The sequence below is a fragment of the Limanda limanda genome, chromosome 2 (assembly GCF_963576545.1).
Source record: "Limanda limanda chromosome 2, fLimLim1.1, whole genome shotgun sequence".
Taxonomy (NCBI): domain Eukaryota; kingdom Metazoa; phylum Chordata; class Actinopteri; order Pleuronectiformes; family Pleuronectidae; genus Limanda; species Limanda limanda.
Window position 1 is genome coordinate 11995956 of NC_083637.1, and position 144179 is coordinate 12140134.

Sequence of the window (144179 nt, forward strand, 5' to 3'; positions counted from 1 at the left end):
CTCTGAATAAGCTTTTGGCACAGCTGCATCCATGCAACATAACCAGTCTAAATAAAAATCCACCTCCTCTCTTCTAAGAATCAGTCACTGCTTTCCTTCTGATCTCTTTTCCTTTACTTTACCAAGACGCTTTGTTGTGTTTCAGTGAGACAACTGCTGTCACACATTTCCCTCAGTCTGACCTGAACTAAACGAATGATGGTCACTTAATGTACAGACTTCACTACAGCTCTGTTTTGCTGACCTTTGCGTTCAGCTGTGTCCAACTCAATCCCACACTCCGTTCTCCCTCCCGTCTCCCTGAAAATCTGTCCCTTCCTCTGCCATGAAGTCATAGAGTGGAATTTTCATTCTGCAGCTGGATAAGAATCAGTCAGTAACACGGAGTAAATAAATCCACTGACCAGCGGTGAAACAGCTCCTTTCATTCACATGCAGGGAGGCATCTGGGCCATCAACTCCCAGGACCGAGTCAAACTGCTTCTCATTGAGGATGCATGGGTTCTTCCATTGCTTGTGTGGAAACTAAAGAGAGGAGATAGAGGACTGTCGGTATCTCTGTGGTCAGTAACGTGTTTGTCCCAGCAAAATCAAATACTTCAAAACATATGAAATATGGCATTGAATCTAAATGATATCATGAAGTACTGAGCTGCTGATAAATCTGGTGCAGCCTAAAATAAAAAATAAAAAATAAATTATCCAAACACCACTGCTGCAAGTGCAAGTCTTCACCTTTAAGTTGCAGTTTACTGGTCCTGAGGAAACAGGAAACAAACAGTTTTTCAAGGTCAATGTATTTTTCAAGTGGGGAAATATGCCAGATGATGCTCTGCAGTTGACTGAGTAGTTTGTCTGAAATCTGTGGGAAGGGGGTCAATGATATTGTTCTCCATGAAAACATACATAATAAAATATATATATTTGAAAGAGCATTAAACAAATTAAGCCTTGCACAGTTGCAATTTGAATCATTTACTGTGATACTGAAATGTTTTTATCACCTAAAACCTTCACTTTGGTTTGTACTGAATATCTTTCCCTTTCCTCAGTGCATTGGTGAACCTGCCTCCCAGCATTCTGTCCTTCTTTCCAAGTGTGCACCTCTCCTTTGAAAAGACACACAGGACACAGCAGGGGGGGGGGAGGTGTGATGCCGTCTCTTTTTATTGACTGACACAGCTGATGAGGAACCATCCTGCACTTTGGCAGGAGGGTAGGCCAGCATGCGGAGGTGGCGCCCACCGGGGGGGCCAGGAGGGGACGATGTGGTCGTCCTTCATAGATATTCCACGCGTGGCTTTACCCTCAGCTGCCCTGTCAAGGTCTGTGCATGCCCCTCTGAGGGAGCGGAGACAGGGTCAGGGATGACACCTGCCTCCGTGCCAGACGTGACAGCACAGCTGGGCCGCTTAATGACAGAGGGGCCGGGCCCAGCGCACACCTGCCCGTCCTGGGCAGGGCAGGCGACCTCACGGGGAGGGAGAGGAGCCGCTGCCACGTTGGATGGGCAGATGTTCCGGAGAGGAGACGGCAGAGACAGCTGCACTACAGGGACCCCTCCGCTTCCTCTCCTCTCCCCCAGTAATTGAAAATCATGTAAAAGGTCAATTGTGTGATACTGGCTGTCCCTCTCTGCAAGTTGTACCTTTCAGCCAGAACATGACCAAAACAACCCTGACTTGTTAACAGCGTTTTGCTTACATTGGCTCTTATGTAGCCATGGATGTGGACATAATGACGATATCTGTAAACATTTCCAGGGAAGAAATCTGCATATGCAAAGAGGTTCAGGCCATCTGCTGGAGGCCACGGACAGGGATCCCAGAGAGAAAGCTAATCATTGGGTACATTACACTGACACTGTTATGACGTTTGGACTCCAGACGAAAGCGGTTGGAAATAACACTAATTCCAAACTCTATCAGCTCGGCTGGATCGCAGGCCTGAGAAAAGCGTGCGCTCTGGTACGGAGGGTCAGCGGCTGTCCTGAATACCGACGGAGAGTGACCCTCCCTCCGGGTTTCACTCTGATGAGAAGTGGCAAGGCTCTAACCTCCACAGGATTGCTTTCTGTTTGTGGTTGTCTTAAACAGAACCAGCCACGGAGCTGTCACACATCATCAGCCTCCCTGGAATTCAGCAGAGATTTATGGACCTTCATGGACAGAGCAACAATCAGAAGAGACAATGACGACTCATCAGGTAACACAAAACAGGGGAAACGAAATAAACTGGCCACTCGGTTTGGTTGTTGATTTTCAAGTTATGAGAATTTTGGCAACCTGTACGAGAGGTTTTTTTTCTTACTTGACCTAGATAAATGTGAGTTTTAGGGGAACTGAAAAAGATACAACAGCTTCAGATGCTCAGATTGTGAAATACCGAATTATAAAGCGAGCGTGTTAGTGTTGGACATGGAACAGCCGATATAAATGTGACATCTCGTTGCATATTTATCTCAAGAATTTGGAAAGTTTGAAAAAGTTGTTACTTTTAATGAGGAACATGTAAGGGGCTCACCCACAAACATGTGGTTTTGGGAGAGCTATTTAAAAATCTGCTGCTGTGACTTGAGTACCAGCACAGGAAGGAAACAATATATTCCATAAACTCCCCCAAATGAGAGCGTTATCAATAACACTTGTGTCTGCAGGAAAAACAAACTGAAGCTCTTCAGAATGCATGTTTCTGGTTTGACTGACCGTAGCCCTTCCACCAATAACAATGTTACCCGCAATCACGATCCAAACCGCACTCCCTTGGCACGGCACGCTTTCACAAATTATGTTTTGATTGTGACCAAATGCAACAGCTTCCTGTCTGGTGATGTTTTCTCTGACTGTCGGTTGTATTATCTTCCACCAAATGCGACGAGGTTGCTGTTTCTCAGCAACAAGGACATTTGGGAACATATCAAAACTACCCGGCCGCCGCTGATGACAAACTCCAACATGTATCCTCATTAGGGTTGCAAAGGGGCGGAAAGTTTCCCGTAAATTTCCGGAAACTTTCCGGAAACTTTCCATGGGAAGTTAAGCCTGGGAATTTGGGGAATTTTGAAAAAAAATAAAAAAATACGGAAATTAAACTGTGAGCAATAAAAACATCATTCAAAACTCTATTTTAAAGATGTATGGAATGCAGCACACACTCCACGTTGAATTTCAACCCTCCACTGTGCATTCTTCCATCACATGCACAGATAACTCCCAGCATTCTTCACTCTACAGCAGGGCTATTTAGACCTGCTGTAGTGTGCAGGACTAGTCAGGTAAGTTTCCATGATATTACTGGGGAAAATATATTAGCATGCTGATTGAGGATTGTTCATCTGTTCATCTAGCCTATTTCCATTCATTTATCCATCTATTGTAAAATATGAGTACAGACGATTCCAATTGTTTGGCTAACTATTTATATCTCTGGCATTGCATTAGTGTTTTTTTACAAACTTTTTTCTCATCTTATTCTACAGAACAATGCCACGTGCACTATCTCATGTGTGGAGACATTTCACCTCATCCAATGTAGAAGGAAAGGCTGTGTACATTTGCAAATACTGTGCAAAGACCTATGTTAAGAATGCCACAACGATGCAGAAGCGTATAGTCAAGTGCCCAAAGTTTCCTTAGGGCTCAAATCAGCCATTGACGAAACAAAATGTTTATATTTTTGTCTGTATATGACAAGGTAAATACAGTTAGTATAAATTACCCACAACATTTCCAGTTTATTCCAGTTTATTCCTGTTAATTCCCTTATATTCCCGTTAATTCCCGTTAATTCCCATGGAAAGTTTCCAACTTTGAATATTCCCGGAATTTTGCAACCCTAATCCTCATCAAGGAAAACGATGACTGTGTCCAGACTCTTTCAAACACATGAAGAGTTGTGTTCATTTAACCCGATGGAAATCAAGATGTTGTTGTTCCGTCGTGGATTTTGCTCCTAATTGATTCTCGCGTCTAGAAAACAAATACCTCACAGTCATTTCTAATCACGACCCAAACCGCTGGGCCTCTCAATTTAAACGTATGAGTAAGTGATTGTTTGTGTGTGCAGGCCACTTGTATGAGAGCGTAACTGTGCAACGGGCATGTGTGTAACACACCACGATGCACATTTCAAAGGCAAGACAGCTCCTGGGCTTGCTGAACTTTTGCTTGTTATCAGGAGCTGAGAGTGAAATGGAGAGAATTGATCTTTTGTCTACTGGAGGTGCGTTCCCTGGGGCTGCGCCGCTCGCTTGCTCACTCGCTTGGCTGCCATGCAGAGGGCTCTCTTTCTCATCCTCCCGGCAGCACCATCCCCTCTTCTCTCCCCCTCCCCTCTCTCTGCTCGTTCACTCACTCACTCTCTCTCCCTCTCTCTCCCTCTCCCTCTCTCTCTCCCCCCGTCTCTGCATGGCGGCTGCCTCTCCTCCAGCTGACACTTGTCCTGCCGTTACTGGGAGAGATGTGTGCTGAGCTGCTGACACCAGGATTGATCTTCCTCCTTTTCCCCATAAGCTCCATATCAAGCTCCTGGAGACTCTGGAGGAGACAAAGAATGGGTGGAGGGATGAGGAGGGGGGAGAGGGGTGGGGGGGGGGCAGAGGGGAGGCGGCCGGAGTGGAAGGGAGAGGAGGGAGAATATTGTCAACTCACATCACCTCTTCAAACTAGCAACGTTTGGTGCAGCAAAGAAACGGAGAACAGAAAGTTGACAGTTTTACTGGTGGTGGTGGAAGGAAGTTCACTGTTTTTTGGCTGAATTATTTCTCCCGGTGACACCACGACACAAACAGAGAGAGTTCCTCACGCCACCAGCAGCAGCTCGGTTCATCAATAATGTGCAGATGCTCTACTATTTATTCTATCACTTTAAGGGTTGTTTCGCCACTTTAAATTTAACTTATTTCGAATTGATTTCTTCTTATGGTAAATGTTCATTATCTTAATGAAATCTTTTAATTAGGCAGAAAAGAAACTAATGTCTAACTAAACGGTAACTTGTTAAGTCTTTAGCATAATGGACGTAATAACCAGTGAAGCTTTTTAATAGTTATTTAATAGTCACAAGGCTTTACTGCTGGAAGGTCGTGTGTCGGGTGCGTACACAGATCATGTGCATCGGAATCTGACTCTGATTTTATTGGCAAGCAGGTTTACACATATAAGGAATTTGCTGTGGTGCATTTGTGCAAATATAAATATAAAAAGTATGAAAAGTATAAAAATAGGAACCATAATTAAATAAAAAATAAATACTCTAAGCACCAGGGGAGGGATTTGCAAATAGTTGTAAGTAAACACTAGAGACTGGATTGTGCAAAGTACAGTTAGTCCATTATTTACTGTAAGTGGAACAAAACAAATAAAAGCTTTTAAGTGTAAGTACAACATAGTTAAACTTACATTATGAAATATGAAGGTACCGACACAACCATAGAAAGAAACTCTGGACAATCAAGTATGTGAACAGATTGTATCTGTGACAGTATCACTTCCAATTTTGAAGAGCTGTACGCCCTATGCATCACACCTCTCAGTATAGTACTTTATACAATGCTAACAAAAAAATAATGAATTCTGTACATATTTAATATTTGAGAGGTAACTGCAGCTGTAGACTCTCTTAGTCTCACAGAGCCAAACATGTCTACATCCAGTGAGGCTGGTTTTGCTGCTGCGATCCTTGATTTCTGTGTTGTTTTTGTTCTTTGGACTGATGATGAAATCCATGTATAATGAACTGTGATATAAACTAAATAGATGACATAATGTTGATTATGCTTGAAAGCACAGCAGCTGCTCATAGAAACAGATTTGACCCAATTTGAGTAAAAGGTTGAGTGAGGTTGCTCTCAGATTTATAATACGAGGGAAGAAAAGACTTTACATATTTCCACCAAGGCAGGAACTAACAATTACTTGTTACTCTAATGTTATTCTTATATAAGTTTTCAGATTTTTTTTTTTTTGCCTCCTTGATCTTTCATGAAAACACAGATCACATCAAAAACAGATAGAATGTAACACATGCAGTAAAGTGCATCCATCCACCAAGGCCCAACAATCCCCTTGAATTCAATCAAACTGCACTAGCTTGCACACTCATGGATATCAGTTCTCTAAATAGCCTGACTTTTCCCACCAAGATTCATGAATTATTCTCTGGGAAAACTTCAAAATGTTGAAAAACGCCCGATCTTGTAATGTTAAAAAAGTGAAACAAATCCTGGATCTGCCGCAGCTCCGGATCAGCACCAAAATAGAACGTGTTCCTCCCTAACCTACTATAACACATCCTTCCACCAAGTTTTTGGGAAATCCGTTCCATGCATTTGGAACTCATTCCCACTCAACTACTGTGTGTCCTGGTCTGAACTGGACAAACTGGAGGAGATATGTGGTCTACAAAATATTGAATGAGCTCACAGGTCAGGTGAAGGGCTGTCTGATGTTGTATTATAAACCAACTGCTGTACATTTCCTTTCTATTTCATCTATTTATCAGGTTTCAGAGTGTGTGTCAGCGTGTGTGTGAGTCTGAGGGTTTCTGTAGCTCATTTTTCCATTCCATAATCTGTCTTAAAAAAAACAAGCAAACATACAACCCACAAATTAATTGACAGGGGTGACGTAGGTAACAGAAAAGGCTACAAAAGAAGTAGGTCTCATATTTAGACTGAAAGTTAAACCTGTGCAGTCCCGAATAACCGGATCAAACGTAAGAAGACTTTCATGTGGAGCGGTTCTCGGTCGGAGAGGGAGAGATGTGCTCATGACTCTGGAGGACGTCCATCGTGATCGTATGAGAGCGCCGGCATCCGAGTGAATTTGACTGGGGATCTTTACAGTTATTACTGTGTGTTATTGGCATCGTGAGGGGAGCAGACCTGGGAGGAAGGGTTAAGGGTGGAGGGGGGGGGGGGGGGGGGGGCAGATGAAGGGGGGGGGGTGGTCTAGCAGCAAACGTGATAATTTGTCGGTTAGCCAATTTCGAAGCGGCCGGATGGCCCGATACCCTTGGTAAGCATCCAAGAGGCGAGCGGAGCAGGGAAGAGCTGTGCAGGAGGAAGATGAATCAAGTTTAATAACAAAGGCTTCTAATTGCCCCCCCACACCCCCCTCCACAACCCTGCAACCCCCCCACCCCCCACCCAGCCCAAAGCTGAACTCTAATTACAGTCAGAGCACTGTCGCCCCAATATTACGTTTGTTGAAAAGCAGGCCGAGGTGATCGATAAATACTTTCGCTGTGGAGCGGGGGGGTGGGGGGGAGAGAGAGAGAGAAAGAGGAGAGAATGAAAAAAGTAAGATGCCCCTTCCATTCAGTGGGAACCGGCAGCACCCAAAGCCCTCCTGGCTCATGAGAGCGCCGCTGGGAGTGTCCAAGAATGATTGCAGAGCAATAATCCAAAGCGCACCTCCCCAACACCCCCGTACAAACACACACACACACACACACTCAGACGCACAAACACACACACACTCATGTGAGCCCCACCTTCCCCATGGGCTGCCTGAGCACCCGTGCGTCTGAGAGGAAAGGTGAACACGGTCACCCTAATTACAGGGGCCCCGGCTCTCTCACACACCAACACACACTCGCCAGGCAGAACTAAAGACAGGCCAATTAGGGCGAGAGGGAGATAAGGGAAGTTTTATTTGTATACTAATTAAGCCCCTGATGAAATTCAAAAGGGAGGTGGGTGAAGGGGATTGGGGGGGGAGGGAACGGACGGGTAATTGTGTGTTTGAGAAAAGGTTGCTGTAGGTACGTTTATCTGAGAAGCGCAGCCTTGAGATAGTTGGCCCCTAATCCCGCGCTGAGCCCCGGCACTGCTCGGCAAGGTCTCTCCTAATTTGATCTGTTACACGGGAAATGGCCGAGCTCTGAAAGCAAGATCATCAGCAGCGTTTATTGTCGGTTTGGTCCACATTTCATCCACTCACAGAAAGGAGTTATCATGCTGAAGAGACCGCGACCGCTATTGTTCTAGTTTGATATAAAAAATGATTTAAATGAGTTTTGGGATAAATGTCTTTTAGGAATAATTAGCTGTTTGCGTGCAGATAAGCTGTTTTAGAATCTGACAACTGAAATTTAAGTTTAAAGTTTTTGAGCAGTCACTTGTCACGGCAGAACAAGCACTGGACAAACAATCATTGTCCCAATAAAATATTCAAGGGAGCCGTCATGTAAAATATCAGGAAGCTGGATATTATTATTATCTGCCTTGACAATCAGGACTGAATTCAGTTGTTGATTAGAGCTGAAATTAGTAGTTGATTAATTAACCAGTCAATCATCATGAAAAAATATCTGCTAATTACTATTTTTACAACACATATTTTCATGTTCCCAGCTTCATGGTATAATTTGTTGTCCGTCTTTGTCGTGTACAAAAATTAAGCTCATTAATTTGGAGTTTTGGATTTGTAAAAAAAACAAAAGAGGTAATCTTGGATTCAAGAGCTTATTGGTTTCTAGTTCAAATTGGGATTTTTACAGTTGTTTTACAGGCTGATAGTGGTAGTCATAATGCTGATATTCAATCTTTAATATTGATCAGATAAACTTGTAAAACTAGCACTCCAAGAAAGGAAATAAAGTTACCAACCGGAGCCTTCAAATTCAGGCTTTTCATATAACATTCAGTGAAAATGATAAATGATATAAATACAGCAACAATCACCATCACAATAAATATAACTTGATCATCACGATCATCTGGTTATATTAAAGGTCTGATTTATAAACTGTTTGGTAGTTTAGAGTATGACAGACGGCCCACGTCATATTTCCAGCTCATCATGTTTCGTATATAAAATCTGGGAAAGTAACTCAAGCTGTCAAATATATAATAGAGGAGTTGTCTCTGAAACATCGTGGAGTGTAAAGTAAAATAGAGTATAACCAGTATAAAAAGAAAATAGAAATATACAAAAGCATCTGTTAATTGCACTTTAGTACAGTAAACTGCTTTTCACCGCTGCTGATATATTACCTCCGATATGATTTCATTAATAATTGTCTAAAATCTGCTCAGAGTAAAATATAAAGTTAACTTCATCTGTGTAACATCAAGTAAGAATTAACGTAGTGCTAAGTGACTTTGAAATATTAGAATATGTTTGTGCGAGCTTGTTTCCTGGTTTTGGACATTAACGCAGGTTCACTTTAACTTATAACCATATAAATTAGCTGGACTGTAGATTGTAGGCTTCTTACCTGTTAAGTAAACATAAGTCTAACTTTGTTTATGGATCCAAAAACTGTTAAACACAATGAAAGCTGCTTCCATTTGTCACACAGGAGAACCAGGAAGTACACAATACTGGTCATGGATGCTTAAAGTAATGCTATGCACCAAATCCTGTTTATAACCTGTATTCTAAGGACGTGTGAACCGACTTTATTTGTTTAATATTGGCTTAGTCTTGACTGTTTTTATCAGCCTACGTTCTTCCTCTGACAGCCACAGTTGGTCTGTCACCTCACACAGTATCTTTCCTCTGGTTTCTCCCGCTCCTCCGCTGGAGGTCGACCACATAGTTTGAAATCGTGTTTGAAAACTTCCCAATGGGTCATTGTGATACCAGAAGTGATGCAGGTGTCAACAGAGGACCTCACAAAGGGACAGCACAGCTCCAGGACCTGCAGGGGGAACCGGAAGATGGACGGACAAAAGATGGCGGCAAAACTAAGTCTGTAAGTTTATATGAGGTCATTAATGTTCTTCTTTTTCTTCTTACTTTTAAGTTAAACATGAGGGAATCTTCTGCTTTTACTGACAGTGCTTCACTTTGGAGTGGTTCCCTAGCAACCATTATTACTTGAAAACTTGTCAAATAAACAGTTAAATGATTTCGTAAAACTGGACCAACCCCAAGAGGAAAAACCCCAGAAACCAATCATCAGATGAAAGAAGAGATGAATTAATCTGCTGATTAATCAAATAGTGGTTATAGTTGATGACTGATAAATGTTTTAGGTAATAGTTTTAATCAATATTCCTAAAATACTTTCTTCATTCATTTTTTTCGTCCCTGATAGTAAATCTTAAAATCTTTACTAGACAAACAAAATAAGATATTACAATATGTTAATGTAGACTTCAGGGAATGATAATGGACATTCCCTAGTAAAATATTCAAAATAAACTAATTATATGAACACAAAGTATTTAAGAAATTTTTGTTCTCACAGGCATTGTCTGGTTTGTCTGGTGTGGCAATTCTAAAATATAACCAAAAAGAGTCCAAAGAAATTTGTATTATGTGTATATATATATATATATATGTTGTGTTATCCTGTTATTTTCATTGAACTTTTACCTGTTCTTCCAAAGTCTGTTTTATTACCAATTACAATTTACGCTAGTGACCAGTTTGTTGTCCACTCACATAAGCTACAGCAGAAAAATATTAAATTAATTCACCGCCAAATGTTTATGGATTATTGTTTCAATATCTCATGACGTGTCGTGAGAACGTTTCTTATACCCGTGTGAGACCGGCTCATATTAGTATTTTTCTATAAATAAATCAGTGAAGCCATGTGCGTCATCGAAAAAACAATCACATGCAGGATTTCATTGAACATGAGCGGAGCCGAGTGGCCCCATCATTAACGTTTCTACTTCAACCATCTTAATACATCATTAACAGTCCATGTTAAAGCACTTGTGCATTGAGCAGCCTGGCATTCAGCCGCCTCATCAGAAGCCAGCTTTTCATCCCTTATTAGAGATTAGCTTCGCAGAGACCCCCTGTGACGCGTTGTCACAGTAAGCCATGTTGGGTTGGCTATCAAAGTGGGTGCCCCACCGAGCTTTAGCAGAGCTCCCTCTTTATTGGCCTGGTAGAGCAGACCCCATGTGGCCCGATCTTCAAAAAGTCAGGCAATCAGGGTGATTTGACGCTTCACAGCGGGCGAGAGTGTTGCTCGTTTCTGAGACCGATTCTTCGTCGATTCTCCACCATTTTGCAGAGTTTTCAGCTTCAAATTGAATTTGCCAACTAGCAGACGAAAATATTAATGATGTAATAATCCGAGCCCCAAATTCTTCGTATGTGCTATACACTGTGTGATGTTGAGTGATAAAGGGAATAAGATATGACCCTTATCAGTGAGTTAAAGACACTTGCGATTATATAAATGAGCGTCTATTACATGTGTGGCTCATAGTTTGAGTGCAGATTGGAAAGTTTTGAGATATTGTGGGAACTAGGGCCGGGCGATAAATACCAACAATTGCAATATCATTTGTATCAATTGCAATAAGTGCAGATACCTCACACTTGTGAAATGTTTTTCTTTTTATGAAGTGCTGGTCTGTCTCTGTCCATAAAGAAGAGTTGAAAACCACAACCTTCACTCAGGAGCAAACAATAATTGTGTGATATTTATGATAATAATTGATGTTGATCGATAATCGAACTGGGACCATATTTAAGACGCACTGTTATCTGAAACCATCAAGTGGACTTTCAATTTCACGACCTCATTTCGATTTGACATAACTTCCCAATTAGGAAAACAGTTTGCAACATTCTGCATTTCTGTTGACTATTAATAGTCCAATTAGTTTTAGAAAATTCTGGACCAAGTTTTTGAAGACTGATTACTCGGATTAATAAAAAATTAAAAAGATTTAGAGGAGTGATAGCATTTAGCTATGACCATTTGTGCGTTGTGGATTTACTTGCCAGAAAGAGGCATTGGGGGGAGATTTGAATAATTCATGCCAGTAGAACCCATTAAGAATATCCATGTGGACACTTTTTTGATGTTAAAGACAGTGTAAGATCTCAGGGTTCTTTCAAACTGTATCTGCGTTTACTTCTGGTGTCTGTTTTCCCCCCGAAGCGACAAAGATCAACTGACTCCTGTGTTAATGCTGCAGAAGTGTACAGAACAAAAGTCTCCGCTACAGAGTTGGCAGGCAAACCCCCCCCACACCTTAACCGCTCCGCACGTAGCCTCAGTGAAGTCTCTCAAAAGCCAGAGAATGAATGAATTGAAGAAAAAAAAAGGAAGAGGAAGAAGGAAGTGTTGAAAAGGCTCCTAATGTCAAACGACTTTTGAGTCATCAGTTCAAAACTTTAACCTCAGAAGTTCATCAGCTTGATAAAAGTATCACTTGAAGAAAAAAAAAAGCCCTTTTGAGAATTGCCACTTTATACTTTCTTATGAATTCATATGAAATTAATGTTGTTTACTGATTTTCTGCAAACACATCAGTCCAATCTCCATCCATCTGATAGGTTTCCCCTCTTGAATTTCACAAAAATATTTGGAGGTGATGCAAACCCCAGCAAGAAGCACTGGGTCAAAACAGGATTCTGAGATGGAAACACAAATCATCAGAAATCTCAGTGAGCGCTCTGAGTAGCAGACAAAGAGCATGTGAGCATTTGAATGAAAGGTAATTCAACACAGCACTTGTCACGGATCGCAAAGAAAAACAACATCTAGCTGTTGCCTCCTGTAGCATCGCAGCTGTCAGAGACTGTTTTTGTGTTTTTTGCCCGGTAGTCACTTCACTTTTTAAAGGCGGACGGCTCGTCCAGGAGCCCCACCTCACTCATTCAGCCCCCCCACAGTGCGGGTGAGAACCAGTTCACAGGCGGTTCAGCCTCCTGAAAGAGGGGAGGTAGAGGTTCACCTGCCGGGCCTGACTTCTTCTTCCCCTAACCCAGAAACCCTCCCAGGCAGGACTTTCTACCGGCCCAGGGCAAATTTGGAGTCCACGTTTTTGGCTACAAATTACTGTTAGTCAGGCATTGAGCATAAGGGTACAGCCTGTCCTCGCTCACATACTCCTGGCAGTGCGATGAATCCGACAGGAATTAAAACACCACGGAGCCCAGCCTTGTGACCCCATCGTGATTCCTTAAGAGGTTATTAGCCAAGGGCCACTGAGGAGGGCTCTGTGGAGCTTCCCACACAGGAGCCTGCAGTGACAGGCCCTGCACAGGAAAAACTGCCAGGGAAGCACAATAAAGATAATTAGCGATGAGACCACTAGCCGCCCATAGTCCCCCCCCCCCCTGCCCTGCCCCCACCGACCCACCACCCACACCACCGCCAGCTCGGTATCCCCTGGATGTCTCACCCCCTTCCTCCTCAAACTGCGCTTAACTCATCCCCTTCATCTCCGCTCCTCCAGTCAACGCCGCTCCACCCGCTTGTTTGCACGGTCTGTCGGACCAATAAGCATCTCATGCATGCAGAGCGCTTATGTCTTCAGCTGGTGAAGCGATGAATAGGTTACTCTTTGGAGTAGTTAACCATTTTCAAAAATCTTTTTAACGTTTTGTATAGAGCAAGAACCAGTCATTATTCTCTTAAAAATTTACGAAAATGTTGAAATATTCCTTATCTCACAGTGTTTAAGGAGGTGGAAAAGAATACCTGGATCCGTCCTCTGATGCGGAGCTGCACCAAGATTTAATGGATTCTTCCCCGACCCATTCCACATCCTTCCACCAAGATTTGTAATCCATCCAGTAGCAAAGTATGATAATATTGTGTAAATGGGCAAATTATGCCAACGAGTTCGCCATTTCAATTTAAAAATGACGGATGATAGGTCAAGCTGTTTTCTTTGTCCCAAATTGGCTAAAAGAATGAGTTAACGTGGGTTTAATCTCGATATAAAAGAGTTTATGAGACGACACGGAACAGTGAACCTTCAGTCTCGGAAACAGGATAAAATCTGCAGAAAGAAGAAAGCAAGCTAGTCTGATGTCTCACAGCCCACAACACTCCACCATTATCCCAGCCCTTCAGCCATGTTACTTCTGTCTGAGAACAAGGTAGTGTAATTTAGAATGCATTTCAGGGCAATTAAAATTTCTCAGGCACAATTACTTATTCCCCCTGTGGGGCCGCCTCAATCAGTCTATGTGTGTAATGGGTTTATGGCCTTGACGCGGCAAACATGTCCTGCCTATCTGCCTCGTGCCTCTTCTCAAGGCTGCGGTTATTAATTGTGGCTAAAGTTGATAAATAAAATCACCAGTGCTCTTAATGCTAATTAGTGTTTGAGATAATATTTATGATTTCATAAGCACATATTTCTCCAAAGGCCCAGGCATTGTGCCCCCATCCATCGGTCATAGGCTGTCTTGGATGTAATCTATCTTTGGGGAGAGAAGAGGCCGAAAGAGGGGCCAGAGGAAACACAGGCAGTAAATACTAATAGTACTTAGTGGGTACTTTGGGAGCAGGAGTATTTCAGGCTATTTATTGAGCTGGGCTACTAAAGCAAAGATACAGGCTTTTATAGATATATGATAAATAAGACTGTCCTCCAAAATGGAAAACATCCCGTGCTGCGTGTGAGACAAATGCTTACTGATTAAATATTACAAGCTTTTACAGGTGTACCAAATAAATATAATAATAAGTGTATATCTTTTGAATTGTGACTTTTTAACTTGAGGGCAGTAGAAATAGGAGGCTCAACCATGTTTACATTCTAGTGACTGATTGGACACTGATGAGAGCAGTCAGAGTGAAGCAGAATAGAACATTTATGGACCATTAAACTAAAATAAATCAGTTAAATGACATTTAAATCCTCCAAAACTGCAGAGTCCAGTGAGTAGCACTCAGTGGAGCACACACCTCTGCCAAGGCCTTTTCAGTCCTTTTAAACCAAATTGCCCACAGTTCTCTAAATGTATCTGATTTCTTTCAACAAGATCCATGAATTATTCCCTGCTAAATCAAAACAAATTTGGAAAAATGCCCTATCTTGCAAATCCTGGATCTCTTTTTTCCGGATCCACGTCCGTCTTGTCCTTCCAGTAGTTTTTGTGTAATCCTGCTGACAAACGAAGAAACCAACAAACAAACAGGAGTGGCACTCAGTGGAGCACATTCCTCCACCACGGCACAACGGTCCCCTTAAATTCAACCAAGCCGCTCCCCATTGCACATGCAATTAGATATCAGATCCCTAAATATACCTGATCCTTTTTTTCATCAAGGTCCATGAATTAATCTCTGCAAAATCTGTGGGAACTTTTTTTTTCAAGAAGCCCGATACTGCAATGTTAAAGAGAATAAAATACATTTTGCATCCATGCCTTCGTCTGCATCTGTGCCCAAATTTTATTTCTCATTGCTTTGGCCTACGTCCCACTCTATCACCACGTTTTGTAGAAATCCATTCTGTAGTTTTTGTTTAATCCTGCCGACAAACCAATAGACAGAGGTAATTATCTGTGTTTTTGTCATGATTAGAATCATATGACCTGTTGTTAATATAAAAAGTTATTTAATATGGTTTGTTTCCAAGTCTCCATCACCTTCATCCCTTTACAGAAACCCTATTTATAGCCGGATCCATTGTGGCTCCTCAGGACTTTGTAGCCTGCTGAGATGTTCTTGACAGGAACCGCTTCCTCTCCCTCGCCCAGCGCACCGGCATTGAGAGGCACTTCAGCTACTTTTTAACATCACAACATGTTGGTGCCAGTGGCTCACTGGTCTGCCTATTGATCCAAGTCACCACATCAAGGTGAGCATCAGTGCTGCACAGTCCATTGTGGAACCGCATCCTGAAAGAGCCGAGCTGTCCACAGCTCTAGGCGATGCCCGAAAGAGTGACAAGTGCTGAAACCACTTCAAGGGGGCTAACAGTGCCCTCAGCCCTTTCTAGTCCCCGCTTCAAAGCCGAGCGCAGCCTCTGGCAGTTCACCCCCTCCTCTCTCTCCCTCCCTCTCTCCCTCTCTCCACGGTCCTCTGGGGTAGCCGGTCCTATTCTCCTCTCCCAGGGCCGTCAATGTCAAAGCTTGAGTGAGTCCAGTCAAAGCTAGTCCCCCTCCCTCCTCTCCTGCTACACACTCACACTTGTTGTTTTTTATCCCTGCCTCCCTTTAAGTTTTCTCTTTCCCTCTGATGCACAGGTCCCATCCCCTCTGCATGACTGGCCCTCTCTGACAAGTGGAAATCACAGAGATCCTACTGGCAAAAGAAGGAGAGTGAAGAAGACTTCAGAAACGTGTACCCTACAGCTATGAGTGTCCTGAACTCCAGAATGAAGACACCAAGCGCAGCTCCTCCACTATATACTATAAAAACCGGTGAGAACATCTTCACAAGAAATTTAGAGGGGGGGCTAGACAAAAAGGTTGGCTGCATGGTGATTTTTTTTGACTTCCTAAGATAAATAAGTGATAGAAAAGAGGGAAGTGAGGGTGCTTTACTTTGCCAAAAGGGACCTTGGGTTTTGCCCTGTGGGCATGGCAGCTTTCATTTTCCTCTTTCCTCCGTTCCTATTCCCAGCCGGTTTCCGGAGTTATGATTGAGTTTCACATATTGGAGTTATATCTGGCAGCCAGACTTGTTTATCTGCTGGGGCTGATAACTGTACTGGCCTGAGTGTGAAGCAGAAAGCGAGGGGAGGGAGACAGAGAGTGGGAGGGAGATACAGAGAGACACACCACTCATATATTCTCATCTCCTCCAGTCTTTTCTCATTGATTTAGCATGTCTTCATCAGCAGCCTGACCCAGGTACGCCTTTTTTTTTTTCTTTATCTCACACTCCGGCTCAGACCTCTGGTATGGACTCAAAGGGAGGACCTGCCAAGCACGTGTCAGTCAAAGCAGCGGGAAAGTGGACTAAACCAGGCCAAGGACACAATTTAAAGGGACATTTGGACTCCATGGTAAAATCCCAGGATATTTTTTAATCAAAAGATAACCCGGGAGATAAAAAAATCTATGTGAGTGTGTCCGTTCATTTTAAACAAGTGTCAGACACTAGTTGGGTGGATGATCGAGTCAGGTTCTCGCATGAGGAAAATAAAACGGTCAAGAAAGAAGTAATGAATGACAGAGGGTCAACACACTGTTTGGCTCAGTTATAATCTCACTCAAACTATGATGCCACAACGTCTTCAAGACACATCTGTCAAGGACTGGCTGAGTCCAGATGAAAGGAAAGGGAGACAAAGAGACTTCGGGAGGGTCGAGAGAGAGAGAGAGAGAGAGAGAGGGAGAGAGAGAGAGAGAGAGAGGGCGCAGTGCTTGCTGGACCCTGACTGTGTGCGAGGCCTCAATTATTCATGCGGCAGTGCACATGTCAAGAGCTCACAGACGAGCACAACAGCAAGGCCGAGCGCAAATCAAACAGCGCGTCCGTGGGCAATGCCCACAATGCACCTGGAGGAACACACCTCGGCCCATTTCTCTGTTGTTCTCGGATAAACAGAGAACAAGGCTACCTGAGCACTGCCTGATTCTCCTCGAGAGCCAAGAGCTGCTGAAACAGTCTTTGTTTGTTTGTTTTTCTCCCCACACCCACACCCACTTTATTTACTCACTTCTCTTTTGGCAGCGGCGTCGGCGCCCGTGGGTTCCATCTTTTCATGGCTCATTAGCCCATTGTTTCGTTCACTTTATTTTTCGCAACCGAGCTTTCATGCCCGTAATGTTGTTTAAGTCTGCCGCCGCTCGGCACTGGTCCCCAACATGTCGACATTAACTACGGCTGAGGTTTGTCTCCTCGCGCGCTGGAGGTTAAAATATGGCTCCACACTTCCATTCTCATCTTGTCTTAGTTTATCGACCGCTGCCTGGCTGCCTGCTCCGTCTGCTCCGTCTGCCCAGGCACTCCCAGGCTTCCTCCCAACACTAATGCAGACTTTTTTCAATATTATTATTGTATTTGTCAAGGCTCCAAAAACACATCCAGCACGGGGAACTGCAGCTAATCAGACAAGAAATACTTCAAGCCTTTCTGGCTCTGCTTTAATTGTGCTGTAGTCACATATTCAATGATGCGTGTGTCATGCTGTCTTAAAATAGCTTGATAACTAACAACTAAATCCATTTTATTTTCACATCATCATTTAGCCTGATATTGTGCTCATTTAAGAAATGTTGTGTTTGGAGGGGTTTTAATTTACCATAACTAATGAGTAGAGCCTATCCAGCCTGTTACCTTCACCAAAGATGTTTTCCTCCGTGTCTGTTTCATTGTTTGATTGTTGGATTATTTATAGGATTTCACAAAAACTACTGAGCCAATTTCCACTACAACGTGCCGGAGGGATTTTGGTGCGGCCGTGGATTAAGGGACGGACTAAGGATTACATTTTTGAACATTCTGTTACTATGTTTTATGGCAATTAAATAATTTAAACTGTCAGATTACTTCCTTTTTTCTTTACTTCCTTTACTTTTATAATTTTACCGAGAACTAGATGGTCGTGTGTAGGATTGTTCGACCTTTGGTCATGGTATGCGCTCATTTTCTGATTACCTACTGCCCTAATAAGGTCATACTCAGAATCAGCAGTAATTAAACGTGGATTATTAGTCTAATTATGCATATATGTATACGTCTTTATCACATTATAACATATTTATATCATAACAAGTCATAACATTTTTATTTTTTTTCATATTTTCATAGCATTTATGTTACCAACTGCTTGCTGTCATAATCTGACTGTTCTCTGTAACAATTAAGCAGGAATATCAATGAAATATTCTATGACCAGCTCATGTAAACATCGGTATCAGAATCAGAAAATTGCTGATCATGTAAATAAACTCATTAAGCTGATCTTCCCATCAAGGAAACTAGTTGTATTACTGCAAAAAGGTTGTTTTAATACTTGTTTCTCTTTTTGTTTGGTTGTTTTAATCATAAAACATTTTACATTCCAGTATTATGTCTAATGTTGTTTGTTACTTTGTGTCTTTCCAGATGGTTTTGGAGGTTATATAAATATTATATTTAAAAGCTGTGGGCAGCAATTCAGAGGCCTGGCACGTTGCTCTTCAAATACCAAACATTAAAGAATAACATACATTCAAGATAACCTGTAGATATCATGTGTACTTAAAATTAAAATGTTATATTTCCTTAAAAAGACTGCACTCTTCCCGTGGTCTGTCAGATGTCTCTCTATCCTCAAAGCCCTGATTCATGGCCACTCTCACCCAAGGGTCAGCAATTTAACCCACCTCTCTGATTGGCTCCCTGCCGTCGCTGACAGGGGGCACTGATGGGTCAGCATCGGGTCTGCCCCAGGTGCAATGGATTCTGGGACAGCTGCCCACATCCCCGGGAGGACTGTGAAGCCACATCGTCGGCAGTTTTTTTTTTCAAAGCTGCCACATGTGCCTGTGTGTGTAGATCTGGTCAGTTTGTTGTTTGTTTGTTTTTTGAAGGAAATTGTACTTACTTGATTCTTGTTGTTCACAAATATTGAAAAAAACGCCAAATCTTTCAAGTCCTGGATTGGCTCCTGATCCGGATTCACACCAAAAGTAAACGGGTTCTGCTTTGGTCATGCCACAACCCATGTATTTATTTTAAATAACAAATAAACAAACACAGACGAAAGAATAACCTTTGTGTATGTAATATCACTCAAATATTTTGTAAAATATTTTATTTAGGGCTGGGCAAGTTAACTCGTTTCAATCGAGTTAACTCAAGTAATGAGTTAACTCGATTAATTATTTTATCTTGCATTAAAGGGACTCTTACCTTTGTTGCATTTTTACACTTTTTGTGGATAAGGTTAAATTGGTATTAATTAGGTAATGACACTCTAAAATGCAAGACAGACCCACCAGGAGTTAAAGCAAACAATTATTTCACTCTCGTAATATTTAGTGAAAACTTCAACCAATAAAATTCTTCGGACTGAAGGACCTTATTGGCCGACAGACCTGTCTGTTTGCTGCATGGACATGCAGGTTTTCCGTCTGCTTCTTGTGGCGCATTCGGGCCCGCGTCATCAAGGCAATGTATATAACTTACCGGTGCTTCTGAATCCGAATCCATTGCGTGCGCGGAGGCAGTAGGTTGTAAGTGTAAATAAAGTTTCTTCAAAAAAACACCGCGGATGGGAACGAGGGGGTGGGGCATTGGAAGAAGGCGGGATGATTTGAATGTGCTGTAATTCTCAAATGCAACAAAGGTAAGAGTCCCTTTAACTCAGGTTTGATTATTTATTGTTTTATTTTGAAAGTCAGGCTTTTATTTTGTGAAAGTCTGTTGCTGACTGCTGCAGAACAGGAAAAAGGAAAATAATTGGCGGATAAACAATCGAGTTAACTCATCACTTGAGTTAACTCGATTAAAACGAGTTAACTTGCCCAGCCCTAATTTTATTATATAATTTATTTTACTTCATATATATTTGCCACTTTCAAAATATAACATGTTGTTTTCGTTGATGTCTTTCGATGCGTGTTGTGTTTACAACACTCTCCCTTTAATGTATTTGTACTGCGAGGTTATGACAGCTCGTCTGATGTCAACCGGCTCTCCAGACATTTCCTCACCACCTCCTTCCTACAATACTTGAAATACATTACAGGCCCAGTCCCCGTGTGTTTGTATCCTGAGCCGAGTCTTCACCTGCCTGACAGACATGAGACGTGCATGGCCCAGGTTTAACAGTCGTTCTGCCGAGGAGTGGAGAGACTTTCTGGAGACATCATTTTACCGGTCAGTGAATCCCATTTCTTCCACAGTGGGGGGAATTCTAACCTGCAGTAATGCAATAATCCAACATGTTTCCTCTGGAGCGGAACTGTTCAACATCAATTTAGAAGTATTTCCAAGGGAGGGCACACTGAGTTGTTTGGGCCGTTCAGATTTTACAGTGAATCCAACCCCCCCCCCCCCCCCCCCCGCTCTCCCCTCCCCTTCTCGCTTGGTCATGCAATGTTAATATATTTTTGTGGGTGAAAAGCCCTTTTGTTTTCAGGATCAAGCTGAAGAGGATGCAAAGGCTTGTGCAAACACAACCACCAGGGAGGTGTCTTCTCAGATATTACATTTCCAACAGTAAGACAAGCTTCACAGGAAATTACCAACAATAGCCTGGTTTGAGGGGGGGGGGTGTGTGTGTGCAGTAAACCCACCGAGGAGCACAGCAGCCACCGTGTTCCAGTGTGGATTGATGTGTTTGTTTAGTGATACATTCAAACATATGGGGCTTCACTGAGGAGTTTATTGGAGTGGATTCGCTGAGGGGCTCCCTGTTGCTGCAGTGTTTTAGAGTCACCCCTTGTTCACTGTCCAGGTGAACAAGCCTTTCTGACTGTGTAGGTCAGTGTCTCTTTGGACACAAATACAGATATTCACTGTTTATCATCTCCCAGGACTATGGCACCGCCAAGGCTCAACAGTCCCCCTTATGAAACCCATTTAAAACTGGTAGATCTGGATATTTATTTGGATCTGCACTAAATTGCACAAACTCAAATATCAATCCCCTAAACACGCCGGACTTTTCTCATCGAGATCCATAAATTATTCTCTGAGAAATTGGGGAAAATGTCACAATATGCCCCAATGTTGGATAAAAGGGATATAAAAAAAAAATCCCTGATCCGTCCCTTTTTTTTGGAATCGACTGCGAATTTAATGGATTCTTTCTTGGCCCATGTCTCATCCTTCCACTAAATTTCGTGGCAATCTGTTGAGTAGGTTTTGCATAATCCTGCTGACAAACTCACAAACCAGTCTACATGGCACACAGTAGAGAAGCTACAACATTAGTTACTGCTTTTAAATGAATCTTCCTTTCCGAAAGCTTTCACCTCTGTATGAATTTGATTTTACAATTAATTTTACTGTTGTTTTATCCTTTGCAACTTCGTAAAAGTAAAAGTAAAAGTGTGATGTGAATAAAGCTTATTGTTCACTTGGAATATAACCCTGAAGTCTGAAGTGAAATTATTCAAATGTGTGGGGCAGTAATTAGCGCATAGAACTGCCAGGCTACAGTTAATCACACCCTCACTGAGGTGGCATTGGCCTGATATAGATGAACACACACACACGCACACACACACACACACACACACACACACACACACAGACACACACACACACATCTCTTTCCCCCGGCTCTGCAGGCAAGCAAAACAGATTCACTCTACCAAGTAAACACAGTCGGCCACGTCGGTGTGCTGTGTGGACAGTGAGAGCCGGCGCAGCGGCGTGCTGCCCTGCGATGGCACCAGTGACTGCTTTATCAGCATCCCATAATTTATGTTGTGTTAATTAGGTCCCTGTGGCTCAGGCTGGCTTGTAGCAGTGGCTGGTCCCTTGAAGGGAGAAAGGGATGAAGAGAAAAAGAAAGGGAAGGGAAGAAGGGGGGGTCCTCACAGACACAGTCACATTAACATGCCCTCAGCAATGGCACCAAACTGAGATACAGGCATGTCATAATTAATGTTAGTGAATTATTAATGCAACTGTTCTCCACGTGTGTGTGTGTGTGTGTGTGTGTGTGTGTGTATGTGTGTGTGTGTATGTGCACGAAGCCACAAGGTGATTTTGCATGTTTACCTGCAGCCTCTTCTTTTAGCGATGAGGACGAATGTCATCATCTGGAACCCGGAGTAAAGCTCAGCTGCTGCAAGGCCCCAGCTCAGCCGTCCTGCCTGCTCATTAGCTCGGGACGAGGTCAGGGGGTCAAGGGGGGGGGGGGGAGCTGCGGCACGCCGGCACCGCGGTGCACAGGGGCCGACACGCAGGCAGTCCTGCAGGCCTCGCTGCTGTGTTATTAGCTCACAGTCTGCTGCCGGGGCCGGTGCAGGTCGCACACTATGGTCCACTGCAGCTCCTGTGAGGATCCTATACACACACACTCACACACACACACACACACACACACACACACACACACACACACACACACACACACACACACACACACACACACACACACACACACACACACACACACACACACACACACACACACACACACACACACACACACACACACACACACACACACACACACACACACACCAAGCTGTGAACTGTAGAATACAAAATGTACACACTCATAGAGAGTACTTCCCAGAAACAGGGAAAACTTGCATGCACTCACACTCCCAATCACACACACACACACACACACACACACACATATATCCTACATAAAATGGAAAGGCTGAGTGGTATTAAGATCTATATTGACAGAGCGGAATCCCATAAGTACCCCGCTTCTCTCCCTATGTCAAATATTCCTCTAGGTGCGGATCATTCAGTTTTATTACCTTGCTTTAAAATTCAATTGCTCGAGAGATTTAAGTCTTTTGGTGGAATAAAGCACACACACATACATACTTACCAGCGTTCTCTGGAGGCCTCCGTACTGACAAAGGCAAACAGAGATTAAAGGAACAATCCTCAGTTTTTGAGTCCATATAAATTTAAGGTAAATCCACTAACAGTTTTTATGAGGAGTTTGACTCACAGATGAGAAAATAGACCTTTGTGTGTCGTTCAGCTGATGGTAAGTGAAAATACAAAGCTGTGTCAGACATGTGATTGATGTTCGTAATACTCAAACATGATACTGAAGTTTTCAGGTGCATGTACTTAAATTCAGTCTCTATATGTCATGTTATTTTACATTTCTACCCTAATATTAGCTACTTTACAAACAAAACTAATTATCTAATATATTTTATGATGCATAGATTAGGCCACTTCACAGTACACTTCCACATTAAGATGCTTTATACAAATATATCAGTTACAGTAGTCAACCATTACAAAATGTAATAATCCGTAAATAATATCATGTGATCTTTATACTTAACACATACTAGTGATATTAACACATATGCATTAAAATGATGTCCATACTTGATCGAAAGCCGGGCTAAAGAGAGTTTTAATTTTGCGTACAAAGATTTCAACTCTTCCGGCTGCTCTCAGATCCTCAGGTGAAGGTTCCAGCGACTCGGAGCATTAAAGCAAAAAGCTGCGTCGCCAATTTTAAGTCGGTGTTTGGTTCGAAATAGAAACAAGTCAAAAAGTTCACTCTTGACTTTGGAGATAACAGCCTCAACGAAATATCCCTTTTATTAGCTTCAGTTCTCTCCCTCATTTTCGAGTATCTTTAATGTCCCAGTAAAAAGAGAACTTGTGCATTATTATAAACAGCATTATTTATGTAGACGTCCGATCTTTGTTGCTGATCAGTTTTTACAGTTTTGATATTAACCCTTTAAAAAATAAGTGAATGACAATAAGCTGACGAGATGCACCGGAGTCCAAGCAGCTGGGACCTTGTGTCCCTTTCACTAGAGCGATTGCATTGGAGCTTTGCTTGTGATGTATTTCACAAAAAATATTACTATTATTATTAAAAACAATTACATAATTTATGCATCTGAAGCAATGAGGCAATAAATATGCCTTTTGAACACACATTACAGAGGCACGGCCTGTCAAGTAGCAGTTTTTTCTTTTATATACCCTACATAGCACATTATAAAACTGCCTCTCAAGACATTTAAATTGGTAATCACCACATAGCTTTAATATCATACAGACCTATGAATTATTTAGACACGTGTCCAGTCGGCATAATTCATTAACTCTCGCTCAAATCCCTCTTTATTTCCAATCTGTAAAACCTTGAAACACTTTAATCCAGCGATGTTAAATGAGATAAAAGCGTAATTATGGCAGCAGTGGCTGTTATTTAAACCAGATCAAGGACAAAAAGGACTTCGGGGCTGGAGGGAGGTGGCATGGATAGCCACGGAGTCGGAGGAGCGAGGTGGAGGTGGGGGGGGGGGCGGCTGTAAATGGGCCAAATCCTCCAAGACCTTTGGCTCGTGGTGGAGAGTGTATTTTAAACCCACGGACCATCAACGTGTCTACGGACTAAAAATCTAACCTTCTAATGGCCTGAGAATTGCAGAAGTAACTCTGGGCCCCTGTGAGGCTCGCAGGCCCTTTTGTGTTCCACTGTAACGTCAACATTCATTTCAGTTTGTCCGATAGCGCCGCTGGAGCCGAGCAGCACCAACCCAACGCAACACTGTTTACCGTTTGTGCCTCGGTATTTGGCACCGTCCAAACATTGGAGCATTTTACATCACCCTTGCATCACCGTGCTTTGAATAAAAAAATAATATTTGTCTTTTCTCCTGCGTGTGTCTTGGGCTTCGAGTGTAAGCAAGGAGAAGGTGAAGTGTGCACTCCCGCCCAGACACAATGAGGCTTCAGGAATCCACGGCTGTGTGGTCGGGAGAGAAGTGGAGTCACTGATGGAGAGGAAACTGTTATTTGATAGCTCGTCTAGTGTGGGTCCGGATGACTTTGGCTGGGTGTGGAGTGGTTGGTGTGTGTGTGTGTGTGTGTGTGTGTGTGTGTGTGAGTGTGTGTGTGTGTGTGTGTGTGTGTGTGTGTGTGTGTGTGTGTGTGTGGTGGACGGTGGCCAGAATAGTCGCTGCCTGTGTTTGTGCAAGAGGAGCGTGCAATGCGTCGTGGCCACAGCCTCCAGTACAGCCCTGCCCAGGCCCCGGCCACCTTAGCCTGTGGCTGCAGAAGTACAGGAAAACCACTGCAGGAATAACAAGTCCAAGATGTTGGATAAAATCAAGTCTCTATCCACAAAAGTCAAGAATCAACATGAAGAATGTCAATGTTTGCGCAGAGAGAGAGGGGGGGGGGGGGGGAGACGTCTTAAAATATACATTTATTCAGAGCCTGTGCGAGATCAAACAGCAAAATTGATCTGCTCTCGCTTCAACCCTTGCTCCGCTCCCTCCCCTCGATTCCCCGACTCTCCGAGTATCGACTTTCTGCACGGGCCATCGCCATGACGACTTGGGCCTGGCCTGCTGTCACCTCTCCTCAGGGCAGAACCATGCCTATTATGGGATAGGGTTCATTTGACTGCCTAGGGCAATGACGATGCGTTTGGAGGAGCTGCACAGAACTCCATTCACACACACACACACACACACACACACACACACACACACACACACACACACACACACACACACACACACACACACACACACACACACACACACACACACACACACACACACACACACACACACACACACACACACACACACACACACACACACACACACACACACACACACACACAATCATAAACTTCCCAACTGGGCCCTCTTGTCTTACGGTAGTGAGCCACTGTTTCCCAGGGGGCCCCTCAGACCACAAACTACAGTCTAATCAAGACTTTGATTGTGAGCCAAACTAATGCTGCAACTCTCCCGGATCCTATTGCATTGATCCAACAGGCAATCAGATTACTCACTGTGACCCATCAGATTTAATTAATCGCCAATCTGCCCGCTTTTCAAATCCCTTCTTCGCCGACACCTTTTTACGAAAAAGGAATTCCAGGATCCTTCAGAAAAGCAGTGGGAAAAATATTAAGAATTAAAACAACAGAAATAGCAGCAATGTTGTTCAGTAATGGAAGTGCCTCTCAAGAAGTAATGGCTTTAATAGTGGGCAGTAGTGGTCTTCCATACTTTTTTATTTTTCATCAAATTTAATCAAAAGACAGAATTATCAGTTTTCATCTTTTTTTTTCTTGCTGTCTTCCCCTTTTTCTCTCCACCTGAAGTCGAATTCATAAAATTTCCTATAAGTATCATGACATGAAACATTTCTGCATTATTCTGAAAGGGTAATTAATGGTTGCTGTGATCGTCTATGAACCAAAACCAAAATTTTTTTAACACATCAGTTATTTCCTAAAACAACACTAGAAAAATGTAGTTCTGAGCACAAGTAACTCAAACAAAGGTAAAGAGTGTATTTTAGTAACATATCAACCAATGTAACAGTATTTCTCACTGAAGTGTTTTCAATAGTTTGTGGACAAACTCTATCACACAGAAAAATTATTAGAATATGACACCATACTTATTAGTCAGATTAGGGGTTGATTTTGTTTTTACTTAGGCTTTGTTCACATAAAGAAAAGTACACAGCATCACCATCCTTATCACTTAAATAGTAGAGGGCAACCCACATTGGAAATGTGGAAGTGATCGTGACAGGCAAATGAAAAATAAAATTAAAAAACAAGCAAAGCAAAACATTGAGGATTGATAGCAAAAAAATCAAAGAAACATTATACAACAAGAACAATAATATAGTGGTATCATGTAGAACTAAAACTCACACCTAGTGAATTCATGGATACAAACGTCATGTGATTTTCGATGATCCAGGGTCCAGTGTATCCAGGAGACACACACTTCATTTTACAGCGTAAGTGAAGGACGGACGCTGGGCTCGGTCCAGTGGTGCGGATACGGATGCAACGGCTCCTGTGGAGGCAGATCTCAAACTGGTCAGAGAGAAGGATCAATAACACCAGGAACAGATCGGGAGAGTGATGGGCATCCCAGGCATCTCACTGAAGTAAATTACATTAGAAGCTCAGACACTGATTCAGGATGAAAAAAGTAGACGAGGGAAAAAAGCCAGAGGGAGTTTATATTTTTGATCATCCTTAGATTTCCTCTTAAATGTGCAGACCCTCAGTGCTTATATAAAGTCGGTGTAATTTTTCCATGTGAGATTATCCATGTGTGAGGATCTTTATGAAAAGAGTTTTGAAAATTATATTTGCTGTCATTGTTTTGTATGAAATACATAATAATTAATTAATTCCATATACACTCAGTTGTACAGTGGTTCTACACTTGATCACACATCACTCACACACTGCTGGCACAGCATGGCACTGGCACATTTCGATTTTTGCCCAAGGGCACTTCGGCACATGGACTGGGGGGAAATGGTATGGTATCAAACTACCGACCTTCTGGTTAAGGGATAACTGTCCGATTCCTAAAACCCCAAGAAGAAGAACTCCTTGTAACTGGTGATAAAACACAATTTCATATTTACCTCATGGTTTTATAATATAAACATCTACAGTGAATGACTGTGGAAAAGATATCATCATATGTTCTTTACTTAAAAATGTCAAGTATCTGTAAGGTAACTAGTAACTAAAGCCAGGTTGATTTAAAGGCATTAAACGGAAATACTCAAAAGTCAAAGTACCTCAGGTCTTTACTGCTCATGGAAATGTTAAGCAAATAAGTTCTTCTCAGTCCTGTTGAAGTAGTTTAAAGAATATCAAATACACCTGTCTAGAGGGTGTGTGTGTGTGTGTGTGTGTGTGTGTGTGTGTGTGTGTGTGTGTGTGTGTGTGTGTGTGTGTGTGTGTGTGTTCGTTTGCGTGCGTGCTGGCCAAACTTTTCACCATTGCATTTCTCCTTTTTCCAAGTGTTTCTGCTTGTGACCACGCTCTCTCTTTCCTTTTCTGTGGTTGCGTTGGGGATCCACCTCCAGCCTCTAGTCTGGTGTGACAGCGTAGATCTAGGTGACCAGCGGGGGGGGCCCCTGTGAGGGCCACACCAGAGGTCAGCCGGTCACTGTCCCTACGAGGCCGCCCTGCCGCGGGTCACCTGCTGCCCACTCGCCGCTCGTTATTTATCTCACCCTGACAGCACATTCCTCTTCCTGTCAAAGCCCCTCCTCTTCCATCTTCCCACTTTCCCCCTCTCCTCTGCTGAGTTTGGCACCGGTCCTCCGCTCCTTCCGCCAATGCAGGCTGCCCAGGCCAAGGCGTGCTGAGTCGACCCCTTCGCCTCACCCCTGTCCGGGTCATGTGACATCCAGCTTCGGGGGCCTCCTAACGATGGGGGCTGTAAGGGAAAGTCCACAGAGTGAGTTGCTCAGGCCGGCTGGCGGGTCTCCTCTCCGCGGCCCACCAGAGGGGTAATTACCTCCCCGAGTCGGGCCTGGAACTGGACTTCTTGCCCCCTGGAATCTCTGCGGAGCTGCTGGGACGCAGCACCTCCTTTCATTAGGAGAGCAACTTATGGAGGGAAGAGCCGTGAACACAGACACGCTGAAGGCCCTCCTTTGGCTGGTGATGAATTGGTTCGCCTTGCAGACGGTGGGAGGAAGGGGGTGGGGGGGGTTTGGAGAATGACACTCAGAGGACATGAAGGGGATGAGGAAGTCACAAATACAGCGCAGGAGAGGAGGGATTTTGAGGATAAAAATATCTAAAGCGGAAGGTACAGGAGGGCAGAGACGTGGGAGGTGGTTCGGTAACCGCTCAGCTCGGCCTCTCTCTCCTGGGCACACGAGCACACACTCAAGGACGGAGCCCAAAGCGCAGGTGTAACAGAGTTAAGAATGTGCTGTACTTAGGGTTGCAAAATTCCGGGAATATTCAAAGTGGGAAACTTTCCATGGGAATATACGGGAATTAACAGGAATTGACGGGAATTAACTGGAAATGTTGTGGGTAATTTATACTAACTGTATTTACCTTGTCATATACAGACATAAATATAAACATTTTGTTTTGTCATAGGCTGATTTGAGCCCTGAGGAAACTTTGGGCACTTGACTATATGCTTCTGCATCGTTGTGTCATTCTTAACATAGGTCTTTGCACAGTATTTGCAAATGTACACAGCCTTTCCTTCTACATTGGCTGTGGTGAAATGTCTCCACACATGAGATGGTATTGTTCTGTAGAATAAGATGAGAAAAAAGTTTGTAAAAAAACACTGATGCAATGCCAGAGATATAAATAGTTAGCCAAACAATTGGAATCGTCTGTAAAAATATTTTACAATTTGTCAGGCCTGGACTGGAATGAGGACTCAGAAGCAGAGAATATCACGTACCAGCACACTTTATTGATTTCAGAACCTCAATGCAGAGTGATAAACAAGAAGGCTATGAAAATCTCACTAACTATATCTATATAATAATATAATACTTGGCAAGCAATAACTGGGGAAAAAGAACTTCCTAATAAATACAAAACATACACTAGAAAAAGAAAAAGCTTTTAAACATAAACCACTCCCGAAGGAGGACAAACAAATGGCAAGAGCAAGAAATCAAAAGCGCTCCCGAAGGAGGAAAACCAAACTACTAATAAATGGGGCAAAAGAAAAAGGCTCACCTAAACAGGAGGCTCAACAAACTAACTAAATCTCTCTTAACATAAATCGCTCCAAAAGGGAGGAAGAAAAACAGTTTACAAACAACACAAAACAAAGCTAAACTGGAAAACTTTAACAAAAAAATCACTCTCAAGGAGGAAACAGAAAACAACTTACGTGGCGTAGCAAAAAACTCTTTGGCAAAAACGACAATGACTGTGGGTAAGGCTTAGGTGCACGAACAAGAACGAAACACTTCGGCACAAGACAAAGGGGAGACGCAGACTATAAGCACATGAGGGTGAAGGGAACAGGTGGAAACAAAAACCCCAAGACAAGACAAACCTCACCGCGGTGTGACAGTACCCCCCCCCCTAGGGCCGACTCCTGACGGCCCAGGCTGGTCAGGGTGGTCCCTGTGGAAGTCTGTAATGAGTGTAGAGTCTACAATGTGACGAGACGGAACCCACTGCCTCTCCTCAGGACCATATCCTACCCAGTCCACCAGATACTGTTTACCTCGACCCCTGTTGCGAACCGCCAGCAACTGCTTGACCTTGTATACCGGACCGCCTTCAATCACTTCAGGGGGTGGCGGAGGGGTAGCGGCTGGAACCATCGAACTCTCCTTGATGGGCTTGACCCGGCTCACATGGAAGGTGGGGTGAACACGGAGGGATCGGGGCAGGCGAAGGCGAACTGCTGCAGGACCGATGAGCTTGATGATGGGAAACGGGCCCACGAACCGCGGCGCCAGCTTCTTGGAAGGAACTTTAAGGTGTAGATCTCTGGCGGAGAGCCACACTCTCTGTCCTGGCTGGTAGGCGGGGGCGGGTCGTCTCTTGCGGTCCGCAGTTTTCTTCACTCTGTCCCCTTGGCGAATCAATACCTGCGTGGCGGCTGCCCAGATGCGGTGGCAGCGGCGAACCATGGCATGGGCGGAGGGCACAGACACCTCCAACTCGTTGTCTGCGAAAACAGGGGGCTGGTAACCAAATGCACACTTGAATGGTGACATACCTGTGGCCGAGGTGGGCAGTAGGTTGTGGGCATACTCGACCCAGACCAGGTGTTTACTCCATGTCGAGGGATTCTGGGAGACCAGACACCGGAGGCCGGTTTCAAGCTGCTGGTTTAGGCGTTCGGTCTGGCCGTTGGCCTCCGGGTGGTAACCCGAGGTCAGGCTGGCCTTAGCTCCGATGAGCCGGCAGAACTCCCTCCAGAACCGGGAGACGAACTGGGGACCCCGGTCTGAGACAATGTCTTTGGGAAATCCGTGAACCTTAAAAACATTGTTCATCATGATCTCCGCCGTTTCTTTGGCGGAGGGCAGTTTTGGCAGAGCGATGAATCGAACCATCTTGGAAAATCTGTCCACCACTGTGAGGACAGTGGTGTTACCTTGAGAGACCGGAAGCCCCGTGACAAAGTCTACCGAGATGTCGGACCACGGTCTGGAGGGGATGGGAAGTGGCTGCAAAAGACCCATGCGTGACCCGGAGGTCGTCTTGTTTCGGGCGCAGACCGAACAAGCCTCTACGTATTCCCGGACCTCCGGTTCCATGGAGGGCCACCAGAACCTCCGGGAGATAGCGAACATCGTTCTTCGAACTCCCGGATGGCAGGAAAGCAGCGTGGTGTGGGCCCAGTGGATCACCTGTGGGCGCAATTCAACTGGGACAAACAAACGATTATCTGGGCACCCACTAGGTGATGGGACCTCACCATTAGCCTGCTTAACCTCATTTTCTATCTGCCAAGTCAGTGCTCCAACCACACAGGTAAGTGGGAGGATCGTTTCTGGGTCCTTGGCAACAGGTTCGGGGTCGAAGAGACGAGACAGGGCGTCTGGCTTGACGTTCTTGGACCCCGGCCTGTATGAGAGAGAAAAAGAGAATCTGTTAAAAAATAGCGCCCACCTGGCCTGGCGAGAATTGAGTCTTTTGGCTTTCTTGATGTATTCCAGATTTTTATGATCAGTCCAGACAATGAATGGATGTTCAGCACCCTCGAGCCAGTGTCTCCACTCTTCCAGCGCGAGTTTGACCGCCAGCAACTCCCGGTTACCAACGTCGTAGTTCCGCTCCGCCTTGGATTGCCGCCGTGACAGGAAGGCACAAGGATGCACCTTACCATCCTGCTCTGACCGCTGGGAGAGGATGGCCCCGACTCCTTCGTTGGAGGCGTCCACCTCTACCACGAACTGTCGTTGAGGGTCAGGCAGGGTGAGGATGGGAGCCGAGGTAAAGCGGTGCTTGAGGATCCGAAAAGCAGCATCAGCTTCAGGAGACCACTGGAACTGCACCTTTGTGGAGGTAAGAGCATGGAGAGGGGAAGCTATTGCGCTGAAGCCTCTGATGAACCGCCTGTAAAAGTTAGCAAACCCAAGGAACTGCTGAACCTTTTTGCGGCTATCAGGTGTAGGCCACTCGACCACAGCGCTAATTTTAGCCGGGTCCATCTGCACACTTCCAGGGGCTACGATGAAGCCCAGGAAGGAGACAGTGTCGGCATGGAATTCACTTTTTTCTGCTTTGACATATAGTTTATTTTCTAGCAGTCTTTTCAGTACCTGAGTTACATGGTCTTGGTGTTTTTTCAGGTCAGAGGAGTAGATAAGTATGTCATCTAAATAAACATACACGAAATGGTCAAGAAAGTCTCTTAACGTCATTTATCATAGCCTGGAAAACAGCAGGAGCATTTGTGAGACCAAAAGGCATGACTTTATACTCATAGTGTCCACTGGGTGTATTAAAACCAGTCTTCCACTCGTCACCTTCTCTGATCCGCACCAAGTGATAGGCGTTGCGAAGATCCAACTTGGTGAAGATCTTGGCCTGTTGGAGCTGGTCAAACACGGATGACATAAGAGGAAGTGGATAGCGATTCTTTACAGTGATGTCATTGAGTGGGCTGTAGTCAATGCACGGTCTTAGGGAGCCATCCTTCTTCCCCACAAAGAAGAAACCGGCTCCGGCTGATGCTGATGATGATGATGAGGGGCGAATCAGACCCGCTTTCAGGGAGGTTTCAATGTACTCCCGCATGGCTGCCCTCTCTGGCCCAGAAATCGCGTACAGGCGGCCTTTGGGAATGGTTGAGCCCGGAATCAGCTCAATGGCACAATCATAGGGTCGGTGAGGAGGAAGTGAGAGGGCTTTTTTTTTTGTTAAAAACTTCTTTGAGGTGGTGGTAGCAGGAAGGCACAGAGTTCAGGTCCGGGTAATTAGGATCTGCGGCTGGATTGACAGAGATCAATTTAATGTTCGTAACTTCCTCCTCCCAAACTGAGGGGTTCAAACAGTTGCTCACACAGTCCCCTCCCCAGCCCAGGATCTCTCCTGTTCTCCAGTTTATATGGGGATTGTGACGGAATAACCATGGCTGTCCCAAAATTAGAGTCTGTGACGGTGACTTGAATACATAGAAACGAATGTTTTCCCGGTGATGGTTAATGCACAGTTTGAGAGGTGCTGTGATATGTGTGATAGTAAACAGTTCCTGTCCATTAAGAGCTTTAGCTCTGATGGGCTTAGCTAAAAGTTCTGTGCTAAGGCCCAGTTGTTCTGCTAGTTCCCAGTCCATCAAGCTTTCATCAGCCCCTGAGTCTATGAGCGCCTTGAGTTCAGTGGTGGTGTGGTGCATTACCTGGACTGTCGTGAGAGTGCGTGAGGTGGTGCCTGAAACCTTGAATTCACTCACCACCATGGTCCGTTTGGCAGTGCAGGTGGCGACGAGATGACCGGGTTCACCGCAGTAGAAGCATCGGCCCTCCTGCAGACGTTTCTGTCATTCCCCGGGTGTTAGTCGAGCTCTTCCTAGCTGCATGGGCTCTCCCTCTCCTTCCGGATGGGAATGATGACGATGCTCTGGCGGTGATCGACGGGTGGTTGACCATCCTGGTGCTTGAGTGCGTAGGGGTCTCTCCATCGTTGTCGGTCTCGGAAGACGTTGCTGCCTGAGTTGACGGGTTCTGTTGTCTGTCCGGATTGCGAGTGCGATGAGTGAGTCGAGATCTGTGGGTAGGTCCAAGGGAACCAGAAGGTCTTGGATAGGAGCTGCCAGCCCCTTCAGGAACACGTCGTATAAGGCTGTTGTATTCCAGCCACTCTCCGCCGACAAAGTGCGGAAACGGATAGCGTAATCACAAACGGAGTCGTTGCCCTGTCTCAGCCCGCTCAGCTCCCCAGCTTTCTCCCGGTCGGTCGTTACCGGGTCGAAAGTTTTCTGCAGCGCCGCTTCAAAGTCTGTGAGGGATTGGCAAACTGGCGAATCCCGGGCCTACTCTGCCGAGGCCCATGCCTTGGCTCTTCCGGTAAGGTGGGAAATCATAGAGGCAATCTTGGCTCGGTTAGAAGGAAAAGCATTGGGGTTTAGTTCATAGTGTATGGAGCAGTCTATGAGAAATGTTTTGCATAATCCTAATTCACCAGCGAATCGTGCTGGTGGGGCTAACTTGCATCCCGCTCCAACGGCTGGCACAGTCAGGACGGGAACCAAGGGTGTAGCATCCGCTGCTACTGGAGGCTCGGGTGCTGTAATTGTCATCTGCACCAGACAATCGTTCAGGCTCTGAAGTTGTGTCGAGAGAATCCCCATCTGGGATGCCATAGCGGTCTGGAATTCCTCCTGACGGGAGAGCCGGGCTTCTTGGGCTTGCAGGACTGCCGTGAGTTGTGTCATCCCTGCTGAGTCCATACTGGCCGAAGTGTAATGTCAGGCCTGGACTGGAATGAGGACTCAGAAGCAGAGAATATCACGTACCAGCACACTTTATTGATTTCAGAACCTCAATGCAGAGTGATAAACAAGAAGGCTATGAAAATCTCACTAACTATATCTATATAATAATATAATACTTGGCAAGCAATAACTGGGGAAAAAGAACTTCCTAATAAATACAAAACATACACTAGAAAAAGAAAAAGCTTTTAAACATAAACCACTCCCGAAGGAGGACAAACAAATGGCAAGAGCAAGAAATCAAAAGCGCTCCCGAAGGAGGAAAACCAAACTACTAATAAATGGGGCAAAAGAAAAGGCTCACCTAAACAGGAGGCTCAACAAACTAACTAAATCTCTCTTAACATAAATCGCTCCAAAAGGGAGGAAGAAAAACAGTTTACAAACAACACAAAACAAAGCTAAACTGGAAAACTTTAACAAACGAATAATCACTCTCAAGGAGGAAACAGAAAACAACTTACGTGGCGTAGCAAAAAACTCTTTGGCAAAAACGACAATGACTGTGGGTAAGGCTTAGGTGCACGAACAAGAACGAAACACTTCGGCACAAGACAAAGGGGAGACGCAGACTATAAGCACATGAGGGTGAAGGGAACAGGTGGAAACAATCAGAGACAATCAGACCGGTGACACATGAGGAAGGGCAAGTGACCTGAAACGAGAGGAGAGTTAGGATTTCAAAATAAAACAGGAAGTTACGAGACAAAAACCCCAAGACAAGACAAACCTCACCGCGGTGTGACACAATTGATGGATAAATGAATGAAAATAGGGTAGATGAACAGATGAACAATCCTCAATCAGCATGCTAATATATTTTCCCCAGTAATATCATTGAAACTTACCTGACTAGTCCTGCTCACTACAGCAGGCCTCAATAGTGCTGTAGAGTGAAGGATGCTGGGAATTATCTGTGCATGTGATGGAAGAATGCACAGTGGAGGGTTGAAATTCAACGTGCAGGCTGTGCTGCATTCCATACATCTTTAAAATAGAGTTTTGAATGATGTTTTTATTGTTTAGCGTTTAATTTGCGAATTTTTTTATTTTTTTTTTAATTCCTAAATATTCCAATCTTTAATTTGTTTTTGGGAATTTTATTATGTTATTATTTTATTTTGTTAACGCTACCTGCGGAAGTGATGTTGCTGTGTACCACTTTTTGTGTTCCCCGAAAGTTTGTTACTTCCTGTCGGCTCTTTTTTCCCCTCAGTGTAGTTTTTCATCACTGAGGGTAAGTCACCTGTGGAAAAGCTCCGCGCTGTTTTATAGTTTTCCTTGATAAATTACCGTTTTTCATCACTGAGGACTTTGGAACGGAGAAAAATGAGGTTTTTACAGCAAAACCTATGTAGATATCTGCAGGGTGAATAAAGACCTCAAAAACCCCAGGCCTGAGTCCGTATACATCCGTTACACGAGCAAGTGCCGGGCATTAACATCAATGAGGCGCACGGTAATCACAGGAAAATAATTGCTGTCATCTCTGCCGGGTCACTTAGACGTGATTATTCCAAAGTCGGATACGGGTTCTCTGTACCTTCCCCGGTGATCACAGCCGGCCCAAAGTGACACGGTGAGGAGGAGACGGAGCCAGGTTGAACACGTAATTAGCAAGTGGTTTCATGTAAGTGCTGTTTGATTTATAATTCAGCAACAGCGAGAAGAACCCCTGCTTACCCAAGGCTAGTGCTCCTCCGCATTACATCTGCGACTGGGAGAGGCTGCAGCAAGAGGAGGGGGGGGGGGCGGAGAACTGGACTAATTTGTGGTCTGTTTGAGGTGGGTTTTAAAAAGGGAGGGAGACGTGAGGTCCATACCTGGGCTTGGTCGGCAATAGATCACAGAAGATGGCGTAGCGAGGTTCGGGGGTGCAGTGTTTCTGAGGGTCTCGCTCTTTCTAATGAGATGAAAGGACTTTGAAACTGAACTTTTTTTTTTTTTAAACATATATTTATTGGTTTTATATAGTTTTATACATTTACATCAATTTACATACATACAAGAACCTTCCCCAACCTGAACATATGGCAGCATAAATGGAAATAAATAATACAAAAGTCACAGAAATTGCTAAGATATGATAACAAAATAAATTCAAGTACCAAAAATTACAATGAAAATACTAATTTAGTTTAAACTAAATTAAAACAAAATTAAATATATATATATATATATATGTAAAATAGAATACAGTCACTAACAAGAAACAGAGCACAGCACACATTCCTCACACCAGATTAGTCACTTCACATTTCCAATGCCTCTCTAATGTCACCATTCTTAACAAAGTCCAAAAACATCTCCCAGATACTGTAAAATTGAGAAGCTTTCTTCCTAACTACATATGTTAACTTCCCAAGAGCCAAACTCGACGTTAAGTTTTTTTGAAACTGATCTTTTAGACAGAAGGGATAACTGTCCGATTCCCAAAACCCTAGGAACTTCTCGTAACTGGTAATGAAACACAATTTCATATTTACCTCATGATTTTAAAACAATACATCTACAGTGAGTGACTGTGGAAAAGATATCATCCTATGTTATTTATTTAAAAATGTTAAGTATCTGTAAAGTAACTTGTAACTAAAGCCAGGTTGATTTAAAGGCATTAAACGGATGTTCCCCAAGTCTTTACTGCTCATGGAAATGCTAAGCAAACGAGTTCTTCTCAATCCTGTTAAATTAGTTTAAAGAATCTCAAATACACCTGTCTAGAGGGTGTGTTAGTGTGTGTGTGTGTGTGTGTGTGTGTGTGTGTGTGTGTGTGTGTGTGTGTGTGTGTGTGTGTGTGTGTGTGTGTGTGTGTGTGTGTGTGTGTGTGCGCGTGCGTGCTGGCCAAACTTTTCACCATTGCATTTATCCTTTTTTCAGGTCTTTCTGCTGGTGACCACGATCTCTCTTTCTCTCTCAGAAAAGTTTGATTTGATGAGAGAGAGACTCTGAGATCAGCAGCAACGTGCACGGGTCGCATCGGACGTCTTTGCAAACTGCCAACGTATAAAGTTACTTTTTACGTTTTTTCTAAAACAAACGTGTGTCTAAGAAGTCGTTTCCTTCAGGGATCGAGCAACGTTATTCCTCCTCTGAACGCATCTTTGATGAGGGAGGTGTTTTTTCGTCAGCATGTGGCCTGGTTTCTCCTCCGCTCAGCTCGGTACATACCCGATTCTCTCTGGCTCCCCATGGGTGCAATGATCCCCCAGATCATCCGATATTCTGACGCCCTTATAAAGCTAATGTGCTGATTTTACGTTTTCAACCTGCCGTGATCCCCCTTGCAATCCCCTCTTTTCCCTCCGGTTCCGCTTTCGCACTCAAGTGAGGATCCGCTGGCGCTTTGATCACAGTCCCCCGTTAAAGGTTTAAAACGTCTCAATTCCTGATGATTGTTGGGGCCTCTGTGGTTTACTTTAAGCATTTCCCCATGCCCCCCTGTCCAAAATTCAGCGCTCCCTAAATGAGGCACCCTCTCTCCCAGCTTCCCATCCCGCCGCTGCTTTCAAGTTCCCCCCCGATTGGGTGCCGCGGCTGTAAGCCCTAGATTTTGTCTCCTCCATCTTTGTCAAGCCCATTTGCCAAATACAAAAAAGGCCCAGTAAGCTCGGTCTTCATCGCTGCTCTCCAAAGTAATCCCCAGATCTCCCACTCGCTCGAAAATCAATGCAAAGGTTGGGATGAGGTGAAACTCCCTTCTTAACTCATCGGGCTGGGAAGTGATAAAGTCTTAGGAACACTTTTTTTGTGTAATCGCTGTGGCTCCATGATGAAACTAATTGTCCTATTTCATGCAGCTTCAGACTGTCCTTTATCAACAGGCAGAAAAACAAGTGGAGAACATGCTGGTGCTTTGATGAGTAACTTACTGGTACTCCCGCCAAATTAAGGGATTTTAGATAAACAAGCAGATTGAAGTCTCCAAAACAAACGGAGAACAACACACTGAGGAGTTAATGGTTACTTGACTTTTTAACAGAGCAACAATAGTATCTGTCACTGGAGTCGTCTTTCTCACCACCTGTCAATTATTAGACAAATATTAGCTTAACTAATAGCTTAACTTCAAGCCTGAATCTGTAATAACTGTGTAAGCCACCTGGGCTGTGATGTTTGCATGTCTTGTTTGAAGGTGGGTTTCTGGCCACCGGGTGAATTTGAGTTCAACATCAACTTTCCTTTCAGCTTTTTGGGGCTCTTACACCTCTTGAAGGAAAAATCTAATTATTCAGCAGATAAAAGTCTGCCAAGGTAGCAGACAGTTTATCAGAGGTAAGAGAAACACACTGAAAGCTCCCTAGAGGATTGACCTGGTGGCCTGAAGGTCCAAGAACTGACCCTGATCCACAATGTTTCCAGTTCACATCTGACAAGGATCTCAGTTAAATACCTTCACCGATTTCTCTCTCTCTCTCTCTCGATTTCCTGTCAGTTGTACAATCAATGCATTAAATGGCCAAAAAAATGAATTTAGATTTCTATCTGTGGGAAAGTAACCCTGTTTAAATGCTATATATCGTCATTTGATCAATTTATACCATAAACATACTTATAAGAGCAGCTTTCAACACTACAATATGGTAGTTCCATTATTTAAACCAGCTATAAGTTTGCTTTGTTTGCCAAGGTAGCAGAGAGTTTATCAGAGGTAAGAGAAACACACTGAAAGCTCCATGGAGGAGTGACCCGGTGGCCTGAAGGTCCAAGAACCGACCCTGAACCACAATGTTTCCAGTTCACATCTGACAAGGATCTCAGTTTCATATATTCACCGATTTCTCTCTCTCTCTCGATTTCCTGTCAGCTGTACAATCAATGCATAAAATGGCCCAAAAATGTGAGTTCAGGTTTCTCTCTGTGGGAAAGTAACCCTGTTTAAATGCTATATATCATCATTTGATCAATTTATACCATAAACATACTTATAAGAGCAGCTTTCAACACTATAATATGGTTTTTAATGCAAATACAATGTGTTGCTTTTGGATATCAGCTCAGACATAACAGTTAGTTACACAGGTCCAAACTGCTGCCTCTGCATCAGTGAGGTCTGGTTGAAGAAGAGGGCCGGTGCTGGGACAGCACTAACTCTGCCAGGCAGCCTTGGCTGCTGTCGGCCTGACGGAGGCTCCAAGCCAGTGGGGGGGGATGTTCCGCTACAACCCTCTGCCCTATGCTCTGCCGTCATAATTAATATGTTGTTGTATCAAAGTTGAAGCATTTGCCTCGGAAATGTCCCGCGCCCACCAGCCCCCTTATTAAAGACCTGACCTCCAAGCAGCTGAAGGTTGCTCTGCAAACTTGGCACACCCCCGAGTGAAAACATCTGCTTTCCTCCCAGGCAGGACCGCCGCGGACCCCACGTCGCAGCTGGTTCCCACAGCCCGGCGAGAGAGAGCCCTTCCCCTGTCCTCGCTTGCTGACCCCCACATTTATATAAACCCACCCCCGTCGCCACCGAGACCTCCTCAAGCCTTGGGCCCCGGGCCTGGACCTCTCCATCACTTCACCCCCGCCCCTGTCCTCGTGTAGCACCGTGCCAGTGTGGTCACTTTACTGCTGAGAGGACTGCTCCTGTCTTGTTATCCCCACATCAGGGCCTGTCGAGAGGAAGGAGGGATGGAGGGCGGAGGGGGGGGGGGTGAAGGAGGCATCTGCACTGCTCCCACAAAGCGGCGACTGTTGGAACGCTGACAGAAGCATCTGTCATCCCCTGCTTTCACACACTCACCTGCTGTCCGAGGGCCGGACTCGCACTGTCTTCCCCCTTTCTCCTCCCTCCCTCGCTCTCTCTCCTCCCTCCCTCCCTCTCTCCTCCCTCCCTCCCTGAGGTTTTCTTGCTGGTTGTGTGAAGCTCTTGGACGCCTCCTGTAGAAATCACACACACTGTACTGTCTCCCACATTCGCCATCAGTGAATTACAGCTGTCGGTGCCGGGTCTACAGAAACAACCATGCACTTCTCTATTAAAAAATATATGATTTATGCTGTTGAATAAATAAGATTTTTAGGTTTTATCTTTGTTTATGTGTATATGTTTTCATCTATCCTATGACCCATCATGTGAAGAGGAACGTTTTACTTTTTTCTCCTTCGTCTGTGCCACATTAAAAAATACTGCAGTAGTGTTAATGAATGTACTGACCTGTCTTGTGACTACTTTATCATTCTCCAGTGGCACCCCCGTCCATTCCCGAACATGCTGAAGGTTTGCCAGCAGAAAGGGGAAAGATGCCAATCTATGTGTATGACACACACACATAAAGCACACAAACACACACACACATGCTCAAGGACACCATCGCTCATTCAAGTGGAGGAAAGGTGCCCTTCAGATGATGCCACACAGGAGTCAGTGTGTAAAAGAAAAAGAAAACAAATCAATGATTCTGCACAAAGTCTGAAGAGGAAAATCCTTCATCTATTTTCATCATCACTCACATTCAGGCTGAGGAATATCAGAAGATGTTACTGAGGAGGAGGTTTCTTCCATTTTTTTTTTACACATAAAAAACATTCTTATGTTTGTGAAATTCTTATTCCTATTCCAGAAGCAGTTGTTTGTTCGTTTTTTAAAGAAAAGAAGATTTTGATTCCTATACATACTGGAAAGCCCCCTTGTGGCCCATTTGTGATTTGGGGCTGTATTTCACAGTGCAGAAAACCTATAAATTACCAGATCATAAATGACAAAGTATTGCCTCAAATCTTTGCTTAGAAAAAACTGAAACCAGCAAGTATTTGACATTTTACTGAAAAATGTTCTGTTAATCCTTGTTGCAGTCCTATAAAGACATCACGTGTGAATAGCATTTTAGTGTTTAAGATGGTCAAGGTGTAAGTGATAAGCTATTTTATATTTTTCTGGCTAATTTAATTTACAACAATACATTATGTTTTCAGTGACCAGACTTTTTATATTTATTTAATCTGTAAAATACCTTATAACAAAAACTGTACTGGCATAAAAAGGGCTGTACTTTCCCTGTGGAGTAGAAGTATAAAATTGCATGAATTTGAAATATTCAAGTAAAGTAAAAGTACCTCAAACCTGTAGTACTGCAGACAAATTTCTTAGTTACCTTCCACCGCTATACACACACAACTTAAGGTTTTCCTGAAGCTGAACAAGTAGTCCATTCATTACAGAACCATATGCATGAATTTATATCACATTTAAATTTAAAAGATCAAGACTTATTCTTTCTAATTTCAACTTCATTGAAACTTCTAACTTCATTCTAAATCTAGAACCACATTTTAAAAGAACCCATACGCCATCTTTCCACCAAGTTTCCTGATAATCCATCTGGTAGTTTACAACCAAACAAACCAACAGATATAAACAGACGGAGTGAAAACGTCCTCGTTGGTGGAGGTGATCGGCTCAGTACAGGTCACCTGCAGTGTGCTGTGTGATGTGGGTCCTGAAAAGCAAATTTGTGCCTTTGGTGAAATCCGACTGGTCCTTGTCTTGTCTTCTGAGTGGCACAGGTCATAGATGAAGCCGCCTCCCCCAGCAGGTGAGCGAGGACGCTGCGAAGAAGAAAGGCAGGTTAACAAATGAGTGAGGAAGGATAGCAGGACTGTGTGGCCCTCGGAGACAGAGTGGGCTGGGATGTTCTGCCAACATATTGTCTGCCAGGGTGAAGGATACTCACATCACACACACACACACACACACACACACACACTTACACACACACACACACACACTGTCGTCTCTCTGTAGCTCCATCCCCGGCCTCCGTCAGAGCCGTGTGTCTGAGCAGGAACCCCACCAAGCTGGCTGGGGTCCAACACCAAGGTCTCTCACCTCGCAGGCTGGGCAGGGGGCCGGGTAGCGCCGGTGAGTTATTCCTGGGTTCCACTTCTCTCTTCTCCTTTTGTCAAGTCCACCCTCCTCCGGCCCATCCTGGCCTCCTCTTCTCCCCTATCCCCCTCTCTGGGACCCTGTGGCTGATGAGCCTGTCCTTCAACCATCAGCATCTTCTATTGTCTGTAACACACACACACACACACACACACACACACACACACACACACACACACACACACACTGGACAAAAGCTTACTTGTGTAGGTGTGTGGCCATAAATGCTGAGGTCACCTTCACATACTTCTTCATCTACATCTACAGTGTTTTATCTATATAAAGCACTTCATAACTTGCATATGTACATTAACAATACAATAAAGAATATTTAAATTAGAATATACATATAGGTATTCCCAAACTATTTTAACAATGATAGATACAATTATTGATTAATAATTGAATTAATGTTTAAGGCAAAAATGTCAATGTTATTAAGGATTTACACTTCCCTGTGTTTGTATCATTGTAAATGTTATATCTCCTGGTGTTGGGTTGTTGGTTTGACGAAGTGTGAGAATGGAGGAATTCACCTAATGATATAAAAAATAAAGTTTGGCATCTTTCAGACATTTAGGACTTAAAAAATCGCAATATCAGTTTAATCAACAATTCAATGAGCACTAGTTAAAGCCTAACCAAAATTGAATATAATTTTGTGCGAACAACAAAAGGTTAGATTGAATGAGTTTAGTGCATCCGATATGATGGGAATTGACACAGATTTAGAAACACATGTGCCTTCACTTCATGTGTAAAGTCAGATTTTGCCACTAGAGGTCACTGAATGACAATGAAACAGAGTCAGGAAATCAGAGGAAGAACAAGACTTCAGAAGATTCACATATTTACCAAGAGGCCTTGTAGAAAATATGTATTATCTTAAATATATATATATATATGTCTTAAAAGCTATGAACTTTACATACAAACATCTATGTAACTTGATGAATTGGACTTGACATCAAATGTTGACATACTGTTACTTTACAGAATAGAGAATAAAGAAATTGTGAAAACTTCATTTAATACATTGTTCACATTTCCTCATGGGTAGATTATCATTGAGAAAAGAGGTTGAATCAGTACTTTGTTTTACTTTTTTACACAAGTATATATACTTCTAAATCTATATTTCTAGTAAATAATGTGTGTACTTTTAGAACCTATGTATATAAACCAAATCTATCTGGATGCGAGAAGGTGTAATTTTGGTCTAACAGCCCTTTTAAAGAATAACACAAGCAGAACGTGTTTTTGCTGACCTCTAGTGGTTGAAGTTCCTGACTTGCAGCAGCAGCCAGTGCCTTCGACTGTATATGAATATAATAAATAGATACAAAAGAAATATATATCTTGACTTGTCGGCCCAATCAGGATTTTAGTTTCAGTTTTTATATTTTTTTTTCATTTTCATCTACACAAACTTCATCCATAACCTACAAGGATGCTGGATTTCATGATAGTTGATTTCATAACCATGTATCATTATACTGTCATGCATTTTACATTTTCATATGTGACGATATAACACAAAGCTCAAACAATATAATTATTAACTGTCAGAATCAAGACATGTAAATGTTCTTTATTCATGAATTTTATAACATCATGACACGGATCAAAGCTGTTGCTTTGAAGAGTCACTGAGTTATTTATAAATGATACACATTAATACAGCAGTAACATCAATCAAAACAATATCACAAAGGAAAACTTTAGTATTTTTTAATTTTGCAGATAAAACTAACATATTTTTCCTTTAGTGAGGTCTCGAAATCAGGACTTTCTACTTGTATTAGAGTATTGTTAAAGTTTGGAAGTACTTCTTTCACTGTTTAAATCCAGATGTTAGATTAAAGGATGATGCACCCTGCGTCACATAGATGACAGGAGCAGCTACAGACCTCCCACTCTGATCCAATTTTTAGGGAACAAAAGAAAATAGTAAAATTACAACCTTTACAAAAATATGTATTTTTTGTAATTTGTGCATCTGTTGTGGGGGGTGTTCCCGCTCCCATCAATGTCTATGGCAACGGCTACATGCGTGGCTACATGTGTATAAGTGTAGGGTGAGTGTGCGCATGCGTGGAAGTTGACGCCCACTTTTTTTCTGGAGACGAAGGCCAACATAGACGATCTATGTAGTGACGAGATGCTCAGCCTGGTTATTTTCACGAATATATGTACTTCATAACAAACAATTATCGATATTTTTAAAGCCGTAACATATTTTCTATAACTATATGTGAGCTGTGTATGAATAAATTCTGATTTAACACAAATTAAACCTAAGAAACGATATAAATTAATATAGATACCCCTCGCCCCCCTGTGCCACGTAATGGTACAGTCCGCTGACGTCCTGAGCGGGAGCGGAAAACGTGCGTCCGACTGTGCGGAAAAGGAATCGAGTGTTTTCAGGTAACAACGTGCTGCTCAATATTCTTCACATTGATTATCGGTTCTGTGTCACGTTACAAGTTGTTGTTGAGGTTTGTGTTGCTTCTCACAGCCACGTGTGTGTGTGTGTGTGTGGGGGTTGTGCTCTCTTCTTGGTCACGATGGTTAACTCTGTGTGTGTCTGTGTGTGTGTGTTTGTTTCAGTGAGATCCGGCTGAGACACTGTGTGTTTCCTCAGCAGCATCACTTGTGTTAAATGAAGTCACCAGATGAAGGTGATGATGATGATGGTGGTGATGATGATGGTGGTGATGGTGGGGGGTCAGGGGGAGGGGCACTGCCCGTTTCTTCTCCTCATCTTCTCTCGTCTTTTCTCCTCCAGCTGCAGACATGACTCTGGATTGGAAACCAGGTGATCTGATCTTCGCCAAGATGAAGGGTTACCCTCACTGGCCCGCCAGAGTGAGTCCCCAGGGTCAGGGGTCAAATCAGATCAGAGCATCTACATTAGTGGAGTAACGTCCAAAATAATTAATATTCGATTAATCAAGAGTTACAACAATCAAGGGTTCGTCCAAACCTCAGATATTTAGTTTAATATCATATCAAACCCTTTCTTTAAACTTGTTATTTGCCAATTGTTTTTCTGTACTTTGATTAATCAACACAGCTTTCAATCGTCCCAGAGGTTTTATAAAGCACAAATACCAAATGTTTACTGCTAATATGTGGGTGTTAGAGCCCGACTGCTTTATCGGGTGACTGATAAAAATTGGTTGATGCAAATACATCAGTATCTCTGTTTATTTTTGCGGATAGGGAAACTTTAACTGTAGAGAATGATGCAGAGAATCTGTGCATTTATGTAAACAACAAAAGTTACACATATTTAGTTGTATTTCCCTTCTATTTGTAGTTATTTATGATACAATTTATGGTTAAGCTGTAAAATATCAAACTATGAAAACACATGACAAGAAACCAATCTTTGGATTTCACACTGTTGGTTATTCTCTTGGAAAGTAAATCATGACTTTCAGAAGGAAGCTGCTTTTACTTTCGATTCAAGCACTGATGCAAAAATCAACCTGAACCCCAAATAACCCACTGCCACATAAATGCAGTTAACCCATCAAACGCCTGAGGAAAACATATAATTTTTCCGTGTGTTGTTTATGGCTGTAAGAAAATATCTTGTTTCTTTCTCATCAGATCGATGAAGTCCCAGACGGAGCTGTGAAGCCGTCCAACATCAAGTTCCCCATCTTCTTCTTTGGCACCCATGAAACGTCAGTACAGCTCTCATTTATGTATTCAATTTTAGTTTTCCATATAGATAGTTTATACAATAAACTGCTACTACCACAGGATTTGCATGTGGAAGTAAAGATAAATCACCAGAATTCGGTCTCACTGAGCACAGAGTAGTTCTATGGAGGCTGATGAAGTTTTTATAAATATAAATTTAAAGTTTTTAGACTATAAGCACTGGTGATGAATAAATCCACATTATAAACATGAATTTAAATGGTAAATGACCACATTCAGCAGAATCTTTTATCCAATGTCTCTTCAGCTTTTATTGTGCTGTTTGAATGTGTTTCTTTAACGCCATCAATGTTTGATGAGTGTCTGAATAGAGTTACCTTGTCTGTTCTGTGTGTGCCGCTCCACCGTCTCGCAGTAAACACGCTACATTTTTAATGCCTCGGAAAGTATTAAATGGACAAACACCCTCAAAATGATCTTCCCTCCACCAGAGCCTTCCTCGGCCCGAAAGACGTCTTCCCGTACCATGCCAACAAAGAGAAGTACGCCAAGCCCAACAAGAGGAAGGGCTTCAACGAAGGATTGTGGGAGATCGAGAACAACCCAAAGGTTGAGCTCACCGCGCCCAAGGTTTGTCGGCTTCCTCTTTGTTTCCACCAAAATAAGTTTTGATATTCATCCCCCAGAAGTCCGTCTAAAGCTCGGCTGCAGCTCAGATGTCGATTCATTCCCCCTGGGTTTTTTCTTTCTTTCTTTTGAGACGATTTGTGGATTTTGTTTTTGCCTTTATCATCACTTTCTGACCCGGGGTTCCTTCCCCTGAATATCTCAAGGAAACCAAAGAGATTTCTTTTTGATGATTATTTTCAGCTGCTAGGGAGAAACTGGGGTAAAATAACTTGAACATGCTCCAGAGAACGTCTGCAGAATTGAGTCTGGACTTTCTCCAGAGTTTGCCTTTCACACATGAACAAAGCGACAGGAAAGCAGGCAGTGAAATGTATATTTTTTTTTTTCTTCCGCTGCTACGTGTTTTTGGCGTCTGCCCTTATCACCAGACACACTCTTGACATCTTTGTCTGCATCTTCTACGTGTCGGCCTCAGCTATTTCATCCTTAGATGTTTGTCTCCTTTTTGTTTTTTAATTTTTGCGTCTATTGTGTGTTTGAAACGTCATCAACACCCCCACATGTGAAACCTCATCCTGACAGTCACAGGAGTTTAACAGGAGAAACTCTGGAGAAAGTCCAGTCCCTCTCACTCTGACATTTGCGTTCTCACATTCAGCCCCTTCGGAGAATATCAGGAGACTCTCAGGAGTTAAGTGTAGGTCTGACAGCAGCTTCCAATTTTAATCCACTTTATTTTCCTCTTGTTTGAAGCCGGTTCCTCCGGGTTGTTTTCCTGAGAAGGACTCAGACAGCGGTCCTGAAGGAGAGGAGGACGCTGAAGACAAGGGGGTAAAATCCAAAGTAAGTTTTTTGTCTTCACATCTCAGAACTGTGTACGTACACCCAGTCGCCTCACTGCGTTGAGCTGCCAGTGGTTTGTACCTGTGTTGTCAGCTTCTTTCTTCTTTTGCTATCTTTCTCTCTAATGTGTGTCTGCTTCTTACTGAACTACACAGCAGACAAACGACACCTTATACTGATAGATTGAGAGAAGGATACCCCGCTAACTTCTCTCCCTTTCAAGACTGGCTTACCCCACCACACTGCGTCCTATGCTGTGTCTCGGGTGCATTCAGGTTCCAGGAAGTGAGGCTGAGCAGGAGAATGAGAATGATGAGGAGGAAATGGAGGAGGAGATGGAGATGGAGGAGAAAGGGTCTCTGATGTCTGAGCAGGGTCCTCAGGACCAGGATGTACGTACTTTGCATGCTGGGTGATTCTAAAGCCGTGGAAACCCGTTGGAAAGCATGTGACACTTGGTGGTTTCTTTGAATTGGTTTGTTTCTGTTTTGGATTTAAACTCTTTGTTGGTGGCCACACTTTTCCTGGTGCTTGGTGTTTGGATTAAAGTTTGTGGCCTGGGCCTGAGGTGGTGAATGTTTTACAGATAGAGTGATGTGAGAAATCAGTCCCTGTTGTTTCCAGTGAAATGATTAAGGTTATATAACGCCAGGTAAGATCATGCTAGTCTACTGGAAATTGTGCTAATGTCAGTGGGACATCAACTCTGTGTGACTAATAGGATACGTGTGTGTTTGTGTCTCTGTTTTACCACCTTGACAACTTGTGTTGGCGTTTTCCATTTCCTGCTTTTTCTCTTTTCTACTGTTTGCATTGTGTTGACAGAAATTTACTTTTGCATGGTTTTCTCTGTGGTTTGGATTAAGGTAAGTTGTAAATCACTTACTGTCTCCATGTGTTTCCTGCAGTTTGCCAGGGACTCAGTTTATTTAATGAAATTATTTTGAATATATTTTAACAAGCATTTCAAGATGTTTTGTCCCAGTTTTGGGAATAAAGTATAACTAAATGAGCTAGACCTGGATTTTTGGGGACTGATGCTTATACACTATACTATAGAGTAAACAAAATCATATATATATCTTAAAAAGGAAATTGCCTATGATTTTCAAAGATGGTGTCCTCAAATATGACAACGAAATGCAATTCAAACTTGATATTTTTCAGTTTAATACCAAGGGACTGAATAGATGTAAACATCTGTATCAAGATGTCATTTATTTCTTTAGTTGTTAGTGTTGCAGTTGTTGTTTGCATCAAAAGAGCTTGTAAACAAAACTAACGAAGGTGTCCCACTTTAGGGAGCTGCTCAGAAAGAACCCACAGATGTTGTTAAACCCAAGAGAGGAAGAAAGAAAAAGGTTGGTAGAATCTTTAATTTGTTTTTTAATTAAATGTTTGAATATTTAGGAAACATTTTACATGAAGGTGTTTCTTTTTCCCACCAGATTGACCCTGACCAGGAGCCTGAAAAGGACGATGCTCCAGTCAGTCCTGTTAGTACTTCAGGTAGAATCTGCCCCCTCTGATAATGCACTTATAATACTGTTAATAACTTTGTGCCATGAAGAAGATGAATGATCTCTTTTTTGTTTAATACATGAGAGTAACAGTGAGACAGCCTTTAATTGACTCGTAATTTGACTTTATAGTTTGGTCCATGTCTCACTGAGCAATATGCAGGAGGCAGGGTTTATGATGTATACTGCAGCCCTCCACAAGGGGGCGATCAACAGGATTTTGCTTCACATGGGGAGCTTTCATGTTGCCTTCTCTACATACAGTCTCTGTGACAAACGTGTTGCTCTGTAAAATGAAAGGATATTGGCATAGCATCAGATTTTCATAGTATTTACTTCATCTAATTACATTCATTGAATATTTGGTGCGTGTGTGTTTGTGATCAGGTGCAGAGGGTCCAAAACGAAGAGGCAGGAAGCCCAAAAGTGAGAAGATGCTTCTGCTCCAGCAGCAGAACGACCAGCAGGGCTCAGGAAGTGAAATGTAAACGCATGAATATTTTGAACACACAAAATTCTTATACCTTTACCAAGCTTCTAACATATTTCGCTTCTGGAAGGAAAGAAATGTAAATTTATATCAGTTTCAAGTTTGTCAAAGACAATACAATATATTCAGCTAAGATTTCCAAGAGGTGTAGACACCAAAAGCATCAAATCTCTCCTTTCAACTAAGTTTGCTCTCAACTTTTCATCATAAACATATTGGTAGATACGGATGTGGACTTTTTTCATGGAGCAGCTATATTCAAACTGCTTTCCATTTGCCTTTTTAAGCCTCTAAAAGAAATGTCCTTCTCTCTTGACTTAGGGACACTGCTGAGGCCGAGAGAAAGAGAAAGAGGGCACCGGAGGACAAGTCCAAGAGCGGAGAGGAGGACAAGAGAAAGAAGAGGGAGGACAGCAAAGGAAAGGAGGCAGAATTGAAGGAGCCGGAAGCCAAGAAGAAAAAGCAGTCCAAGGATGACGGCTCGTCTGGCTCTGACGATGAAGAGGCAGGTGTCCTCTCAATTCATCAGCAGTGAAACACCAGCATTGTTTTTTTTCTAACCAGTTTGAAATGTAAAGGAAGTCTGTGTCTGTTTTTTGGTTCATGTGATGGGATTTATTTCCACTTCAGAAAAATAAAGGCAGAAAGAAACAGCAAAGCTCAGATTCGGACAAAGACGCCCGGCGGCGGAAAGCAGAGGAAATCAGAGAGTGAGTGACCGAATGAGTGAAAGTCAGACAAGTGACGTCTCCTTTATTTTTGCAGCCAAATGCCCAAAGTTCTTACGTTCATAATAATATGGAGAGAAAAGCTAAATATTAACTTTATTAAATATGAATTGTCAACTACGTGTATTTATACTATTTATGATACAGCACTCAAACAAACTTGTCTTACAGGCCGAACAAGGAGGATGGGAAGAAAAATGAAGAGAAGACGGGAGCAAAGAAAAAAGGTAATAAATCATTTGAGCTACCAAGGATTAGGATTAGAAGTTATGTTTCATCACACTGACTCAGACAGCTTCAGATGTCACAGGTGCTGATCTCCTGAATGGCAGCAACATTTATAGAATCACCACCTCTTTAGCAATATCTCTTCAAAGTAAAGGCATGTTTGCTTTGTTGCTGCAATGCTTTTTTCCCAGTGCTTTGATTTTGAAAAGTTCCAAACATGCAGGTTTAGAACTGTACAAATTAAAAAGTTAATGTGAACCTTTGTTATGGCTCATAATTCTCTCACATGGTTTTTTGGGCGTTGCTTTCAGAGAATTTCAGTGTAAAGGTCTTTTCTCTGTAACTTTTTTAATCCACGTGTCATTGCTTAGTTCTGTGAACAATAACAATGACAGCTGAAACATTTCCATGACAATGTTGTTTTTGTCTTTTCCCTCAGAACTGTCGACTGACTTGAAACTCCAGAGACTGCACAGCGAGATCAAGATTTCACTGAAAATTGACAACCCTGTAAGTGCATCATACATCATTCAGCTGCTCACAACTTCTATAAAACGATGTCTGTCCATTTATCCGGTTTGAAGTGAACTGACGAAACCCAAAGGCTCAGACTCCCGTCCCTGTGTCTCCCCCCCTCTTCTCCTGTCCACCTCTGCAGGATGTGAAGAAGTGCTTGGACGCATTAGATGAGATCGGCGCCCTTCAGGTCACAACCCAGCACCTGCAGAAACACAGTGAACTCATTGCCACACTCAAAAAGGTAGAATGATTCCCTTCAATAAATGTAGAACCACTACAATCCAAAATGAATGGGATTTTTATTCAAAACAGACACTAAACAATGTGAGGTTTGCTTTTATGTGGCTGATGTGAACGAAAGCACTTCACATTCTCAGAAAAGCCTTTTGACTTTTATATCTGGTGTAACAGCTTCTTGGCTGTGATTATGATGCATGCATGTTTTTCTTCATGTTCCAGATCCGCAGGTTCAAGGCCAGTCAGGACATCATGGACAAGGCCACCATGTTGTATAACAAGTTTAAGAGCATGTTCCTGGTTGGAGAAGGTGACTGTGTGCTCAGCCAGGTCCTCAACAAGTCCTTAGCTGAACAACGGCAGCACGAAGAAGCCAAGAAAGGAGCAATGAAGAGAGTTGAACAAGCCAAGGAAAACCACTCAGGTACTACTCCTCTTAAATTCACTCCATCATGCGGCCTCTTGTATTTGGATGCAACCAGGGATGTTCATCACTAACCATCAATATAGATAACTTCATTTGGTCTGATTTCATATTACAAGAAAGCTCTCATGGGTTCTATGCCACTATGGTAGAATTCTACAGAAGAGTTTTAGGGCCAGAGAAAAGCTGAGATCATTTTTATTTTGAGACTTAAATTGAATTTCGAGATTTTAAGAATATAGTTGAACTACATTATTAATGTTTATACAAAATATAACTGTTGTTCAGAATCAGTTTTATCTAGAATGTCGCTCAGTAGAGAAAAATGTCTCCACCGGAGCTCCTTCTGAAATCACATTTAAAGTCACAAGATCCAGATTTTTATTTGTATCTGCACCAAATTACACAAACTCATAAATCAGAACTAAACATGTCTTATTTTTTACATCAAGATCTGTTAATTATTTTTCCAAGAAATCAGTGAAATTGTGTAAGACTCAAACGAAGACAATCTCATAATGTCAAAAAAACGGAAAAGGAATTCCTGGATCTGCCCCCAGATCAGCACTTAAATGTAATAAGTTCTCCTCTGATTCATAACAAGTAGTTTTTGTGTAATCCTTCTAACAAACGCAGATGAAAACACAACCTCCCCAGTGAAGAAAAAGAGTAAAAGATTCATCTTTCACCACATAAACGCAGGGAGATATAATCAGTATTAGTTCTGTGAAGTCTTCACTCCTCTAACTGGATTTATTACCAGAGGAGTTGACTTTATGCCGGTCATTGATAATGACGACTGTAGAATGTACGTTTCAAATGCTCTTCATATACACAGGAAGTGCACAAGTGATGCTCGGATATTGATAAATCCGTTGTGACATATGAGACCCAAACGGAGAAAGGAGACCTTTATGTGCTGCTGGTCCGTTTCATCTCTCGTCTCCTGTGTTTCTCGTCTCATCTGTGGTTGACATTCACATTTAGTAGAAATACACGGACAGTAATCGGAGCAGCCACATCCTCGCCGAATGTCTCAGTTTACAGCTGAACTTCCAGCCAAATGACTGCCTCAGTGAAAGGTCTCTTTCTAGAGCAAGGCACGACAAATGGACAGAAAATCCTATTTATCTCCGTAAGGTCTGGGGCTCGGCATGTGTCGTCACATGCCCGTGTGAGTTCTTGCGTCTGCAGTGGTTGAGGTTTTGCAGTTACGTTTTTGCCTGACTTGAGCCTGTGTGTGTCTCCGTGCTCTGCCCTGAAGACAAGATGACAAATGGTGATACGGGCCCCGACGAGAAGAAGCAGGAGACGGAGAAGCTGCTAGAAGACGCCTCAGCGGGAGAAAACCACAGGTAGATGAACGAGAAACACACAGGTACCACATTGTACGAACTTAGTCTCAACAAACACTGAGCTGCAGGTGAATATAATGTGTTCTGTTTGATATCATAAGAAATGAGCAGTGAGAGCATTCGGTGCATCAAGAGTCACTTAAGCTGCTTTCCGACATGCACTGAAGCTTCCAGAGGGGATGTACGTGAAAACGAAATGTCCAACTCAGTTGCTCGGGACATTTTCTGGAACTTTTCCTGCCAGTCCCCTGGTTGAATATCACACTGGGCAAATGTGGGAATAGAGTAGGAAAAAGGTCTGGTTAATTCACAGAGTGTGTGGGGCGTGTCAATCACTGGCAGAGGAAGTTTTCAAACATTTTACTTCAGTAATAGTCCAAATAAATAGACAAAAATGTAAAAGAGTAAAAGTCAGTTTCAAGTATATCTAAAGTACTAAAAGTAAAAGTTATTTCAGCATGTAGCCTTTTCTGTAATGCAACTGACTCGCGGACGGGGTGTCGCTGCTGCTGGAGGAGTGTTCCGGACATTTTCTACGTTCTTCATATGAGTCATGTCTGAAAACTTGATTGTCTCCTTGCGCCATCAAACCAGGTAAAAACATCGGGTAAAAACATAAAATACAACAAATCCATTAAATAAAGGCATAACATTTGCCTGGGAAAAAACAAGTAATCAGTTTAGTTACAGAACATTCACAATGTTTCCTTGATTTCAAAGGGCGAGCTTGTCAAGGACATACACATCTCAAAAATTTTCTTGGGGAGAGAGTGGAATGATGGTTACCATGATTTTCCAGCTTTTTTAACCAGACAGAGAAGTTGAGCTCTACAGCTGACTGTTCACAAACCAGCAGGAGATACCATAACGCAGGAAGGACTCAGTGGTTGCTCTGTCAAAATGATTGATACATTTAAACATCATAGTGGCCATTTGCTGTAGGTTTCAGAATCACGCTTTTGCGCCGTGAGGTTTTAAAATTGGCCCATAAAAGTGGATAAACCTTTTTTTGTTTGCGGCGCCCCTTCCAGTATCACATGACGTAAATGTGTTGCATATGTTACACAAGAAGAGCTGTAAAAATGAAAGTCCACATCAGCTGGCTCGGAAACGTTCTGCTTAATCACTCTCTATTTCTCGGCACGTCCACCAAACTCACAGAAAGCCCAGAAGCAACAATGTGTGAGTCAGGACTCAGAGAGAGAGAGAGTCACGACGCTAACTCCGGGCTCTGTGCCTCCTGTCGTTCAATGCAATCTCTCATTGAGGGTTTCTTAGCGGATATAAACGGGTCCCGAGGGCGTGTTCCTCACATCCTGAGATATATTAGCTTCCACTGCACATCCACTAGCAATTAAACCTTCGGCATTATGATAAAGTAGAGTGGTTTCTGAGGACAGGATCTATCGCTCCCATGGAAATTAACCGGCACAGCGACGCACAAGTATTGTGACTTATTTCCATGTCCATAAAATTCAACATTTTTGAGTTGAGTGTATTTTTCTGTTTCTCAGTTGTAAACTCTGCAGCGTTCACTTTTCTACAGTGCGTACGGAGAGTATTCACAACACTTTTTCTATATTGTGTTATGTTACAGCCTTATTCCAAAATGGATTAAATTCACAAACCAAGCCATTGAAGTCCAAGGAATTGTCTGTAGACCTCCGAGACAGGATTGTATCGAGGCACAGATCTGGGGAAGGGTACAGAAAAATGTCTGCAGCATTTAATGTCCCAATGAGCACAGTGGCCATCATCATCTGTCAAAAGAAGAAATTTGAAAACCACCAGGACTCTTCTTAGAGCTGGCCGCCCAAGAGGGGCCTTCATCAGGGGGGTGACCAAGAACCCAATGGTCACTCTGACAGAGTTCCAGCGTTGCACTGAAGGACAACTATCTCTGCAGCACTCCACCAATCAAGCCGATATGGTAGAGTGGCCAGACGGAAGCCACTCCTCAGTAAAAGGCACATGACAGCCCTCCTGGAGTTTGCCAAAAGGCGCCTGAAGGACTCTCAGACCATGAGAAACAAAATTCTCTGGTCTGATGAAACAAAGATTGAACCCATTGGCCTGAATGCCAAGCGTCATGTCTGGAGGAAACCAGGCACCGCTCATCACCTGGCCAATACAACCCTATTTATACAAACTTTTTTCAATATAATGATGGGGTATTGTGTGTAGAATTTTGAGGGGAAAAATGTATTTAATTCATTTTGGAATAAGGCTGTAACATAACTAAAAGTGAAGCGCTGTGAATACTTTCCGGATGCACTGTACGTCCTGCAGTTTTCTCACTCACTCACGGACTTGTGTCTTCTGTTGAGCACCGACGCTAAATCGACAATGTTCTGCGGAAAAATGTAAGCATTTGTTTGTTTGTTTTCTTTGCAGTGCCCCAGAAGCTCAGGAAGAGTCCACCTGAGTGGGGTCTGCTGGGCTCCTCTGTCCACGCTGAGCTCACCCACTGGGATCTCCTCCTGTCCACCTCCTCTCGATGACTAATCACAAACACTGGTTTCCAGATTCCTGACGGCCTTCTGTCAAATTTGCTGCTCTAAGGCTTCAGTGACCCTCCAGCCCCGATAACCACTGACCACACGGTTTATTTTTGTACTTTGTGTTTTCTTTACCTTTCTGGCTCATCGTCTTACAAGCATCTGTTGAATCTGGTTAACGGTGTGAAGAGTTAGCACTTGTAGATCTGTAGCGCTGAGAAGTTAGTACTTAACGGGCACGCTCGCAGAGAGCAGGTCAGCACCAGCAGGACCTTTAACCCAATAGATGTTCTCTCTTTCACATTTAATTAAGGTTTTTTACATTTACACAATCAATGGTTTAATCTCATCTTCAGCTTAAGTTATATTGAAGTACGGAGGCCACAGACACCGTCGCCACGTCCGCTGTTATTGGCTGCATAATCGTTTCATAGAAGCATCACTTCAGATACGCACACTGAAGATTCTGGAGTTTGCCAAAGTTTCTTTTGCCAAGAAAATGCTTTATTCTCAACCATGTTCAAGTGTTTGTTTGAAGGTTGTGTTTTTTGTTTCCTTTTAACAAAGTGTAGATGTAAATAAGAGTATTTTTGTGCCTGTCTGACGACCTGTTTCAGCCTCCATTAATAAAGTAGAACATATAGTAACAAGTTTTGTCTGTAATCATGTTTTTGGAAAAAGGACCTCACAAAAATCCTTCCATTCTCAGTTAAATTTGACTGTCGCCGTTATTGCTGCTCCAGCTATTACTATACTGTAGTTCTATTGCATCCATGAGACTGCAGAAGAACTTTCTTTGTGAAAAACAAAGAGATTTAACTGTATTATACAGCAATATATCCGTGACTGGACCCAGTCACTCCAGAGGAGCTTCAGTTGAAGGCCCCTCGGTCCACGTAGGGATAGGCCAGGAAGTCTCCCAGCTTGTGGCCGTCTTCGTCGTAGTGAAGCGTCCGGAAACACTTGTCACAGAAGAGACATGGGTGACTGGGAGCAAACTCATCGTTGGTAGTAAACCATCTGCAAAAAAACAAAGATGTGAGATGCAGTTTAAAAAAGTCCAAAGCTGTCATATTGTGTATCTTTACTCGTTTTAATACACACCTTCCAATGAAGATATGGCAAACGGCACACTTCTGCGTGGCGACTCTGTGTTTGTGAGTGAGGAGCGGATACAGCTCCTTGTCCAGGCAGTCGTTCTTGTGCGTCAGCCTGAAAATATGGGAAGATGGGAGGAGAAGAAAAAGGGGCCAGGCGGGTGTGAGTGATGCGAACAGAGATTTGTCTCACATTTGTAATGTTAAGAGCTGCTTTCATGTGTGGTTACCCTGTTCGCACCAGCTAATCGACTCGTAGACATTTACGATGTATTAGTGTGATGAAACCGAATGAGTGATAAAGTCTTGTGACAGAAGAATCCCATCTGAACACGAGGTGCTTTTTTTCCGATATGCTTGTGGAGATGATTCAGACAGTATCCTGTTCACATCAGGAGTTTAACATTTCATGAAGGTAACTCAGTTCAAACAGGCTAAACTAATCCTAGATGATCTGCTCATTTGAAGTGGCAAATTTCCATTTTGCAAAGTTCATAAGCCTGAGAACAGGTTCTTAAATCAGCTGATTTGACAATCAAATTTAAAAGAAATACATCGGTTTAGATCTGTTCACTCAACATAACCTCATCCTCTACCTGTCTCTGCTTTGACTTTAACCTTTAGTTCTACTTTTGTTTTACTCAGTTGCAATGCTTGTTCCAATCATGCCTGTTTGCGATAGGCTGTTTGCTTTGCTGGTTGTAGCTTTTCTTTCTGAAAAGGTAAATGTGACCTGCAACATTTGAGCTTAAAACAATACACAAGTGTGAAGCAGATAACATGAACTATCCTTGAGATACAAGAGCCACAGACAGACAATTATTGATCTTATTTTGTTGGTGTTTAGAAAGACATGATAAAAATGATGATAGTGATAATATATTTGGCGACCTCAACGTCACCTTTGCCTTTGCAAAATTGGGCATTTCGGGCGGCTGTTTATATTGAAATTTATTTAATTTTAATCCCTTAACAACTCAACAATGAAAAAAAAGAGCTTGTGAAAGGCAATTGAAGCTATTAAAGTTTTAAAAAAGAGCAGCTGGTTAGGGTCAAAGAACAAACAAGTGGGACCTGTCTGACAGACGGGGGGGTTATCTGCTGAAGCACTCATGTCATGTGCTGGAGGAGAAGATTAACAGGAGAATCTCACTAATGTCAACCTGCTGGTGGCGCTGCAGCAAAGTCAGGGGATCACAGAAGTTATTAGGATGATCTGCTGGTTGAAGACTGTTCAACTCTGCCAGAACCCTGTCTGCATTAACTTTAATAACCCTCGTGTTTTAGATGTTAGAGCCACTCAGAGGTAAAGGGCTGTTATGGCTGATGCTCAACACTCTCTTCACCCATAGTTTTGTCTCCTGCCATGGGAAAGTGGGACAGACATGACATCTGAAAACATAACACCTCAGGCTTCAGCAGAAGAAGCACATAGTACTCGCTGCAGTATTGACCTGACGTCTGTGATGATGACGAGGTGTTCACAGTCTCCCTGGTGACAGTAGAGGTACGGGAAGCCCACTTTCACATTCAGATCCGCAAAGCGCGTGTCCTCCATCTTGGCCTGGCTGTAGGACGGGAAGTTGTGGCTCTTTGCCCATTCAATCGTCGTCCTGTCGTGAAAAGGAAGTAGATCACAGATATATTCATTTGAGGTTATACATCACATTATGCTCAGTTTCAATCCCGAGGTTCTGCTGGCATCATGTTCATGTCTTTCTCATGAAATGGTCTTTCAGTGACAGAGCTTTTTTGTCAGACTCATGATTTCTAAAGGGATATATGTCTCTAGGGAACAGATCATTTGAATACTGTGATATTGGATTTAAAGTTAATGAATGAAGACTAATTAGCCAGAGTGCATTCTTTGTCTTCTGCTGCAGCACTTCTCCAATATCTCTCTCTCTCTCTCTCTCAGCACCAGTTTTTAGGTTGACTCCAAACAAGCATCTGATTCATGATTCGTTGCAACAAGCCGACATGACCCTGTGGAAATGCATCCAAGACGTCCTGGGATAGCCAGGGACACATTGTGACCACATTGAAGTGTAAATATCCCAGGTGAGGACGTGGGCGCCTGCAAATGGACGCTTGAGCTCTCCTGCATCAGCCGCGAATGTACAACACAGCACATGACCTCCATCAGGCGCTTTTACGTAACATTGCCACAGATCGACATACAGTTTATGAGACCGCACATTTTAAACGGGCAAAAACATTGTTACAGTTGAAAGTTAATGAATGAAGAATAATGTCTTCTTGTGGAAGCGAAGCAAATATCTTCTCTTACAACAATTTCCCAACTGAAGTTTTTACGGCATTTTATTGTGAGAATGGAAGCGGATCAACAGCAATGTTCTGCCCTAAATCCTGTGGCCAGTCTGCTTATGACTACGATTATTGTAGATCAGTGGTCGCCAACCTTTTCGAACCCAAGATCACTTTTTAATTCCAAACGTAAGCCGAGATCTACCACCCTGATATCTTCCAAAAAAAACACTAAGGGGGGTCATATTTATTATTTTTTGCAATTTTTGTTAAAGGCTGAATGTACAAGAAATAAATATACACAAAAAGAGGCAGTTATGCAACTTTTTCTATTAAATGCAGAATATTCAAATTAATATCGATTCATATTCACAATACACAATATGTAGCTTCTCAGTTCCACATCATGTTCTACAGAGGTGCTGCTACTTACATATCGGCTTTGATTTGAATATGGCCACAAATATGATTATTTCCTTGTATGAAAGAAGTCCCTTGTACTCAAATCAATACCAGTACTACACAGTATGAAGTTATGCATCTTCCGCTCTTGCAAATATTTCACAATAAAAAAACCTTGTAAACAAGGGAATAAATTGCATCAACAGAAACAATGGAGTGCTTTTATTTTGAAAAGGCATACAGAAAGTGTTGCAATGATTTGTTTGTGACAAACTCATCAGAAAAACAATAAAACTCAGGTGAGATCATTTTCTCTGTTTATTCTGCTGTGAACCACAATGTTTATCTGTTTACGACACAAATGTATTTGCAACACTTTCCGAACCTGTTTGAAAGTGAAAGCACTCTCGGGAATCCACTCATTTGTTCCAACCGGGCTTTGATTGTTATCGACAGACCGAAAGATGCACATCTTCATACCTGACATTTTGTTTAGTACATGAACCAACTTGTCCTTGAAGGAAACACAGGAGATAAACCAGCAGCTCAGACGCCAGCAGCAGACACACAGCGTGTGTGAAATACAGACAACCCACACACAGCTGATCTGCGGCAGCAAGACAACCAGTGAGTCCAGAGAGTCGGGGGATCGGCAGTGAAGACTGGGAGAGCGACTGGTAGATCGAGAGCGACTGGTAGATCGAGATCGACGGGTTGGCGACCACTGTTGTAGATAACATGAGCAGCAGGCTGGGACTTTTTAATCCGAACAGGAAACACAAGGAGTCTGTAAATATAGCCGTTCCAGCTGAGATCTCCTGGTTCTACATTAATCGTGGAGTGACCTTAAACCTGGAGCATGATGCTTTAATGAAAGAGAAACGTATGGTGAGGGCGTTTTTTTCCCACCACTACTTTTGTAAATTTATCAAGAAATAATTATCTATGAACAAGTGAAATTTAGCACAGACCCCGATAACGATGCAGATTTTGGACAATATTCATTCAGAAACTGGACGGTGAGAAATATTCCTTTCAACTAAATGCTTTTGATATTTGGATGTCAGCACTAGCCCTCCATTATTTTCTTTTAACCCCACAAACATTTAAATTGTTAGGGTTAGAGACAGAACTTACATGCTGATGTCTTGACACTCCGGGTACCGCATGTCGTTGTAGAAAACGCCTTCGAAGAAAAAGAAAGCTGACTTGTAGTGATCCTGAAAACACAACACATGGAAATATCAACCTCTGTGTATCCAGCGTATGACAGAATAAATATGGACGGATCTTGCACGGTGCTTGGAGTTTCAGAAGTTTTCTCACTTTGCTGATGAAGTCTGGAGCGATGTTTGGCGTGTTGCTGAACTCGCCGCACACCTGCAGGTCGCTGACGCAGCAAATTGCGTCCCTGAACTCCGCCAAGCTGTGGGAGCCCGTCATCAGCAAAGTCATGTGGGGTCTGACGTAGTTAAACTGAGGGGAAAATGGACAAAAAACGTTCAGGGCCGTAAGGAGTAACATACAAGAAACTGTGTGTGTGTGTGAAGATGCAGGCGTTTGAAGGTTTGACGCTTTTTGAAGCCCTGGGAAAAACATGACAAATACTCACTCTATCATAAATGGCCGGGTAGTAGACGTTGACGGTCAGAATGACTTCTCCCTCCGGCAGCATGTCATCCACTGCTTCTGGTTTCATACCATAAGTTAAACGCTCCTGGAAATCAAACAGGGAACCAAGCAGAGTGATACGAATGTCAAACTGAATATTTGTTTCTCAGCCGACAGGACTGTTCAAATCTTCTCTGTGTAATCTATGGCAGCATTTCAGGAAAAACTCCAGAGGACTCACCAGTTCATTGGCGTAGAGGTCATGTCTGTTCTTGGTGATTCTCAGAGAAGCCTTATAATCTTGTTTCTTTTTCCTTTCTCTATTAGAGTCAAAACAGAGATAGGTTGACACGGATTTAATCACACGCTGAAGGGACATATTATACTGTAGATTGTGACGGCTGAGAAAGGTTCCCACATCAGTGTTTGAAGCGTCGGGTTCGGAGGCACCACCTCCGGGTCGGGCTGCTCATCCTCAGGATGGCAACGGAGGGAATCGATACTGAAAGAGACAGAAGGAAAAACAAAGTCCTGTGATACTTCTGCAAAGCACTGAAGGATTGTATTTGGAGATGAAGAAAGTTTTGGTCTTGTGCTTGATGAGGGACTTACTAGGGCTTTTAAAAAATCTTGTAAATTATTGGACTATTATTATTTTTCTTTTACCAATTTCCCACAGAGGTAAACATGGCTCTTGTTGAAAATAATCATTGCTGGATTGAATTTAAGGGGACTGTTGCTGGGCCTTGGTGGAGGTATGTGCTCTACTGAGAGCCATTCTAATTTTCAATGGTTTAAAAAAAAAAAATGTGGTCCCAACTCTGTGAAACATGCAATATTTACATTGTGTGTATTTGTGTTGTCTTGTCGCCATGGTATTTATGTCAATAATGTAAAAATAGCAAGCAACTCTGGCTGCAACTAATGATTCCTCTGATAGTTCTTACTATAAACTATAAAACATCAATAAACCGATTAAATAATCCTTTTCAGCAGCAGCTGACGTCACTGGATTTCCAGGTTTTACTAAACCAACATTCTCGAGCCTGATGAATGACTTGAGCCGTTACTCTGTTATCACAACTGAAGATCTTTCTGAGAACTGATCGAGTTATCGATAACCATAGCAGGACTTCAAGCAGCAGGGTGTGAATTAATAAATCCATCATAACAGCCGCAGCTTGATACATTGATTGTCTTCCAAGAAAAGCCGTCCGCACTGTGTCAGCAGAAACAATCTCATAATACTCACTCGGTCAGATTATGAATAACTTTTCTTATTGTGCTTATCTAAAGTATATTCTGAGACCGACTTTTATTCTTGGAAATCATTTTCCGGTGCTTATTCTTATTCTAGTTACATGATATTTTTGACATTTAATTTTTCCTTTTATTGTTCCTATTCTTCTTTTTTGTATTCCCTGCTTTAGGTGGTCCTGTTTGTTTATTGCTTTTACTTATAATTTGTTTGTAACGATTGCCATCTGCTTTGACCAATGCATGGATCTGATCATGTTGCTTGAAATGAACAACACAACCTATTCCACATGAACGCGCTTATGCATCGTGGACTATGATCACAAAACAATTTGCCTGCTCACATATTCTACCATTACTTGACTAGAACTCCCTCCATCTCTATCACACATTCCCTTCGGATTTACACAAATATTGGTATTTAGTTGATGTGTTCAGGAACATGTGACATGTGTCTCTCTGAGGTTTCTACACGTTTCCTCCGTTAATATGTTCTTTGGGTAGTTTTTCCTCACTCTTGTTCAGGGTTAAGAACAGAGGATGTCCCACCTTAAGTCCTATGAGTGTTACTTGTGAACACAAACCAAATCTGGTTGATTGATCAATTATCTCGAACTTGGTTACCATGGTGATTCCTCCCGCTCAGAGGATGGAGCAGCTTCATGGGCCTGAAAACCCGGACGGTACCACGAAACACTCAGTTCCGTCTCCTAGTCAAACCGAACCGGAGCACACAGTGAATCTGAACCCAGAGGACAGCTGATAACCCGGGGACGTAACCCACCTGCAGACGGTCTTCAGCTCCAGCATGGTCTCCGCACTGACCCCATGCTGTTTGGCGAAGTTAGCCTCGAACGCGTCCTCGTCCTCCGGCTGGTAGGAGCAGTCCTCCGGCCTCAGTCTGCTCAGCCACTCGCTACGGAAGCCGCCGATGTGAAACGGCTTGGTGTTCACATCGGAGTATTCGTATTCTGGGATGTTTGTGTTGCTGGTCGTGGACCGACCGGACGCTGCCATGTTGTCCCGGATAGAGTGGGAAGTGCGCGGGGGATTGTGGGTAATGTAGTTGTTGAGATGAGGCGGCTGCGGCGCTCATATGCTCGTCTGGAGTTCAGATATTGAAGACTCACAATAATAATAATAATAATAATAATAATAATAATAATAATAATAATAATAATAATAATAATAATAATAATGATAATAATAAAAATAATAAAAATGATAATGAGCGTTAATTATGCCTCACACAGTGTTTTACAAGAAGGTGAAAACACTACAATGCCAATAAAATAAAATTAAAATTATAATAATTATATATAATTGTGGTAAAATCATTGGGTAAAATTGATCAAAAGTTTACAGAGAGCAGAGATTAAAGCTTTTTTTTTACAAACTTTATATTAAAGTTTTTGGGAATATACAACACACTTGTGGTATCATAGTCTCTGTATGATAATTAAATAAACAGCCAAGGCTGGCGCATCAAACTGCACCAAATTTCAAACACTCACAGATTTTTTCCATCAAGCTTGATTTGTTATTTCCCAGGGAAACGTTTCCAAATTGTAAATAAAAAAAACTGTGTCAGAGAAAGATATAGATCTGCATGTCTGTCTGGATCCGCTTCAAAATGTAATGGACTCTTTCTTGGCTCAGGTCTTATCCTCCCCCTGGTTGTGCGGTTATACGCTGACTAGCTTTTACGTAGCCCTTCTAAGAAAAAAACTGAACAACAAAGAGACTATTGGACAGGGTGAAAACATAACCTCTTTGGTGTAGGTAAAATATGATGCAATTTGTCTCCTGTTAACTTATTTAATCATGAAAACACAGCATTTCTGAGTATTGAACAGCCAAAACACAGATCTCTCAGATTAAACTGCCTTGTGGGTAGAAGACAGTTTCTAGTTTGTTAGACACCAGCTGGTGCAACTTAGACACACCAAGGTCACAGGGTGTTTCGGGTCTATGATCATCATACACCCTCACCATGGCGACCCAGCCGGGGGGGATCCTCCCCTGGCGTGTGTCCTCAGCAGTAGCTCACTGCACCATGGTTCTCTCCTCCGGGTCCACAGCCACGTGGAAGGTTTTACTGCAGCTTCTGGGATGTTTCTGGTAACTCTTCTCTCCTGCAACCCCTCGGATTCCCGACTGTCCGGTGCAGAAGCCCCTGCACAGTGTTGGGAAGGATACTTTCAAAACGTATTCCGTTACAGAATACAGAATACATGCACAAAAATGTAATCTGTAACGTATTCCATTACATTAACTAATCTGAGTAACGTATTCTGAATACTTGGAATACTTCCGGTTTGTATTGCATTTTTTAAGTGTATGATTGGCGTTGTTATAATCAGTGGAGCAGCAGCAGTTTAAACTCTCTCTCCACCGATGCTGCGGGCCCGCTGGATGTCCGGCTCCCATCCACTCCCACCTCTGTGCGGGTCTCACCGGAGGCTGAACCCCCCCCTGCGCCAAGGCTGCCTCGCGCCGTGCAGCGATCGTTTCGGCGTCGGGTCTATTTTTTGCGCTTGACGCGAGCATATCGCTCCAGGAAACACACTGAAAAAGGATTTTAAACGATATTGATGACATATTTTATATGACATAAATGATAAAGCATGCATCCCATAGTTTGTATTCCCCTTCTGTTGTCCTGGAGTTTTAAATAAAGAGAGGGGGGGGGGGGGCGGAGAATACGTAATTTACCCTCGACACCCGACATTGAACGGAGCAAACAGCGGAGAAGTTCTTGAAGATGGATGACATTAAATTGGGACGCTGTTGCAGTTAATGTTGGAGCAACAAGTGACCATATGCTTTTATACTACTGGGTCAACGGGTGATATTATTTTAGCGTCGCTTCAGCGTCCGGTGTGAACCCTGCGTGCCTCGCTGGTCTCCTGCAGAGCCATGACAGCGGAGCTCTGGGAGCGCAGGTCGGTCTTCTCTCACCAGGCGCTGGGAGGGCAGCTTGCGGATCAGCAGCTCCGTAGATTTCTGGTAGCGACGGAACTCTCTCAGAGCCAAGGTCCCGGGGCCTGTAACGGTCCCGAGCGGGTAGCGGTGAGGCTTCTTCACGCCGCCGGGGTCCGGGCGCTCTTACGGCAGCCCTGGTCTCCAGCTGCTTCCTGGGGGCTTTGCCTCCGGTGGATTTACGAGACAGTGATTAAACTCGTGAAACAGAGAAGTACCGTCATGTAATCCACTGATTTCAACAATGTAACTGTATTCTGAATACCATCTATTTAATTTGTAACTGTAACGGAATACAGTTACTCATAATTTGTATTCTAAATACGTAACGCCGTTACATGTATTCCGTTACTCCCCAACACTGCCCCTGCAGTTGAGGCCCTGGGCGTCACCTGATGTCTTTCTCCCAGACTGACAAAGGTGATGTTGTGCCTATGGGTGCTGCCTCCTGGGCTGGATCCCTGTGGAGATGGTGTCAGCTACTGCCTTCAGTACCTCATGCTTCCACCTGTACCTGCCCTCTCACAGCTTTCAGGCAGCAGTTTAGAATATGCTCCAGAGAACCTCTCCCTAGGCACAGTGAGCAAGCTGGTGGATCGGCCGAATCCCAAAAATGCAGGTTGGCAGGACATCATATACTGCTTGGATCAGGAAACTTTAGTCTGGCTGGTTCTGCCTTCCAAAGCTCTGTCCACGTGATCTTAAAGTCAGCTCTACTGTCCCAGTTAATCCAAGCTCCCTCTCTGCGTATGCCAGTTAAATAAACTAACTCCATCATGGTTTAAATATGTTTTTTGGATGACGAATGGTTAACATAAGGTTTCTCACCAGATAAAATATGTTTTTATGTGGTAGAATAAGAACCATTTAAAATATGTCTGGAACAAATCTGTACAGTAGTCTACGCATATGACAGCCACATTTATTCAAGGACGTGTCTGGCAGTTTTTTAATCGTGATGATCAGGACAATAAAGCAACTGCATGTGTTTAAGATAAAATGTATACATTTGGCTCACCTCTCCCACTCTCGGTTTGGGTTGTTCCAAAGTCAAAGTTTGGGATCTTCTGATTACATGAAAACAACAATGCCTTAATTAAAGCAATCAGGCCAAGATTCATTCAGTAGTACAGAATACAGCATGATCAAGGTAACATTGTAAGAGATTCAATCATGATCAATCAAAGTGGAAATAAACATAATCATATTGTGGCCAAATGTTAAAATTTCCCTTACAGACTGAATCACAATTTCCTCTTATCTAACACAATGAGAATACACTGAAAGTTTGTTTAACATTTTATCAATCATCTAACTGTTTGTTTTGCTTGTGCAAACTGATTGAGGCCTCATCCCCTCATGAAATCCTTGAAATTATCGTCTTCAAAGAGCAAAGAGCAGCAGGAGAAATGACAAAACCACCAGAGAGAATTAGTTATGAAGGGACATCACATGCATGCACATATTCCGAAATAGTGATAAAAAAGTCAAACAGACCCTATCCTGATAGAGATCAATAAAACCATTGACTGGTCATGGAGCAACTGGGGGAATTTGACCCTGGATGACATGGTGGTGATTTGTGATGGAGACGCCTTCATATCCTTGCCTCTGTTTATCAAGTACGTAGCTTGAGTGCAGAACTTATTTGAGGAACCTTGAATCATTTCCACGTTTTGTATTTTTTCCTGGAAAAAACGCTGCACTTTTACTCAGGTTCGTTTATCTAACAGCTGAGGTTACTTGTTACTTAACAAAATGAAATCCTAAATACAACAACATATTATAAGCTTTTGAAAAACAATGACATTTTTTGTGAGAACTCTTAGGCTTGTAAACAGCGGGTATTTGAAGCCTCTTATCATGATTCAGATGTCTGCAGAGTTTTCAAAAATATTGAATAAGCATATATTCATATATATTTCATATTTTAAAGCCAGAAAAGTATCTAATATTTCTTATGTCCAGTGCAGCTTTAACTGAAAATGGACTATTTCATATTAAGACATTGCCACTGCTCCTTAAAGGGATCGACTCTGGCTGTGATGAGATATTTCTTGTCCGTGCTGATCAGGAGAAGAGAAATCCTCATGTCGTTGTTCTGTGGAGTGAGGAGGACCCAAAAAACACAAGTGGGCTGCACTTCAGATGAGGCCACTCCCGTTTTCTTAGCCTATAAATACGACGGGAGGTCTGATTATCAGGTTGTCTTCGAAGTCCAAGCGCATTTTTTTTTTTTATAAAACTCGCACTTTCACTTCTGTGCAACTCGACAAAAACTGCGCATCCAATGGAGACCACGGATGATTCAGTGAAGCAGGTAAGGCTCCGTTTGCAAGGTGCGTCATCTCTGTGCATGACCACTGGGAGTTTTCGTTTTATTGATCAGGCAACCGCGTGCAAACTTTACCAACAACTCACTGATCACATGCACAATTCCACAGTGTTGCCAGGTTTGACTGGGTTTTGATTTTTGTACAGAGCAAAACATCTGCTGTGTAGTTGATGAGAAAGGGATAAACTGGCAGAGATGCGTGGCTGTGATGGTGTTTTTTTGCCTTTACACCATATGTATGCTTTGTACTCTGCTTGGAATTAACGCTTTTTGATAACAATCAGACTGTCAGGGTTAAGTAAAATTAATCTGTTATATCTTTTTCTTCTTTTATTCCAGGTGAACCTTTCCAGTGAGGAAATGATGTAAGTAGATTCAAACGCAGTAGATTATGTTTCATATTTGAAAACGTAGAGAATCCTATTTCTCAGTCTTGACCGAACCTAAGAAGAAACCACCGTCTTCAACAAAGATTTAATTGTGACCAGGTCATTTTATCTCCCCCCACATAATCTCAAACACTGCCTCTGTTCAAATGAAAAGGTGTATCATCTGAGCATTGAGCAATACCTTTGCAGAACTAACGCTGAGTGATATTACTATTTTTGAATCAAATTATCTCACTACATGTGTAGAAAACTGGGGCCATTAAGCTGACATTGGCCCCTGTGTGCATGCATTTATCGGTGTATGGCAAGAATTAGCTCTGGATGCTCCAAAGCAGCCCCTTGACCACTGTGCTCTATTTACACACCCAAACACATTGAAGTGAAGTGATGAGTTGTCTGACTCCTCCACTTAACACCCTTCACACAATCTGCTCAGCGACAAAATGCACTGCTTACATCTTCAGATTAACACGAGTCGTACCAGAGAGAATGTTTGTGACATAAGAACAATGAACGAAAGTTTCATACAGGTTCCACGAAAGTGCGAAGTGGGAGTTTTTGACGATACTGTGCCGGCTGATGTTGATGAATAACAAATTTAGTCAGATTTACATGGTTCGTCAATTAGAAGCTTAACACCTATTTCCCATTCATTCAGATCCCCTCAAATGGATCTTGAGGCCGCTCTGAAGGAATGCGGCGCCGCCCTCGACCTCTTTCTGAACAACAGGTTCGCTGATGCACTGGCTGTTTTGAAACCCTGGTAAGTTCTGGCACGTGTAGCACACTCCAGCTGACTTTTGATGTCTACATGCTGCTGATTCTTCAGCCTGCTGGCATTATTCTCATTTCGTTTAGTATAATAAATATCATTGTATCTGTCCCCGTCAGGAAGAGCCAGAGCATGTACCACGCCATGGGCTACAGCAGCATCTTGGTGATGCAGGCAGGCATGACCTTTGACCCAGCTGACATGGATGCCGCCATGTCGTCACTGAGAGAATCCCTGCAGACGTGTCAGGGGTATGGAGAAATGGTTCAACATTGTTAAAATCTTGTATTTTTGTTAGTTCATAATTCTAGACTGGGACAACAGGGGACCTTGCAAATCTGGGAAATATGCAAGATATTAAATGCGGATTGTAATTTCTCCAAGACAATGGAAGCACTGTCCCGCTATGTTTCAATTGGTCTCTAGTTAAACATTTTTTTTTTTTCTTAATTTTGGTAGATTTCGGAAAAAAACGGGATTCGTGGAGACTCTGACCAGCATGTGGTACAGACAACCAGCTGACAGTATGACGGAGGGTGAGTGAACCACTGACTCCAGACTCTTCACCTTGGATATTAAGCATGACAGATTTGCTAATGTTAAATTACAGGAAACTTTCAATGACCGTTGCTTAATGACCTACTTCCACCCAATTGACTGGACCTTATCACATCCAGATCTGAATGCATGACATTAGTAGTTTTGCAAGCACTCAGAGGCCCTTACAAAGCTACATTTAAATTTACTAGGTTTGCATTTTACAAACCTACATGTAAATTTACTAGGTCTGCATTTTATCCGAATCTGCACCAGATTATGTAACCTCATTCGCAGATCCAAATAATTTATTAGAAACGCTTCCATTCAAGTTAATCTCTGCTAATTTCTTCATTTTCAAAATGCTGAATGATTTGTTCTTATCCAACAGAGGAGGTGCATGCGGAGCTGTGCTATGCTGAGGTTCTCCTCCAGAAGGCAGCGCTCACGTTCCTGGATGAGAGTATCATCGGCTTCATCAAGGGCGGAATGAGAATACGTAACAGTTATCAGATTTACAAGTAAGACTCCCGGAGGGGACTTCTGTTGTGAAAAGGTCCTTAACAGACAATTAAATCCCTTAACATATTTAAGTGAATTTCAATGGGTCTTAACATGTAATTTCCTCAAACAGGGATTGCCAGGCCATGGCCCTTGTTGCAAAAGAACTGGAAAAACAGAAGAGTACACACGTTCATTTTCGAGGAGGCGTCAACATGGGCATCGGATCCTTTAACCTGGTGAGAGCTCCAGAAAGTATGCAGTAATTCAGGAATGCAAAACCTAAGTAACTTGTCTGTGGAGTTTTTAGGGACAAATGAATAAACTGTTTTGTATTGTAATGAAAGACTTAACACAGCATGACAATCCATGATAAACAAACCAACCATGTCTTTTTGTTATCAGATGCTGTCTCTGCTTCCAGCCAAAGTCATCAGGCTGATGGAGTATTTGGGCTTCTCAGGAGACAGGGTGGGTCGCCTGAGCCTTACGGAATAAGTGCTTTTATAATGTTTTTATGTTAAATCAAAGATTAATTTGTTAATCCTGTAACAGGAGTTGGGCTTGTCGCAGTTGAGAGAAGGAGCAACCAGCAATAGCCTGCGCTCGATCCTCAGCACCCTGACCCTGCTGATGTTCCATCTCTACATCACAGTCATACTCGGTTTGTGTAGCTTCTTTTATATTTCTTAATATGTATAAAATAAAACAGATTTTGTCATTAGTTTGGAACGATTCATTATAAATTGATTCCCCTCCACTCTTATTGTCCATCAGGTACTGGTGAAGGAGACCTGGTCGAGTCTGAAGCTTTGCTTGAACCCTACACCAAAAAGTTCCCGAATGTGAGCAGCTTGTTTTGCTGATTCTGACGGAAGATGCCACAGACTGTGTTTTTATTGCCCTGCCCAGTGAAATTCGTATCATTTTGAATTCATTTAATGTATTTGGTCCGTAGGGGGCGCTCATTCTCTTCTACACTGCAAGAATTGCATTGCTCAAAGGAAACTTCACCTTTGTGAGTATTTGTAATGTGTTGACTTAAGATGACGCTCCTCTTGTGTAGTTGTAGTAATTCATTGAGTCTGGTTTGCTCTGCAGGCCCAGGAGAAGTTCCTGGCGTGTATCGCAGCACAGCAGGAGTGGCATCAGATTCACCACCTCTGCTACTGGGAGCTGATGTGGGCCTACTCCTTTGAACAGAACTGGAAGGAGGCGTATCGATACGCTGACCTCCTCTGCAAGGAGAGCAAGTGGTCCCAGGTATCTCACCGAACTGTTTTATGCCTCTGAACCAGCAACGGTTCTCAGGGTATTTCTCATGAATGTGTTATCTGATGGAATTTTCTCAGATCTGATACAAATGTCCAACGAGGCAAAAGTGTCTCTCCATCCCCCCCTGGTGGCTAGCTGCTTCTCCATGTTATCTGCTGGGGCATGAGCCACACTAAAAAGTCCACATAAATGTCGAATAAAGATTTCTCAAAGATGTTTTCTGTCCTTTACAGTAGTTATTATCACATAAAACAAATATTTATTAGGTAGGAAATAGAACTGTAATTCTAGTCTCACCTTGCCATAAGGTCAAATTTCTGATGTATCTTGTTTTGCCCTCGTAACAAGTTGCTTGCTTGTTTCTCGTAGGCTACGTATGTGTACCAGAAGGCTGCCATCTTGAGCATGCTCCCAGAGGAAGAAGTGACCGAACTGGGAGAAGACGTGGTGGAATTATTCAGGTGTTTGGGGGACAGGACAAAAATCTATCCACTCTTTTGTTTATCAATGCAATTAATGTGAGACGTGTGGCTCGTAGGAAGGTGGAAGGTCTCAGACTGAGGATCGCTGGGAAATCCATTCCAACAGAGAAGTTTGCAGCAAAGAAGGCCCAGCGATACTCGTCCTCCAGCCCTGTGAAACTGGTCATCCCTGCATTGGTAAGTAAATGCACAGACTCTGCTACTCTCAGTGAATCACCAAAATCATGACACCATTTCAAACAATGGCCGTGTTTTTTTTGTTGTTTTTCACAGGAAATGATGTACGTGTGGAACGGCTTCACAATAGTTGGAAAAAGGCCTGAGAAGACTGAAGGCATCTTGAACACCTTGGAAAAAGCAGAGCAGCAGCTCAGAGATGATCCAAGTGAGAGAGACTGTTAAACTTTAATAGCGTTATACATTTTCTTTTATCTAACTAAAGTGTCACTAACGAGCATTTTGTTTTGTGTAACGTGTAGACCCATCAGAGTATCACGTAGACGACCTGTGTGTCGTCCAGCTGCTGAAGGGCTTGTGTCTCAGACAGTTGGGTCGTCTGGTCCAGGCTGAGAAGTGCTTCAACCAGGTCATCTCCAGGTGAGGTCATTTTAAAGTCGACTTCATAGATTTTATCCAAACATACAACAAACAGAGACTTATAGATGAAGACCTTTTGTGTCTGCAATAGAGTTGAATTGAATGATCAAAATGTAATGTCGTCAGTGACTTGATGCTGATAGCAATTTTAGAATGTGACAGTGGAATCACTGCAATGACATTTTATTATATTTTCATAACGCTGCACTTTCGAACTCTGAGTTGACTTTTCATTTTATTTTATTCCAGTGAAAATGAGATCAAGCATGAGAACTACCTGGTGCCGTACAGCATGTATGAGCTGGGCCTGGTGCACAGGCAGAAAGGCGACATCAAGATGGCCATCACAGTGATCGAAAATGTCAAGTAAGTGTTGGTTCCAGATTTGGGTTGTGTTTCCTGTCCTTCTAAAAATGAAATTTGAGAGTGAAGTATCAGAAATATCGTATTGTTTTGCCTCCAGCGTTAACTTTTCACAGGAGCTTTTTTCTGGCATTAACACTGGAAAATGTCAAGACATTCTCCAGTTTGCTTTTTACACATTGTGAACATGTTTGTTCAAAGAGTTTGTTGGTGTTTTTAAAGTGTTACACAAGGTGCTAATATGTGATCTTCTTTGAAGGCTGAACTACAAAGACTACAACATGGAGTCCAGGCTTCATTTCCGAATTCATGCGGCGCTCAACACAATGAGCTCCTATGCGGCCAAACTCCACCCTTCACGTACTCCAGCATAAAGATCCAAGGAAAGTCTTCACGAAAAGAAGGTGGTGAAGGCGGAGACTCTCGCTCTCAACTTTCTGTGCTTCCCTAAGGTGTGACTGAACTTGACCTTTCGTCCAGATGGGGCCTCAACGCATCCATCACAGAGCAATGTATAAAAAGTACAAAAAAATAAATCTGTAGAAGCAACCTCGGATGTTGATCTACTGAACTTCCCTAAAATGTCTCCATTGTTTCCATTGAATCACGCTACAGCTTGTCAACACATCAATAATTGCATATCCTGAGATTTTACCTGTTTGTTGTTTTTACATTGAATCAACACTTTCTTGATCAGGATGATAATATTTTTATAAATTTTCATGTCTTAGTAAAGTTTAGCCTTTTTAAAAATAAATATTGTTAGTAACTCTTGTTTTGTGAGTCTTGTAATTAAATGACATGTTGCCTAAATACAAAGTGTTTGTCTTTGTGTCTGACTCTCCTCTTGATTTTCATCAACAACTGCTCCCTCTGGAATTTAGATTCTTTTCAGATGTTCAGAAGAGGGTCTCCATGTTTATGTGCTTATGTGGCACAAAAGTTCATACAGATCAATAAGACTTATGTAATTTGGTCAATACTGGGCCAGAAGACAATTTTGTTTTTTTTCTTTGTTGCGATTGGCCTCTGACAAATATCAAGTCTGACACGAGCCTCAAGACCATCAATGTCTTTTGGAGTCACTGGGTTCAAACATCTAAGAGCCCTCCGATTGTCTGGCGGCTCTAAAGGGCTCTATCACCCTGAAGTTGAGATCAGAGGTACTGACCCCTAACCCTAAACCATTGATTCCCAGTTGAGGTCGGGACCTTATAGGTTGCAAGACACCAAAAGGGTGGGGTTGCAAAATCTTTAGGGATGAGCAGAAAGTGTACGTTACCCACAACTTTCACAAATGACAATATTAGTTCAGCTTAAAATAAAAATACGACAATATTTGTTTTAAAGTCGTCAGGCCTCTGATTTTATTTGGACCCACATGACCCCTGAGGTGATGAAGATGACTAGAGACGGCGTCAGTCAAATTACAGAGCCACAGGAAATGTAATCACGCTGGTAACTAGGGCTCGAGCACTGACAGGCTCTAACAGACCGTGAGGCCCTATTGAAATTGTAAGGATTATTATTATTATTCAGGCAAATTAATTGACTTTGAGGGCTTTAACATGCTCAAATTCTTACCAAAAATTGCTGAGCCGTAAACAAACAACTCCTTAAGTGACAGTGTCAGTGGTCATAGATTAAAGGAATCTTTATGTCTTGCAAAGGTGACCTCTCTCTCTCTTTCTTTCTCTCAGAATTGGGACACTTCTCAAACCGTGTAAACATTGAGGTACGGCGAGCGAAGGTTCATACTTCGCCAAAGGAGACGATGTCATAACTCCACTGTAACAACAATAACACTTACTGAATGGATTTAGAGATTTTTCAAAGTAAAGTCCAACATTTTCACTGTGGAATAGATCATTTCAGGATTGTCACTGTAGAAGATATATCATTTCAGGATACTTCAAAGTACTGTAAAAACACTTATTGCTCAATAAGTTCTACTTCCCCCCTACTCTGGTTGGGGTTGTTACAAAGTCAAAGGTTGGGATCTTCCGATGACATCAAAACAACAATGCCTTAGTTAAAGCATCAGGCCAAGATTCATTCAGTAGTACAGAATACAGCATGATCAAGGTTATATTGAGATTCAATCAAAGGGGAAATAAACATGATCATATTGTGGTCAAATGTTACATTTCCCTAACAGGACTCAAACCCTCCATTGGCATAGTGGTGATGGTAATGAGTTAATTATCATTTTGTGGTGAACTATCCCTTTAAAGTGAAAGATCTTACACGACTCACAATTTACCTCGGATCTGAAATCATTTATTAAAACAATGAAACACACACACACTGTCTTTAAAGATCATGAACCAGGGAATAAAATGAAAGTGTACTGGTGCAGGGGAGTCCTCAGCTGTCAGTGCTGCTGGAGACCACGTGGGGTGTGTGTGAGTGTGAGCCGATCAGCTGACTCCGCCGGGGGAGGAGGAGGAGGAGGAAGAGGAGAGAGAAGATGGAAGGGAACAGGGACGAGGCAGAGAGATGTTTAAACATAGCGACCACGGCCCTGGAAGCTGGAGACAAGGAGCAGGCGGTGAAGTTCCTAAACAAAGCGCAGAGGCTGTTCCCGACCGACAGAGCCAAAGGTACAGAGCTAACCCGGGTTAGCATGTAGGGCTCAGAGTTTCCCCGGTGTTAGCACGCAGCTAGCACCGGGGGAACGGGACGGGCTCGGCTCGCACCAGAACCCGCTGCTGTGCGTTGTGTGTCAGTAACACAAACATGTGTTTACCTGTGAATACGAGTTACTGATGACGTGTGGCGTGGAGACAGGAAGCGGAGCCACCTGCTCAGTGGGAGGCCTCCGGTGTTGTGCTAGCTAACCTAGCTAACCTAGCTTAACGCGTAGCTCCCAGTACACCGACATTACACACGGTGGATGTCAGTGAATATGGCGATAAGAGTGTTTAATAGTGAAGCACAATGATGCTTATTTCCGGGAAGAGGTTAAAAAATAGTGGCCTACCTACGCTCGCGTTATGTCCCAATTGTAGCAGTGCTAACGCTAGCCGCTGCTTGTGTTAGCATCCTGAAGAGTGGTTGACCTTTGACTAGCTCACATTTTAACTTGCTGGTTCAAGATTTTATTGTCAAATGAACAGAGATAACATGAAGTAGTCACTGTCAATGAAATGCTTGGGTCACGCACTCTCTTTAAGCAATGCTCAGTAATTTCAACCCCAAAAAATAAAATAGAAATAGAAATAGTATAAAAAAGAATAAAATAGAATAACAATGAAATAGAATGTCAAACATTTAAAATAGAAAATAAAATATATACATCTAAATATATATCTTTACAGATGAAACTGTTCAATTTGTGCAGTAGTGCAAATATTCAAATGTGCTTGTTATGGTGCTGGTGCAAATATTCCGGGTTGCTGGTTTGGTGGAGTTATTGCAGTTCAGAGGAGGTTCGTGGTGACGGTGCATTGGAGAGGCCGGGTGACGGTGTACAGGTGAGGGCAGAGCAGGCCTGTGGAGCCCGGGGGGGATGTAGGATGAGGGGTGGGGTTGGGGGGGATCAGTCAGGTGCCAGGCTTTACACTGAATGACCCGGAGAGGGCCTCCATGTGATGGGTTAATCCAGGACTCACACATGTCTGAGGTGGGACTCACAAAAGGCTCTTTAATATTCAGCATGGTGTGTTACTGTGAGATAGATGGATACTTGACTGATCCAGAGGGAAATGCAGGCATCCAGTATCACACAGAACAGTCAAACAAAAGAACATAGGAATATTAAAAAGGTTCTATATTTCTATAACTTTTATATTCCTTCACCCAAGTACTGCAAGCTACTTATGTGTTGTCTTCTGCCGCTGTAACAATGCAAATGTCCCTATTGCGGGACCAATAAAGGACTTCTTATCTTACATGTCGAGAAGTCATCACTGCAGTGAGATGAAAGTCCAGCCACCAGAACTACTACTGAAGCTGTCACTGTAAAGGAGTAGGTGCTCCTGGAGACATTGACACTGCAGATGTTTTAAGTATAAGGTGGTTTAAAGACACAAGAGTTTTTGAAGCCAGATATGAATACAGATTTAAAGATGAATAAGTGAAGCTGTACAAAGTTGTGCATTGGACTAATAATATAGCTGGTGGAAATTACAGTAAAGCAGATGTGATTGAATAAAAGAGTGAAAACAGGGCAAGAGTAAAAGTTAAAATACGAGATAAAGTGAAATAACGATATTCAGAGGCAGAAGTGCCGACAGTCTGGCAGCCTGGTGACATGGTTTATGTGTTAATCACACAATTCGTCACGATGATGATAAACTGTCACTTTGAGGATCTACAGCTCAGCAGTTGTTGCATCATACCTTGTCCGTTGAGGTGGAAAGTAGTGAGATGCACCATTGTACCACACGTCAACATAGATATTTGCCTGCACCCTCAGTTTCACCTATTAGTGTCTGCGTTTGCTAGCAGGTTATAGCTAGCAAGTGAATGCGTGTTTAGGAAAATGATGCTGAAACTAGATTTTCCTTTTTGTGAGAGGATTTTGCTTCCGCATTTCAAACTGATAAACTAGAGGTGATGTCACAAAAGGGAGACCGGACAGATTCGACGGCGTTTAAATTGAGCAAATATGGAACCCAATGGCAGTTTTGAGAGTAAAGAGGTTAGAAATGTATAAAAATATAAGCAAGACATATACGTGATGATTATGAACCTGATTGCCTTCCAAGAAACCAGGGGAAGACCAGGGACAGGAGAATTCGCAACCAAAGGAGAGAGATTGAGTTGTGGCGTGTTAGTGTTGACAGGTCCCATGAACACACACCACAGGATGAGCATTGAAATGTAAAGCAATTCACATTACAAGATTGTGCAGTCCAGTAACAAGTCATGTCCAGTACCAAAAGATATTGTATAAAAGAGAAACAAAAGATGTTAAACAGTGCATTACCTAGGAGGGGCGTTAAGAGTCGGACAATATGAGTGTCTACATCTTCTGTTGTGGGATGTTTTCATCCAATGAGAAGGCCTGACAAGGTTTCTGGTAACTATCACAGAGAGGGTTTACATATGCACTGGAACCGCTGAATGTAAAGTGTAGATAGGTCTGGCTGTGGGTTACATGGTAGTGTATGACATACACTGGTGGTTTACAGGCAGTTCCAGGCGGCACAGCAGCTACTGTACACAGGGACGACCCTTCTGTAACGAAGTGCTTTCCTGTATGTCAACCTGTCAGTAAGCTGGTTACCAACTGCCTCAGTTAACCTCCTTACGCTCTATACTGTAGATAGGCTCACAATTAAGAGGGAGGTCTGTCCAAATCATATAAAGATAGAGCATCAAGAAGAGGGTATATGATCCAGTATACGACCAGGAATATCATATTAAATATATATATATATATGAAGTAACAGCCTCCTGTATTCACCCTTTTAGTCATTTACTGGAACAAAAAATTAGAAAGCTCTACTTAGGAGTATCCATTAGCGTGGCTGTGGCTCAGGAGTCAGAGTGAGCCGTCCACTAACCAGAAGGTAGGCGGTTCGATCCGCATGCCAAAGACACCGAACCTTAGATTGCCACTGACTGCTTCTCTGTGAGGGTGAATGGTGTGTGATAAAGAAGTGCAGCATACGGATGTGCTGCATGAATTTGTGAATTCGACTTGTAGTGTGAAGTGGTCGCTAAGGCTAAAAACACTGGTATAAAACAGTCAATTGATCATTCACCATAAAGTTAGTTTTTAATCCACATGTTAACATGTAAACCGGCTAATCATTGATATCCTGTCCAGGATGATGAATGATTTGTAGTCAGCAGTTTGCATAGGATGGCCTGCTGAAAAAGATCATGCCGTTCATTCACACTGACCTGGTGACTGATGCTAAGTTTTAGAGTAAACTAAACTCTGTGACCTCTTGGTTTGTTGTTCTTTCCCACTCTGTAGTCACAAGTTTCCCCATTGGGTGACTAGAGCCAGGGCCTCCCTCACAGTTATTTGCAAAAAAAAATTCCAAAATTGATTTTTCTGGTTATTTTCTTGGCCCTGACCTTTTTATCTTCTATTGATAAAGCTTCAAATTAAGAGCTTTAAAGTCTGGATGTTCCAGCCGGAACTTATCGCAAAATTTTAACTGTGAATGCTTGTCCTTTATTTTTCCTGATTAAAGCTGTGCTTACTATCTAATTTAGAGATATGTATTAGAATTGCTTTGAATTTTGATTTGTAAAGGCAGATTTACATTGTGTTAAATCAGTTATTAGATGAAGTCTTACTGCAGTGATAAGGTTATTTCAGATGTAAATATATTTGGAAGGCTTTTCTTTAGGAAGTTGTTACAAATTTGAACATGTACTTTGTTAAGCACTGAACATAATGATTTGCTATTAATCTTCATCTCATGGCTTCTTCCTCTCTTCTTCAGCTTTGTTGGATGCATTATCGAAGAATGGGAGCTCGGCGGGTAATGGCGCATACAGAAGGAGACCAGCAGAAAGCTCAGATAGCACCGGCGGCCGGTCCGAGAGGGAAGGCAAAGAATCTGGTGGAAGTGATTCATCTAAAGGCTTCACCAAAGACCAGGTGGAAGGTGTGACTAGGTAAGAATTCAAGCGTTTACTACGCCCTCCCTTTTCATGATGTAGTTCAGTCGCAATAAAGCTGTTTTCAGACGTGAACCCTCATTTAACATATGAAGAAAACAGCAAGACGCAACAACAGGAACGTGTCCAGGCCATTCAGGCGTGGTGTCAGGGTTTATCATGACGAGGCAGGACATGATATATAAATCCTCCTGATAAGATCAGCTCTTGTCACTAAAAGCTCTTGAATCTCACTCCCTGTCCAAGCTGACATCTTGGTCCGCATCTCTTCTACATGTATGGCTCCTCTTTTTCATCATAAGACATTTGTATTCTTTTTGTCGTTTTACCGTTGCATGTTATTCAGACTCTTTCCTGCTGTATGCTCACATTTTCTGGCAAGAAAAGTCCTAGAAAATGTCAGCAGCTACTGTCTCGGGAGCTCGGGACATTTGCGTTCCCACACAGAGACCCTCCAGATACATTTGGGTAGATGTCCCGAGTTCAGTGCATGTCTGAGCGCAGCATAATTGGTACTGGAGACTGTTACACTTTAGTCGGCCATTTTGCTGCCCTGTGAAAGCAGCACTGTTTCTATCACATTCAACTAAACCTTTCATCTGGGGCTTAAGGATGACACTGTCGTCGCTGCAGTGTTTTGCACACAGCTATTGCTATGGGAATGTTGTGTGTTGCACACGAGGGGTGTTACAGACATTTAGTGGTGTGAACTAGATAGCAGGTAACCACTACATGCTCCAATTTTAGACCAGAATTAGAACGTGTAATGCAGTAGCTGCGTATCACCCACATATACCCTGTAGTTACATCATCAGGAAATTGCTGATGGTAATGCGAGTGTCTGAAGCGATTTGTGTTTGTCTCTAAGATGAACGTGTTCCTGGTTGTTATGCAGTCCTGCCAGTGAATTATTATAAAACTTAGTCACTGAACCTTTCCCTGGTGTGTTAAAGGAAGTCCTCAGAGGAATACTCAGTGGGTTCAAAATTGCATCATGTCTTTTATAAAGAACAACAACAGAAACAGACTTGTTAATTATTGTTGTTTCATTAAAGTCTCTTGGGACTCCATCAGTAATCCTACTGCTGTCATTATTTAGTGATTGGTAATAACTTTAAACTTTTGTAATATAAATGCAGCAGCAGAACATTCACATGACAAACAGCTTTTCTTAATGTTTAGTGTCGTCTGTGTGAGTGTAGAAACTTCAAATCAGTAAACCACAGGGGATATAAAGCTTGGTCATGCTGTGAACTATTTTTCTCTGGAAAACATGGTTAAATGTCTCTTGATTCTTTGTTAGTAATCAGAATCAAGTCAGAATCATCGACATGTTTCTTTGACTGACACTGTTGTTTGGAAAGGGAGAAAGAAGGAGAGCACCTACATTTAAAATATAATCATTTTTTCACACTTCCTGTCTCTCTCTTTCAGAATAAAGCGGTGTAAGGACTACTATGAAGTACTCGGCGCCAGTAAAGAAGCCAGTGAGGATGAGTTAAAGAAAGCCTACAGGAAATTAGCGCTAAAGTACCATCCGGACAAAAATCATGCACCCGGAGCAACAGAGGCCTTCAAAAGTGGGTTCAGTGCTGCATCTTTGTCATTTGATATTGAAAATACTGTATGTGATGTAAAATAGGTCAGCTTGTTTAATATAAATTTGACAACTGACTCATAGCTGTCTATTCTAGTAAAGTTTTTACTATTTTGTGGACTTAAGACATCATCTTCTGTAAGACACTACAGAGACAGATTTTCATGACTGGTTAAAAACCTTGTTAGTGTATCCTACGTGACCCAGTCCTTTGATTATCTAAGAATTTATATCTCAACCATGTTGTACTCCAGAGATTGGTAATGCTTATGCAGTGCTGAGCAACCCGGACAAACGACGGCAGTATGATGTGACGGGAGGGGAGGAGCCAAGCCCCCCGGGTCACTCACACGGAGCAGGCTTCGACTTCCACAGGGGCTTTGAGGCCGACATCACTCCTGAGGACCTCTTCAACATGTTCTTCGGGGGAGGTTTCCCTTCTTGTAAGTGCTCGAACACATAAAGGGCTTCATAACTCATCATTTCCACTTATAATTATGACCTTTTGCTGTTTTTCCTTTAACTATATAAATAACTTGAGAATCTCCCTGAGAATGATGCCATGTAATCAATTCAGTACTTTTTGCACATTTATTGGTGCACACCCTACCTACACTTAGAAGGAAAAATGAATGGGCTCCTTTATATGGCCACGCATGACAAAAGCACTTGAATGCAGCTCTCTGTAGAGCTTAATTTGTGACTAACAGGATATATTACCTCTAGTGTAGTGCCCTTGGCAATAATGCTAAATTTTGCCACCACTCGTGGTTCTGAAAATTGGGTTGACATCTAACCGATAAATGTGTTCTGTTTCATTAAGATGTTTGGTACTCATTTGTTTACCCTGATTACACTCCTGGCCTAATGCTTCTAGCATGAACATAAAGTTGATGTATCCTGTAAACTTGTTTTTGTAGTATTTATTAATATTATTTCTATCTGCAGCAAGTACACACACCTTCACCAACGGCAGAACGACCTTCAGCCAACAGACAGATGCCCGACAAGAGAGAACAGAAGAAAGAGGAGATGTGCGTAGATGGTTTCAGTCCTTGTATCTTCAATGTTTTAAGAAATACATGCATTGTTATTAGCACACGTGTAATACTTCACATAAATAACACAACTCTGCAAAGCTACATATGTTATATTCACTATATATTGCCTGTGCTGCTGAAAATGAATGATTGTGTTTGTCCCCAGGGTGGTTTCTCAATGTTTATCCAGTTGATGCCCATCGTGGTCTTGATTTTAGTGTCGATACTGAGCCAGATGCTGGTTTCTCCTCAAGCTTACAGCCTCTATTCTAGACCGTAAGTGTACACGCAAACGCACACGCACACAGAGAGAGAGAGAGAGAATTAGTCGTTTGCTGATGTCTGCAACTGTGGGCTGAAATTCCCAAATCCTTTAAGTGAAATTCACTTATCCGATCTTAACAATTGATTACAACAATCGTTTCATTAATTGTTTACCTGCCATATTTGAAACATACAAATTATGCACTCTTCAGAGGTTGTTCTTATCCTACCTCTATTTAACTTTGCATTTATTGTATCCAATTAGATGCTATTTTCAATTCTTTTTTTTGTTGAAAATGTGATCTGTAATTTACAGAACAGGATGTTAGAAATACGTTAATTTTCACACCTCGTCCCCCCCATCTCTTCCAGGTCCACGGGTCAGACCTTAAAGCGACAGACAGAAAACCTGCGGGTCGACTTCTATGTCTCTAGAGATTTCAAGTCTGAGTTTAAAGGCTCGGCGCTGCACCAGATCGAGAAAAATGTGGAGGAGGATTACGTAGCTAATGTCAGAAATAACTGTTGGAAGGAGAGACAGACAAGTGAGTGGTTAATAAACACACGCTCAGAAGTAACTTTCTGAATTCACTAATGACATCACTAACCATGTCTCTTTTGTTGTACCACTCATGTTGTTTTCCTTGTGGCCTCATCCAGAAACAGACCTGCTGTACGCTGCCAAGGTGTACAGGGATGACCGCATGCGAAAGAAGGCAGAGCTCCTGACCATGGATAACTGCAAGGAGCTGGACAGACTAAATAGCCTATTCAGAGGAGGATGAGCTGGACGCTTTTAGGTCATGTAAATGTATATGAATAGATGTGTATGTTCATGTTTTTTTAAAGAAGAGTCTTTACACTAGGAGCAAAATCTTAATATAATTTAGCTCTGTTGTCAGAAATTTAAAAATGTCACTCTCCTCATATCCTCCACCAACTACGCTTCTTCATCAGTCCAGCCCGACCCAGGAATCGCCTTGTTACGACTTCATGAACCAGTTTGCACACTCACCGTAGAACGCTCCTGACACATTCCTTTGTTTACTCACCATTTTCCCGTGTTTTCCTGGAAACAAGAAGGACAAGGACTCTTGATTGTGTAAAGGCATGAGCTTCGAGTAGTGACTCATAAGAAAAACTGTAAGATCAACCAACAGCTTTCATCATCATCATCATCTGCGTGACATAAATATAAGATGGGAGACTATAGGTACGTCAGCTGGTGTCCTCCAGAGAAAGTCCACTTGTGAAGAACTCAGAAACAAAAGGAGAAAATAAAGAACACTGAATGCATCTTTTAGCTTCCTTAATTCAAGGTGCGGATGGAGATCAGTGGATTATGAGGAGCTATGTATGATTTTTGCCTCTTGAAAACTTTTTTATGTTGACTGCTTGACAATGTGAAGATGGTTCGGAGTTATCACAGAAGGACACTGAAACTGTTGTTCATAAATGGTTGTATATTTTCATTTTGGAATGTTTGAAATTTATGCAGTTATTTCAGTAACTATAGAAGAAAAGGGTTTTTCTTTAATGCTCGCCTAACCATTTAAATAAAGTAAAATTATTACCATAGACTGGATGTATTTGTTTCACTGATTCAGATGTAATAGCCTCAGTTCATCATTTATTTTCTTACTTGGAGTTTATCAAGTGGTGAAAAATTGCGTCATGAGATTTGTGTGACAGATCATTTCAGTAGACTGTGGTTTATTTCTATACTACAAAATAAAGCTGCAATGACAAGTCAATTATCAATTAGTTTGTCAACAGAATATTAATTAGCAATTCATGATGAATTTTATTTATTTCAGCTTCAAATATGGTAATTTTGATGCTTTTCTTTCTCATATATGATGATAAACGGAAAACATTTGACTTTTGGACTGATAGATAAACAGATGATAACAGGAGGTTGGGCTTCTGGAAACAGTTTCATAATATTTAGACAATTATAGACAACGCGATCCGAATATTGATTGATTATAACTATTAAAACAAGTGTCATTTTTGTACACCTGTTAATAAATATTTTAACTATCTGAATACTTTTTTTTATCTTTATTTAACAGTTTCACTTACAAATGAAAACATATAGAATAAATATAAAATATATTCTAGGCATAACCTCAGTTCTGATGGCAATAGAAATGCACATGTATATAACTATAATTAAAAGATACATATAAGACTAATACATTAACTAATAACAAAAACGGTGGTCAATAAATAAAATATATAATTATATTAATTAATTAAAATATCAGACATGTAGATATCTTTATAAAATTTTCAAACACATGGACAACAATACAATTCGTAGAAACTTTAGGCTTCACAATAAAGTAAATATATAAAACAAACTAGATGATAAATAAATAATTGATGAAAAATTCAAGTAAACTGTTAAAACATAGACGAAACTAATTATAACAGTAATGAAAATTCCTTCAGAATACGTCAATTTTCACCACTTTCTAACTTTCTGCAAATTTTGGTAAGAAGTTGAGCATGTTAAAGCCCTCAAAAAGCCAATTCATTTGCCTGAATAATAATAATCCTTACAATAACAATAGGGTCCTCCCTGACCTTTGATCAGTGCTCGGGCCCTAATAATAATTAAATGAGCTTAATGATGAATAGAGGTATGGATACGCCTCCAGATTGTAATGGGGTGGGGTAGACATCTGACTAGAGGGCTTCCAGTTGCTGCATCCCCGAGAAGAGAGGGGAGAAGATCAGCATCTTCTTTCAGGGGTAAATTTCCAAATTAATAAAGGCTTCACAGAGCAGGGCGAAATATAGTAACAGAAATAACTGAAGATTAAAAATTTGAATAATAGCACACGATTCGACGTAATTCCGCAGGTTTATTTGTGGGTCTCGTGAATGTGCGACAAAATTTGTAGGAGGAGAAGCGTCCCAAACTTTTACGGAAGAAATATAAGAATAAATAAAAATAAATATGATAGCAAAAATACAGTATCAAAATAAAATAAAATTTCTAGGGCTGCAAAGCAGCACTGGGCGGGCCCGAGCACATGCATTTTGAAGCGTTGCATGCGTTTTGCCTGAAAATAATAATAAAAACAAAGATTCCTTTGATATTTGACCGGCTCAGCATCAAAGGATTCATGGTCGATGTATTTACAGGAGATCGTGTTTTAATGGCCAGAACATCGTGTTTTCATGGCGTGTAATCAAACTTTGACGCCAAGCCACGGTCACACCGTGTCACTAAAAAAAAATCTGTCAGTCAGTTTTTATCTCCATCTTGTTGTGATGACACTCATCTCAATTTGAAGTTGATCCGATGAAAACCCTGGTACAAGTACATCAAAGTAAAAATGTGGAATATGGCCAAAATGGCCACTAAATGCAAGATAGCAGGCTTCCTGTTGTGTTTTTCCAATTGCACCAAGAGACTTTTTTGTTTGTCTGGTCATGATACACCTGTATATCGATTTTTGTGAAGACCGGTCAATGTTAACACGTTCCAGGGGTCTCGGGGGGCACCGTTGAGCCATTTTGCGACGACCATTGAAAATTCCTTCAGAATACGTACATTTTCACCACTTTCTAACTTTCTGCAAATTTTGGTAAGAAGTTGAGCATGTTAAAGCCCTCAAAAAGCCAATTCATTTGCCTGAATAATAATAATAAGAAAGAAACATTTGTGAATTTGAGCAATGCAAATAAACTTTGATTGATTGACTTAATGAGTAATGCTGTCTTTTTAATACTAATGTGTGAAGTTGTCAAGCTATTATTTCAGGTATCGCAGAAAAAAACCATACGAAGTGAATGTGATTATTGAAAGTTTATATCTCCATTTTGCATGTTAAAGCCCTCAAAAAGCCAATTTGCTAAAAAAAAATTAATAACGAACATTTTATGTAAATTGATTGATAGTTGTGCAAGACATAAAGTTTCCTTTGATCTAGGAAGACTGAAATCAAAGGATTCATGGTCCATGGAACATCGTGTTTTAATGGCGTGTAATCAAACTTTGACGCCACGCCACGGTCACACCGTGTGATTAAAAAAAAAATCCGTCAGTCAGTTTTTATCTCCATCTTGTCGTGATGACACTCATCTCAATTTGAAGTTGATTCGATGAAAACCCTGGTACAAGTGTATCAAAGAAAAAATGTGGAATATGGCCAAAATGGCCACTAAATACAAAATAGCAGGCTTCCTGTTTTGTTTTTCCAATTGCATCTAAAGACTTTTTTGTTTGTCTGGTCATGATACACCTGTGTATTGATTTTTGTGAAGATCGGTCAGTGGGAACACCTTCCGGGGGTCTCGGGGGGCACCGTTGAGCCATTTTGCGACGCCCATTGAAAATTCCTTCAGAATACGTCAATTCTGTTTTCACCACTTTCTAACTTTCTGCAAATTTTGGTAAGAAGTTGAGCATGTTAAAGCCCTCAAAAAGCCAATTCATTTGCCTGAATAATAAGAAAGAAATAATAATCCTTACAATTTCAATAGGGTCTCACCAGACACCTTTGATGTCTGTGCTCGGGCCCTAAAAAACTACTACTAGTAAGAAGAAGAAGAAGAAGAAGAAGAAGAAGAAGAAGAAGAAGAAGAAGAAGAAGAAGAAGAAGAAGAAGAAGAAGAAGAAGAAGAAGAAGAATGTACATAAATAGCTCTTTATTTACACTTCAGAAAAACTCCATATAAAAATAGCACTGTACCTATGTACAAACTGAAAGGATGTGAATTGTACAGCGTACAATACATGGAGAGGATGGAGAATGATTGTGGTTTGTCTCGTTGAGTGTCCACAGTCCCATCACAGGAGAGTCCCGCAGCATGGTCTCTGTGTCTGTCTCTGTCCCACTCAGGGATTAACACATGGACAACAATACAATTCGTAGAAACTTTAGGCTTCACAATAAAGTAAATATATAAAACAAACTAGATGATAAATAAATAATTGATGATAAATTCAAGTAAACTGTTAACAAAACATAGACGAAACTAATTATAACAGTAATAAAACTACTACTAGTAAGAAGAAGAAGAAGAAGAAGAAGAAGAAGAAGAAGAAGAAGAAGAAGAAGAAGAAGAAGAAGAAGAAGAAGAAGAAGAAGAAGAAGAAGAAGAAGAAGAAGAAGAAGAATAGTACAGAGGGGTAGGCGGTTCATTAAGTTAAATAAGAAGTTATTTCGTCATCGACTCAGACTGTTGAGATAAAGTCGTCAGTTATTTGCTGACGTCGCCAACGCTGACGTCTTCTCCATTGGCCTATCAGCGGTCACATGACAGCGTTAAACCCGGAAACGTCAATCTCCCCGGCTGCGTCAGGTGGGATATCACTCCGCGCTGAGGTGACGTGAAAACAAGCTGAAGTCGAACTTGAGATGACGCGGAGACAAATCACCGAGATCTAACCAACGTGAAGTCAAGCCAGCGTGTCGGGATCGGGTCTGTGAGCCGGACGTGACGGGGACCATGTTGTGCCACAGGGGCCTGGTCCGGGTGGTCCTGCTGGGGCTGCTCTGCTGCGGGGGTCTCACACGTGTGTTCGCCTGGAAGCAGGAGCCGGAGACTCCGGACTGGAGGCTCACACTGAAAACCATCCGCAATGGGATTCACAAGATCGACACGTACCTGAACGCAGCACTGGACCTGTTCGGAGGGGACGACGGGCTGTGCCATTACAGGTGTAGTGATGGTAAACAAACTCCTGTCTTACTGTGGAAAACTGTGATTTAGAAAACATAGCTGTTGTTAAAGGTGCAGGGTGTAGACTTGATCGACACCTAGTGGTGGAGACGCATTTTGCAGCTGAAAACCCCCTTCAGAACACGAGAGAGAACCTGTGGTAAGCTTCAATTGTCACAAAAACTCAAAAGGTGTTAGTTTGTCCAGTTTGGGCTCCTGTAAAAAACATGGCGGCCTCCGTAGCTAGGACCTGCTCCTGATGTAAATATAAAGTATTTGAATATAAAAGGCCCATTCTAGGGTAAAGAAAATAACTATTCGTAAATTAAATGTAAGGTAATGTAATTTAAAAACACTAGCGAAACCTCATTAGGATTATTTCATATTCATTTTCTGCCAATGGATCCAAGAAGTCATGAAGCTGGAGATATTATTCACCTGTGTTTTTCTTAACCTGTTTATTCAATACTAAAAAAGTTTTGAATCATTATAAAGAGACGTATTTATCACATTTCAGTTAATTTATCCATTGGAAGCTAAAGGATCCACGTGTGACTGCCCCTTGAGTGTCACAGTTAGACATTCAACTGTCTGCACCTGACGTGTCTATCTGCTACAACAAGATAACTGTCCGTGGGACAACCAGAGAAAACCTCTTCACCTTTGCTCCTGTCTCACAGATTACCTGCCGGTGCCTCGTCCTGGGTACAAGCCGCCGCCACCCAACGGATGTGGCTCCCCGCTCTTTGGATTCAAGGTAGTGTGTGTGTTGTTTGTGTGTCTGCTGCCACACAAAAGTGGGGCCTTTTCACAGACGCATCTGTATCTGCTTTCATGTTTACAGATATGACAATCTTTTATTTTACAAATTGAACGATACAGAGAACATGTGCATTTAAGATCAAATAATTCTTTATTAGTCCCACAATAGGGCAAATTTGCAATATTACAGCAGCAAGAGTTTAACTAGGCGTCAGTAAGTACATAAGCTGAGGATAATAATACTTAAGTGTAAGGTAATATAAAACAGTCTGTTTCAGGACTCTATGTTCTCGTTGTTTCTGAATTAGTTTCATTAGTTTCATTTTTTTACTGAACCAGGTTGAAAACACACTAAATGCATTCAAAGAGTAACCGAGCTCTTGTTTCCAGTTTGACATCGGCATCCCGTCAATGACCAAATGCTGTAACCAGCACGACCGCTGCTACGACTCGTGCGGCCGACAGAAGCACGACTGCGATGAGCAGTTCCAGTACTGTCTGGAGACCATCTGCATGAACGTGCAAAAAACTCTGGGCTTGGACAAGAGTGTCCAAGGTGAGAGGCTGAGGCAGCATCATGTGACCTAACTCCATATTTAGACCTACAGACCTACAAACGATCTGTAGGTCTGTGATTAGACTTTTTCAGTTTCTGTTCATTTTTATCTATTTTATTTATTTCACTAATTTCTATATCTGATGGAGATTATGAGATTTAAAGAAAAAAAAAAAACTTTTTAAAGATCTCTATACTGTATCAGTCTTTGCATTTAGTCAGCACAATCATATTTGTAATCACCACTGGATATTAAGAGTCTGTAGATACAGAACTTATTACCATGTTTGACATTTACATGTTATAAAATCAGTGTAAACATAAGTATGTTCATGGGTAATTGTGGAAGGTTACAGATTTTATTTTAAGTGTGCTTATGCTGTTCAAGTGTAAAAACTGTTGAAATATACTTTGTCCAGCAGGGGGCAATAGAGTGCTTTATTTAAAGCCCTGCATATCTGGATCCAGGTATCTGTAATCTGAATTACACTGATCACACTCTGATTGGTAGTTACTCCTAAAATCTAGACTGAAATCAGCGACATCCTGCCAATTGTTTGTTTTAAACACTGGATTAATTCATCTGGATTATTCTGATCAGGAATCAGGATTAAGGTTTTGAAAATGCCTCAAGATCTATATTTGAGAATCCAAATCAGATTTAGCTCTCAAAGAAGATTTTGGATAGTTCTTTGATAAATCTTAATCTACAATAAAATAAAATAAAATCCGTATTGGACACCCAGTGCGTGTGTTTCTGCTCCTGTTCTCCTCGTCGCTCCTTCATCGTTGTTTCTCTCTACTTCGGCAGCTTGTGAGACGACGGTGAATCTGCTGTTCGATGCCGTGATGCACATGGGATGTAAACCGTACCTGGACAGCCAGAGAGACTCCTGTGTGTGTCAGTATGAACTGAAGAAGGAACTGTGACACCGCCACAGAAACCGGATTGTAAAAGACTGGTTCAGAAGCCCAACTCCGAGAGAGGGACCCCAGCGAAATCCTTCTGGTTCACAATCAAAGACTTTCTCAGGGACAGAGTGTGGATAGTGTTGCTCCGCCCCCTTTTTTGTCTGAATTTGAAAAACACACGTCTGTTAGACAAGTAAATGTGAAATTACACTACTTTATCTTTGTGTGCAATTAATTATTTATATTTTCAAAACTGTGATGTTTTTGTTTTTTGAGAGTATTTGTGGGTTTTCCCGGGTTTTGAATGTGAAGGACCAACAAAGCTTAGTCAGTTTAACCTGGAGGATTTTAGTTGGTGTAAGAATACAGAGGAAATTTATAATATATAAGGTCTTCTGAGGTTTAAATGTAGCGTTTGTTTCTGTGAATGAGCAACTGATTTTCAACTCAGCATAACAAACAAATGTAACAGTCGCACCATATCTTTATTTCCCCCTATAATTATCATCACTTTACTTTGTTATGTGCAGGAAATTTTCAATAAATTATGTAAAACAAGCCACATCCCCCATGGGCTTAATAGGAACATGATTGGTAAGTGAGTCAAGAATGTGTCTCTACAGCATCTAAAACTATTTTTCTATTTGTTTTTACTTTTATAAAATCAAAAAGTATCGCATGAAGGGGAATGCACTGTGTGATGACATTGTGGAGACGCACTGGATTAAAATGTCATTAAAATAAATAAACATTGTGTACTAGAGTCATTAATAGACATTTTTGGAGAAACTGTTTTTCTTTTATACAGTACATGCTATTACAGATGGTTTTAAAGTTTGTCTTCTGAACAATTAAACAGGATTACGCTCATTTATTTAAAGTTAAAGCGTTTTTTAAATGTTGGAAATTTTAGCAAAACTACCTTTACGATCCCCAATACTATTGTTCCATCAGATATAAGTTAATTCATCCATCCACGCTTATCTAGATAATTTTTAATGATCAATGTTTTAATGATTTTTAATCAGTCAATTAACTAATAAAAATTTGAAGCTGTTTTTTTGTAATGAAGTAATCGTCACACAAAAAAAATACCAAACATTAAGTCCAGCCTCTGAAATCTGAGGATTTGTTCCTTCTGTTCGATATAAAAGATTTTGTAAAATAACATTGATCACAATCGTAATAAAGTATTAATATTTTGTCTTTTGAACTGTTTAATAATAAAACTAAATATATGTGGCATGTTTATGATGTTGAGAAGCTTGATAAACTTAACGGGATCTTACTCAAAATTAAACTTAATCTTTATATTTATTGATAATAATAATTGATCATTATTAGGAAGAGAACAGGAAGTAAATCCTAAAATGTCGTTGGTTGTGGATCTTTTACTACTCTGATGACGCTAAATTATTTGGTGCATGTGACAATAAACTTTGATTTGATTTGATTTTGATATTAAACTCAATTTTGTTTTTTATTGTCTTCCACACTTCGCCCGGTGAACGGGAATCGAACCGGATTCCACGTGATAACTCAAAGGTCTGAAGTTTAATTATCTAGATTAGAAGTTAATCTCTGCTCATCTGTTGACTTTAATTGATTTATTAAATCGCTCTACCTGAGTTTCACATCACAATGTGGCAAACCCGGAAGTCCCGGCCGTCAGCCTGTAAGTGACGGGGGGCGAGAGCCAATCGCGTTCTCCGGTGCTCTCCGTCGGCCAATGAGATCGCGTAAGGGGGGAGGAGCTAAACCTCTGGCTCGTCGGTGATTCTTTTGGCGAAACGACTTCATTTTTCGTGCGGGAGGAAGGAGAGAGGATCCGGGATCATGTCGTCGGGAGACTCGCTGGAAGGTAAACACCTCTACACGTTCAGTAACCTCGTCCTCTCTGGACTCACTTGTGAGACATTTAACAAACACACAAGTGAACACTTTTCACTTTCCCGACTTGTTTCTCCTGCAAACGCCGGGACGCCTTACATCGAAGTCTTTAAACAGCCACAGTGGTTCCTAATGTCATCCGAACTGTTTCAGTGTCAGCGTGTAACTGGTTGTTTTGTGTCATCTAACCAGGAAGTGTTGCCACAGACAGCCACACAGCAACAGACAGGGCTGGTGAGTAAACTCCACATTCACTCAACCAAACAAAAGTGAAACAAGCCCCAGGTAAAAGTTATGAGAAAGCAGGTTGTGTGTTACCCATAAGGTCAAATCACAGTCAATTCCAACTGTGACTTGTTTATTTATTCATATAAGTATATTTCCTGTCATCCAGAAACTTAACAAGGATCATTAAAGTTGTGAAAACTGACACTGTCCTGCTTTGTAGATTGTTTCGCTTTGATTATCTTGAGCTTATGAATCGTATATCAAATGTGACAGAAGTTACTTTCCTGAAGGCCGAGGTATATTGTGTTATTGTGTGTATGTGTTAGCTAGGTGTTCCTAATAAACTGACAACTCTCTATAAATCACTCTGTAGAGCACATACCTCCGCCAAGGCCCTACAATTTAACTTTTTGGAGAAAACGCCCTATCCCGCAATGTTAGATAAAGTTAAAAAGGAATGTGTGTATCCTCCCATTGATCTGGCTCTGCACCATGAATTTAATGGGTTCTTCTTTGGGTCATGCCCCACCCATCCCAAAAGATTCGACGGAAATCAGTTCAGTAGTTTTTCTGCAATCCTGCGAACAAGCAGATCAAAACACGTTCACCGAGGCCCAGAATTCCACTTTACTTCTGACAAGCTGCACCAAAGCTTTTGCGTAATCAAACAAACCAAGAATCAAAGAGATGGCTGATTTAAAAACCTTCTAATTTGTCAAACACCCCCCGAGCTGCTGCCTTTACACACACACAGTTGACATATATGCAGTGTGGTGTGTGTGTGGAGGTGTCACTTTTGGCCTTTGGTCTTTGCCAACTTTCTCCACCTGTCATCCAGCCATTGAGGACAGAACAATGGCTGCTTGACCCCCACCCCAGCTGCAGTGGAGCACCACACGCACCTGCAGTTTCACTTCAGTATGAAAAAGGCTCAATCATCCTATGTTAGTTGGTTTTTGCTTTATCTCAGGTTCACAGGTCCATAGCAGTATAAAAGATAAACACAGCACAGAGCAAACGTTTAGAAATACAACCATCACACAAAGAGTAGTGTCGTATCTGTTAAGATGATATCAGTTTATTAAGTACTATTTTAAATCATCTGTACACATAATAAAATTTGTCTGTAAACAGTTTACAGCCCTGACGCTGCATTTCCTCATCACCACATAATCACTTCTAATGATGTGACCACAATATACTTACTGATTTGTTCACTATATTTATCACCTGGTCTGTATTTTCAATAATAACAGTGTTTGTGATGGTTAAGAAAAAGCTATTAAAGGGGTTTCTGCAAATCTGAATTTCAGGCCTTGTAAAAAGTCATAGATTAGTTAAAATATTATGCACAGGTCTTAAATATGTTAATTTCATTCTCCACTCGGACACTTCCACATATCTTCTATTGTTGGGGAGTGTAGAAATCCTGTATAAAGCCAGACTTAACTATTCATATACATTTTATGTTTCTTATAGCATTCACGGAGAACCTAACGGAAACAGATGTCTTGTTGAAACCTGTTGAAACCCTGTATAAAGCCAGACTTGACTTGTTACTTTACTTGTATTCTACCTTGTTACGTAGAGTATTCATATACATGTTATGTTTCTTATAGCATGCACGGAGAACCTAACGGAGACAGATGCCTACATCAGAAGGTAAATTAAAGGTTTCTCTTTGTTTCTGTCTGCTCACTTCACTCCGGTCTGGTACTCGTGTAATACTCGACTGCTTTATTTTGAAATCAGCTCTTTGGCTCTGGATCCTGCAGAGGAGTACAAGACGAGCAACAAGCGACGAGGCCTTGCCCTCATCTTCAACCAGGAGCGTTTCTTCTGGCGCCTGGGTCTAAACGACCGGCACGGAACCAACGCCGACCGTTTCAACCTGGAGAGAAGGTATCACTTCGCTGCTGGAGGGGGGGGGACACACTGTGTTCTGAATGACTGTGCTAAAGAGCAGCCTGTCTGAACCTGTTTTGCAGCTTTAAGTTTAAGAGTCTGTGGTAACATCTTGAATTGCCAGTGTTTTCAGTGCTTCTGTGCTTAACTAGTTTTCACCCCCGTCAGGCTGACTGCTCTGGACTTTGAAGTGAGAAGTTATGATAACTACAAACAGGAGGAGGTCTTACAACAAATCGATTTAGGTAAAAACACGACCGCCTCTCAATGACTTGTGTATATTCATGAGGTATTATAATAATTAACTATTACTAGTAGTGGTGGGGGAAAAAATCGATTCTGTTCAGTATCGCGATATTTTGCGCCCGCGATTATATCGATACTGTAAAACAAAGTATTGCAATATTTTTTAAATTTTTACTTTTTAAATTTTTTTTTTACAATTATATATGTAACAGCCCCTGGCTGGCAAAGCATGACAAGAAGAGTTACAGAGTTTAAAAGATACCTAGTGTGTATGCGGAAAGGATGTTCTCCACTGCAGGAGATATAGTTACGGCCCAGAGGAGCACTTTAACATATGAGCATGTTGACAAACTTCTTTTTCTGAACAAAAATGCCAATATTCCCAAATGAATTTAACATTTTGGGTCATGACCTTGCAGCCAACTGGACTGGACTCTAGTAGTACACATTTGTTTATTTTTCTCAATTTGATTGAAGCTCTAGGTTACTCTTATTTATATGAATATTCTCAGGTTTATGTTACTTTATTATGTCTGCTTGATGTTACTGTATTGTTTTTAAATAATTTTAAGTTATGTGGTGGGAGTTCAGTGGTCATGTGAGAGGTCTCCTATTCAGAAAATAATTACAAAGGTCCTGTGTCCTGAATGTTCAAGGACAAAGTTTTTGCACTACCCTTTCTTAGTTTTTGCACTTCAGTTAATGTGTAGAAGACAATGTTGTTCACAGAATTAAATGTGACATTTGAAGTGAGTTGAGCAGTCTTATTTTCCTCATTTTTTGTAATGCCTTTGAATAATATGGGGGACATGAATCGCAATATATCGCAGAATCGAATCGCAATACTTGCAGTATCGCAATACTATTGAATCGTGGCCCAAATATCACAATACTATTGAATCGTCACATTTTTGCCAATTCCCACCCCTAATTACTAGTACTATCGTTAATGTTTCCATGCTGTATTGTAGTACTCGTTGTCTCATTTAGTACAATTAACAATTACTGTCTGTCCCACCAGCTGCTGCCGACAATCACTCGGACGCAGACTGCTTCTTGCTCATCTTCCTGAGCCACGGTGAGAACAACCACGTTTATACCTACGACGGCAAGATCGAAATCCAGGACATCACATCCATGTTCAAAGGAGACAAGTGCAAGAGCCTTGTAGGGAAACCAAAGATCTTTATCCTGCAGGTAGCTAATATAAGAACATGACAACATGCAGTATTACCAAGCTTTTTTTTTAAATGTAAAACGTGACCGCGGCTGTGTGTGTGTGTCACTAGGCGTGCCGCGGAGACATACACGATGTACCAGTGATGGCCTTCGATGCAGTTGACAGTGAAATAAAGACGAATGAGGTGGTGGTGGATGCCAGCGCCGTCTACACCCTCCCTGCTGGAGCGGATTTCCTCATGTGCTATTCTGTGGCTGAAGGTGAGCTGTGGATAGATTAGCTGCTCGGGGGGGAGATTCACACTAAAGCTGGCCTCAGACGTGCACTGAAGTCTGAACAATTGTTTCTAACACAATGAACGAGGCACAAGTGGAAAAATATCGTAATGAATTAGAGGTGTCATAAATGACAAAGAATAGGATACGAGTCAGTGGCTCAGGAACTCATCCTGCCAGACAAACTGTTAGAAAAAATCTGGAAAATGTCAGAGTGAGCCCATGTGAGAATACAGCAGGAAATGTTGTTTTGATGTTTCTAAAAGGCAACTGACATGAAACTGGCGGAATAAAAAGATCTCAGGATGAATAAGAGGTGCCACTCACGTAGAAAACACCAACGAAGAAGTCAATTTGGAAAGACAAAGAGATTTTAGAGCTTTTCGCGATTTAAGGTTCTGGATATTTTCCTGTTCTTGTGAACACGTCTGACCCGAACAACATCCAGAGTTTGTGTCTGAAACAGCTTTAAAGTCACTTTTTTTCTTCCCAGTCAGTAATCATCCTCTTCTGTTTCCTTTGTTAAGGCTACTATTCCCACCGGGAGACCATCAATGGATCCTGGTATATCCAGGATCTATGTGAGCTGCTTCAGAAGTTCGGGGATTCCCTTGAATTCACAGAGCTTCTCACGCTGGTCAACAGAAAAGTGTCAATGAGGAGCGTTGGGAACTCTAGTGACCGGAACGCCATCGGGAAGAAGCAAGTACCTTGCTTTGCTTCAATGCTCACCAAGAAACTATACTTCAGACCCAAAAAGTAACAGTTTCTGATCCAGAGTATGATCCAGTCATTCAATTAGCTGTTTTTTTTTATTGTTGCCTGTGCAACAGGTTCTGTTAAATCCAGATATAAATTATGTTTTTCCTGTGGTCCACCTCTGTATGTAGTTGCTGAGCACCATTATTGACAGATGCACTCAACAATCAGCTAATTTAAAGGTGTAGAATTTCCAATCAAATCAGTGGTTATAAAATAACAGGAATGTGCATTTCCCAGGAAGAGGTGAAATGTGAAGGTTCTCCCGGACTCAGGCTATCGCAAGAGAAATCTGTTTCACAAGTTTCACTTTGACAAATCTGACTTCATGTCTGGGTTGAACCATGACTCCGTTTATGAGGGGATTTTAAAGGTTTGCATCAGCTTGACAGGAGGATCAAGATGGTGATAATATCAGAGGTAGATGCGATATGGTTACTGTAAATCAGTGAATGATTTGCAGACTTATCTACTGTCTTTCTTTCGTTTTAATGTGAACATGAAACCAAGTAGATAAGATGAGGTTATTATGTAATCCTATACACCACCCCTGCAGTAGTTACCTCGGCGGGTAGGTTAGGTTTTCTTCTGAGTTTGATGTTTAGCAGGATAATACAAAAACAGATTTCCATTGCAGGGGTATGGCGTGACAAAAAGGGAGGATCTATTAATTTTCTCACATGGGAGATGGAGCGTTAGCCTCGGTGTAGGTAAGCTCTCTCTGAAAGCCTTTTGAATGTGAATCAGTATATTGAAAACTCATCTCAGCTACTTGTGTGCAATAGATATATTTAACAAGTCTTACCTGCAAACTCAATTTGAATACTCAGCACAGCACTGTGATTTCGGCATACTCAGCCACTCAGATTAATGAGTTGGTAAAAGTGTTTTAACTCGATTACCCTCTTGCAGTTCTTTACTGCGGACGTTAGATTAGCAAAGGCCACATGTGTAAATACTTTTTAAGAAATCGAATATTAAAAAGGAGGGAAAGGAGCCAAGTAAGCATCTTATATAGAAAATGTTATATACGCTGTTATTTAGTGATTAAATTCAGGATCTGTGCAAATTTACACTTGAGCTATTTCCTGGTGGACGCCCTGAATGCATCTTTACATATTTATAGTACATGCATTTTACCACATTATATTATTTCTACCTTTTGAGAAGCTGTCTGGCCCAAAAGGTCAGGTCTCAGGGTGACTCCATATTTAATTCTAACTTTTTAAGACCAAAATTAAGTGAATGCAATTTTGCTTAAGCCTTTTTTTTTTTGTGCCAGAAATGTGAAATTAATGGTTAATCTCTTGAGATCTTAATTTGTGGTCTTCATGTAAGGCTACATGTTGTAAGATGTTCCTTCCTGTTATTTTATCCAACCACTGTAACCCTTACTGCAAGATGACCATGGACCACCTTCTGCGTTAGCGAGTCTACATTGCCTTGTTTAATCCAGTTTCAACCACTGTGGTACCACAACAATATTATCTTATTCTCTTTTTGTCGACTTGTTTTTTTTTTAGCTGTAAAATCTGTTTTTTTGCGAGGCAGTTGACATCCCAGCATAGCAACCAGGTAAACAGTGCTCGACGATACGGATGATTTTGTTCACATCATGGTTTAACTGTCTCTATAAGCACCAGTGATCACGTAAACGCATTATCCAGGGACAACGTTAACAAGCTGTTTGTCCAAACCCACGACGCCAAAAAGGGAATCCATGTTTGTGCTGTTCTTTGTGTCGTAGCAGTTTACGGTACGACATTTTAATATTGCGTATTTGCACCCAAAACAGCAACAAACGACAATGTGGAAAACTACCTCAGGGAGAAGGGGTGTCCTGTTCTTAAACACGTACTGTGGACCTAAAACACTTTCAGCTGTGTTGCATGACCAATACTCAGGAAATACATAACTACCAGCAAACACTCATTCTGTATTTTTGTGGTCTGAATCTTGTTTTTACAATAAATTCTGTGTGACATCAATTTTGTTCATGTGATTTACTTTAGAATTTGTTTGTAAATCTTCATCCACTAAAATAAAACAGAGTCATTGTGTTTACTGGCATCAAAGTCTTTGAGATTTCAATAAACATACATCACAGACGGACAGGAGATGCTCCCAGTGTTTGGGAAATACTCTTTATTTCAACAGTCCTCAGTGTTAGTATTTTTCTCATTTATGGCATCATTATCAATATTGTAAACAAAACTCAGAATGATATAGATTCCTGGTTAAAAAGGGACCATTATCAAAAGAAAATGTATTTTTGCTCCTTAGAGTGTATGTGTGTGTGTGTGTGTCAGTGACTCTTCATGGCCTGACTTTGGTTCATGGCTTTGGCTGAATCTGTTCGAGTGGCAGCTGATGTTCAGTTGGATATTTCAGGCGTCTCAGATCCTCCTCCACCTGACACACAAAACAATCGCACACAGAACACTTGTCGTTACCAGTCATTATCTCTGTGGGATTTAAACATTTAATTGTTGAACCCTCTTGAAAACTGTGTTCTCAAAGTTTACATGTTAAGGCTGGAGGATAATCACTAGAGGTTAATCGACCCAATTTGCCCATTCGAACAATCGCGAAAAACAACAAAAATCTTGTCTCTCCTCCAGTTTGAACTGCAAAATGTATTTGTTTCTCAGCCATGACTACATTCATAGTTTTTTATTTTTAAATGTGACTTGTGTGTATCTGCAGCTAAAGATTTAGCTAAAATGGAGATAGTAAAAACTCGGCACATCAACTAACCTGAGCCAGTTCATCCCTCAGTTCGTTGTATTTTTCCACACTGAATCTCTTCCTGCTGGCGCCTTTGTAAAAGTAATGAAGGAACTGCCTGTCTTTAGCCTCTGGGTATATGTAATCCTGAGGGAGAGAAGAAATGAGGTTTAATGTTAATGTGGAGAAGAAAACCTATACTATTTCTTTAAATCGCTTGAGTTATATTTGGGATATATGTCCCTGTGGCTTGCCTGTTTGGTCATGACGTAATAGGCAAAGACTCCGATGCTGGTGGCGTAGGTGATGAAGTAAGTGACAGGCTCCATCACGTCCCACGAGTAGACCCACCAGGTGAGCCAGGCCAGAGCTCCACCCTGCACAGACAGCAGGGCCATGCCGGTCCAGATCACCTTGGAGCTGTGGAACTCTGCTGATTGAGACAGCTGAGCCTTCATCTGTCAGGAGATTATACGAGGGGGACTGTTTAACAGCTGATTCGAGACAGAGATGAAACCTTTCGCTTTTCCTAACAAAGAAAGACAAATGCATGTAGCGGTAGATAGAAAGGAGCATGTACTACCTTCTCTAGAGGCGAGAGTTCCTGTTTGAGGTTGTCCAGTTTCTCCAGCAGCTCCCTCTCTTTCAGCATTTGGTGCTCGGGCATGTGGAGCGCTGTGTGCAGCAGGTGCACCACGTACTTCATGTCCTCCAGCTCCATGGCGTGATCGCTGGATGCACACACTGCGATAGTGGACACAAGTAGTCAGGCATGGAGAGATAAATCTGGCTTTTTATCATCATGTGTAATTGATACACAGACAAAATGATCTCATGGTGGGGGTGAATGTGGTTCATACCCTTTTCAGGTGCTTTGACACCGTAGACGGCATCGTTGATGACGAGCTGGAACTCGTTGTCCAGCAGGGCGTCGATGAGCGTGCTGCTGGGTATGGCCTCTCCATCTGTCAGACAGAAGACAAATAGAGAACTCAGTCCATTTACTGTGATCAAACAACTTTCTCCAACATCCTGTAGGAATAGTTTTCAGACAGACTGCCTACAGTAACACCAAACAGAATGGAATGCTCAACGGTTCACTCCAATATAAACCTCAGACATTAAACTGCCAGACATAAAGTCAGTGATTTACAGCTTAAATAAAGGTACCTGTATAGAAATTCGATATATTGGTGAAAATAAATCTATGCTATGCAGTTTTACCACGTCCCATTTCATGAAATAATAAAACCCGACCTATGGACTTCCCTTATCTACTTCAAAATACAGTTCAGCAGCTTCTGAACAATGCACCTGGGTGTTGTACTAAGGTGGTGTCAGAGTGCTACAGAATAAAAAGCACGTTTTTCCAGTCTTTCCAGAAACTGTGCTGCATTGTGGACAAAGACATAGACACCAAACACCCCTGTAACTGTGTTGTAAGCTTCATATAAAAGCACATAGAAATGGAAAACCATTTAAGTTAATAATGCACATCTACATTACAGATGTTGAGGTTGCATGTAATGGACAAGGATCAAAACCAATGAAAGAACCATATGTTGTTTATTCGATCCATCCTTCCTTGTCCAAACTGTTATTCTTGCTGCTCACGTAGTTAAAGCAGAGACAAAAAGCTGGTGACAGCGATCTGATCAGCATATTCCTCACACCACACCCTGAGTTTTATTTTCATTTTCAAACCTGAGCCTCGACAAACACTGATCCAAGATTTACGAAGATTTATCAGATTTCATGTGAACAAAATGCTTCTAACGATGCAGTTCTCCACAAAACCTCAGACTTTAAACGTGTGAATCAGTGGAATTGTCCTTTAACCTGTGTTGAGGGTCACAAACAGACTATGATTCAGTTTCCATGTTAAAGCAGGGCTGACCTTTTGTACTAGAAAGTGAAACAAGTCACCAGCAGTGCAGTATTCATGTCTTTTAGTTAAATAAAAGGTAGAAATACACACAGTATTCAACAATACTGTTAGAAGTAAATGTCACGCATTCAACATGTAAAAGTAAAAAGATGAACATGAGTGTGGCCTTTTTACAGGATCGGAATATTTTACCTGATTATTATTTCTGATGCAATAAAAGAACTTTGTTGCAGCAGCTGGTAGAATTGGGCTGATTTCAACTACTTTATATATAGCTGGTAGTTTAATCTATTATAATACATCATCAATTCTTATGAGTTACATTTGAAACTTGTATCTTGAATAAATGAAGTGGTGTAAAAGGTGGAGTATTTTAAGTAGTAGATTATCAATATAAAGTAGCATAAAATGAAAATACTCAAGTATAGGTTTTATTGTAAATGTGTGCCCGTCTTCAGAAAAGTGTTAAGCACCACTGTTACCGATTAACTTTGAAAACCTTTACACTTTAATCTTGTGAACGACACACGACCCACTAAACCTGACTGCAACAGAAAAAAACACCTGACTGACTACACCTGAAGAATGTGGTCCGCCCGTTGTGTGCATAGCTAAAACACCTGCCACGTCATTAGGACACATACCCTTGGAGATGATAGAAGCAGTCAGTCCGGGGTCCTCTCTCTGCAGATCTGTGATCAGGTCTCCCACGCTCATCAGCATGGGCCGGAGGTAGAACAGACAGTTCTCGTTCCTGGATGGCAACGGGACCTCCAGAACCAAACGGCCATATTTGTACCTCACAGACACATCTGCAACACAGAGAGAAGGGAAAAGACATTTACTTTAAGAGGGTTTGGTGCCACAGCCGTGTGTCAGGGAACAGTTGCTTTTTATGTGGATGTAGTAACAGTGTATTACCACTGGAGGACGGGAGTGTGCTGTAGAAAAGAGCTTGATGTCCAAGTGGAGGCCACCTCTGCTGAACCTGAAGGGAGGGAGGGAGAGAAAGAAAGACAGAGACGAAGAGGGCATTAGAACACAATGAAAAGACTTTTGCTAGCTTATTTATGCAAGTTCAACAGTAAACCTCTCTCTCTTCAGTAAAGAGTCTCAGCAGTGGAGATTCGACAGATGCTGAGCCTCTGTCACGCTGCCAGAAAGCAGCACCAATTAAGCTCTCTGTGCTTTGGCCCCTGCTCTGAGAAAGCTTTTACCTTCAGACGATTATCTTGCACTGCCACAATTGTGCCTTTTGAAATGCCTCTCACTCCCTTTCCAAACAGTGAGTAACCTGATCAACCGGGAGTATTACTCTGCGGATTACACCGGCTCTTTTTTCGCTGACGCACGATTTTCATTTAAATTCTAGCCGTCCTATTTAATGAAGTGTCGGTGTGCGAGTGCTATCGCCTTCCAAGACCTCGAGCGTGTCTACCCTCCTGGAGGTAATGGAGAACCCACTCATTAGGAAGACTTGATTATTGCAGACAGCTTTATTCTCCGTCTAGTGCTTATTCATTCCTAGGGCGTCGTTCTTTTTTACTTTAAACGCTAATGCATACGTCTACTCAATATTTAAAGCCCCTGGGACGTGACAGAAAGCATGTGAGGTGATGATGTTCCAAGACTGCTTTCCCCTTCCCAATGCAGAGTCCGACCTTGACTTTGACCATCTGCTGACACCGAGCACCAATCTTATACCCATGCATTAAAAAAATAACAACCTATATATTGTATTTTAACCCTGTATGGAAGTAATGATTGTTGTTTGGCCTGGCTCAAATTTAACCCTTTGAAAAGCAAATACATACAGAGAATCATTAACATAGAACATCTTTTATCCTCTAGTTAACAGTCATAACTGAAAAAGAACACAAATAAATAAATATAGGAATACACAACAATCAATAGCTCGAAACTAAAGTCTATAAATTAATTTATTAAAATTGCCAAATTGTTGCCATTTTAGCTAGCTGTGGCTAACTCTACAATACGGGAAAAACCAGTTTTCTGCAACCAGCATTACCACAGGCCATGCAAACAGCCCATTCCAAACGGGCATGTTTAGAATGGCCACTGCACCAATGTCTGACCTGGTATTGGATCAGTATATAGATCTGCATAATCGCCGATGTCCAATAGGGTTAGGGTTAGGCATTTCAGATGTAACATCTCAAATGGTATGACTGGTAATCAGTCATAGCAGGGTAATGATTCACAATCATACGTCCTCCAGTTATATACTAAAAGCTGAACAGTTACATCAACAACAGATTCCTTCACAGTGGTCAGAAGGGACCTATTTGAATACGTCTCGGTCCAACCAGCAACCAGGGATGTGGGGGCCTGCGTCCTGCCCAGTGGATTCGATCAATATCGCATTAAGGAGGAACGAGAGAGCCGCCCATTTTCATGTGGTGAGAGAGCATGCCAGCCCGGAGGCACAGAGGCGAAGCAGAAGCCGGATGTGCAGTTCTTCACACTCCAATGGTTTGGAGCAGGAAAAATAATATTCACATCCTTAATGAGCAACTGTCCACATGACTACAGGGTTCTGTCTCCCTCCGCACACTGACAGAGATCTAGAAGGTGAAACATCACAAGGCAAATACGTTGTTTACTGAGGATTACAGCCATTTTTGAGCTGCTAGGTTTTGGGAGCTTGCTAAAGAAGTAATGCATCACACTGTTACGGAAAATGGGATGCTGCCAATCCTAACAAGAGCCAAACAAACTGATCCCACAGAGACACATTCAAACAGCTTGTGTGAGATCTGCAGATGTTGTTTCACAGCTGAGAGCTGTCAGAGCCTTACCACCTACACATCAGTGCCCCCGGTCTCCAGTGAGGCCTCGGACTTCACTGAATCTGTGCAGACCCCCATTACATAAAAACAGTGAGGGCTGAAATCTGAGGGAGGCATGAATGTGAAAACAGTAACAGCTGCCACGATGTAAATGGTACAGAAAATATCTGACAACTGAGAAATGTGTACTTTCTCACAGCAACCATGAAAATCTTCTGTGATTTTTAGGTACAGACATATTTCTGGACTTTTTCTGATGCGTTCAGAACAACCGGACCGTTTCCCGGGAGTGTTCAGGTGAGGGTTGTCTTCTGGTGAGACCAAGCAGGAGGCAGGCCATGATGTACAAGTTGGTAACAGCACATAATCACCTGTATCAGCACTTATTGTCAAAAGCTCTCAAGTCCTATTGTCTCTCAATGTTGACATCTTTGTCGGCGTCCTCTACATGTTTGTCGCGTCTTTTGCATTCAGAGATATTTCTTCCATTCTTTCAGTTTTGCCTCTGTCGTACATTAGAAACGTCGTCAACAAGCCCACTCACTGCTGTATTCTCACATGGGCTCACTCAAAGAAGCTCAGGAAATGGTCTGGGACTTTGTGCATTTATGTAAACAGCTTATGATAAACAACCTGCCGCAGCATTTTACAGGTCACCCCCGACTGGCCAAGCCAAAGTGGGTGCAGGAGCTGACTGTCGACTTATAAATGGTGCTGACTGTCGACTTATACGTTAGATTCATGGGCATAAAATGCTTGTATACAATCTCACTCTCATAAGCAAACACCCCTGGTGAAAATTGTTTAGCAGTGGAGTGAGCTGAGCGACATTTGCACATTCTCGTCCTGCAAATTTGACTAGAGTAGAAATGGAACTAAACATCAAGGGCGATAGGCAGGCTATCTGTCTCTTTACCGAAGGGGAGTGTACAGTGTGGGTGCTTTACTGAAGGAGAGTGTAGTGAGTGTAGTGTGTGTGTGTGTGTGTGTGTGTGTGTGTGTGTGTGTGTGTGTGTGTGTGTGTGTGTGTGTGTGTGTGTGTGTGTAAGATCAGTGACTCGAGTCAATTCAACAACTGATTGCCTCGAGGCAGTTTATATGCTGGATGGATACACATCAATCCCATTTTAAATCAACTGAATGTGGCCAGTGTGGCAGACAATGCTGCGGCTTGATGAATAATAGTCATTTTTCCAAAGCCTTGCCCTGTGTTATTACTTCCCTCACCTAAGTGTGGCAGTTACAAATGCTTTCGCACACATCGTGGAAGCAAGATGTGGTTTATCGCAGCAATCACAGTTAAATGGAAGCTATCTCGGCGTTGCATTCACTTGAGAAAAAATGTATTCTGCTCCATTTTGAATTAACAGAGAGATCAAAATCTAGTATTTTCCATCCAAGCAATCCCTGCAGTGCCAGAGCGAAGCCGAAAAAATAACAACAATGTCATCTATATGTACACAAGCATCTCCCAATGTCTCTTATGGGACATATTTGATTCAACGCTCTAAGAGTCGACTAAATGAGAGTTTCTCTCAGGGAAGAAAAACAAGAGATGATTTTTAAAATGCACCGAGGAGGTTATATTGTCATCTAAACTCGTCAGTAGGTGGAAGGATGCGTTATGGGTCAGGAAAGAACCCATCACATTTTGGTGTGGATCCAGGATTTATTTTATTCACTACTTTCACATTGCGAGATGACAATAATAATTCATGGATCTTGATGAACTAAATCCAGAATGTTTAGATGAAATGATTCAGATATTTGTGTCAGAGTGTGTTCAACTGGTGCAGAGCCAGAAAAAGATCTGGATCTAGTGATATTTAATATGGTTTTATAAAGAGACTGCTGGGTCTTGGTGGATGTTTGCAGTCTACTAAGTGCTTTCTAGTTTTTCTCCTGAGATAATCTTTTTGATTCAGAAAAACAGAGCAGATTTTCTCAGATGAATGAAAAACATTTCCATAAAAGGGCTAGGATTTATGGCAACACATTTTATCAAGGTAAAAATGTACATATTACCAATTATATCACAAAAACGTGATAAATGTTACATTGTTATTCATTTGAAGTTTTAACCCTAATTGTTGCCCCTGAAGGTTCTGGTTTGAAACATATAAATCATGTACAAGCCTTATATTTAGATTGATGAAAATCCTATCACGTTAATCATTGAAATTGTTATATAGCCCAGCCCTAAAATTTTCATTGTGGCTATTGTCATGGAGAGAGACAGCCACACCTTTCTAAACACATACAGCATTGTAGTGCCTGAACAAGCCCAGACATGGCGAACCCACGAGTAAGAGGCCATCATCATGTCACATGACACATAAGAGCCACTGGAGAGGAACGGGCCACTCTGCTGCACTTGATGGCGAACGTCACCCCTCGCTGCTCCATTGAGCGTTTGCCTGCTTATCGAAAACAAACGTTCCCATTACTGCAGTGCTCAATATTCAGAGTGCACGGTGGTCGCAGGCTATTCAGTGTCCTTTACACATTTTTTGGGAAGTCGATTCTGCCGCTGCGGGGGAACAACGCTGCACACCTGCTCCTCAGCGCCACATAATTTCCCCCAACTGTTCTTCGTCGATACAATCTGCTGAAGGTGTATTTACCCCCTTTATACACATATCTTATTAATGACCTGCCAACAGGGCGGAGGGGGGAGGGCATGGGGAGGGAGAGAGAGGATGGGGTGTGAAATCCTGAGCATTGACAAACTGCCATGTCCCTCTTCTGCAGCAGAGCAGGTCTCTGCTTCCTGCTCGAGGAATGATGGGGGGTTATCACGGTGAAAAGCAGTCTCTCTCTCCCTGCAGTCTCGCAGCAGGCCACTTCATTATGAATCCTGTCACAACTGAGCTATGGCTTGTTGTGTCTGCACTGTTCCCCCTCCTCCACTCATCACAGGTTTGAGGCACAATGCAAAAGGTAAATTGATTTTTTGTGCATGAACGTGCATTGTTGTACACACGGCTCGAAAAAGAAGGAAAAGGGAAAACGTATACATGCTTGCGACAAACTGGCCTTAAGGCTGGGGTGAAAAATGACAGCTGCCAAGAAGAGAAATTTAATTATTCCCCCATTGACATTATGAATGAAGCAGCCAGCCCTCTACCATAAAAAAGATTAGCACAGAAGCTTTCGTTTTCTGTCATCCAGTTAATGATCTTGTCAGGTCAGGAGTACAAAAGGATAATCAGAGCGAGGTGCTGACGACTGAATGATGAGAACAGAAAGACAGGGTTTGTCTTTGTATCGCACATGGAGAAAAAAGGAGCAAGAAGAAGAAAAATCTCTCCTGGAATTTGGTGAATGTTTTGAAACACTGTGAATCAAACCATAAAACTGTGAAACATGTCGAAATGACAGAAAATGTTTGCAGACGGACAAATAACACAGGATAATAAGACGTCAGATGGTGTATACACACATTTACTGCAAATTAAAGCCAGTTTTAATTGATTTGATAGACAATAGGAGTGTGAAGACGGACTTTAGTCAAGCAGGTCCAACAGGCCGAGCCTCTCAGTCCTTTACAACTTTCCACATAGTTACTCACTAACAGGAACTTCTCCTCTGTCTCTTCACTGCAGCCAGAAAGTGGAGGCTGGTGCAGGGTGATGAGCAGAGGCAGGACCTTTATTTCTTCATTTGCTACCTGAGAGCAGGACTTTTGTTCACAGTAAATCTCCACTCGACCCCAATTGAAGTGTGTTACTCTAAAGCCCAGAGGAACACAATGATGGTGCTGAATACTGAAAAGATTGGAAGAAAAGATGGGGACATTGATTTGGTGTTTGCAAAGGTCCACAAAAAGAGAGATTTAAAAAGGACCAGCATCAATCCTTCAGTGTCAGGATATCTCACGCCTAGAGAGAGATAGCTCTTTTTGCAAAAATCTGGCACTTCTATTAGCCTATTCTATAATATCCTTAAGGAGTATAACATCACAAACACCTCCTCTCGGAAGGGCTTATGGGAAAGGGAACTTAATGTTAGGATAACAGATGATGACTGGAATGATGCTTGGAAAAGTGCTAAAATACTGAATGTCTGTAACCGGGTGAGAGCTATGCAACTGAAGCTCCTACACACGGTTCATATCTCTCCCTCTCAATGACATAAATACAACCCTAATACATCTCCACTGTGCCCCAAGTGTAAGATAGAATCTGGTGGTCTGACACATTGTTTGTGGGATTGTAGAAAAATACAGCAGATTTGGCAGGTCATAGGGCAGGAAATTAATAAGATTATGTCTATTAACAGTAATAATAACCCTTTATACCTGCTACTTGGTATATCTGATATGTCCATCACCGACAAATTTAAAAGAAGACTTTATCAGACACTTGCTTTTTGTGCTAGAAAGTGTATTCTTTTGAATTGGATCACAGATAAAGCTCCATCTAAGTTCAGTGGCAAAGGGATGTATTTGAATATGTTGTGTTGGACCATTTGACATGTAAACTTCACAGCAATGATGATGCCTTTCGTAAAACATTGGAACCCTTTCTGTCATATGTTGGTCTGAATGTTTCCACCATTCTCACAAGAGGGTTTGTATCAAAGCTCAGAATGCTCTGCCTCAAAAGAGGCACTCTGTTTTACCATTTAATTGATTTACTTTTATTTCTGTATACTTTTATTTTACTTATCTGTTTTTAATTTTTTCTTACTTGTATAGGACGTGACCCCTGAATCTTCTGCCTGTATGGATTTGAACATGTGTGTGAGCCAAATGTTTGTCTTGTTTTTGTTTTGTTTTGTGTTGTATTACCTGTTGGAAAACTAATAAACATATATGTAAAAAAAAAAGGTTTGAGGGGATCTGTGTGCAGAAATAGAATATCATGTGTATATAATAAATACAGTATATCATAGTGCCTGAATATATTAGTTGGTCAATGATATCAGCCGATATGAGCATTTTAGTATGAAATTACGTTTATGAAAACTTATATTTTACAGAATACAATAAAGTGCAGATAGGATGTAAACTTAAGTTAAAATATATATATCCATCAGCTGATATACCAGTATCAGATCTATTTTACTCCTCAACATTGGTATTGGCTAAGATCGTCAAAATCCATATTGGATCTCGCTCTGATATTTAAGTCTATAAAGTAATCTACAAACTAAGGATCAATTTGTTTTTGTTAGCTTAAAATAAACCCTTCATTTCTACATAAGGGGAAGGGACCCTTTCATGGAGCCCACCATGTTGCACCACTAGGTTTCTACAGCAGCCTAGAAAGGACAAACACTGGCTCTACAGACGGCCTTTTATCTCGTATTTATAATCCCTCCAGGAAATCACAGGTTTTCCTACTCAGGGAAGAGATATTCAGCTGGTTGCAATCTGCAGCCTCGCCGCAAGACAAAAAAAACCACTTCACTGAATTAAAAAAAGACACTAAACTTTTCCACTGCCAGATTCAGTGAATCATATTTCCCTTTTGGTCAAACAGCGGCAGGCTATGCTTCATAACAGGGTTGAATCAGGAAATGAAACGCTGGAGAACTAGTTTGTCGGATAAAGAAGAAGTCATCAGCTTTTGTCGGTAGAAAGATAACACAGGGCCGGGGAGGGGTCTGACATGAAACCATGGTTGAAATTTGAGATAGTTGTGGTTATATGGTATTACATGAGGCCTAACCACTAGGTCAACCGGATGCCACAGTCAATACCAAAGATAACTTGGCCGTTGTGTTACTCTGCACTGGTCTTTGACATCTACACAACTCTGGAACACATATCTGACAAACTCCCTGTGGGTCATGTTCACGTGCTTCTTCCAGTCCTTTTCTATTTCTGTGGGACGCTGTCCTGTTAAAGAACTGCCTCTGTGGCGGGCACGTCCTTTTTCTTGACACTACGTAAACAGTCACGTTTACAGGAATACAACATTTTTCATCTTAACAGCAAATTGTCCGTCCATACGATGAAAGGTACCAGACAGCATATGGAGCCAGAGGTCTGTGTGGAGTTAAAGGTTTAACAGACATTTCTCTCCATTTCGGCAAAACAAGTTTTCATTTAATCGCACTCAAAATGCCAGCAAGCCAATAAAGGTGCAGGGAGTAGGGATGGCACAGTGTTAACACTCACTGGGTCATAAACTCTTGACAACATCGCTGTGAGCGATTTCACTGGACATTTAACAACAACAGAGACGGCTCAATATCGGCAGTGCATTCACTTTAATCTTTATTGTCAGATTTCAGTGTAGGTAGCTTCACTCTTGTGGTGTGCTGAAGGTGTGGGTGTGTGTGTGTGTTGGTTAGATGAGTTATCTCCAGATGCAGAAACATTCATCACACATAATTGGCACATTGCCTCATCAAGCTCCCTTTTGGCATTCAGGGTAAATCTGAAGTGTTGCCAAATCTGCACTTTTGTTATTTTCTTTAACACCAAATCCTCTGCTGTTGTCTTGCTGGTCAACTCTCCTCCCACCACTTTCCTTCTCTGTGACACAACAGTGTTCTACACTCGCAACGCTTTAACTTTATGACTTTAGTCTCTTATTATTGACAATTAGCATTTTACAAATTAGATTTTTCTATTTGATGAACAAGCGTGCTTTGGTTAATATGGGAAAATTCTAGAAAAAAACTAGAATGACCTCCCTCCAAGGCCCAACAGATCCATGAATTATTCACTGGGAAACCTGTGAAAATGTTGGAAAATAGCCCATCTCACAATGTTTAACAGTTGTTTTTGTGTAATCTGGCTTACAAGCAAACACACAAACCAACAAAAAAACTGACAGTGCAACAACACCCTGTAACACCAACTACAGACAATACAGTTTCCTCCTGATTTGTACCTGTATAACTCTGACTGAACATGCCTCATTTTCACAAAGACCAGAGTTGTCAGTCCACACTGAGGAGCAGTGTCACTTCTTAGGAAATATGTTGAATTGCCATCAAATCAACAAGTTTCAAAGGGAAAATATCTCCTTTCTTCATCTTGTTCAGCTTCCTGAGACTTTCAAAACTGGATGTTCAGATACAAAGCTGATATCAATCCTTTCATCTGCCTCCGGAAGGAAACTGCAAACAAAAGGTAGAATTTTCACAAAGTTTTTCACGAGTTACTGCTAAGTGCTAACACAGGATATGAAAAATCTGCAGTCGCTGCAGTCGGAGCAAACTCGGTCTCACTTATCTGCATTAAGAATACTGCAGGTCGTTGAAATTTCTCCAAGCGCTGCTGCTGCTCTGCATAGTCGTATTTCAAGCTGCATCATACAATGTTTATCTGTGTAGTACAGTCTGCAGAAGAGAAACAAATAATCTCAAAGAACCAGAAGTTACTGGTTATAAAAAGCCAAAATTCCTGAAGGTTCATTCTCTTCCTGGAGGCGGTGGGGATGTTAGAGTATCAAGTCTTCTGTGGACTTGGTTATTGTTACAATATTATCAAAGAAATTTGAAAAAGGATATGACAATAACTGCAGCTGCTCACAAAACATTGTATCTGATTAACTTAAACAATCATCTACACACCAATCAATTCATGTCTGCTAATACTAATCTACACACCTTAATACAAATAAAAAGACTTGGTTACATTGCACAATTACTCCTTCACAAACTGTGCAGCTACTTAACTCTAGCTGGCGTATTATATTACAAACTATTTTGATACTGTAGCTTTCAATTTAATTAGATTTATCTTTCCCCTCACTTTCTGAGTGTGCTATGCACTAAAAGCCCAAAGCAAATTTCTCATATGAGGAAAACCTATTCAGCTAATAAACTTGATTCTGATACAAAACCAGTCATTTGCTCTGGATTCTGAAAATTGATTTTCTACACAGTAGTATAATTCTGCCTTGTCAGTGGCTGTCTTACTAGAGATGTTGAGCCAGCCTATTTTAAACTAACTGTAGGGCAGCCACTCTGATAAAACACTTGACCTGGATGTTTTTAAATCATGTTCAATATCTGAAACGCGCATTTTTGCACCTTTTTGTTAAGTTCAACCTGGATTCGAGGAACTGCACAACAATAAATCAGCCTATTTGAGCTTAAAATTGATATTCCACCAGGAAAATGTATCTTTTGATCACTAAACACTCCCCAGTCTTTAGGCTGTGGAGTCCTAGGGGATAAAGACGCAGACTGTGAAATTACTCTGTAGTCTATACTGTCTCTTCGAGTGGACATTACTCTGTCAAGGCCCAACAGTCCTCTTAATTTAAATGGAATTCCGTTGAGTTGTATTTGTGTAATCTTACTTGCAAAGAAACAGATGGAAAGTGGTTAATACAAAACCTTCTGGCCATAGGTTACAAAAAGGGGAGAGAAATACCCCAAATACAATGCTTTGAAGTCGGATCCATCACAGAGAACAGACCCTGTATCCAGCTTCTATGGATTCCACTGGTGACTGCAGTTTTCAATGCAGAAAACAAGAGATTGTCTATACCATTACAGTATAGAATCTAAATGAAAGTATGTTTCCACTTATCTGCTATCCATTCATTTTGATCCCAACATGACGTTAACCAAATTCTGTAGAAAATATGACTTTTAAAAGGGACATAGCGCATATAAGGATGATGTGTTGAGTGTGTTTGTACCATTAGAGGTCAAAATGGGTTTTCCTGTTGTGTTAGCAGCTGTAAGAGCACTGGTATTATGTCCTTTGAAAATAGGCAAACTGCAGCTCTGATTTTACATATGTCCAAGTCCAAAAATAGAACTCATCTTAGCCATCCTCTCATGTGGGAGTGAGTCATGACATCCTGCCGACCAGATATAATGTTTGTGTTTTTTATCCCAAGCTCAGAAAGCTGCCAGCTTCACTCAGTATGAAGTCAGCTGTGGCGCTAGCAACACAGTTTGCCCTTCTCTCCCTGCACTGTCAGAGATGTGAAGTGTCCAGGTGGGATCTGCCTGCTCACGGCTCAGCTGACCTCTGCAAATTCTTTGCAGCGGGGAGAAACCATGGATAATAAAATATAAGTAATTAAAAGTGGCCATATTTAACAACCCATGTAAGTGTGGTTAGATCTGCACCACAAAAACCTCATGACTGATGCTTTGATGCAATCAGCGTTTTCACTTTATGCAGCATCTCTGCCCAGCACTACACTAAACAGCTGATTGCATTTGATGATTTACACAAACGTATTCCTCATAGCTTTGAATCTCCCATTATGATTTATAGTGGACTATATACACACAGGCCTGAACCTGATGATGCACTATATGATCAAATGAGATATTGACCCTTCTGCTGGGCAAGCTGCAGAGCATAGCCATGTCAGTGATGCCTATGGGGATTGTGTAGTGTAAAGGCTGATTCATGGTTCTGAATCAAACCCAGGCCCTTGGTGCGCACCTAGACTACACACGGCTCCTAGGCCATTGTCAGCATTCTTAGGTGTGTGTGTCGCTCTTCAATTACACTTCCGAAATGCTAGTAGGTGTGGAGCCGTCATGCTAGTGGCCGTAGAGTTTCTAAGCTACCGTGTTGAGTTTGTTCCGGTTTACACTTATTTACAAATTCTCTGGTGTCTCTGTTTACTTCAGAACAATGGCGACTGTTATCATGTTGGAGTTGGAGCTATTGAATGTAGAAGAGCAATTACTTTTTCTTTAAGAACTGCAACAAAGACAAGAAAGACGTCGGAGGAGATAGTCTGTACCATAGATATATATTTAGACTAGATAAATAACCATAACTTGCTCAATTTTCAACCGATCTGGTTTGTTATAAACGTCAGAGATGTAGATATGACACTGCATACTTATGAATAATTATGTTATTTTCAAAAAATTTAATAATTTACGCAGTGTCATAACTACATCTCTGACGTTTATAACAAACCTGATCGGTTGAAAATTGAGCAAGTTATGGTTATTTACCACTACCAACACAATGTTATGAGTGAGCGAGCAACCTCTGGCAAGATGGCCGCCATGTGGTGACTTCCGGCTCCGTTGGCCGGCAACGCAGACGAGACATCTAGTCTCTATATATATCTATGGTCTGTACGACCATTAAACCTAGTGAGGAGCGGGAGATTCTGGAAGTACTGTCTCCCGGACATTCTATGCCACCAAGGTGACCAATCACAGCTCTCCCTTCAATGCGTAATTGGGTTTTTCGGGATTGGCGTGTCAGGGTACAGCATTGAGTACACGTCTATGTGAAGGATATATTCGATGGAGAAGCTTGATTGGGCTTTTAGAAACTCTCTACAATTAGCCGCATTTTTCATGGTCCCTTTCTCTGAATGGCTGACTGAGCACCTTTCCCAGGGGAGTAATGGAATGAGCTCTGCTTTCGAGATGAGATAATGTTTAGTTAATGGTGAGTCCTGCTCACTTTTCACTGCAGATGGGCTCGATCGATCATTCAGACTGTGTGTAAGCCCCCCATCCCCCCCTGTGGAGGAAGATGATGCACCTGAGGGATTCCTGAAAGTCCTGGATGAAAATAACAGGTCACAGACGGATGAAGTGAAAATTTGATATTTTTAAATAAGGTTTACATCGGATTGAAGACATGTAAATAAACTTAGCCAGGTGTTGGGGCAGAGAAATAACGGATGGAAGAAAATAAGTGTAATATTTTTCTTTTCAGCACTGAAAATAAAAATATATATGCAAAACAATAGTTAAATCAAGTATCACGAACAAATATCAAATATATGTTATCCCTCCTCAATGTCCTGACACGGTGTTTATCATTAATATGGATCCAACCTTTGATATTTAGCTTTTGATGAAATCCAGATAATTATCGATATTGTTTTATCGTCCAGCCCTGAACGAAGACAGATGACTTGGATGTGTAAAGCGACCCAGTGTCCCCCAGCCACACTGATCCCAGAGCAGGAAGTCGTTCAACTCGAATAGTTTCACAGGGATATTAAACAAACATAAGCCGAATTACAATAATCACTCAAATGGCTCTTTTACCGTGTGGAGAAATGCAGCCGGACGTGTGGCCGCGAGTCCGCAGCGAAGAGGCGGAACACTTCCTACAAGTCTCGCCAGAACTTTGCCGAACATCCGCGCCGGAGCCATGTCAGCTGTTCACCAGGTCAGCCGGGTTGCTCGGGGCATTCCGGGGGGAAAAGGCGTCCACGGCGGGGGAACCAGAGCCCGGTGCTCCGCTGGAGAACAGGCCGGTGCTCCGCTGGAGAACAGCAGATCCGGTTGTGTTAGCAGCGACGGGACAGAGGGAGGAACAGCGGGCAGAGGGAGGAACAGCCCCGGAGACCGAGCAGCAGTCCTCTTCCTCCTCCTCACTCCGGTTTCACTCCGGTTTCATTTGTCCTTGTCCTTGTCCCTCCCTGTCTCCTCACTGGTGTGTTCAGTGGAGCGGTCCGTCAGCAGAGGGCAGGGAGCCCGGCAGCAGCTGGGCAGGATGAGCCCCCCCAACCGGAGGAGTCACAACTACAGGAACCACCGCCCCCCTCGGTTAGCACAAGTTAGCTAAAGGTGCTAGCAGCAGTGTGTGCTAGTGTGTGTGTGGTGTTTCATTTAAACGAGTTCAATAAATGTATCTTCAACTACACAGCAGCCATGCGGACAGCTGCTCTACAACATGAGGTTGGCGGACCCTTCAGGCGACGGGCGGAACTTCCGTTGAAGAACCCGGAAGTGCTGCACATGTCACTCAGAAAATACACTGTTGGTTCCTCTTCAAATGAGCCCTGGAGTGATGGTTGAGTTGTGTTGTGGGTGAGTTGTGGACATGTAAATGTGTGAGCTCTAAAATAAACAAACACAAATATTGTTGGCAGTTAGCCTCAACTGTCATTCATTGAAAACACTGAGAAAAACTGCACTGGGCAGAAAGAATTACGTCTGCCATCTTGGCTTTTACACAGATGTGGTGAGATTTAAGTGGTTTAATGCAGTATTTATAAAATATGTAACGCATGAGCTTGTGGTTACAACGTGGGAAGTTCTTGACATTTCTTTAGCTAGAGCTTATAAGTTGTGTACACTGTAGGCTTGGTGTTCAGGTTGTGAGAAGGTCACAGGCAATCCCTCCTTCTTCCTCACTGGTCTGTTGTACAGGAACCAGTCCGTCAGCAGGAAGGCAGCTGAACAGTGTGTGCCGTTCAAATTATATAACCAAAATCACCACACCCCGATTAGCATTTGTTAGCTAAAGGTTTGCTAGTACGTAAACAGCAGCTTGTGTGTGGTTAGTAAAGGTTGTGGGTTGGAGAAAGGGAAGTTTGGTATGAAAAAAGATACATGACTGATCACTGTGTTGTAGGGTTGGGCAACTAACTGAAAATGTATTTAAAAAACTACATTTATAGCCTTTAATCAACTTTATCTTGTCCATGTCAGATATACTTTAAATTTTCAATTTTATTTGTATAGCGCAAAACCATAATATACATTTTCTTAGGGCACTTTACCACTTGACAGGTTTGGGGTGAGCAGAGAAAAATCGGAAGGAAATGGGAGATAGGTGGAAAAGAGAGAGGGGGAGAGAGTTGAGAGAGAGACTTTCCCATTTACTCAAAATACCGTGTTTACATGTAAACACTGTAAAATAAGTATTGATAGATATTGTTAGCAGTTCACATCAACTGATTCAGCCAGACATAAGTGTAAGTACTGAGTAGCGCTGCAATGGACAGGAAAGAAATTACATCTGCCATCTCTGAATTTACATAGGTGTGGTGAGATTGAATTGGTTCTATGCAATATTTACAAAATCTTTCGCTGGCTTCAAATGTGATTCAGGAGCTTATGGTTACAATTAGGGAAATTGCCTACATGGCACGTTTGGTGTTTGAGTTGCGAGAACACAGCTGCTAGGCAACACTAACATGGATATAAACATTACTGTCTGTCTAGAAACCACATAGACTATCAAGTTAGTAAGCTAGCAGGAAGGTAATGCAATGAAACGTTTGTGAATATAAGCATTTTCTGCAGTCGTATCATTATATGGTGCCATGGAAACGCCAACAAACACATCACAACTCATGAACGCTGACCTTTCAGACAATTCTGGGGTCTGTGTTTGTAAATACCACAACAGTCAACATAACGGAGCCCTTTCCACTACAGAGACAGATGTGGAGAGCACAGTGGAGACTACAAACAGAGCTCAAAGTGGAGTGTATAGTCGATTTGTGTTTGCCCCGTGGCCTGAAATATGATTCCAACTGTAACATTATGTTCCTTCATAAACATTGGATGTGAACATTGAACATATTTCCAAACAAGTTTGCCATATTGATGTAGAACATGATGCCACTCCCTGAGCACTTTATCAGAAACACCATATAATAGTGGGTAGGGCCTTCCTTTGCTCTCAAAACATTGAACAAGCTGTAAACGTACCTTTGACATTCGAGTCCATGTCGACGTGATTGCATAATCTCTGCAGATTTTTTCTTTGTGACACGGTGCTTTATCATAGTGAAAGTATAAGATGGTAAATTAATAACTATAGCGTCAGCAACAATACTCAATTATGCAGCAATGTGTACTTTCACTGAGACATCTTTCACAGCATCTTATGTCTGATCAGTATCTTCATGATGTTAGGCATGGCACTGCTTTCACGTGATTGGCTGATTACATAATTGCATAAATAAGCATGCGTACTGGGGTTCCTAATAAAGTGTTCAGGGCCTGAATGCCTATTATGTTCACAAGTTGCTTCTGTTGCCCCCAAGTGGCAGTTATTGCAAGTTTGATTGATTTTCTCTAATTCAAAGTAAGTTGCAATTTATCCACACATTGAGAAATTACCCTTTAAGTTATGTTTCCTCTATTAACAACTCTATTGGAATGGAATAACCAAAATTGGTGCTTCATAGGCGCAAAGTACTTGATCAATATCACCAACTACTAAAAATAATTAAATGTCTGAACATGGTCTCTTCATTATGCAGTAGCAGATGCAATTAGAGACAGAACACTTTACATTAGTCTCACCTCAGCCCCTGAGCCAAATGAATATGGATTGGACCAGACTCGCTCAGTAACGACGAGGAAGATGCAAGACAAAATGTACACCAGCCTCTTCATCTTACATTGTGGTAAACAAGCAAATTCTCCTTTGTGGAGTGTTGAGTTTTCACTTAGACAATGAGGTAATTTCTCTTCAGGTTTTTGTTGTGGGACCCAAATCTAAGAAGGTGGTTGATGCTGTATATGATCTTGATGGGGCTGAGAAAAATAAAAAAAATGGCAAGTCATATTTTCACATTTTTTATTGAACCTTTATTTAAACCGTAAAGTCCCATTGAGATTAAGAATCTCTTCTTCAAGCGAGACCTCGCCAATAAAGACAGCAGCTCAGATAAAAACATATAACACGGGTAAAAACACATTTTCCACAAAATCAAACATTGTAATGAGAAAGGTTAAGTTATGATAAAATGAGTTTCTGCATGTGTTCATTACGGTTTTCAACATTTCTTCTTTGATATTCACATGGCTGACAATTAGTTTTCACTGAAATACACCTGCTTTACATTTTTTGGCATATGCAGCTGTGCGTGTGTCATTACTTAAAATCTGTCTTATTGATGACTTGAGGTTTTAACCAAATCCAATCAACCCTGATTCATGGACATTGCCTCATTAGTTCTTTGCCTCCAAACTAATCAATGGGCTCTCAGCTGCGTGGTCATTAAATTAGTCAGTTGCTCTCTGCGCTCACTCTTAAGTATTTCCAGTCAAAATGCCAATGTGGAAATCAACATTCCAGATACCACTGATTCTGGTCATTGCAGGTTGTTCATTAATATGTGAGCGTATTATTGATAAGTAAGATGAGTTTTGTAAATACGATCTGTAAAACCTGAGTGAAGCGGACAACGTGGTCTTTTTACCTAAAACTGTGCTTTAAGCCCAACAAAGCTGAACAAGTGCTTTGAACACGCTCTTTGAAAAACCTGCCTCACTCTACAAACATCATTGTGCCTACTTTGCAGAACATTTGTGTGGCTAAACTGCAAAAAACATCTGTTTACGTCTCCGTTAAGGCACAAAAGAGCCTTGACTGGTGCAAAGTGAGATACTACTTCTCTCACTTATCTTTTAAGTCCAAGGAGTCCGGCTATTTCATGAAGCGTTTAAAAAAATCCTTCTGACCTCCTTTACTTATCTTCAGTACTCTACAGACCAGTCATCAATACTCCCAGAGAGAAGATGTGGTGGGTTTGACAGAGCGGCTTGATGTAATCAATATGTGCTCGGTGAGGAGATTTCTTTCCCCATCTGTTATATCTTTAATTCATATTTCATCATCATCTTACAGAGAAACTGTAGATAGAAAATGTTACATCAACGGTGCACACAGAGACCTTGGCGAAGTGCTCAACAGCCGTATTTTCTTATTAAGGTCGTCAGCTGTGTTGCCAGCTTGGCTTTATAGAGACACTAATGAAATTACGGACAAGATCCTTTGCCCAGTTACTGTTCTTTTTCCAGCTCAGTCATCATCACCCTGCTGCTGGATTTATCCTCTCATACCAACACAAGACTGCATCAGCTTTCCTGCTGAATGGATTTATTTATGGGAAATGTGCCAAGTTTCTTTATCTAACGAGTTGGCTGTTGTGCTTTAGGCCATTGAGAGAAGCTGCACTTTGATAATAGAAGCCGCTCGACCAGAGATTGGTTTGACAGTTAATTTTGGAACGGCACAGTGATGCATGGAGCAATATATTTGTGGGGACAAAACTTACATAAATTGTAGAATTAAACGTATACAGGGCTTTTCTCATCAAATTATTTTACTCCACTTACTTTAAATAATTAAAATCGAGAATTAACACCTTCATACTGCATGATCAGCCCCTCACCTCAGATATAACTGTGCCAGAGACTCACAGCCCTCATTACTCCTGGAGCTGATTGAAGCATACAAAGGATATTGATTTGAGTGAGGCCTCAGGAAAGTCACCTTCATGCACATGTTGCAATCTTCTGCGGTGCTGCAACTGACGCTGTCGCTCATCTATCATCATCAACCACAGGCATCATGTGGGAATAACGATTTCGAAAGTGGATGACTGATGACATTTTGCATGGTTTCATTTTAAATTTAAGCTCTTGAAAATATTCTTATAGCATTGTGGCTAATGCTTTTTACTTTTAATTGTTTTTAAACTGTCTACTTTCTGTAAATCATCTTGCGACCACCCATTCACCCTAGTTTGGCCACCACTTTACTACATCATGCTATGTATTTGTTGTTACTTAAATGAGGAGTTCACAGTATATTAAATCTATTCCACTGTATTACAGCAGTGATATGGACTTTGACAAGCTACTTATAGACAATGTCGCTGGGATCAAAAGAGAAAGCAGCTGACTGAGTCTTAATCTGTGAGTTTTTCTAAATGTTATCTCAAGAGTCCTAAATGATTCAATGCACAATCTATTCACTGTCAAGTTATTAAACCATTTGTTTTAGAGGTTGCCCTCATGAACCATCAGGAATTTAGGATTAGGCTGCCACCTGGAGGTCTTTGATTATTACTACAAAATCAGAATGCACTATTAATAAAGCTACCAAAATAACACTATGTTCCCCACTGAACTGTTTATATATTTTTTTTTGTTTACATAAAAAATACAAATAAATAAAACATGTCTTGTTGAATTCTAAATGTGTCATTAATGAAAAGCGTTAATGAAGTTCAGCGCTGTAGCTTTTCTATCAGGCACCTCCTGGAAATTTGGCGCCATCTTGTGGTATGAAACGCGCACATGCTCTGAATATGTTTGAGGTAAGCAGTAGATAAGAATGACGTAACAATGGCTGACCCGAACGTTTTGTTTTGTTGAGCTCAAGCACACACTGCTTGGTTGAAATTAAGTTTGTATCATCAGGAGCAGGCACAGAGTTTCATAAGCTTAGATTAATTACCTTAGATATAAAAACGATGATATACTGTATATAAATATATATATATATTTTCAAGAAAAATGTAATTTAAACTTTATTGATACTGTTTGAAAAAACTGATACAGGCATACATTTCCGATAGTTCTTGCCGAATATCACATTAAATCCAATGTGCTGTGTTGAGAGACTGCCCTACGCACAGAGGCACTCAGGCTTACTTAATCTGCAGACCGAATATCAAAGGCCTGCACAAAATATATATGAACCATGACAACTCAAATCCATTTGAGTTAATAAGACAGAAGAAACACGGAGAGAATGAAATCACAAAGCTCACACACACACACACACACACACACACACACACACACACACACACACATACACACACACAATGTTTTAAAATGTACATACCTGCACTTTAATGTAGTTTTAAGTGTTTTCATAAATATATATTTTATGTGCAATTTTGTGTTATTGACATCAAAGGGCTTTAAATGACCACTCAGAGGGTTTTGCAGTACAAGTTGCATTCACTCATTTACCTCACAAACACCACTCACATAGTGAGCACAGGCGTCAGGAGCAATGTGGGATTCAGTTTGTTGCCCCATGATATTTAGGGATTGCAGACTGGAGGTGCCGGGGATCAAACCCCCGAACCTCCTGGTCAGTGGACGACCCGCTCCACCCTTTCAGTCTCACATACATGCACTCAGTAAATTGAAACCCAGCTAGGAACAGGTGATCTCCTCTAATATAATTATGTGACCTCTAAAACCAATTGGCTCCACTATTCATGATTAAGGTGCCTCCGATAAAAAATGGCGGCCGCATGTATTCTGTATTTTATATCACGTATTAGACGACTTTGCATAAATCTGGTTTCATTTTGACATTAAATGCACCTTTTCTGTTGATAAATGTGAAAAAAATGCTTGTTGGTTAGTTAGTGTGGGGGAATAATGGCGGAAATTCAGTATTACATCAATATACACATTCATATTTACTGTTTCAAATCACACGGCATGAAACAAACAACAGAGCGACACCTAGCAAACAGCACACATCATTAGACAATAGCAACAGTAACAATCAAGGACATGTCATCAACATGAAACCTTGACTGAGTGTAAAGAGCTGGCTGAGTGGCAGGATGCATTCTCAGTCAATCCCCTTTGCTTCAGTGTAAAAATTCAAGACAGGGAAAAACACTTTCTATGGGAACTGTATCTACTGATCCACTATAGTTGCTATTGAGCTGAGCTGCTCTTTAAAGCATCATATACGATTTTATTCAGACACCTGTCAGTTGTAAGACAGTATTTTCCATGGCCGTTACAATATATGATTAATATCTAATAGCTGTGCGTGTGTGTCTGTGTGTGTGTGTGTGTGGTGGCTGCACAGAGGTAAGTGGAGGACTGTTGTTTGAAGTTCTGGGGCGCACGCAGCCGAGGTAATTGTGTCTGACGGGCGGCGGTAATGATGAGGCGCAGATCAGATCAACTGCAGATCCCCTGCCTCCAACCCCCTGCTGCTCGTCTTCACTTTTCCCTTCTCTCCTAATTGACCGGGCCGCATCTCCCCCGAGCCCCTTTGTTATTATTTATTAATAATTCATCGCTAAATAATTCACACCCTTGGACCCGCAGTGTTAATTGAGCTGCAGCACTGGTGGGTGTGTGAGACTGAGGGGGTAGAAGAAAGGAGAAGGGAAGGGGGGGAGGTTTGAAAAGTAGGGATGAAGTGGGAAGTGGGCCTTCCTCGACTTGTACGGGATCAAAACCAGGGAAAAGGTGAGTTTAGTTGTGGATACCGAAGGAGCTCAGGGGTATTTGGACCTCACAGTTTTGTGTCTGTTTGTGAGCTGAGAGCAAGAGAATCAATAAAGCTCTTTATAATTAGAGGTAAAGGGTTAATTCTCACTCAGGTCACATTTACCTCCATTCACACTCTTTGCATGATTTATATCTAAATTACAAGAAGGGGATACATACATCAAATTTTGATATTTATCGGGATCAGTTAGAATTGATGAAAAAGTACATCTGATTGTTTCAGTTGTCAGAGACTAATCCGCAACTATCACTGAATTAAAGACAACACAGATTTTTTTACTGCTGCATCTCTGTTGTGAGGATTTGCTGCTTTTCTTTTACAACATTACAGATAGAAAATCTTTTGGTACAGATTTTTGTCTAGAAAATAGTATTTCATATGCAGATGACACATTTGGCTTTATTAAACTGTGATGGAGAGTTCTCACTTTTATCTTACACGAGACACAAAACACATCTTTTAATCAAGAATAGAATCTGCATTTTGAATATAATTAAATAATTATTAGTTGCAGCACTATTGGAAAGTATAGATGACATGGAAATGTGCACAAAGACCTTGTAGTGAGTGAGAAGTGAGTGATATTGAAGTAGAGTTATATACAAATTTAGATGTAATTCATATGCATTTATACAAAACCCAATATGTACACTGCAACAGAAATAAAAGTTTATTTGTTTTAGATACGTTATTATAGCAGCAGTAAATTCATACATCACTGGAGATACGATGAAATTGTTATGTATTCAACGGTAAAATATCCACCTCTGTAAATAGATGATGGTTCTTTGATCTTTGATTTTTGTTACCTGATTTGATGAACAAATCAGGTAACAAAAATGTGTGTTTTAGTTATGTACAATATCATCACATTTTTTAAAACTTAACTCAAATATCAAATGGAAAATAAAGAAGCCGGCGGGGCGTGTTTACATGTGAAATGGTTATATAAGTATAATTTTATGTTTAAAATCGATATAAAATCAAATATAAAGTAGATTTTTTTTATGACTAAATGTATAATGAATTATCTGGTGGTATTACTGATGAATGTAGAGCTTTGGATTTGGTTTGGTAATAAACCTGCATTCAGCAGCAGAGCAGTCCAGTAGAGGTCAGTATCAGATCAGCAGACTCTAGGCGGCACACAGTGGCGCCGCTGCTTCATGTGTTTGCAGAGCTTCTGCTAATTTAAAATGACATGCTTTGTTTATGTTAAATTATTCATGCAACCTTTCATTAACACCATAAACAAATACAAATAGCACAGCATAGAGGGAATCGTAGCAGTCACGCTGGGCTAAAGAATGTTTTCTTAAGAAGACGCCCGCTTGCTGCTTTTCTGTATATTATTATTGAGACGCATCCTGGTCCAGAACCCACTGGCCAGCTGGTTATGCTTCCTGCTTACCAACTTCTCAACAGTGATCAGAATATATAAAATTTGACGAGGTCAGATTTGGCTTGCCTCTCGCTGAATAGTTCACCAGACTGTAGCCAATGCTTTAAAATTTAACATAAAATAGAAAAAAAACAAAATCCAAAGTGCTGACTTCATAATAACTTTACAAAATCATTCTCTCTGTCGATTTGTTCCCCCTCGTCCTCGGATTCAAACGTTGGCACAGTGTGGAGCAGCTTGGGCAACTCATCTTCTGAGCTTCATCTAGTTGCTAAATCTCTTTTAAGCAGAGCAATATATCACCAAAATCAAATTAACTCTGAACCCAGTCTTCTAAAAGTTTTTTTGTTTTTTGAGGGAGAATTTTTCTGGGTTGTGGAGAGAAAAAACAAGTTTGTGAAATAAGAAAAAAATCTCCCCAGTTTGTGTTTCATTGGGGAATGGCTCATCTGAAGCTGTCGACAAGGTCCATACAAGTCTCCTGCTGCCACAGAGCATACACAGACTTGTCTTTCATGCTGCGGTGGTTTGGGACCAGAGAGGAAGGGCCAGCAGAGAGGAATCTGTCTACCAGAGCTCAGTGTACACACTGCATGTATTTTTGTAGACATCGCTGTAGACTTCACTTAATCTAAGAGTACATCAAAGCATCCCCTGCTCCTCTTCTTCAGCTAAATCCTTCTCTGGTCCTTATTACCAAAGTGCTCATAAATGCCTTGGGGGAGTCGGGGAGCGGAAAAAACACAAACAAAAAACAAACATGTTTGCTTTTATCTTTCAAATAACTATTTACGCTGGTACAAATGAGCATTCTGAGAGCGGATCATATTGTATCACGGTGGTTGAAGATGTAAAGATTCATGCTGACTGGAAAGAACAAAAGGGAGAGAGCGTATACGGCCGAGTGAATTGTTTTTTCGGTGACGTTTGCCAGGGTGTCATCATCGCTGCCGGGACTGAAGTGGCTCTGCCAATCTCTGAGAGGACGCTGTTTGATTCAGCAATTGGTTTGGAAAAAAAGTGCCAGCGAACACGAGATTAACAAATGGCTCGTACCACTCTGTTTTTGATTTATTTTTGATGGCTCTGATGTGAGCATGGGAGTGAAGGGACTGGTTGTATACTCCAGTGGAGCACGGGGCCGGGGCCAGGGAGTAAACAGGCTCCCAGCAGCACAGGAGTCTTTCCATCAGGATGGAGTAACCCCATGGAGATCCTAGAGAGTTCTGAAGCCAGAGATGGTGAATAATAGAACAAAGTGAGAATGAGTCTTCTGAGGCTTCGCTGCTCTTCACTATCCCTCCATCGCGTGGAGAAGGGATGTGAGAGAAAAAGATGGAGAGGGTGGTGATAGCTGCAACTGCTCCATCCATCCTAACTAAACTAGTGGGGGAAAAACCAAGTTACCTGACATGTTTTTCTCTTATCAAGTAAAACTCACAACGCAAACAGCAAACGTAGCTTGAAAGACCATTTGGAATTGTAAACTCGCACAATGACAGCTACAGAAAATAACAGTCTACAGTCGTATGACAGCATCCAAACCAAATCCAATGGAACAGAGGCCCCCTTCTCCTTCTTCTTCTCATTTTTTCTCTCTTCCCACCTATGAAAAATTCACCGCAGCCGCCCCCCCTCCCTTTACGTTTCTCCTCTGTGCATCTCCAACACTGAGAACTGACATGCGGTAAACGGAGAAATATTCAAAGGCAGGCCGGGGCTGCCTGTCTCCCACAGGGGTCTCCTTTTTACCCCCTCACCACCGCTGAGGAATCAAAAACTCTTTGGACGTCACAGAGGGCGATTGAAGTTCAGCGCCTGCTCTGGAGCGGTCCCTTGCCCGACGATGGCAGGCTTCATTAGGGCTGTCAGTCAGGCCCCTGTGACGGGCCAGCGCCGCAGGGCACCCTCAGGGCCCAATCAGCGCCGGGGTGCCCAGGAAGGGGCCTTCAAACAAGCCTATAAGACCAGGCTGTCACCCTGCATCGTGGAGCCGCACGCTCATCCCCCATTGATCACATGATTAATAGCTCGGCTCAACACTTTCAGCTCTGTTTTTTTTCTGATGCAAAGCTTTTGTCTTGTATTTTTAATCATTGACTTCCCATTGGCTCCGGTATAGAAATGTGCACCCTGGAAGCCTCTGTAGGAACAGTCCTATTGAAAGTCTAATGATGAAGGAGAACGAAACTTCTCCCACAAACAGCTCCCCAGCAGCGGCAGTGGGAAGCAGGAGCCAGTTGTTATTTTTTGTATAATTTCAGCCTGCTTTTTCTCAGTGTGTCGCAATTACAATGAGTCACGTGATGCAATGAAAATAAATGAGCCAGTGGGTGCTCCTCTGTCCAACAATCTCAAATCTGGAACAATGAGATATCCACGAAATCACGGTACACGATTCAAATACAGGAGCAAACAAAACCCAAACAAAACAAAGTAAGCGTCTTTGAAGAGCGAAAAACTCAGACTGCCTGAGTTCCTTTCAACAATATACAGAGCGCAATATTCTCAGTACCAGTATGTTATTCAGAGCGTTCCTCCAAATATTTGGAGAGAAGGAGGAGAGATGAAACGGGAATAGAACAATGGGACTTTAGCTGTGTTATGGCGTTAGCGCACCTCGCCCCCGCCAGCCCTTTGTAGTGTGTGTTGTGTAGCGTCCGCGTCCCCAGTCAGCCCCCCCCGCTTGTTTTGAGTCCAGGTGGGGTCTCAGGCCCCCCTCCGCCTATCTCACACACACCTGCTCCATCATTTACTCACACACACATGCACTCATCTTTTTGTTTTGAGTCATCCAAGCACAGATTAAATTCAGAGATGGGGCTGCTTTGCTGTTGAATATTTTTTTTCAATTTAGCATTTTAAGCATTTTCCAAATTTTGTTGTTTTATATCAGTATGTGAAAAACAGACTGATGCGTATCAACAGTGAATAACAACACTGTGACATTTCACGGTATGGAATTGAAAAGGATTTTAAGGATGAATACATTCTAAAAATATGGATAAAGATTTCATCATATAGAATCTGAGGTGTATTTAATATAAATATTACATATACCGTATAATTAAACCCATATATTATTGATTGTAAACCAGATCCCTGCTGTCAAGTGCTGCAGTTATATAAAGAAGGATAAAGGGTGTTGCTCATTTATTCACGCTCTCTTCTAATGTAAATGAGTGAAATGTAACAGCCATCAACTCCCGAAAGTTAGGCTGAAATTCGCCCTCATTTCAGATGCCTTTCATATGAAGAAAGTTGCCCTTAAAACGCCCAAAAGCATTTAAGAGTGGTGAGATATCAGATTCATTTAATCTCACACTCTCATCAAATCCACTAGATAAACCCTTGTGGATGTTTACCCCCCATACACTTCCCCCCTCCCAGTGTGCAGTACCAACACAGACCACTGGAGGATGCCTCGATATTCACACCGCTCTGGGAAAATGAAGTTGTTCAATCTGGAACAAAGAAAATGAAATAATGATTTCTCTGTCAGATATTTGGCTTTGGGTATTGAGCTCTCTTCGTGTTCTTGGTAAAGTCCGATCATTAGCGAGTACCAGGGACTGGAGACACCTTTTTATCTGGCAATCAAAGGCTAATAAAAACAAAAAGAAACGAGGTCTGACCTATATTCACTCTGCAGCAGCATCCCAGAGGAACGACAGGTACTGGGGCATCATGCACCCCCCCTCAGCAACCCACCAAGCCCTCACAGGATGCGGAGAGTGCACGTGAATAAGTAAATTACGATCGTAACCTTCCAACTTGAACATAAAGAGAAACACATCTCAAAACATGATCAATAAATTGAGCTATTCACTCCAAAACTTAAACCCGTCCTCCTCCCCTTTTTCGGGGGGGTGTCTCTGGTCAGCGTGGGGGGGTAATCCTCGGTGATCTGCCCTAATCTGTCACAGATACGCAGCTGAAGTGCAGAGAAACTGTTAGGGAGAGAGGAGAGAGAGAGGAGGGTGGGGGGGATCAGGAGGGAGGTAGTGGTGAGGAAACTGGATTATGGCAGTACGTCTGCATTAACTCACTGGCCTTATCTTTTAAATGCTTTGCAAAAACAGCTTTGGCTTGTACACATGGGATGGGGCAGTGTACTGTACAAGCTCGGATGTAAGTGTGTACGCAGGCGTGTGTGTGTGTGTGTGTGTGTGTGTGTGTGTGTGTATGTGTGTGTGTGTCATGTGAGCTGAGCTTATTTCACGCCAGCCATACAGGCATTGGAAATAAGTGTCCCCATTATAGAGAGAAGCACGCCCAGTGCCACCTTGTGCTAGTTCACATCTTTCCCTCCCCAACTCCACCTGAAAACCTGGCAGCCATTCCCAAGGTGATTCAGTTTCCACTTCATCCCTGTAAAGTTACTCGATTGTCACACGTATCAAATTAGTCTTTGTTCTCATATCTGAGTTATGAGCTCACGACATCATTTTTCCTGTCGAAACCGCACGCAATTATGGTTTACACGGTTATCGTGGAAAAAATAACTAATTGTTGGTTATTTCGGGTGAAACTGTCTCGCATGTCGAGTCGCGCCCTGAGTTCGGAGGCTGATTTACCCAGTAGCACAGGAACACACACATCCTTCGCAATCATACGCACGCAAACACTCCACACACACACGCAGTCACGACAAACTACAAAAAAAAGCCTTCACAAACAACTGTTATAAAACTGATATGTGGATTGATAGTAGAAGCCGAAACTCTTCCTAACACAAACAGTGGGACGGCCCGGAGCACGCACAGTCCTGCACTCGTGCGGTCCCTCATCTCCAGTCATGGGAGGGTCACCCCCTTTGGCCCTGAGAGAGAGACTGTGAGGATGCTCTCATGTTTATGTTTGGGAGATTAGCAGTGATGAAAGAATGCCTTTTCAAGTCTGGGCTAGAGGGGCCTCTGTTCAATGCCCCACCCTTACACCATACGCGCACACACACACACACACACGCACACGCACGCATATGTGAACCAAGGTCACATGTGCACACATACAAAGGCGTACGGGCTCATAGAGACGTGTAATTTTGTTATTAATCCCTGCACATTGTGCGCTATTGCCTCCATATGTTCACCACATCCAAAGAATTGCATTTGATTTGATTTTGCGAGACTGCAGCAACACGTCTGACATTGATTCAGTCGTCTTCTGGTACGCCGCGCTGTACGTGGAAGCCACACTGACACTTCACCCTCATCTTTCCTCTTCCCTCTCATTTTCCCTTCATCATTGAACCCCACTGAAAGAGCCCCATTGTTCTTCTCGGCCTGTATGTGGTCTCTCGGTCTTTTCTCTCTGGTTTCCCTTCTCCACTTCCCTCTGTCTCCCTCTCGCAGCCATATGTTTGGCGCTCTCTTGTGTTTCTTCATCTCATCTCCTTGTGGTGTCATGGATTATAATGTGGCTTATTCATTTTTTTCGGGGGGTTCCCATGCCCACGCCACGGGACGGGCCCAACACTCTGGATCTGCCTTGTCATTATCCCTCCCCAACAAACCAAACAGAAGAAGGTATGAGGTTTGACGCTGTCTGTCTGTCTCTTTCGGTTGTGGACTGAGATTAGGGGATCTCTCAGTTTGAGTGGGCTGCATGCTCGGGCAATTTGCTTCCCATTAGTTGTAATACAAAGCAGGGTTTTCCACAACACACCACGATTGTAGCTGAAGTACTTACCGCTACTTGGCCTTACCCAAAAAAACGTATCTAAAAACTACTGGCTCACAGTCCCATGATCCTTTTCACTCTTGAACTGTTTCATTGTCTGAAACGCATCAATCACAGGTTTGTTTGACCAGGTATTACAGGCTCTATTGTGTAACTGCTCTCCTTTATGTAAAGCTGATTCTGTTTTCTTTGGCTCTCTGACAGAGTCCCACGTGACAGTTTCACTCACTGCTGAGATTCATGCTTTGGGAACAGCTCATACTCCACACTGGAGTTCATGCTTGTCTTTAAACTGACTAAACACTTTGATATTCCCCGGTTTTATTACCCAGCGTGGTGACTGTATCCAGCTCCCTTCTTTGTTGTCCTGGCAAGAAAACCGTTCATTCATCAAATGCTTGGAACCACAGATGTAATTGGAGTTTTTTAGTATGATTACTGATTCTGGGGGGGCCCTGGCTGTTTTGAGGCAAACTCCCTCAGGTCTTACCTTCTGAAAAGTGGAAAGCACCTATTCCAGGTAACGTCAGGGGAGAGGTGTGCTGTTGGATGTTGGAACGTCCTGGAAACTACTTAATTAAACATTAGGCTGGATGATAGTCATTATCTCCTGATTGGCTTGATAATGATTACTGGCAGCCTCCGTCCCCCTTTACCAAGAGAGCAGGGGGAGAGTAGCAGGTAAACAGACAGATGAAGCGTATAAAAAGAGGGGAAGAAAGATGAAAAGCTTGTGTAGAAGCCGCGGTAGTGAGCAGTGAACCTGGAGGCGCTGGCTTGGCTGCCTGTAAGAAACACGATACAGCCTCTGTGACAGCTGCCGACACTTCTTGATGTGAGGTTGTGGAACCAGTCAGGAACTATGGGACTGTGTTGTGGTCGGTGTAGGGTTGGGGTTGGCATGCTTATCCGAAAAATGCTGCCAGGCAAACGATACACCGTCCCTCCATTTTTAGAATTGTTAACTCGCAGATCAAATTGCATTCCGAAGTGCCCTTCCCTCCGAGAGTGAGACGTCTTGTGTGTGTGTTGTGTGCCCGCTGTCAATCACTGTCGCCGCGCTCGCAGTTAGCGACAAGGAGGAATGTGATGTCACCGGGATCTGACCTACATCGGTGTCCCCTTAATGCAGATCGTTAACACTCCATACGTCAGGCGGCCGGCTGGCACGGCGGCCTGCCTTCTCCGCTGCAGCAGAACACTCCTCCATTATTTGTCTGCGGCTCCGTAACAAGGGTACAAACATATTGACTCAATCAACATTGTTCTCATGAAACTTGCATGAGCAGACAAGTAAACATCCTGGATGTATTACACAGTATGCGCCTCAATGATAAGCCTATAGAGTGATCAAAGCTTCAGTGTAAGGAGTTGGTCCATAAGCTGGGCAGGAAATGTGAAGAGGTTTGTTGATGTATATGTACAATATTTGTTGTACAAGAGGAGCAGATGGCACTAGCGTTGACCCTCCGTGTGTCTTCCTGTCCCCTAGCTGAACCACAGCGTGAGGGGGCCCTTATCTGGTCAAACTGGGCGGTGGGGAGGGGAAGGCTTTGAAGGCACGCTTGTGTGGCGATGCAATCAGGCAGACTGCTGTAGGGCTGCAAAAACACACTCCCACCCTCCTTCCCCAGCTCCCCCCGTACCCCTCTTTGCCCTTCTGCTGCTGCTCACCACCGTACGGCGGCGCTTGTGGAGTAGATCACCGAGGCTCCCTCAGCAGCAGCCTCCCCAGACCGGCCCTGGGAATTATGTGAGTATCACGTAGAGTCCTTTCCATTCCACTCAATCAGTAGGACACATCTCCAGGAGAATCTTCAAGTGATAAAACACTTACAGAAACCCAAGGGATTCGTTGCAAATTTTCCACCCTGGACAGAAAAATAAATAGAGATTATCTGGAGAGACAATATGATCCCACTGGTTTTGCTACCCTCTGCATAGAGGACAGAGATAAAGCCTCTCAGATATCAAGTGCAAAAGAAATCTCAGGGCCGCTGAGATGGATAACACGCAGAGTAAATGTATCGGACGTAGCCACAGTTTGTACGAATGTTTAAGTCTGCTGTCAAAGACACATAATGTCTGTTTGTGTTTGTGTTGGATGGTAAAGTGGGAAAACGGTCGTCCTTGAGCTGTCATTCCGGTATTAGGGAACGTTTGGTTGCAGAATCTCTCTCGGGCTGAAGAAAGCTACCGCTTCCACTTCTCATGTGGTCATGTTCGCAAAAATGTATCCCAGCTCTCCGCATATTTTTCCAATTATTACTTGTGCTTTAAAAGACATAATTTCATCTCGCTAACCACTTTGATGCTTTCATCTTCAGCTAATATGTTCCACACTAGCATTGTAACAACACCCTACCACTCACAGATATTGATTTGGATTAGGCTCTGTCACGTTCGTGTATTGCGTAAATGAGGCTTTTTTTCCCCCTCCTTTATTCTCCCCTCACTCATTTTTTGTTCCCTCTCTCCCTGTCACATCTCCATGCTGCCTCCTCACAGGCCCTTTGATGTGCCTGCTTTAATTTGGAGCTTAATGGAATCTGTGGCACTGCTGCGCCTATCAGTGGCAGCATCACAGATCCCAGGGTTCATTGCGGTATATGCCTCCATTCTGGTGAGTGGGTGTCAAGATAGCCGTGAAACAATGAAGGAGGGCCTGTAGCCCTGGGAGACGAACTGCATTTCCAATGCAGATCCCAGTGCATCGGAAGCCGTGCCAGGGTTGTTGCCAGTGTGTCACTGGAGGAAGTCCCATCTGTAGCTCAGCCTTACAAACAACTGTTGACCTAATGGCAACGAAAAGACAAAGCATAAAGCCATTTTGTTCATGTATTACATGATTCATTAGTGCATATGAGGTCAATGAATACAATACCAATGTATACAATAGGCAATACATGGAAAGAAATGTACCACTCATAAAGGCACCAATAACAAGACAAGTAATCATAACAGCTATAATCACAATCATTTTGCAATGTTGAATTTTTAGACTCTGACTTTAAGTTTAAGCCCTTGATGTCACACCACATCTCTTTCTCCCCGTGTTTCCTATCTGCTCTATCTGTAAAAAAGTTAGTAAAAGCCCGAACTGGAGCAGATACCTCTTCCAAAGCCAAACAGTCACCTTAAATTCAATCAAGCTGCACCACAGTTGCACACTCTTAGGTATCAGTCCTCTAAATATGCCTGATTCGAATCCCGTAAAGGTCTCTGCATTATTTCTTGAGAAAGTTAATTTATGTGTTTTTCCGTGGCCCGTTCCCCTACCCTCCACCAAGTTTCCATAAAATCAGTTTATTAGTTTTTGTGCACTCACTCAACAGCTACATGTGTGTCCGGAGAAGGTAAAAACATATTTACACTCTCCTGCTCCTTGGTCTTCAGGCTGTGGATATTATTACTAATGTTCACAACCCATTGGCCACTTAACTGTGGATCACACATTATCTTTAATTCCTATCATTTGCCTACTTTGTAGTGTTTTTTTCTACAGGCCAAGAAATCTGTTGAGGTAAAACTGATAATTTAGACCATCAGGCTCAGAGTCTGGACTGACCAGAGCCCAGCATGTGCGACTAGAGGAGATGTCAGGGATTTAACACAGTGCAGTCCCGACTACAACCTTCAATCCATGGGGGTTGTAAATCAAAGCAGGTGGTTTCCTCCCCAAAAATACCTCTCCACAGGATACAGCGCTCGGGGGCAGCGGGTTATGAGTGAGCGATGATAAAAGTACGGCCATAAATCAATTCTTCGTCCTTATCAAAGGCATATTTCAATCACTGTATGTATCGTTTAACTAGAATGCTAGTTAAAAAAAAAAGGAGTTGGGGAAGAGAAGGAACTTCCATGTGTGTGTGGAAAGAAGACAGGAACTGGGATCTGAGGTCTGAGGAAAATACGCCCTCAGCCATGCATTTGTACCGTATTCAAAGACACTGGCAGTCATGTTCAGACAGTTTGCGAGCAGGGGGAAATCCCCCCGATACAGGGGCCTTCATCTCTCCTCACATACTCAGCTTAATGAACTCTGCTGCATGTAATGGCACATACAGGAGCTGGTGGAGGTGCTTCGCCTCTGTCTTTCATCCATGTTTGTATTTGATGTGAGCATTGCTAGATCATTATGTTGGAGGGGAGAGTTGTTTATGGCTGTAAGGAAGATTTTAAGTGTTTTTAGGTCAAATGTAATTATTATTATTGATACACTTGTTTTATATCAACTACAATAGAACTTTTTCGTTTGACACCCCAGGATTGGAGACAGTGTGGTTACAACAGAATCCAGCTAATTCAAAATAATAATATGCACACAATCTCTGAAATGTTAATGCAATCTCATTTAGGGTGCAGAAATATGAATATGAATGCCGCTCTGAGGAATGCAGCAAGTTTAACTGCTGGTATGTAATTGAGTTTCCCAGTGTACAGATATTGAATCTCGCCAAACATTTCAGAGATTTTGCTCATGCACATTTCATATTTCAACAGTAGAGCAATTAATTCTATGAAACAGGCTCCATTTCTGTGGGGTTCAGATTAAAACATTCTTCTGAGGCTGTTTTGAAGAGAAAAAAAGTATTATTACCAGCTCCTGCATTTATTTGATGTTTGACAACTCCTCATACAAAGACATATATTGTATTTGACTTCAGTGCAATTCAAAGTAATATATATATATAAAAATATATATATTTGAAATCGCTGACAGTGGTTTGAATACTCCTCATGCAGATCAAAACCGAAAAGTTAAATCTTAACTTTGGTCAAACTCAAATTCCAATACACCCACAGGCATGTAAACAAGATTTGCTTGATTTGTGCTACGTAGCCTCTCTGCTACATCAAGGTAGAGTCAGTCACTCCGAACCGACTGCTCTCGCCTCAGTGAGCTCTTGCTTCCCTCTCAGGTCGGTCTGAATGAACGCAGTGACATTTAAGAGCCATGACGATAAGGGCACATGGGAATACCATGAAGCAGTTTACTGGCCGCTGGACCACGCTCTCTCTGGGCTTTGATGTACCGACATACACCGCCTTAGTCAACTTTGGGCTGAACTGTTTGCGCTCCTGCTCGTAAATCGATGTGTGTAACGAAGCCAACAATGAAGCAGGTTTAGCCGAGCCGTGCGAGCTGTCTGTTCCATTCAAATCTGACAGATGAGGAGGTTGTGGAGCCGCAGCCCCGGCTCTCTTGGCCCTACCTGTGCAGGAGAAGCCTCTCCCTCTGATGTCTGTCTGTAAATTGACTTGCCTTTTCAGGCTTTGACCCTGATGTCTGATGTAAGACCGAGACACCCACACATCAAAGGAAACTGGGGGGGCTGGAGAATGGATTTCTATTTTGGAAGAAATATTGACTTTAGGCAATGAAGTGATGAGGCATCCAGCTTTTGCATCCTGTGTGATATTACAGGATCTTAAAATAGATTTTTCTCTTTCAATTAAACTATCATAAACTATAATGAAATGGATGCAGTGTTTTTGATTGCTGAGCATGAACTGCATCTGTTTTGCTTTATTTGGCAATGTCTCTGGGATGGATATGATAGAAGTCTAATAAGAGGCGTATTGTGTCTTCATAAGCTCTGAGGTTTGTGCGCAGGTCCAGTGTCACAGAGAGACCGATGTGAAAGATGTGTGAAGATGATGAACAGATGAAAAATCTGATAATAGTAAAAACTAGAATGGCACTCAGTAGAGCACATACCACCGCTGAGTCCCAACAGTCAAGCTCAAATTCATATTGAAAACACACAGACATCAGACATGTTATTATTCCCTGAGAAATTGTCAAAAAACAACCTGTTTTCCTCACTTTCTCACAACGTTAAAGAAAGTGAAGAAAAAGATCCTGGATCTGCACAGCCTCCCCTAACCCATGATGCATACTTCCACCAAGTTTTGTTGAAATCCATCCAGTAGTTTATAGTTAACCTTGGTTCTGTCATATATAGATATATTTAAATATATTATTATTCATCATACATTTCTGTGTATATGTTAATATTACTGAGGCATTCATATTTTAAAAGTTCTTTTCTATAGAAGCAGGTTGAGATTAAAGTCATTTTAACGACTTCATTTACTTTTTGGCAGTTTAATATTCAATATCAAATATTACATTATTGATATAATTATGTCATAACTACAACTATCATAAAAGTGTGATATTTATTTTTTTATTTATCTCCAAAAAGTAAGAGAGTTGAGGTATACATTTGTAGCAAATAGAAACCCGTTAGTGAAGTATATGTACTCAGAATGTCATTAGTAAATATAATTAACCTCACACTTTATCTAAAGAATGATATATTCATGTCTACACACTGAGGTTCTTGAACAGGCCTCATCTCCTCCTGCATCAGTGTCAACACCCGAGACCCAGAGTCACGAGAGACCACCTGCTGCTCCTTCTGCAGGCCAGCATCAACATACCTGCACAGCTCTGGGACATCAGGGCAAAGTCACACACGCACACACACACGCACACACACACACACACACACTCACACATACACACTACAGGTGCTGATTTCAGAAGGATTGGTTTTGCTGTGTTCCAGTAAAGACTCAGTTTAGAGGAGTTGTGGTGAGTCACAATGCCAGGAAAGGCTGAATGTGCAGCCTCGTTGTTTATGTCTTTTTAATTTGAAGTTAGCCAGCACTTCACTTTTTTTTTTGTTTAAGTCACGGCCATGAAATATGTTGACAATTTGGTAACAATTGACATGCGACTGTCCGAAAACAACAGGTTTTCATCTTAGTAAAGGCCTTTTCTCTATTTTGGGCTCAATGTCTGATGAAGCACCTGAACCAGTTTGTAGAGTAATTAAAAGGAGTGGTTAGACTGCAGCCGCCCCCGCATGTGTCACGAGATGCACACACACACACACACACACACACACACACACACACACACACACACACACACACACAAACACACACACACACACACACACACACAAACACACACACACACACACACACACACACACACACACACACACACACACACACACACACACACACACACACACACACACACACACTCACACACACACACACACACACACTCTCTCTCAGCAGGGCCGACGATACTGCCAAAGCTCCACGTGATGAGACTTCATAGAAACACACACACACAAATGAGCACACACGTCTAATGGTGCAGCCAAAGCTCCTGATGATCTTTGTTGAGAAAAGTTTGTTGAGACTCTAGAGCCGTCTTCAAGGTTCAGTCAGCCGCTGCGCTCAGCGAGGAGTTTGCGGGATGGAAAAGCATTTAAGCTGGATTCACAGTGGGGATCTCCACAAAGCGCGCTCAGAAGGCAGCAAGACCAAGTATTATACAGCTTCCTTTGAAGAGTGGGAAATACCAGTTGTTATGTTTCCCCAAAATAAGCAGCACGGCACACTGTGGGTTTGTACCTTCAATTTTTCTCCTTGTTCAAATAAAACTAAACATGGGGGGGAAATGCAAACACACACACAGCCATGCATGAGCTCACAGGAGAACTCTTAGATTCAGAGTGTAGAGACGAAAGAGCCTCAGTGATTTACTGTACTTGTACACACATACACACACCACACATGCATGGCAAACCGCTTCCTAACCCCTCACCACTAACTCGAGTGTAGCAGGCTCAGAGTTACGTCCCTCCTCTGACTGCTCTTCTCGTAATCAGCGGCCGGCTGCAGCCTTCGCCGCGGCGCTGCCTTGCTCAGGAGCCTCGAGGAAAAACAGGCACCTGTGAGGTGGGCTGGCTGGCGTGCTGCCAAAACAGAAAACAGATGTGAAAGCCAGTACCTGTGAAGGCGTCACACTCCAGTGCAAACCATACACACCAACACTCGGCACACACACACACCAAAAGGGAGGATAATTCCCTAGGCCACATGAAAGCAGGAGGCGGTGGGCAGAGCGCCAGGCAGCGCTACCTGGAGACAAAGGAGCAGCACCTCTGGGGGGGGTTTGATGTTCATCTGGGATTCAACATGCTGATGGATCCTGCCTGTGAGGGGGATAGAGGGAGTTTGGGCCTGTGTGTTTGTGTTTGTGTGTGTGTGTGTGTTTGTGTGTGTGTGTGTGTTTGTGTGTGTGTGTGTGTGTGTGTGTGTGTGTGTGTGTGTGTGTGTGTGTGTGTGTGTGTGTGTGTGTGTGTGTGTGTGTGTGTGTGTGTGTGTGTGTGTGTGTGTGTGTGTGTGTGTGTGTGTGTGTGTGTGTGTGTGTGTGTGTGTGTGTGTGTGTGTGTGTGTGAGTCTGTACGCAGATGAATATATTTGAGCCTTCAAGCAATGTGTGCTCCCAGCATGCTGCTGCTCCGTAGTCTGCAATTAATCTCTCCGACATCAGGCCTTCCCCCGGGGGGGCAGATTTCTCTCTGCTGCTACTGATCTCCGCCGCACAGCGGGCCCGCGGGCATGTGGGCGGTCGGAGAGCTCACCCAGTCGACTCACACAGGAGGGGATCCACCTGAACACAGGGAGAGACAGCTCACAGGCGGCTCACCTGCCTTGGCAGCGCAGATAGCTGAGATTAGTTTTGATTGTTTGCTAATTAAGTGTAAGAAAGCACTTAAAGTTATGTTAACATATTAATTTTCCTCATTTCCGTTTTCTCTTATAGGGATGCTTGTCTTTATAACTGACCTACTTTCTTCAAGTTCCCCTACAAAATAAATACTTTCTTTAAAAGTCTGTCACTTCAAAATGCGATTTCTTTTTTTAGGATCTAAATCAGACTTTACTTTGATGACAATGCATTTTGACATTATCCAGTGGGTTCTGAGACGACTCTGATTCCCTCCAGCGTCTGATGCTGTCTCAGCTCTGAGCTGCAAAGGAATCGACATCAGAATCAGCAGGATCTGAGGCACAAAGTTTTAAAAGACAAGTTGTACTTAAATCTGTATAGAGTTAAACATGTTTGTACAGTAAAGGTTATATGTTATATTCAGAAAATTTAACACAATCACATGTGAAATCATCACTGGCTATACAATCAAATCATATCGGGAAAGCTGCTGTTGAATTGAATCAATATTTAATCCATAATATTTACGAATGTTACAAAAAAGCCCCTTTAATGATGAAATTAGGCTTTACTGTTTTTGGGCTACAGCTAATTCTTATTTTCAACATCTATAAATCTGCCAGTTTCTTAATACATTTATTACTGTTTTGTCTCAAAATGGTGAAAGATGTCCCTCATAGCTGCAGGGTCTGAAGAAACATCTTCATATTGGTTTGTTTGTTTTGTCTTGAGCTGCGGTAGTTAGGGATTAACCAATTAATCAATTGACATCAAATTATTTAGTAATTACTTTGATAATCAAATATCTGTTGATAGTTCCAGGTTCTCAAATCTTAGAATTTTCTGCTGTCGTTGGTTGAACATAACAATAACATTTTTTTTTTTTAATCGATTTTAATATAGCATATTATAACATTTAATCATATAATGTATGAATGACTAATAACCGTCACATTCATTAATAATAATAAAATTAATCTTCCTTGTTTTGTTCTGTCAACTTTTCAAAAACCTCAAGATGTTAAGTTTAATTTCAAAGAATTTGAAACATAGTAGATAATAAATTGATTATTTGACCACTTGCTTCTACTTTTATACCGATTGTGTGAGATACAGTAGATGGCAACAGGGTGATCAATAACATCCGAAAGGCAACTGTCCACAAACTGTGGTTAAAGGTTAAAGGCTCTGGCAAAATGAAAAAGACCTTTTCAGTGTTATGTAATCCAAAAAAGAAACAGGGAGAAAGATGACGCTGTGGGAAACATTGCACCTCTCTGCCTCTTGGGTTTGCTGCTCACACAGGTACGTTTGAGTGATAGCACCGATGGAGGCAGCTGTGCCGCTGCTGCTGCCGCTGCCAGTGCCAGATTATCCCGTGTTTGTGTTTGCATGTGTATACTGACACAAGCACAGTGTCACTCCCCATCAGTACAAAGAACCTGTGATGTGAGGATTACCACATAGAAGCTACACGGTGCTTTTGGTTTCATGCGGCGGGACGACGGCTGGCTGCTGCTGCACCACCATCCTCTGCACTGTCCTAATGATGTTGTCTGAGCACCGAGGGGTGGGGATGTGAGGGGGGTGCGGAGGGAGGGAGGGAGGGAGGGAGGGAGGGAGGGGGTTGCAGGGGAAGATGGGGGAGGGAGGGAGGAGATGGAGGGGTGTTACTTATCTCCACCGCTCGGCAGCATTTCTCTTAATTAAAACTCCTATCTGTGTCTTTGAAGTTCATAATGAGTCAGTTTGGTTACGCGGAGGAACAGGGAGAAAATAAGGCCAGGACTGATATTTATGCTGTTATTTCTCCACCTCTGATTCCTCCTGGTATTCAACACCACGCTGAATATATGTTACTGCGTATTACCTGCTGGGAAACAGGGTTGTTGCGTTTGTCGTCGAGTCTCCCATCAAGCTATTTACATGAAAACAACCCCAGAGGAGCGACGGTGTAAGAAATGAGGCTGATAAAGGAAAAGGAGCTATACCGCTGCTCCTTTTTCATTATGGGTCGTGAATGGGTTTAATCTTATCACTGGCTGCTCCTCACAGCTTGTGCTGATCTCTCTCTCTCTCTCTCCGCGCACTCCTGCTTTCACAGGCCTTTCAGATTACAGTCAAATATTACAGCCCGTGACCAATCTCCAATTAACCAAATGTTGTAGGGGTATAGTATCACCCTTGGCTCCTTTCATGCTCCTTTAACGTCTTTTCAAGGGGCTTGAATATTTTTCACTTCTGCACTATGAAACATCATTCTGTTAAAGCCTCCTTACTCGTGCGCACAGCACACTACCAATGGAAGCTTAACCTAAATAAATCAGTCTTCCTGTAATGTATGCCAAATCAGCTTGGGAATAATTGAACCCTAAAAAATTGTGTTGCAATCAAGTAAATTACCACAACATCCCTCTTTTGAAAGGCTGACCAAGGAATTTTCGTGTCTCTAATTTTCGCCACAAACGACCAAGCATAATCGAGTGTTAAATGAGCTGATCTTTTGACAACGTGGTCTACACGCGCTTTCTGCTGGTTTACATTCATCTCCTTTGTGTGTGTGTGTGTGTGTGTGTGTGTGTGTGTGTGTGTGTGTGTGTGTGTGTGTGTGTGTGTGTGTGTGTGTGTGTGTGTGTGTGTATGTGTATGTGTATGTGTGGGTTTTGACGTGCTGTGGCAGTGGCATCGCTGTGATGGTTTTATCTCCTTGTTCGTGTGTTTATGCGTCACTTTCGTGATCGTATGCCTGTCCGTGTCAGCGGTTCAAAGCACATGGGAAAATAATTAGAGTCTAAAAATCTGAGCATTACGGGCAGAATTAAGAGAAGCCGACTGCTCGGTGATGACAAGATGCAAGCTGGTTTGCCGACGCTTGACGTTGAGGGAGAGATTGATGTCTCTCCGGCTGTGATATGAGTCTTCATCATTCCCAAACTGACAGTCTGATTTTCCCTTGAGCGTCCCCCCCACCCCTTGGGGATAACCTGAAAACTTAATTTTTTCCTTCACTTCTCTCTTTCTCTCTTTCTTCAGTTGCTCAAACCTGGCATCCTCCCTGTTTTCCCTCCACGAACAGAAATCTGACCCTTTTATGTCCCGATCCACTGGATGCGAGACTGCAGATAGCATGTTATTTATTTCTCCATCTTTTTCTTAAGTGGAGAGAACTTCAAAAAGACCAGACAGTGTAAAGCACCTTTCGTTTGATGTCACCAGGGACAAATATTGCAGCTGAGACGGGTGTAAGGTTTAGAGAGGGCGAGGTGAAAAGCTCAACATGAGAGAGACTGTAAAAGGTTTGCTATGATGTAAAATTGTGTCTTTGTGTTTTAAAATGAGTTTGGAATTGATTTATATTCCTGATATGAGTCAATGTGTTTCAGTCAGAAGTGGAACTGACCAGGATAGTAAGACAGTGTTTGAATAGCGTGTGTAGACTATCGTGATTACTCCTACTCAAGCCTTGAATAAAAATGAAATCGTGCAAGAAATAAAACAACTTACAAGCTGTAAACACAACATCATTGTTAACAAAGTTGCTGTGGCAAACACGTTTCCCAACATTATCCAGCAGGCATGCAGCATTAATATGGGGTCATGTTTCTTGCCATTAGTTAATTGAAATCCAATATCGAAGGTACTTTTACCTCTGTTTTGGTCTCCACCAGCTCCTGAGGGAAAGATCTGCCTCTTGCATGGCTCCCCTATGCTCAGCGGCTTGCTGCTAACTGTGTCTGTCAGTAGTTTGGTCAGTAGCAGAACATGCAGTAATGTATTCTTGAACTATGCCTGCTATGGCTGGAAATAACACTGTGAGAGCAATGAGCGGAAGCAAAACCACAAAGGGTACGAATATTTTACACGTTTTTTTAAATCAAATTGCTATAGGAAGGAACTTATTCATAACAGTAATTGTTTTGATTATAGGGAAAATTGGGACCCTGTGCTAATGGTACCCTTTTAGGGGGAAACTATATATATTGCTGCTTTCTGCATTGAAAGTATAATACAACACCAGCAGCAGAGTAATTTTGAAATGTGCAAAGGTTTGGACATCCTAATGAAGTCTTGCTTAGCACTTCTTTGGCAGACATCACAACATGCCAATATTTTTTGTCGCAAGTAAAGAGGTTTTCTACTCTCCATATAGGATTTTTTACCCACATGCCTCTTTGCAGATACCTTCAAACTCTCCGATATTTGTCTGTTGTCTTTTCGTGCACACCACAAAAACTTCAGCAGACCTGGCCTGATGCACGAGCAAACCAAGTGCCTGGTCAGGGGTCCCCTGGCTATCCAAGGGCCCCCAAGAGAGCTTGAAACAGAATGGCCTTATATGCTCACTATATGCAAGTTGTGTAGGAACTGCTCCCCCCTGGCTTCAAAGCGAACATCAATGTACATCAGATGCAGTGGTTTTTTAACAATCATACTGACAAACTGCAAACTTTGAATAATATATAAATACTTCTTTGATTTGAATTGTACTCCTCACAAACAGTACAATCATTTCCTTGTTCTTCGGTGCAGTGAAACCAAAATCAAAGAGTCCACAATGTAAATGCTCTGTAGTGCTGCAAGGACCTGCAGCAGGTGATAAAGATCAATACAACTTAACTTAAAAAACATTGATTTGTGCAGCTGAAATGTAGGATCAAGTTTAAGCTTTAAAATGCCAGGTAAAGCTGCAGGAGCCGAGGAAAGCAAAAGTGAAGATGTTTTTATCATGATATCTCAGAGGCCAAGGCTGCGGCTGATACCAGACTCTCCAGCTCCTCTATTACCTACACACACAGCCCGGGGCCTGGAGATTGGCTTTGTGTGTCCAGAGGCAGAATTCACCGCCGCATCTTGAGGAAAATGCATCTGCGCGGACACAGAAGTCCTCTTCAGGTCTGAACCTTTGATCCTGAAGAGACCCCCACCTTCCTTTTACCCCTCAGATACTGGCATCAGTGTAATTGAAGATCATTACCAAGCCACAATGCAACCCTCTCAGCGACCGTCTCCATAATGGAAATGAATTGTGCGGTCGCGGAGCGGCTCACAACAGCCCGAAAAATGGAAGCCAAAAGGTAGAAGGAGCGAGGGATGTATTCCAAATTGAAATGAAGTGGAAATATCCCGTCCGCGGTGCCATTGGTTAGCCAAGGAGCCGAAACGAGCAAGATTACTGGCTTACATTTGTAGCTCCTCAGTGTTTTTGTTTTGTTTCGCTGAAGTGGGGTGGTATGGGTGGGGGGGTGGGGGGGCCGTGTGTGCACTTCAAAAGAATTTGTAACAAACCTAATTCATCTGAAGCGTAGGATGAGCTGGTAAGAAAGATGAAAGATGAAAGTGAGTTGGCATGGAAACAGAAAGCACATCAGTGCTCACTGGCACACAAGAGGGCCGCCTGTGTTGCATGTTGCATTTCTGCGGGAAGGGATCCAGAGAGGCTTTAAGTGCTATCATGACCTTACAAACAAAATTAGCCAATTATGACTAACAAGGGTCCTCAATTTCCACTTTTTCATGAGACCGTGCTTATCATGTTTTTCTCTATTTTTACACAGACCTATAATCTGGAGCATAGAATCAACATTTTGGTTACACACCTTCCAGAATATTCGCTCCACGCCTGTTGTGTTGGCGCGTGCTGATCAACCGGGGAGCCGAGCCAACATTTCCACAGCACTTAAAAAGCTCGCTCCGTCTCAGTTTCACACTTTCTTTCAACCTCTGGCTGTCCCCATCTTTGTTGTTATCACTTTTCATCTTAGCGCAGAACCAGGTGAAGTATTAATTGGAAAGCAGTGAGAAACCATATATCTTTTTTTGTCTTTCCATTTGATCTCGGGGAAGGGGAATTCCACATGTTGCTACTGCTGAGACCTCCAGTGCTGCAGTTGCTGTCACTACACACACAAGCACACGCATGCACACACATGCATGCCTGGAAAACAACGCAAAAAAAAAAAAACACCCTCACGAAAGTCAGCATAACACAAAAGAGCTGTGAGAGCTCGGGAAAAAAAAGTTTTTCTGCTCACTAAAGCAGCTTTCACAGAACAAACGCGGCCCAAGTAAGACAACAACATTAAAGTAGACA

At 42.1% G+C, this 144179-nt stretch overlaps 7 protein-coding genes across 9 annotated transcripts; 5 read left to right on the forward strand and 2 right to left on the reverse strand.

Annotated features, from left to right (window-relative positions):
• Positions 1-44766: 44766 nt before the first annotated feature.
• Positions 44767-56200, forward strand: psip1a (PC4 and SFRS1 interacting protein 1a). 3 transcript variants are annotated; one of them, XM_061091360.1, is made up of 17 exons: positions 44767-44829; positions 45013-45083; positions 45191-45270; positions 46021-46097; positions 46569-46707; positions 47461-47550; positions 48852-48911; positions 48999-49059; positions 49458-49554; positions 49882-50065; positions 50191-50270; positions 50460-50515; positions 50956-51026; positions 51175-51276; positions 51495-51696; positions 52961-53051; positions 55446-56200. In XM_061091360.1, the coding sequence occupies exons 2-17, from the start codon at positions 45065-45067 to the stop codon at positions 55474-55476; spliced, it is 1440 nt and encodes a 479-aa protein (XP_060947343.1). In that variant the 5' UTR covers positions 44767-44829; positions 45013-45064; the 3' UTR covers positions 55477-56200. The 3 variants fall into 3 exon arrangements, with proteins under 3 accessions (XP_060947343.1, XP_060947360.1, XP_060947352.1); XM_061091369.1 differs by lacking the exon at positions 44767-44829 and adding an exon at positions 44857-44900; XM_061091377.1 differs by lacking the exon at positions 45013-45083 and having other exon boundaries at positions 44776-44829.
• Positions 53397-63201, reverse strand: snapc3 (small nuclear RNA activating complex, polypeptide 3). Its single transcript, XM_061091387.1, has 9 exons — positions 62969-63201; positions 61346-61429; positions 61169-61247; positions 60929-61033; positions 60643-60792; positions 60454-60536; positions 58101-58259; positions 56654-56761; positions 53397-56569 (listed from the first exon to the last, which is right to left on the reverse strand). The coding sequence occupies exons 1-9, from the start codon at positions 63199-63201 to the stop codon at positions 56422-56424; spliced, it is 1149 nt and encodes a 382-aa protein (XP_060947370.1). The 3' UTR covers positions 53397-56421.
• A 3564-nt stretch (positions 63202-66765) lies between these two features.
• Positions 66766-72791, forward strand: LOC133026578 (tetratricopeptide repeat protein 39B-like). The gene is made up of 17 exons (XM_061093464.1): positions 66766-66779; positions 68549-68653; positions 68782-68913; positions 69122-69198; positions 69591-69720; positions 69834-69939; positions 70106-70171; positions 70256-70364; positions 70478-70545; positions 70659-70718; positions 70802-70963; positions 71345-71436; positions 71514-71634; positions 71731-71842; positions 71937-72054; positions 72304-72420; positions 72677-72791. The coding sequence occupies exons 2-17, from the start codon at positions 68559-68561 to the stop codon at positions 72789-72791; spliced, it is 1680 nt and encodes a 559-aa protein (XP_060949447.1). The 5' UTR covers positions 66766-66779; positions 68549-68558.
• Positions 72792-74858: 2067 nt separating this feature from the next.
• On the forward strand, positions 74859-83955 carry dnajb14 (DnaJ heat shock protein family (Hsp40) member B14). The gene is made up of 8 exons (XM_061085827.1): positions 74859-75020; positions 78828-79002; positions 80440-80585; positions 80857-81045; positions 81551-81636; positions 81809-81918; positions 82279-82451; positions 82567-83955. The coding sequence occupies exons 1-8, from the start codon at positions 74888-74890 to the stop codon at positions 82689-82691; spliced, it is 1137 nt and encodes a 378-aa protein (XP_060941810.1). The 5' UTR covers positions 74859-74887; the 3' UTR covers positions 82692-83955.
• Positions 83956-87189: 3234 nt separating this feature from the next.
• On the forward strand, positions 87190-90572 carry pla2g12a (phospholipase A2, group XIIA). The gene is made up of 4 exons (XM_061087808.1): positions 87190-87598; positions 88269-88345; positions 88741-88906; positions 89718-90572. The coding sequence occupies exons 1-4, from the start codon at positions 87376-87378 to the stop codon at positions 89834-89836; spliced, it is 585 nt and encodes a 194-aa protein (XP_060943791.1). The 5' UTR covers positions 87190-87375; the 3' UTR covers positions 89837-90572.
• Positions 90573-91616: 1044 nt separating this feature from the next.
• Positions 91617-98289, forward strand: LOC133024074 (caspase-6-like). Its single transcript, XM_061091040.1, has 8 exons — positions 91617-91679; positions 91901-91942; positions 93556-93598; positions 93689-93838; positions 94010-94086; positions 95109-95284; positions 95377-95527; positions 96070-98289. Exons 1-8 carry the CDS (start codon positions 91655-91657, stop codon positions 96303-96305), a joined length of 900 nt encoding a protein of 299 aa, XP_060947023.1. The 5' UTR covers positions 91617-91654; the 3' UTR covers positions 96306-98289.
• A 126-nt stretch (positions 98290-98415) lies between these two features.
• LOC133024064 (calcium uniporter protein, mitochondrial-like) lies at positions 98416-115255 on the reverse strand. The gene is made up of 8 exons (XM_061091029.1): positions 114689-115255; positions 101838-101904; positions 101561-101728; positions 99889-99993; positions 99612-99772; positions 99283-99486; positions 99059-99175; positions 98416-98713 (listed from the first exon to the last, which is right to left on the reverse strand). The coding sequence occupies exons 1-8, from the start codon at positions 114794-114796 to the stop codon at positions 98636-98638; spliced, it is 1008 nt and encodes a 335-aa protein (XP_060947012.1). The 5' UTR covers positions 114797-115255; the 3' UTR covers positions 98416-98635.
• Between the last annotated feature and the right edge of the window lie 28924 nt (positions 115256-144179).

What these genes read in the sequence shown, in the direction of transcription:
- LOC133024074 (XM_061091040.1), top strand. Translation starts at nt 91,655, where the DNA reads ATGTCGTCGGGAGACTCGCTGGAAG. An exon ending in CTTACAACAAATCGATTTAG is followed by an intron (nt 94,087 to 95,108) that starts GTAAAAACACGA and finishes CTGTCCCACCAG; the next exon opens with CTGCTGCCGACAATCACTCG. An exon ending in CAAAGATCTTTATCCTGCAG is followed by an intron (nt 95,285 to 95,376) that starts GTAGCTAATATA and finishes GTGTGTCACTAG; the next exon opens with GCGTGCCGCGGAGACATACA.
- snapc3 (XM_061091387.1), bottom strand. Translation starts at nt 63,201, where the DNA reads ATGGCAGCGTCCGGTCGGTCCACGACCAGCAACACAAACATCCCAGAA. An exon ending in GAGCTGAAGACCGTCTGCAG is followed by an intron (nt 61,430 to 62,968) that starts GTGGGTTACGTC and finishes TGTCTCTTTCAG; the next exon opens with TATCGATTCCCTCCGTTGCC. An exon ending in ACCTCTACGCCAATGAACTG is followed by an intron (nt 61,034 to 61,168) that starts GTGAGTCCTCTG and finishes TTTGATTTCCAG; the next exon opens with GAGCGTTTAACTTATGGTAT.
- pla2g12a (XM_061087808.1), top strand. Translation starts at nt 87,376, where the DNA reads ATGTTGTGCCACAGGGGCCTGGTCCGGGTGGTCCTGCTGGGGCTGCTC. An exon ending in CCCCGCTCTTTGGATTCAAG is followed by an intron (nt 88,346 to 88,740) that starts GTAGTGTGTGTG and finishes TCTTGTTTCCAG; the next exon opens with TTTGACATCGGCATCCCGTC. An exon ending in CTTGGACAAGAGTGTCCAAG is followed by an intron (nt 88,907 to 89,717) that starts GTGAGAGGCTGA and finishes CTACTTCGGCAG; the next exon opens with CTTGTGAGACGACGGTGAAT.
- LOC133026578 (XM_061093464.1), top strand. Translation starts at nt 68,559, where the DNA reads ATGGATCTTGAGGCCGCTCTGAAGGAATGCGGCGCCGCCCTCGACCTC. An exon ending in TCCCTGCAGACGTGTCAGGG is followed by an intron (nt 68,914 to 69,121) that starts GTATGGAGAAAT and finishes TAATTTTGGTAG; the next exon opens with ATTTCGGAAAAAAACGGGAT. An exon ending in TCAAAGGAAACTTCACCTTT is followed by an intron (nt 70,719 to 70,801) that starts GTGAGTATTTGT and finishes TTTGCTCTGCAG; the next exon opens with GCCCAGGAGAAGTTCCTGGC.
- LOC133024064 (XM_061091029.1), bottom strand. Translation starts at nt 114,796, where the DNA reads ATGGCTCCGGCGCGGATGTTCGGCAAAGTTCTGGCGAGACTTGTAGGA. An exon ending in CGGCTGCATTTCTCCACACG is followed by an intron (nt 101,905 to 114,688) that starts GTAAAAGAGCCA and finishes CCCTCCCTTCAG; the next exon opens with GTTCAGCAGAGGTGGCCTCC. An exon ending in AACTCTCGCCTCTAGAGAAG is followed by an intron (nt 99,487 to 99,611) that starts GTAGTACATGCT and finishes ATCTCCTGACAG; the next exon opens with ATGAAGGCTCAGCTGTCTCA.
- psip1a (XM_061091360.1), top strand. An exon ending in TTCTTTGGCACCCATGAAAC is followed by an intron (nt 46,098 to 46,568) that starts GTCAGTACAGCT and finishes TCCCTCCACCAG; the next exon opens with AGCCTTCCTCGGCCCGAAAG. An exon ending in CAGGGCTCAGGAAGTGAAAT is followed by an intron (nt 49,555 to 49,881) that starts GTAAACGCATGA and finishes CTCTTGACTTAG; the next exon opens with GGACACTGCTGAGGCCGAGA.
- dnajb14 (XM_061085827.1), top strand. Translation starts at nt 74,888, where the DNA reads ATGGAAGGGAACAGGGACGAGGCAGAGAGATGTTTAAACATAGCGACC. An exon ending in AGCAACAGAGGCCTTCAAAA is followed by an intron (nt 80,586 to 80,856) that starts GTGGGTTCAGTG and finishes GTTGTACTCCAG; the next exon opens with AGATTGGTAATGCTTATGCA. An exon ending in GAACAGAAGAAAGAGGAGAT is followed by an intron (nt 81,637 to 81,808) that starts GTGCGTAGATGG and finishes GTTTGTCCCCAG; the next exon opens with GGTGGTTTCTCAATGTTTAT.